The sequence below is a fragment of the Medicago truncatula genome, chromosome 6 (genome assembly GCF_003473485.1).
Source record: "Medicago truncatula cultivar Jemalong A17 chromosome 6, MtrunA17r5.0-ANR, whole genome shotgun sequence".
Taxonomy (NCBI): Eukaryota; Viridiplantae; Streptophyta; class Magnoliopsida; order Fabales; family Fabaceae; genus Medicago; species Medicago truncatula.
In genome coordinates this window covers 14,676,851-14,821,029 of record NC_053047.1, presented here as the reverse complement: position 1 = coordinate 14,821,029, position 144,179 = coordinate 14,676,851, and the positions used below count along the sequence as shown (strand labels likewise).

Here is a 144,179-nt window from a genome sequence, read left to right as displayed (position 1 = left end):
TGAAAACATAACAACAACATATTCATAGCATTCACTTAATAATAATTAATCATATATAGTACAACATATCCATCACTTAATAGTAACAATTATATACAAACAACATCATAACAACTTAACAATATCATAATCAATATGTTAAACAACGTAGCAACGTAACAATATCATAATCAACATGTTAAACAACATAGCAATATCATAATCAATATAGCAACGTAACAATATCATAATCAACATTTTAAACAACATAGCAACATAACAATATCATAATCAACATGTTAAACAACATAGCAATATCATAATCAATATGTTAAACAACATAGCAACATCTTAGTCATCATCATATAATTCACATCATAAACATCGTATAATCTTCGTAGGTACTTCTTTAACAACACATAGGTAGAAGACAACTCGACAACTCATAGATGATAATTCATCGACAACTTAACAACTCATGGATGATAATTCATCAACAACGACCTTGACTCGACAAATGCGACAATGCAACTTAGACGCTTATATGCATGTGATACCAATCGTCATCATAAGTATTAATATACTTTCATCGTGCAGAGGACAAAGCTCCTAAAACGTGCGGAGGACAAAACTCCTAATCGTGCGGAGCACAAAGCTCCTAAATGTGGTGAGGACAAAGCTCAATGAAATGCTATGCATGGACTCTTAACAACAAAACACCGTAATCATCGTAATCAACATATTATCATGCATCCAATAATTTGGAGCTAAACGTCATCAACTTATTCATACTCATGCAACTTAGTTAAATAACAATTGCAGCATAATCAAATCACATCAAGTTAAATAACAAATCATTCTCGAAAGTTTCTTGATCATTCAACAACAATTCAAGTAGGTATAATTCAATCCATAATTCACTTCTTAATCATTTAACAATTCATTTTAACAACATCTTGATCATTCAATAATATTTCGAGTAATGCATTTAATCATTAAATCACATTACAAACAACTTAGCAGTTCATAACAGCAACAGAAACAGCACAAGCAATTCACAACATAACAATATTAATATGAAGTATCAACAACTTAAACATCATACATCTTCCACATAAGTCATATAAATATTTCACATAACAAACAATAGCAACATAGGCGACATGTAAACATCTCAAGATATAACAATATCAAATGATAATCAACAACAACTCATGCAACTTAGTTTAACAACAATTGCAGCATAATCAATTCATATCAAGCTTAATAACAATTCATTTCAACATCTTGATCATTCAATAATATTTCAAGTAATGCATTTAATCATTAATTCACAGTATATAATATTTTCTCATTAATCATATCATCAAAGTAAATCATATTCATCACAACAACAAAATAGCATCAATCAATAATGATAATCATCATATATAACAATTACAAATGCACGTCATCAACATCTCAATCATCAAACATAATTCATGCAATATATATCTAATTATATAACATTATAAATATCATCAAATCATCTTAATCTTATTATATAATATCATCAAATCATCTTAATCATTATCTATGGTCTAAGGACAGTTTCTACATCTTTTTAACAAGTTTCCCCGTTTATTCATTAATTCTACAATTTTAACCTACTTTTCAATTCCTCAAAAACTCATCCTACATCATGTTAAACCTAACCATTGATTCACATACTTAATAGAATTGCAAAGTTAGTCTCACCCTTACCTTGGATTGATCGACGAAGAACTATACCGCTTTCTCTTCTTTAAAATGACATTAAATGTAAGAGGGATTATACTCTTAAGAACACTTTTAAGTCCGAAGGGACAGAAAGGAGTAGAAAAAGAAGAAAGACTCATCAACACAAGTCAAAAGAGGGAGAGAAGAGAAGAAAAGCACAGGAAGCATCAACTGTGAATTTCGGTGTGTAGAATGCACTGTGTGAGTTCTCTATTTATAGAGATAATTTACAACTAATAAGTGAGAAACTTTGGAAACAAGTAATGCACCTATTAGATCTAGTAATTAAATATATCAATTGAGTACCAAAATATATTATATTAAGTACAAAAATATATTATCTAGTACAAAAATATATTAGATTGCCTACCAAAATCTCAATATTCTATTCTAATATATATATATAAAATATTTATGTAACAAATAACAATTATATCTCTATAACATATATATATATTTCTACACCAAATAAGAAATATATTTCTACATCAAATCATGTGTATTTCTACAACAAATAACATTTATTTCTATAACAAATCACATTTATTTCTGCAACAAATCATATGTATTTCTATCACAAATAACATTTATATTTCTAATCCAAATAACACATATATATATATATTTCTAAATCAAATAACATATATATTTCGAAATCAAATAACATATATTTTTAAATCAAATAACATTTATATTTCTAAACCAAATAACATATATATTTCTAAATCAAATGACATTTATATTTCTAAACCAAATAACATATATATATTTCTAAATCAAATAGCATATATATTATACTAATAAATACCAACATATATCATAACAAAATATCACTCATCAAAATAAATCATATAAATCATACAAATAATATAAGTATATCTTAAATTATTGGGTGAAAAAAAAGAGTTTCATTTCTCATAAAAAAGGGTCATGCATTTGTTAAGATGTAAAACAAATATATAAATTTTATGGATAATGAAAAATATTACAAAATCTCATGGCAAGAAAAGCAAGAATGAACCATCTATAAAGCTTAGCCGAAGTGATTTCCATCAAACCGAATTGTGCGACCATCGGCTTAATGGTTTAAACAAATGATCATTTGTTATTCTTGCAATTCTTGCTAATCTACATTTATAAAATTTTGCAACTCCCAAACCTGTCATGAATGTAGAAAATTAATTTATTACCTATTTTATATAAATAGAAACTCAAATCTTAAATCATTTCACTCACGTGACAAAGTCTCGTTCTTTAAGATGACAATCACTTATCATAATTCTCTTTTTCTCCTTTCATATCTCACACTCTCCTCTCTCTTCTCCATCAACATAGTCATTGATCGTCATCATCTCTTTATTCAATATTGCATTACAACATTGCACTCAAGGCTGAAAAATACTTTTATTTTTATTAAAAATATATATCCACTCTGGGATGAAAATGGGGCGGGGAGACCTGAATCTATCGGGGACAAGAATGAGATTCAATTTCTCATCCCCGTTGAATATGGGTAGCGTAACGGGTAAATAAATAATTGTAGAATATGGGGACGGAGAAGGTGAAACTCGTTTCTACCCTGCCTCATTGCCATGCCTAGAGTCTAGTCAGTGGACCATTTGATCTCCATTAAGCTATTTAACAAAAAAGTAAAATAAAAGACAGGTTACCACTGGATCAAGCTAAGAGAGAAGCAAAGGTTACACGTGAATAAATTATTAGTAAGATCAAGTGATTTTTTTTAAGAAGCTAAAACAAAATTATATATATCCAAATGATTAACAAACACTTAAGAGTTTAGTTTGTTAGTTTGGATAAACTTCACTTTAGTTAGTTACAAGAGACTTACTCTATAAGTCATTGTATATATATTTGCTTGTAACTCAATCATTTGTGTGTGAATAAAATTTTCAATTCAATACTCTCTCCCTTCAACTAACTTCAACCACCATAACCAACTTCATCTTCTCCATTGAAACCCTAGTTTTGTTTTGCTTGCACCACAAGAAACCTAACGCTGTGCTAATAGGGAGTTACTCTAAGCCTATGTATATTGAAAATAGAAGAAATCCACTCAAAATTACATGATGCTTTAACTAATGCAAGTCAATTCTTTTATCAAATTAATAGGCAATAGTGGTTATAAGGTATCCACAAAATAAATTTCCAACCATGACTGTATTTTGGTCAAAAATTATTTAATTTATTATTACTGATACTCATAATCTTTTTTTTGAAGACATAAAAATGGGATATATTAACAACGGCAGTGAAACACCTAAGTACAAGATGTACTAAAAGTGCCATCCCTAGAAATAGTCAACCATACAATGAAGAGTCAATGTGCTAGTCGGTTGATACCCAAACATAATAAAGGGTCCGACCACCGTCTTTGTGAACCGTACATAAAGTTGGCCTTCTTAGCCTTTAGCCACCACAAAGAGTGATATTTAACTTTTTCTACTAGTTGTTCCATGGTGGTTTGGATATTATTATAGAGTCTATTATTACGTTCATAATCTAATAAATAGATCCTCGCAAAAAGAAATATATAATAAAATAGGCGGTGCTAAATTAAACTAAAATAATTTTAATTAATTTTTTTGGAGTGAAAAATAAAATAAATATTGTATTAATTAAATAATTAGAAGCACGTATTATCTATAAAATTTGAAAACTTATAAAATAATATCATCGCTCGCAAGAATAAAACACCTTAAGGTTAAATTATAATAAAATAATTTAACATAAAAATGAGATAAATACCTGGATCTTACATAACAGACTGACATACTTAAGAGACATTTGATAATGATTCTATAATTTTATGAAGGGTTTTTAAAAAAGATAAATATAAATATTATGTATTTATCTTTTAATGACTTTGTCCTTCAAATAAACTTTAAAAATATCGTAAACTTTAGAGTTTTATCCATATATTTCTCTCTTTGTATCTAAACAATAGCACATGACTTGATCTCTTTATAGTGTATAAATTCCATGGTCTTATAATATTACTTGTCAAAAAAAATGATCTTATAATATTGAGTAAATAGTTTTATCTTTTTAAAAACCCTTAAAATTATAGAATCATTATCTTTTTTAAACATAAATTTGTCTTGTTCATAACGAAACCTATAAATACGATGAAAATTCATTTATTTTTTGGAAAACGATTGCACAACATATTCTAGGATTGATTTCTAGTTTGATCCTTCTTTTAATAATTAAAACTAGATTTACAGTTTATCAAAAACACTTGTAAACACTTATATCATTTCATTTTCACCATCTTGTAGTACAAAATAATAATTTGAAGAACTATGAAACTAGGAAGAAAAAAACAATTATTCAGTGCAAGAACAAAGACTAAACTACAGCAAGTAAATTATTCCAAGATAAGCACTATTGTTTCCAAGTACAAGAGGTACTTCATCTTAGTGGTATGTTTCAAATCACTGTACAAAAACCTTTACGACACCTAATATTCACCCCATGTACTTTTTGACAATCTTTATCAGATATACAAGCCCAAGGGTTATTGTTTTTAGGATTATTGTTCTGGTTAGAATTAAATATTGTTATGAGAAGAAATATGAAAAGAAAAAGTAAAAATATCATAAACTTTAGAGTTTTATCCATATATTTCTCTCTTTGCATCTAATAACATAAGACTTGATCTCTTTATAGTGTATAAATTTCATGGTCTTATAATAATGACTAAGTAGTTTTATCTTTAAAAAAAAAAAAACCTTCAAAGAATTATAGAATCGTTATCAAATATCTCTTAAATATAACAGTGTGTTATGTTTGTCCTTCCAACCAACATAAGAAGTATGTTATATCATAAAGTTAACATTCATATGAATATTACTTATTTATCTATTAATAACTTTGTTCTTTAAATAAACTATAAAAATATCGTAAACTTTAGAGTTTTACCTATATTTTTATCACTTTGCATCTAAACAATAGCAAATGACTTGATGTCTTTATTGTGTATAAATTCTATTGTCTTGTAATATTGACTAAATAGTTTTTTCGTTTTTAAAAACCCTTCGTAATATTATAGAATGATTATTAAATGTCTCTTGAGTATATCAGTGTGTTATGTTTGTCCCTCCAGCCCACATAAGAAGTATGTCATATGGTAAACTTAACAGTCATATGACTATTATTTATTTATCTTTTAATAACTTTGTCCTTCAAGTAAACTCTAAAAATATCGTAAACTTTAGAGTTTTATCCATACATTTCTCTCTTTGCATCTAAACAATAGCATATGATTTGATCTCTTTATAGTGTATAAATTCATGGTCTTATAATATTGACTAAATTGTTTTATCTTTCCTTAAAAACCTTTCATAAAATTATAGAATCATTATCAAATGTCTCTTAAATGTATCAATGTGTTATATAAACTAAATATAGTGAACAACTAGATATATTTCTTTTTAGAATCATTATCAAATTCCATGGTCTTATAATATTGACTAAATATATTTCTTAATGTGTGTGAAATGCCCAAAACATCATATAGGATGGAGAGAGTATTTATCAATATAAACGGAAAGACAAACACATTCCTGTTCGTTCTGACCCTAGTGTTTATTTTAAATTGGCAACATGGGTATGGAATACTTATGTAGTGAACAACTAGATCGTCGACATGTGCGACACATGGGTCTTATGTTTTATTATATATCATTATAAATTTTAAGATATACACAAGTGAATGAGTGTTTAGAGAAACGAATTGAATCATTAATCAATAAAAATAACAGTCCCAAACAAATGCCGAATTGAATCATTGTAAATTTTTTATTATCTTTTTCAACTCTTTACTTTATAATTTTTTTTTACATAAAAAAAAAAACCAATGAGAGAGGATACGGTGGTCACCCTAGGTTTTCAAGGTGGCAACCGTGCCGGAACTTATCTCCGGCAGAGAGATACACTGGGGGATCGAGGTCCAGCCTAGGTGGCAGAAAATGGGGGGGATCAGGGAGATTGGTTTGTAGTTAGGTCAAGAAAGAGGAAAGCGACGCAATTGGAGGATCGAGGACGGAACAGTTCAAGGTTTTCAGGGCGGCATGGAGATTCAGCATGGGATAAGGGTTACACACTGCATTCAGAGATGGTGGAAAATAAGGTTTCGAGACATGACAACAAGGTTTGGAGTGATCCGCATAGTGCAGACGTGATTCATGGTGCGACAGTCAGGCATGGTAATGGTTTGAACAGAGCAGATGCGAGGAATAGGGATTGGAGCGGGCAACATAGTGTTCACGAGAATTCTGATTTGAAAGGCAAGTATGGTACTGGTTCGAATAGAACATATGTGGATAACAACTTATGTCGTTATTCCGTTTACGTCAATATTTTGAAGTGTGTGGCATTTTGTCTGATGTATACGTGGCTAGACAACTCAATTCACTTGGTCAGGTTTATGGCTTTGTTCGATTTTTGAACGTTAGGAACAGAGAAAAATTGGCCCAGGCTTTGAACAATGTTTGGATTGGTGATAGGAAGGTTTGGGCTCGTGAGGCACGTTTCGATAGGTTTGCGCAATATGATGTCGAGAATAGGGCTGATGTTAATGAGGTAAGGAGGGACAGAACGGAAAGGGAGGTCAGACCTATGGTGATTACACACCGTGAGGGAGTAAAAAATGTGAGGGTTAGAAGGTTGGAGGAGGAGGCACGGGAAGGCAAGGGAGAAAAAAAAATACTGAAGGTAGGGACGGTGGAGGTTAATGTAGAGAAGAAAAAAAACGAGTTGAAAAAAAAGAAGGAAGAAAAAAAGAGAGAAGGAAGGTGTTGAGGGAGTTGCAGGTGTGGTGGAGGATGGAGGTGAAGGGAAGGGGAAGGTGGTGGTGGTAGGGAAGAAGAAGGAGAGGGAGGGGGTGGAAACCGAAGGGGAGAAAGGTGGAGGAGAGAGATGCTGCGCAGACCAACGATGGTTTATTCGAGGGTGTTTTGGTGTATACTTCAACGTCGGAGAATCGTTTGTGGGCTAAGGGTGGGATGGTAGCGAAGGTAGTGTCAGGAGATTCAGCGCTGTCTATTCAACCGAGATTGGAGGATGTGGGATTTAATAATGTTGTGGTGACGCCGATGGGAAGTGATAGGTTTTTCCTCTATTGTACGGGGGATGCCGACATTTGGAATAATGTCTTCAAATTTTCTTATGCCTTAGATGTTCTTATATATGTTTCGAATTTGAAAAAAAATCTATGGTCATGCAAACTTGAACACATATTAGCATATTCAATTGTTTTTTCAATAGTTTGTTATCATCAAAACTTCAAAGACATTGTACAAAAGTCATTTTGTTTCAACACGGTAGATTATGCGGAAAGAAAATTAGATAAAATAGATGTGAGTTAGATGACTAGAGGTAGGGGTAGACCTAGAAAAATATTAAATAAACTATTACGAAGGATCTAAAGATAAATGATTTAGAGAAAGACATGTTTTTTGATTGAATATTATGTCGTCGTTTGATACATGTAGTCACCCTATTTACTAAGATATGGCTTGGTTGTTGTTGTTTCGCTAACATCCGATTCTCAGGGAAATGACCATCATCATCCTGAGTTCGTTTGATAGATAGGTAAATTATTAAATAAATTAATCTCAACATAAAAATTCTTTTATGGTTGTCTGTGGCTACGAGGTCGAGCCATGAATTAGGTCCCTTATATCAAGTACATTTCATTTTAAACCAATCCAATTAAAGTTCAACCAGAATCCATCTATTTAAATTTAGAGAGTTTCTTTTTCCACTATTTATTTTTCTCGTGTGCTCATGAAAATTTCAATTTTATCTTGGTTTGAATATAATCTTGAACACAAAAAGCAGGATTTGGATTACGTAATCCAGAATATGCAAATATATAAGTAAGAATCACAATATGCAGAGTTTGTATTTTTCATCAAGTTTGCGGCTCTTGATATAGTGAAGGATATGAGAGACGTTGGAGAGGAGTCAGTGAAATATCATGTCTCTATCCTTTTCTAACCATCATACGGACCCTTAATGACACGATCTTTCAGATAGATAATGGAGGACAAACAACTTCATAGAATAGTGGTCGATAATTAGAATTTTAATAAAACAAAGAAAATAAAAGGGTTTATTATGTAGGAATTACAGGAATTTTGCATGAAATAAAGATCTTGAATGAGGCTTGATGTACACTTGAGATGAGGTTGTGATAGTAAAGGTATTGGAGTTTGTAGTTTGCGAAATGTTTGAGTGAAGTTAGGAAGTGCTAAGTGAGCGTTGATGACACTCTATTGTATCATATTTTTATAGTCTCTTTAATTAAGTTTTTGGTCTAATTATATTATTTTCTTATTTAATTTAGAGTCTTTTTAAATGAGTAGTGATACATAGACCACCTTAGGTGGCATGTACCACTTGTACACCCACACACAATTTTGACAAGTGTCCTTGTGGTTCCCCCACACACAAAAAAAGTCACATGTATTGTCTCTCACACACTCTCACATAAAGTGGTACAATGTGTGTATGGAAAAAGTGTGTACATGAAACATTATCCTTTTAAATAAATTATGGTTTTTTAATTATTGAGTCAAACAACGTATTATTATTATTAGAGTAAATTACACTCCCATCCCCTCAAAGATGCTTGAATTACACTCCCCTCCCCTCTTATGTTAAAATATACAATCCCCTCCCCTCTTATTCAAAACATATTAGAAAATATTACATTTCCCTCCAAGCTTGAATTACATTCCCATCCCCTCTTAAGTTAAAATCTACACTTTAGTCCCTCACTAATTTTATTTATTTATAATAATCTAGCAAAAAACATAATCTAACACACTTCAAAGAAAAATAGCACTACGGGTTCTTTTTAATATAATCAAATTTTAAATACATATCTTTCTCTATTTTTTATTCACAATTTCATTAACATATAGTTTTAAAGCCTATTATAAAATATGAAAAACCCAAAATAAAATTAAAATATTCATAAAATTACTAAAGTAGATTAAGTATGATTATTTAAAAGTGAATTTTATACTCTAAATTATAAAATTAATAACAAAAGATTTAAATTTAATTGTCGTTGACATTTAGATTATAAATAAACGAATTTATATTTTTTAAATGGTATTTCAAAATTAAAATATATTATAAAAATATTTATTTATGTTAAAATAGATTAAAGTGTAGTCCATATTTAATTATTAAGGGAGTAGGATGTAATTCAAGCATCTTATAGGGGGGGAGAGTGTAAATTTTACTTTTCAAGGAAGGGAAGTGTATATTTTAACATAAGAGGGGAGGAGAATGTAATTCAAGCATCTTTGAAGGGAGGGGAGTGTAATTTACTCTTATTATTATTGGTGAATTAGTAAAACATGTTTTCAAGACTGAAGAGAATACGAAGAATTGAGTGAAATTAAGTTCACAATGACTAGGCTCAGTTGGCCAATTGAACCTAAATGAGGTGAGATCTTATCTTATGAAGAAATAACATGTAAGGATGAATTGGATTCAAAAACAAGATGCTCCCTCCGTCTCATAATATGTGAGTCATTTGCAAAAAAAAATATGAAAATTGTTTTTTTTAACTTTCAGATATTCCTAATAACACATGAAAAGGTCTAAAATACCTCCGGCGGCAGTTAACTACCGCTGAGTTTTTTTGATCATTTCCATATGTTATTAAAAACTTTTGGAAGTCAGAAAAACAAACGTAAAAAAATAATGTCCCAAAAATATTGACCAATTTTACTTTTTTATACATCATTAATTACTTTTTTTCAAATATAACTCTAATTAATAATATGTTCATCACTCTCAATTTAATACATTTCACTTTACATTTATGATAATGGAGAATGCACCAATACTTAACAAAAACACTTAAAACCATTTTTCTATGTCCTTCATTTATGCCTTTTTCTTAATACTTATGAAATAAGCAAATGACACAGTTAATCTGAGATGGACCGAGTATGAGTAACATCATCATGAGACATAGAAATATAAATTTAAGGGTAAATTGCATCAACCTCCTCTGAGTTTTGCAAAAATGTCACTCACACCCCATTTATTTTGCAAAATGACAGAACCTCCCTTATTTTATTTTGAATGTGACGCATACATCCCTTGAAGGTTAACGACGTTAGATCTTTGTGAAAACAAACCAAAAATTGTAAGGTTCTTATCCTAATTTTATTGAGCAATCGTTCTCCTTCCTTTGCAACTATAATGCTTCAAGGTTATACTCATACTTTGTTGTTTGACCAGTTTCTCATATTTCCATTCATAAGTAGATCCATGGCATTAAAAAACAGTAGGAATAACCTGTTATTGTTGTTTCAAGAACACCCAAAATTTGATTAATATCACAACCTCAATAAATTTGATTTTAAAACACACATATATTAATAATAGTCCCAATGGTAATAAATCACCCAGTATTTTTTTAAAAAAATCAAAATGAATTATATTAACAAAAACAAACCATCCTTTCAGCACAACGTGTGTCAGAGTAAATAGATCAAAGTTTACAACAACTAGAGATCAAACAAAAAGATAACAATAATTAAGCAACACCCAATTAAGCATAACAATGGATTTTGGCAATCGCGAAATCACCCAGTTAATCATGATTAGAGTCATTTAAAAAAATTCAATTCACATAATTGCGAAGGTTCAAAAGAGCTGGAATCATACCCTGTGGAACGAGTGGCTAGAGAAGTCCAGAACAAAGAGATGTTGTCAAATGTAACAACACCATCTTCGAGATAGAAGGCTGATGGTAACGCAGGTTTTGGGTGGGAGAAAATATAGAACGTGGCTCAGTGGACGATCCAGTAAACTACGGATCATGTCTATCGAATTCCACATTCTATCTTTTCTCCCAAACGAAACATGCTGCTAATTTTTGCAGTTCAAAGATCGAGTCTGACATCATTGATGGCGGAGCCGCGGAGGCAAGATTCAGTTTTATTAAAAGACTTCAATAGAGGCAGCATGTATCAAAATCAAAATAAACATTTTTAATCTAGGGTTGTTTATCTTTTTCTGGAATTTTGCCATTAATTTATTTCATCTAAAACTCACTCTTACATGGTTCAATCAAATATTCTTCAAAGCTGCTTCAGACATAAGTATGCTTCAAGTTCTCATAATTCAAAAAGATAAGTTACATTTGAAAAACTTCCATAAACTTTTCGTTTTGAATAATGAGAATTTGAAGCAGTCTAAAGCTAGCTTAGAAGAATTTCAAGTTGAATCGTGATTGATTTTAGATGAATTAAACTGCAATGTTGGGGTTTGTATTGTGATGAAGAAGAAGTGTAAGTGGCTTTATTTATGACATGATGGTGGTAGACCCTTGGAGTAAATCAAGAAGGTATCTTTTGTCATGCTATTTTGTCTCCCTATGGCCACGTGATGTGTTTTGGAAAATGTCTCCTTTGAATTGGTCATAATAATGGTTTTCTTTGTTTTGGCAATTAAGTACTCCCTCCGTCCGAAATTGTATGTCATTTTAAAAAAAATATTTGTCCTAAATTGTATGTCACTTTAGAATATCAATGAAACATTAATGTTATTTTTCCTATTATATCCTTAACTATTTATTACTCTTTCTTTTTTCAATTCTTTCATTTATCTTTCTCATATCATTTATTAAGGATAATTTTGTAAAACAACTCATAATATCTCTTTCCCACACAATATTAATTATATTTCTTAATATGTGTGAAATGCTCAAAACGTCATACAATTTGGGACGAAGGGAGTAGCTTGATAGATTATAGAATAATGTTAATTATTTGGAGTTAGTCTTTACTAGTTATTATTGTATATTAATGTATATTGATATAAGCTGACTAGTATATTACACCCTCCGGTCACTAATATAAGCAAAAATCTGTATTTTAGATTCATTCATTTAATGATGTATGTGGTATATAATAAAGACCATGTGCATCATTAAATGAATGAACATAAAATGTAGATTTTTACTTATATTAATGACCGGAGGGTGTAATGTACACATTAATATAGGCTGTTGAGGAGTTATAGATTATAGAATAATCTTAATTATTTGTAATTAGTATTTACTAGTTATTATTGTAATTAGCATAAACTCTTCCCATCCCCTTCCATTATCTTGTGGTATGATACATAAGGAAGAAAAAAAAAAAAGAGCTATTATTAGAGAGATAAAAATAATGGATCAGAATGATATGAGAGACATCCAACCTGCAAATCATCCACATATGAGATAGCAATAGTATATTCAAGATACTGAGATTGAACATGATAATGACACATCGACATCAAAAAATGACTTTATAAAATGAATTAAATAAATGTAATCACACACTCCTTCCATTGTAAAAAAAAAAAAAAAAAAAAACACACTTCTTCCATAAGAAGTATCAGTGCTACAAATTATTGACGATCCTAAAGCATGCCATATATATACTATTTTAAAGGCATCTGAAGTTCGAATGTATCATCTACATAACTTAGAAGAAGACATAGTCTTTAAAGCAAATGTGTACGTTGATTGTTGTATTATGCAGTGGCGGAACTAGGAATATTGTAAAGCCTGGGCAAAAAAAAAATTTGCAACACATTTATAGGGCGTACATAAGAAATTGCAAGCAAATAATAAAAAATGTAAAGAAATTGCCCAATTTATAGGGATTTATATAAGAAATTCATAGGGATTTACACAAGAAATTGCAAAAAATTTGGCCCGAAACCGGGCGAGTGTCTGGGGTCGCCGGGCCTTATAACCGCCGCTGGTATTATGCATGTGAATGCTCTAAGCCTTGTTAGTTGTCTTCTCCCATATGTTTTCCACTGTAATAACCATGTGCTTCTTCAAAATCAAATTTAAAGACTGCAACCTAAACATGGAAAATCAATCGATGGCAAAGGATTATAGAAAAAACATAAAGGGAGAAAATAGAAACTAACCATTTTGCTTATGCATCGCTGCTGCAACAACTCCGTTTTTCAGCGGTGCGATGTTCGCTCTTTCTTTATTTCTTCCTCTTGAATCTCGTGCTGATGTTTTAAATTAAAAAGACAGTTATGTTCTGATTTTGCTGATTTTTAAAATGAAAAAGAAGTTATGTTTTGAGTTTGAAATATGGTAACCGACTTCCATTTCAAACAGTTAATTGTTTTGGAATTTTTGCAATTAGTGAAGGGTATAATGGGTAAAAATATAGGCTACACCAAAAGAAAAGTATTGCCTTTATTAATAAGTATAGATAAATCTATGCTATTTGGTCAAAAATAATAATATCTCAGATTTAGTTCATATGCACTTTTTTCTTTTCTATAAAAAGAGAGACCAGAAATTGTAATTATAGTATGATTATATCTTTTTTTGTTACAATAAATATAATATTATCTTTTGTTAAAAAAGAAATAAAACTTTGTGATAACTGATAACAAAAAAAAATTAAATAAAAGTAATTTTGATATAAACAATTTAGAAATTATTTTAGAAGACTGAAAGAAAAAGCTATAAATCAAGGATGAAAAAAAATTCAAGTTGAAAATAATTCTGCATGTTAAAACAATTTTTTTAATTAATATGGTCAAAAAGACATGGAAGAAAAATCTTAATTATTTTAAACCATTAAATGTAAAAACAATTTTTTTAGAATTTTTTTTTATTATAAAATGAATTTTTTTCAATTCTATTGAATTTTTTTCTATATCAAAATTTTCCATCCAACTCATCTATTCAATTGAATTTTTTCGATTTTAAAAATTAAGGACATTTTTTAAATTTCGGAAATTTTTTCTGAATTTTTCTTATTTAAGAAAAAAATCTGAATAATTTTTTAAATTTGGTTTTTTTTAATGATTTTCTGAATTTTTATTTCAAAAGAAAAATCTTAATTTTTTTTTCAAATTAAAAAATTTTGGAAAAAAATCTGAATATTTTTTTTAATTACGGAATTTTTTTAATGTTTTTTCAAAAAAAATTATTTTAGAAAACAATATTTGGATAAAAATCTGAAATTTGATCTATTTTAAAATTTTTGTAAAAAAATCTGAATATTTTTCTAATTTCGGAAATTTTTTTATGAATTTTTATTGTAGAAGAAAAATCTTAATTTTTTTTCGATTCATAAAATTTTGGAAAAAAATCTGAATATTTTTCTATTTCGGAAATTTTTTAATGTTTTTTCAAAAAAATTTATTTTAGAATACAATATTTGGATAAAAATCTGAATTTATATCTATTTTAAAATCTATTTACCCCTCTCAAAAAAAAATCTATTTTATAATTTTTCGAAAAAAATCTGAATATTTTTCTAATTTCAGAAATTTTTGAATTTTTGAATTTAGAAGAAAAATCTTAATTTATTTTCGGTTTATAATTTTTTTGAAAATTTTTTGAATTTTTTGCTAATTTTTTAAATTTCAGAAGTGATTTTTTGAATTTTTTATTTAAGAAAAAAATCTGAATTTTTTCTATTTTAAAATTTTTGAAAAAAAATCTGAATATTTTTTTAATTTTTTAATTTCGGAAATATTTTAATGTTTTTTCTGATTTAAAAAAAAAAAAAAAACAAACTACGTACAAAAATATTAACTATATATATTAGTTTTTCCGGTGTTAGTCCATCTCACATTAGTTTTCATCTCCATGGCTTTTCAAATTCTCAGTTTTTTCACTATTTTTATGTTCATGATAATTGCACTCAAAATTAGGAATCATTACAAAAAATATGACTTCGGTAAAAATATACCTCCAGGGCCATGGAAGTTACCCATTTTAGGAAATATTCTCCATCTTGTTGCAAGAAACCCACCTAGAAGATTAAGAGATTTAGCCAAAAAATATGGACCCTTGATGCATCTTCAACTTGGTGAGATCTTTTTCATTGTTATTTCTTCACCAGAAGTTGCAAAGGAGGTTTTAAAAACACATGATATTATCTTTGCATCAAGGCCTCATCTTCTTGCCACAGACATAGCATCTTACAATTCAATGGATATAGCTTTTTCACCTTATGGTGATTATTGGAGACAACTTAGAAAGATTTGTGCTATTGAGCTATTAAGCACAAGAAGAGTCAAATCTCTTTGGCCAGTAAGACAAAAAGAGATCAATTATCTCCTAAAGAAGATTGCTTCAAATGAAGGATCAGAGTTCAATCTCACTGAAGAAGTTATGTCAATGATGTATACATTCACTTCAAAGGCTGCATTTGGTAAGAAATATTTGGAACAAGAAGAGTTCATATCAGTTGTAAAACAACTTATAAAACTTGCTGGAGGGTTCTATATTGGTGACTTGTTTCCTTCAGCTCAATGGATTCAAAATATATCTGGATTGAAGCCTAAGCTTGAGAAGTTAAGCCAACAAGTAGACAGGATACTGGGCCATATCATCACTGACCATAAAGAGAAAATTTCAAGAAGAGAAAACGAAGGTTTGCCTGAAGCTGAGGAAGATCTGATTGATTGTCTCCTAAAATTTGTGGAAAGTGGCAGTGACATGGATTTTGAATTAACTATTGATAATGTCAAGGCTATAATTCTGGTATTCACATTAAATATCTCTTTAATTTTTATATGTATTAAGTGATTTTAAATTGTTGTTGCGGTAAATAAACTCCCCAAAGAACAAATTGTTCATCACCTGATTTCGATTCATGGATAGAACAATTCTTGGACGGACTTTATTTACCTGGTCAAACTCCGGATTATCAGGGACACTTATCCCCGAGAACCAGAGGGTTATTAAAATTGTGAACTTGTATATTTCAGGATGTGTTCTCTGCTGGAAGTGAGACTGCAGCAACTACTGTTAATTGGGCAATGGCTGAGATGATAAAGGATCCAAGAATTTTGAAGAAAGCACAAGCTGAAGTAAGAAATGGATTTGATAGGAGAGGAATGGTTGATGAAGCTACGATTGCTGAGTTCAAATATTTAAAATCAATCATCAAAGAGTCATTAAGATTACACCCTTCCGTTCCTCTCCTTCTTCCAAGGGAAAGTCGAGAAGCTTGTGAGATTAATGGCTATCGTATACCTGTAAAAAGTAGAGTCCTAATAAATGCTTGGGCAATGGGAAGGGATCCTAAATATTGGAATGACCCAGATAAGTTTTATCCTGAAAGGTTTATTGATAGCTCTATTGATTTCTCAGGAACTAATTTTGAGTTCATTCCATTTGGTGCTGGTAGGAGAATTTGTCCCGGCATGAACTATGGTTTGGCTAATGTAGAGCAGGTCCTTGCACTTTTATTGTATCATTTTGATTGGAAACTTCCCAATGGAATGAAAAACGAGGAATTAGAGTTGGGAGAAGAGTTTGGAGTTACTATGGCAAGAAAGGGTGACCTTTACTTGATTCCCATTACATCTCATCAGTCGCTTGTAATCTAAAAAGAAGGAGGTTTTATAAAAGTTGTACTACCTGAAGATTGAAATGTTATGTTAGCTGTTGTTTAGAGTGAAATGTTATGCTACATTCTGGATTTACCATAAGTAGCTTATTTATACTTGTTGTTTATTGTTTAAAGTGAAATGTTATCTTATTTTCATTTTAGTGGGTAAAGAAAAGTTTAGAGGCTAGCAGACACCCTGCTACTTCTTATTTTCATCTGAGGGTCTTGGCCCAGTTCCCCCCTCTTTTGTTTGTTTCCTCTTTTTCTTTTAATAAAGTTTAGAGGCTAGCAGACACCCTGCTACCTCTTTTTGCCAAAAAAAAAAAAAAAATCATTTTAGTCGATTACTACAATTTCTTCTTTTTTTGAAAGAGCCCATTACTTCATTTTCCTTTTCACAATACTGCATGCTTTGTTAATTTGAATGTAGTCGCTTTAATCTTGTAGAACTCATATGTGATTTTTCTGTAATATGTGGTTTTGGACGGGAGTGTAACACCCCGAAAATTACATGTAATGATTTAATGAAGTTAATTAGAAGAATTCTTGATTTTTTTATAATAATGGTGTTATGATGCTAGAATATTATGTTAGCTATGAAGAAATAGGCATATGATGATTAATGACGTGCTATGAGGATTATTATGATGAAAGGGAAAAATAAATAAAGTAATATAGAGGCGGGAGGTGTAGAATAGAAGTTTTAATTAAGTGGGGGAGGGAGAAGTAAAAAATAATATAAAATAGAATGACAGGAATAATATTATGAGGTTAGCCCATATATAAATAGAGAATTAACAATCAAGGTTGCCACTTTTGCTGAAACGTAGAAGCGAGAGAAGAAGAGAGAAGAGGAGGAGAAAACCCTAGTTTTGGAGAAGAGAGCCGGAAAGTTGTGACTTCGAAGATTCGAGGTAAGGGGGAGATTCTTTGCACTTTAGGGTATCTTAATCCATGATGGGAGGGTTGTATTAAATTTTAATATATTGTTGTTGTTATGGTGTTAATTTGAATGAGTTAACAAAGAGGAATGAATTAAAAGATGAGGTTGAAAGATGAGAATTGAGGGAGAACTAGTTTAGGTTTTGAATTGAGTTTTTAGTCCTAAAAAGGGTGGATAATCTGGTAGGTTAATGAAGAATTAATGTTCTAATGATAGGGTAATAATATGGTGAAGATTAGGTATGATTTTGGTGAATTTATAGTAGAAAAATGGAGCCAAGGAGGCTCCCATGGTAGAAAATCGTAGAAAAATCTGTGATTTCAGCATGTCTAATGCTGTCGAAATCATGAGGCGATTCCAATGATCATGAGGCGATTTTGACAGAAAATCTGTAATTTTAGTACGCCTGATTCTGTCAAAATCATGAAGCGATTTCACAAATCATGAGGCGATTTTGATAGCAAGTGTCAAAATGTGATGCTTTCAAAACATAAGTTAAAATAAAAAAAGTGATCCTTAGTTGGGAGGACTTTAATTAAGGGCCATGAGAGTAGTTTCATAAGCCATAATGTATTTTAAATAAGACGAGTATCAAGAGTATTAGAGGAGAACTAAAGTAAGGATATGGGTTATTCGATTACTGTAATGATAGAAAATATTTGATGAGCCTTAAACATAGTTTAGGGAGAGGGAGACATGACTATTATACGGGAGAATACGGAAGGATAGTTGTGGTAGTCGTCAATGAAAAATGAATTTCCAATGTAAAGGTAAGAGTCGTAAACTATTAAATCTAAATGAGAGAGTATTCTTAAGTGTCATTAGGATTGATTATCTCAAAAATCAAAAGAGATTAGGTAGTGAAACGATGAAGGACTTAGAAGCAAAGTAGAGAGAGTTGTGAGAGGGTAATTCAAGAACTAATGAAGATGAAAATAGTAGTCAATTAGAGTAAAGGATAGATGCAACGATGAGACTATATGAAGAGTAAGAACTAAGGTAAATTAAAGAGACACGATGGTAAGGGAATAAGGTAATAAATGACGTTAATGAAGTGGCAAAGTATGAAGTAAGGTACAAGATATGAATGGGTTAAAGAAGTGAAATTACGATGATAAGAGGGATTAATAGAGTAGATGGTTATGGGTAGTTGATGAGGTTAAACATAATAGCCTTAAATACTAATGAGCGTAGGAAGGTTGTTAGGTTGTAGGGAATAAGAGTTAATATAAGCGGTAATGTTAAAGAGTTGATGAGGTGCATATAAACGAGGAGAAAGATAGGTGGGTTAAAAGAACGGATAAGATGAAGGACTGATGAAGATATGAATATCTACTTTATTATTCATGTATCCAAATATATGTTATGATGTGAATTCTCACCCCTTTGTTGTTGTTTGTGTATTTTGTTGTCTGTACCCTTGGGGTACAGATATTCAGGACGAGGAACTTTAGATTTGCGAGATGCTTAGAAAGTGACGATGGGGGACATACCGCCGTAGCTATTATTTGGGATATTAAGTAGTCGAATATAATAGATACGTGCTCTGATCTGTAACACTTGGTTCGGTTAAGCGTTGAATGTCCTTAAATTATAAAGTTGATTTAAGCACTATGATGTTTTAAGCTATTTTTCCTAAATAATGTTAAAGACAAGACATTTATAATTATGAAATTTTATGAAGTATCTTCCGTTGTTGTATCTGATTCTCTATTATTTTATTAGTTGAAATATGAATGAATGTGTGACATCCTTTTTCATTAAAAGCATGATTATTATTATTATATAAAATTACCGTCAGAAATTAGGGTGTTACAGGGAGCCCCTAATACTACCCAAAAATAAGGGTCCATTGCAAATGACCTACTATATCTTCTTACCCTAAATTATTCCTTTTCCAAATCCATGTGTCCAAGGGATTTTAATGACTTTTTAAGATTTTACAGACTTTCAAGATTTGTAATTTGAATTTCAAGGGATTTATATTCTAAGATTTTAAAAGACTGTCAAGATTTCAAAGGGTTTATATTAAGAAGTTAATTGTGTTTTTTCTAGATACTTATGGGATGTTTTTATTTTTTTCCAACATTGTACTATACTATTATATTCATTTCTAAAATGTATCGTAATAAATTTCTGCCAATTTTTTTTTTAAGACGACTCTATGTGTAGAATTTAGTTTGAAGTAGAACCAATAAATGATTAAATCATTAACTTCGCCCCTGAATTCGCACGGATTGGCCAAATTCGTCCCCTAATTTTACGAAATATCAAAATAGTCCTTGAATTTGTAAAATGTCAGTCAATTTCGTCCCTCCGTCCAAATGAAGTGTTAACTCTAACAACCTGTTGTTCGCTAGATTTATTTTATTAATAGTTATAGGTGTGCATGTGTGTTGTTTATATGTGATTATTTGCTTCCTTGTGTATTTGATGCAGGATTAATGGATTTTTAGCATAAAAGGGTATTTTGGTATATTTAGACTAAGGCGTATTTTTATTATTCAGCGTTTGTGGGTAAAATAGTCATTTTTTAAGAAGATTATTTTTAGCGTTTTCGTGAGAATTATTATTTTTACTAAGTTACTAGTAAGTTGGGGTAATTAATTAGAGACGGTAATTATATTTGTGAGGAACATACATACCTAGACGGTCGTGCCTATTAGGGCCGTCATAAGGTTATACGTTGAAGGTGAGAAAAGGGGCGCAATTTAGAGGGAGAACATTTCTGATTTTATAAACTTAGAGAGAGAAAGATCATAAGGAAAGGAAATGATGGGGACATGACACACTTATATACCCTCTGCGTGCAAGTACCAAAATACACTTTTGTCTTATATGTGCTTGACTTGATACCGATAACTGAACCTGCTTTACTGACACTGCATGATAATATCCTTCGTTATATTTATCGCTCATGGACACCTGTCCTCTGACACGTCCGACTGATAAAGTTCAAATATTGACGAGTGGGATGCTACAAATCTTCCCTTCAATCGGATTGATTAATCTAGAAGTTTATAAAAATATGCGGGTATGGAGTATAAAATATTGTACCTATTTTTGGAACACCGGATGTCTCTTATATATATAGGCATCAAAACAAACTACCAGATATCTTAGGTTGGTTCCATATGTTTATTGTGCTGAATAGGTGTACAAGAACCAAACCAATTGGCTCGATTATTTTTTACGTTCGGATTCAAACAAAATCAAAATTAAACACAATGTAAAAACAAAAGAACCAAATCAAACCAACATATTATTCATCAATTTAGTTTGAAATTCATGAGAGAAAATATTTTTGAATCAAACAAAACCGATGATTTTTTAGTGGTTTGGATTTTTTTCCATCACAAACTTAAACCAAATCAACTTGTTACCCTTAACGCTGCATAAAAAAAACTAGGTTTAAATATGAACTCTTAAAATATTAGTGCTGAGGTTGTTCACGTGAGACGAAGTGGCACTGGCAATTAACTTGTTCTTGGTTTGGTCCAATTTGTCATTTCAAACCGAAAGAAAATTTGATTTGTTGATTCCTAAAAAAAAAAAATTGGTTTGTTGATTTTAGTTTCGGAGACATCTTACTTTTCTCTTTTAAATTATAGACATTATAAAATGCTTATTTAAAATCAATTAAGTGTAGTCGAAGTATTATATCATCATTTATTATATTTAAAATCAATTAAGTATGGTGGAAGTATTATATGATCACAACCAGACATTTAAAATCAAGTATTATACGATGTAGTACTCTCAAAAGAATGTCAATTCTAAAATAAATTTATTCTCTTCTTACAATGCAAATCTAGAACAATATTAAAGCTGAAATTGGGAGAGGTATCTAATAACATGCATATGAATCGTCTCTTTCATTTCATTCAACTGGTTTAAATCCAAAATAGTCACTGTTTGCCAAGAAAGAATTGTAATCAACAAAATAGATGCACAATAAACTTTTCTAGATTAAAGGGCATGCATGTCCAAAACAATCCATATGTTGTCGACAATAACAGCTACCAAATTACACAACAAGACAAGACAATTTTCAAAATTTCCCTTAAAGTTTGGTAATCAACCTTTTCAATGGTTCTAGATATCTACAATTTGTTCCCTTCCTCACTGTTTCCTTTGTTCGCTACTGTATTCAACTCCAGTGTTCTTTAATGCTTTCAACTTTTTCCAACTCATGGGTTAGGGTTAAATCGTTGAAATTTATTTTCCATTTGAGTTAGAGTCTTGTGAGACTCTTGTTATTTCCATTGTTGATGTCAAAGACATGAATATTTTTTACAATTGAGATAAGTTGAATTATTTCCGCTGCTGAAGTATAAATTACTATTGCATTATCGAATGATATATGATGAGTTTTGTAACATCCTTTAATTAAATCTATTCTTGTTATTAATTAAATCAAAGTCGGGATTTAAGGTGTTATATTGACCCTCTAATCTAAAACAAGTTCTTAGAATGTCTTCTTTCAACCTAATTAATTTTAACGGTGTGTCCATCAATAGATAACGGTGTGTCCTGACAACATTCACTCTAACATCTTTTTTATTCACTCTAACATCTTTTTTATTGAGTGAAATTTATGTAATTCAAACTATTTTAAGTCTCGCATTAACCGGTGAGATATACATAATTTTTTCTCGATAAGAGAAAATGTTGAAAAACAGTGTTAAAGTGATTGTTGCTATCACTTTTCTCACTAGATAAATACTAGGCCATGGATTTCAAGGAATGGGATAAATGACTACTTTTCCAGTAGCTCTTGAGGTTTCTAAGTAGGAATAAGCTTCAATGACCTCAGAAAATGGCACAGGAGTCTTGGAGTCAAGAATTGGCTTCAGTTGACCACTTTCAAAGTAAGGTCTCAACTTCTCTAAGATAGATCCTTTAGAAGTGAGCACAAAGAAAATAGCTGGTGGAAATCCAGGAGGTACTATTGTCACTACTTTGCCACCTTCCTTAATTGCCTTCATAGCCCTATCAACTTCCCCTACATCACATAGTATCAAAATGGATGAACATTTTAAAATGGGAAATGTTAACGAGTCCTCTAGGACACTCTTTAAATATTTAAAGTGGTAATATTTTATGAAAGTTTGTGCATTTATTGCATTGGAAATTGAAGTCTTTACTTTTTTTAAATAATACTCTCTCCGTTGCTTTTTAATTGTCACTTTTGGGTTCTTTACACAAACAAAGACAACAATTACATTTTATTACTTTTGATACAACAATTTATCTTTTTCCTATAATAACCTTCATCATTTATCTTTTTCTCTCTCTGCAATAAATAACCAAGAATAATAAAGACAAAACAACATTTAATGTTGTATTGAACTTTGAAAGTGACAGTTAATTAGAAACAAAAAAATTTTGCAAAAGTGATAATTAAAAAGGAACGGAGGGAATAATTTTTCATTGGGAATACTTAAAGAGTACTCAGGAACACTCATTAACAAAACTATCTTAAAATATTACTCTAGTATTGTGGATTATTAAATCCGTATAGTCCAACAATGTAGAAAATTAAATTAAATATTTAATGAATGCAAAGATAGAGAAAAGGAAACATGGATAATCTTTATAAGTGGACCATAAGTGTTCACTGTGGATCAATACTTAAAAATTATTTAAAACTTTAATGACATTAGATGTTGTCTCTTGATAAATTGATCTTCTCTAGTTTAGAATTGAAATAACAACTTAATCGGTATATATTTGATTAAAAAAAAGTGAAAAATAAATATGTAACTAGTATCAAAACCGACATCGATTAAGTCATTATGTTAATCGTAAATATAAGAAGGATCATAAGTTTTTATTTTCAAATAGTATCATCGACCATCGTTAGAATTTATGTTGATTTCCTGTACTAATCCACACGGGACCACTTATGAAAGAAAAAAAAAACCAAAGAAGATGTCTGTAGAGACATGTATGTACAAATAAATAAATCTTACCTACTCCATCATACACTACATCAAACTTTTCTGGGAGATCTTCAAAGTTCTCCTTTGTATAATCAATTGGCAAGTCAACTCCCAACTTCCTCAAAAACTCGATTTTTCCAGTGCTAGAAGTTGCTGCTATTTTAGATGCACCATAAACATGTTTGGCAAGCTGCAGCCAAATATATTAAATATATTTTTTGTTCCACAATTTATTCTAATTTTCAGTTTTGCTCCTTAAAACATACCTTTTCACTCAATTATTAATACATACTACAATTGATATATCTTAATCTCTATCATAAGTTTTTTGTTTGTGGTCCTCTAATACTTGATGAATATAATACTTTATTTATGTTCAATTAGTCATCTTCATATGATATGGAATAAAACAGAGAATATTGTATAGCTTTTAGTGTGGAAGATTTGGGTACCTTTTAAAGTTTAGCTTTTTTCTTGGCAACTTTTACTAGATAGGATCCCTTCTCGTCTTAATCTTTTTAAGCGCTACGTGATTATTGATTTAACGAGTATTTCTTGCGAGGTGTGTGTGTGGGTGGGGTGGGGGGTGTGAGGGAGTCGGTGGTTCACTTGTAGAGTTGCATCTATGATCTGGTACTTTGTTTGTAGGTGGTTAGGGTGGGAATGGGTCCTCCCGAATAGTTTGTTGGGTTTGTTTCAGGTCTTTGTGTCTTTAGGGGTGGGTAGACAGTCGATGATAAGTTTAACTTTAATCTGACATTCAACTGTGTGGTCAATCTAGAAAGCCCGTAATGATCTAATTTTTGCTGGTAAGCCAATAATTGTTGATCAACTGTTTGAAAGGATACAATTCCAGTCTTGGAAGTGGTTCTTTTGTAAACACATGAGACATCGATGTTCTTTCTATGAGTGATAGGTGGAGCCGATCCTCTGTCTACGCCAGTAGTGTCCATGGTGGTGGACAGAGTTGGATATGATCTGTGCTTTGGTAGTTCGGGGCCTAGTCTTCTGAGCTATTTTGTACGGTGTTTGGATCCTTCATTTTCTGTTTGCTTTTGATTTTTCTCCGATGTTTTTGTGGTGTTGTTTGGTGTTTTATCCTCTCGCTAGGGATTTGTTTCCTCTTTTATATTTTTGTTGTTTGGTGACCCTCTATGGTCGTTGTATCAGGAGCTTTCTGGGTGTTCGGTGTTTTGGCGTTTTGCCATACTCGTTTTTTTATATGTGTATATATACTATTTGCCATTTAAAAAAATATATGTTGTCAAAAGTGTTATTTCTTTTGGAGATCCAAGTCGCAATTTTTGCAAAGTTAGAATGCATTTAGACCAATATATTTTTTCAACTTTAAATATCAAATCTAATATGAACTTAAGTCAAAGAATAATAAGTAATGCAAACTCTCCATAATAAAATATAAGAGAAAGGTACATGTATTTGGCTCAAATTTAGATCAAATACATATAGCTTTTTGTTTATATTTATTTCTAGAGAAAATGTTAAATTCAATTTGATTATACATCAATTAAATACAAACCTGAATAGCAAAGCTTCCAACTCCACCAGCACCTCCCAAGACAAGGATAGATTTGCCAGCAGAAAGCTGAGCTCTCTCAAGTCCTTCATAAGCTGTCTCCATAGCTAAAGGAATGCTAGCAGCTTCAATGAAACTTAGATTTTTTGGCTTATGAGCCAATAATCTCTCTTCAGCTATTGTATACTCAGACAAAGTGCCAAGAATCTTTAGGTTTGAAAGTCCTTCCTCATTGATGTCACCATATATTTCATCACCAACCTTAAATTTCACCACTTCACTTCCCACTTTGATTACTATGCCAGCAACATCAAAGCCTGGTACAATCTTCTCACACAACAAAATAATTCATAAAGAAAAATATGAATGTTTTTTAAGAAAATGGCATGAGGAGAATTATTATTAAATGAAGTGGCATTAGTTATGTTTTTAAAAAGTTATTATGATTCTTATAAACAATTAAATGATGTTATTTCTTATGAAATGCTGTTCTATAAAATATAAATATTGACAAATAGCTATTTACTACATAAAAAATGATCGTTCATTTATAAAATTAAGAAGCAGGAGTACCAATACACCTCATTTTGTGAGTGTACCGTAGAAGTTCCCATAATATAATGGTTCTAAAGGAATTTTTAACATTTGTCCTTGAGATTATAATGCCAAATTCTCATCACTTAATTGACCCTTCATATTCAATTTTTATAAAAAAAAAATATCACTATCTTGAAATATAAAATTAATGACAAAAGTTTTAGACAAAAGAATTACTAATTATCGCGTCACTTTCTTTTTTATGAATTGGACATCAAGGCATTGGAAATGGGCGGGGTGGGGAAGGGTTTTACCTTCCCCGTCTCATATCCTACTCTCATATACTTATCCGTTGCACTATCCATACTCAGTGGAGATGAGAAATCGAATCTCATCCTCGTCTGCAATGTGTTCGGGTATCCTCGCCCCATCTCCATCCCCGCAGCGGATAATTTTTTTTTAATAAGAATAAAAGTATTTTTCAACCCCGGGCACAATGTTCTAATGCATTATCCGCAAAGAGATGATGATGATATCGATGACTACGGTGAAGGAGAAGAGAGAGAGGCCGAGAGTGTGAGATATGAAATTAGAAAAAAAAGAACTGTGATAAGTGAGTGTCATCTGAAAGACTAAGACTATGATTGTGTGAGTGAAATGATTTAGGGTTTGAGTTTCTATTTATATAAAAGGGATAATAAATTGATTTTTTTTTATTCGGGATGGGTTTGGGTATGGGTTCAGGGTGGGTATCTACTCTCCGTTACTCGTCCCGTACTCGTGTTTTAAAATAAGGGAAAACTCAAACCTAGTCAAAGCAGGAAAACCCCATCAAATTGAGTTTGGTTCAGATCGGTACCTGCAGGTATGAATTTTGTTGTCATACCTATTTGTGATAGCTACAAATATTAATTCCTCAAACTCGATAGAACCTATATGGGTGACAAAATTCACCCTCAAGAGAGGTATTAATAATTTTCCTCACAATTGTCTTATTAATTTACTTTTAGTAGTGAATCTCAAAATACTCTTCAAGGTTCCCTGAAAAAAAAAACCTTTAAGGTTGTTTTTTTTTCCTTTCTCGCTTTTTTAGTATGTAGAAAAAAATATAGTTGCCAATAACAAAATCTCATATATTGCTTCAAAAAGAAAAACAAAATCTCATACAAGTGTCATTAAACATGTAATTTTGACTGTCTAACATATAAAGTGTGTTTAGGCATATAATAACTTACCAAAATAAGCTGAATTTTCCTTCAAAAAATAAAAATAAAAATAAGCTGAATTTTCTTAATAGGCATATAATAAGTGATTTTAATAAAGATAACCAAATACTAACATAGAGTTGTTATGACATAAAACAAATAAATTATAAATTAAACTTTTACAAACACTCATGATTTCAATTAAAGAGAAAATTAACATACAGGTAGATGAGGATCAGTCTCCTTGAACAAGGCATGCATCCTCTTGTAATCCACAGGATTAAGGGAAGCAGCAACAACCTTGATGAGGACTTGATCATCTTTGAGTTGAGGTATGGACCAATTTGGATGTAACTTTAGAATATCTAAAGCCTTTCCATGTTCAGAGTAGAACCAAGCATTTGTATGAGTTGGAATAGTAATATTAGTAGGATCATTTCTTGAAACTTCTGTGGCCATATTGATGAGTTATTTGGAAGAGTGAAAAAGGAAGGAGAGTGGCCCTCTAGTGCTCAAGTGATAGATATGGAATCATGAATGTGGACATTATATAGACTCTTGGGTTAATTAATATATAAAGCATTATTGGACTCTAATGGTCTAATGTAACTATAGTTTATAGTTTGGTTGATGAGTTAAAGGATATTGAGACTCGGAATTCGAGCTCTAAAAACTAATCTAACCACTAACTTATCAACATTTATTTATCCAAAGTAAAACTTTTGTCATGTTTCATTTTTATAGCTAACATCATTCTTTTTCTCTCAAAAAAAAAATCATTATTTTCTTTTACTTCCTTTGAAATTTTAAATATTTGTTTAGTGACATATATAAGACATTCAACTTTATCTTTTTATATGTAAAAGTAGGTCTGCATTATTGATAAGTTAATTATTTATTAGATTTTACTTGTTCAATATTTTCCATGATATTCTATCAACCGAAAAAAATATTCCATGATATTTGCACTAATTATATACTAATTTTTTATATGAGGATTATATTTTATTTTTTAATCTCCGTGCGCATAATTCAGTTGGTAGATGTCAGAATTCCAATCTAAAATCTTTCACTTATTCATTTTAAAGGGTGAAATTCTGACCAATATTAGACTACTTGACCAATATATATTATGAAATAAATAGAAGATTCATTGCTACTTAATTTTTAATTTTACTTCAGAAAGGTTTTTACTTAATCATTATTAATAGTAATTTTTTTTAAATATTATAAATATTTAAAATTAATATTTTTTGGTTACGTTTTCTTTGGTACATATATAAAATTAAGATTAAACATACAGCAGCCAAGACAAAGGATAAATATTTTAAAATACTACCCACTACCCAATTTTAATGCTGAATTATTAACCTGCTACTATTCAATTGTATTATTTTTATTTTTTTTGGTCAGGCAATTGTATTATATTTATTCCTTCAAAAAAGTTGTATTATATATTTTATCTATAATAAACATTTAAGTGCGTTCAATTTTTATAGTAGTTCTTTAAAAAAAAATTATAATGGTTGTGGAGTGTTACCCATCCTTTTTTTTTTTTTTTTAAGGAAATGTTACCCATACTTATCCACTCTAGTATTTGTTTTTTTTTTTGTGCAAGATGCATTTAAATCATTTATGGTGTGTTTGGTTGGCGAGAAAGAGAGTTATAAGGAGAGAAATTGAAGAGAAATACCTCATTTCTCTTGCGAGCAGCAAAGAAATAGAATAGAGAGAAAAAATAGGAATGGGACCCACCTGTTTTTCTTGCTCTCTCCTCTCTTCCATAATATAGTTTATTTTATTTTATTTTATTTTATAACATATTATTCAATTTAAGGATATTTTTGTACTTTTAAAACAATCAACACTTCTCTCTTCTCTGTTTCTCTTCTTATTTCTCTTGTACCAAACAATACGTCAAATCTACTTTATTTCTTACTTATTTATCTCTTCTCTTACTCTCTCTCACATATTTCTCTCTTCACAATTTCTCTTCCAAACCAAACAAACCATTAGACAACATAGCTTTTGATCACCTCACTCACGTTCAAATAAGTTAGTATTTGATGAGAAAGAAGGCTTTTGATCTTTTAACACACTAGGGTCACATCCATAACACTCTCTTTTAACACATCCAATGATAATATGTCATGTCATCCACATTACAAACCGGTTTGTGTTTCCTTTATTTTATTTTTATGATTAAATTAGATTTAAATTTTCATCTTCTCCACTCAACTTCCCACAAACCTGGTTTCTTCATAGAAAGTCAAAAATTGTTTGCTTTCATATAACAAAATAAAATATGCATACACAGGAAAAAAAATGGAACGTAACTATACTTTTTCAATCTCAGTCTTTGTATAAGTTTTTCCCCTTTAATACAACGTGCAATGGACAGATCAGATGAAAAGGAAGACATGGAGAAATGAGTAAGAGAAGAAGAAGGAGCCATGAATGTTTTAGAGAACCATGGTGTGTGTTCACATGGGAAAGGTTAATCTTTTCCCACCATGGGAAAGTTGGATTCAATGATTAGATTAAGTGAAGAACATATTCTTAACATGTTCTCTCAACACTAGATTTTTCTTCACACTAACTACCAACAATTTAAAAATTCTGAAAATTAATTTTCAGAAATTAAAAAAATTGAAAAAATATAAAAAAATTCAGATAATTTTTTTTTTAAATTCTGTAATTCATTTATTGAATGTTAAATTTTTTTTATTTCAATAAAAATAAAATTTTGGAAACTAAGATAAGTTCTTATTTTTCTAAAAAGAATATATTTTTTAATTTCATAATAAAATAAGATATTCTGAAAAATAAAATAAAAATCTTAAAAAAAATATTTTGAAATTAAACTTTTTTATTTTTCTAAGAAAATAAAATTCTGGAAAATAAGGTTTTTGAAATAAAATTCTGGAATTTTTTTTTCATTTTTAAAAAAAAAAATTCTAACGTTCAATAGATGAATTACAGAATTTAAAAAAAAAATATCTGAATTTTTTTCGATTTTTTTAATTTCTGAAAATTAATTTTCAAAATTTTTAAATTGTTGGAAGATAGTGTGAAGAAAAATCTAGTGTTGAGAGAGCATGGTAAGAATATGTTCTTCACTTAATCTAATCATTGAATCCAACTTTCCCATGGTGGGAAAGGATTAACCTTTTCCATGTGAAATGCCACCGTTTGAAATAGTTTTTTTTTTTTTTTTTTTTTCAGTTTTTGAAATATACAAGTCCTCTTCTCACAATAGTTATTATTTTACATGTTTTAGTTTTAGTCCCCAAAACTAAAAATTCAAAACAGTTTCCAAATCTGTAATTTTAAAAAAAATTTAGCAAAAAAATTTTTAATTTTCAAGTTTTTAAAAACTAAAAAAGAGTTTTTGGGAAGTGTTTTAAATAATTTTTTTTTTTTTTAATTCAAATTTCCAGAGCCTTAGAGTTCAAGTAAAATTAACAAAAAATGTGATTTAGCAACTTTTAGTATCGGTTGCCACTCAAGGAATTAAAATAAGTGGATGATGTGTCTAATAATCATTGGAGTGTGTTGAAAGAAAGTGTTAAAATGAGTGATTCTAACATTTCTCTATTGTGCTTTATACAATTATTCTTTCAAGGGATGTACTTGTGTTATGATCATGGCGAACACCTAGTGAGGTTTTCTTTTCACTTTAATTACCTAACATCCAGTTATAGACAACATTATGTTTATTATATATGTGTGCTAAAAGAATTATTTGATCTTAGCAACACTTAAATCATTACGCATAAATAATTAAAGTTAGAAAAAATGTTGGAAAAAAAACAAATTTAAAGGTAAAAACAAACATTTTCAGCACAACGGGTGAAACCACCGTAACGGTAACCAGAGTCGGGGTCGACTCTACAACAGATGAACGAACAACTTGTAGTGTTGGAGGGGAGATGATTGTAACTGTAATTGAAGGTTGGGGAGCAACCGCAAACATTACTGTCATTGGAGCTAGAAGCAATGAGGATTTAGACATGCATTACCATAATGTTTGAATCCTTAACGCTTCCAGCTCCAATGATGGTTACATTCATGGTTGCTCCCAGATCTCCAAGTACAATGACGGTAACCGCTCCTCCAACCTTGCGGGTTGTTCGTATTGTCTCTGGCTCTAGTGACGGTTACAGAGACTTCATCCGTTGTGCAGAAAAGATATGGATTTGCATTTAAATTTGTTTTTATATCACCGTTTTTTTCTCATATTAATTAGGCTTAAATGCAATTAATTTTTTTCTCATATTAAAGGTATTATATTTTTTTGACAAATTGTAAAATTTAGTATTTATCGATTATAGTTACAAGATGCAGTAGATTATGAGTATCTAAAGGGAAAAGAATAATATAAAGAAAAAATAAAATAAATTAAAAACAATAATCATGATCTATTATGTAACTGAGATACATAATCTTTATTTTAGCTTAGTAACACTTCTCTGTAAAACAAATTCAGAACGATCATTTTTATTAGCACTTCTCTTGTGGAAAAAAAATTAAAAGTAAGCAAAACGTAAGAAAAATAAAAGGAAACGATAAAAATTAATAAAAAGCTAGTTAGTCTAAGCATAATTGTTCAGTCCATAGCATAGAAAAGAATGGTGCCCTATGAGATGAAAGAGATTGACTTGGGGTCAGGGATGTAAATTGAAAAAAGTATTGATATTTTAACAATAAGTTGAACAAATTATGAGACAACTTATAAAATCACACTAAAAACAAATGTTAATTTGGTTGAGAGAGAGCCTTAAAAAAAAAAAAAAAATTGGTTGAGAGAGAGCTATTATAAATTTTTTGTGTGATTTTTTATAATATGTCCGATTGATTATCCAATTTTTCATGTGCAAATATCAATACTCATATATTAATAAAAAAAAAATAACTTGTGCAAATTTAAAAAATTAATGGTGTGCGGGTACAATCTCGTACCTGAAAAGACCCACCTATGATCACGATGTTGAAGAGGAAGGAAGCTTGCGCTTATCACCAATAGCTTCTTGGAAAAAGGGAGATAAAGTATTTTTATCTTCGGATTTCCATGAAACCATCGGTGACAAGTGCAAGCACAGTCAATTAAGAAGGAAGATGAGTTGTATGATACATTTAATGCAACATGGAAATTGGAAGGAGTAGTGCTATATAGAACAATACAAAATGCAACCAAGCCGAAATCATGGAAATCATATGGTGGAATCTTTATACTAACAATTTAGAGTTCTTAGAAATAGCCTATTTTAAATTCCTTTCCTCTAAGGATGTCCACCTCATCAAAAGCCTACTTGGCATATGTTCCCAAAATTCATCCTAATTTTTAATACAAGCTTAATAATTTTAATTATTATCAAAAATCGTTTTTTATTTAAGATTAAATTGTACATAAAGTAAATAGTTGGTTACAATCAGATAATGATTAATATAATTACTGTTTCGATTAAAATTTATATTTTACAATAAAAATTTGAACGTTACAAATCAAATAATTATTAATCTAATTAATATTCAATTAACATTTATATGTAACATTCAAAATTTGGTTGGTTACAAAATTATAATAAATAAACTGAATAAATTATATTTTAAATTTTGGGACGTTACACTAAGGCATTAACCTACTAATTAAAAAATTAATTGTATTAATTAGTTTTTAAGGTTGTATAATTAATTTTTGTTTGTTACAAAACTATATTACATAATTATTTATAAAATATTATTAAATATTAAATTAAATTTCAAATGTTATGAAGTTAATTTTTGTACATTACATGAAATATAATTTAATCGTTTAATGCACATTTTATAATATTAAAGACGTAGTTAATATTAATTTTAAAACGGTCAAATTGATAATTAATTTATATTAACCGTTATGGTACTATTTTTCTATATAAATAGTAGAGATTTTGGGTATGAGTACACAACAATCACAAAATATAGTTCTTCGTTTTCTGTTCTTTGGTGCTCTGATATCTATATTCTAAACGATTTCTGTAATTTTTCTATTGCAAAGGAAAATGTCTACGAAACACGACTTCATCTCTAATGTTTCGATAAGAAAACAATCGTGGATATTGGTTGTGAGGGTTGTTCGTGCTTGGTTTGGTCAAGACTACAAAAATAAAAAAACTACCATTTTCCATGGAGTTGGTTCTAATGGATCGAAAGGTACCTTTTTCATATCGTTTTTCTTTTTTGTTTTTTTTAGTATTTTTTTTGTTTAAAGTATAGTGGTCTCATCTTTTTTATCTAGGGTGATCGAATTGGTGTGTCTATACGAAGAACATTGATCTACAAGTTCAATGAGCAACTCCAAGAGGGAATGGTGTTCACGATTTCCTCATCTGATGTTGCTAGCAACAGTGGTTTGTATCGACCATCACGCAACGAATACAAACTGAATTTCACAATCAACACAAAAGTCAAACTATCTAAAACTGTTTTGGTCCCAACAAACGTGTATTCGTTTACACCTGCACCTGATGTTTTCAATGAATCTTACGACAACAACTACGTAGTTGGTAAGTGACTATAATTTTCTTCATGTAGATTTTTTTAAATATTATTTTTGCTTAAAAAAATAACACAATAATTTATATATTGAATTAATAAAATGTTTTGTTTAATATGATTCAATTGTACATTATATTCTTTTAATAATAAATAGTAATTTGATCGATATTTTAATGTGTGTTGTATATGCAGATGTAATTGGAGTCATGATTGGAGTTGGAGTTGAAAGAGAGTACGAAAGAGATGGTGTAAAAACTAAAATGAATGTCATTGAATTGGATTCAAATGGGTAGGTTTGATTTTTTTTTTTTTTTGTAATTGTAATTTTTCAAGACCTGTATTATAGTATTTTTATTAATATTTGTATAATCTTTGACAATTTTAAATGTACTCTTTTTGGAGAGTATGTTGAAGACCTGCACTCTTTCCTATCATCCGGTGAATCTCAAAATGCTATTGTAGTCATTATGTTGGCAAAAGTTAAATTGTTTCAAGGTAATAATTTATGACTAGCAATTGTGATTGTTTGTTTATACGAATATATATACTTGATTCATATACTTTTGAATCTTAATGATAGGAAAACCAGCATTGCAAAATGCATTTTCTTCCACTAGAATCACATTCAATCCTGAAATTGGTGAAACAAAGGAACTAAGGAAAAGGTATATAAATATTTTTTAATATAACATTTTTTTTCTTCTTAAGTTATAATATTATTGATTGATACTTTTTATTATAGCTTTCTTAGTGCAAATACAAATTATCCTGCATCGGGATTGATCCAGTTACCAAATTCATCTCGCATACCTGTAAATGAGGAGTTTCTCTTACTTACTCCTAGGACCACTATTGAGGAGTTGAAGAATGTTAATAAAGTTTTTTTTTTTAATACAGGTCTATTTTGGTAAAGTTTGTACACCTTTTGGTATAATGTTATTTGTATGGTGATGCAGGGCACCTCTTTTATTGTCTTGGGAATTTCAATTTTCAATTGAACAAATCGTTTTTGTTGCATGTATTGACACTTCAATAAAAAAAAAACCAGTTTCCATATTTTCAATTTACAATTTACTTATGTCTTAAACTTTACACAAATTCTAAAGTAAATACAAAAATTAAGTTTCTCTAAGTGTGAATAATTATCGATAACCTATTATTTTAAAAATATTGTTTTTCTGTTTTAATCTTATTTTTTGTTCACAAATATAAAACCAAGCATGATTTGTTAATGCTTTTTTTTATATTCAAAATTTAACATAAAAATTCATTTTTTTTAATGAAATACAAAATATACATATATTTATGAGGTAAATTTTATTCAAAAATGTGCTTATTTTGATAAATTAAAAAATATAATTTCAATGAATATTATTTATGAAACCAATAAAAATAATAGATGTAACTAAAATTTTAAATTTAGGTTTTTTTTATTTATAATCGCGATCATATAGATCATTGTGATTAAGTAAAAAATTAATATTTTTATTAAGAGTGAAAAATTAAAACATAGGTAATCATATCCATTTGATATATTGAATGACTGACAAACCAAAGCTAATACAAACTCTTACTAATTAGTTAATTTTTTAGAAATATATTAATTATTTATAGTGTTTTTATCTTTTGGGTTTAATTGTACTTTTGTTGATTATTTTATCACTCTCACAAAAATAGTCATCTATAAAATTTAACTTTTTGATCTCAATAAATGATTATTTATTTTTCAATTTTAAATACGAAGATAAAATACCACATAACGCCAAAATTATAGATGAAAAGAAACAAAAACAATAATATTTAAAAAATCTGTTAAAACTTAAATCATATTAAAAAAAATTAAATAAAATGTATCTCGTGCTTGACACGGGACGTTACACTAGTACAATACATGGGAGAGTGAAAAGAATTTGTCAATGAAAAAAAATAGATATGTTTGATAGGCTTATGTAGGGTTGGGAATAGGCCAGGCCGGCCTACAGGGGCCTACGGCCTGGTCTGTTTTGGCCTGGCCTGGCCTGGCCTGTTTAGTTGATAGGCCAAGGCTTAGGCTTTTTAGAAAGTCTGTTTGGTTAAATAGGCCAGTCTTAGGCTTTCAGAAAAGCTTGTTAAGCCTAATAGGCCGGCCTATTAATACTTATTTATTAAAAAAATATTTTTTTTATATTAAAATAATTGCATACATTAAAAATATAAACATTTCTTTATCTATCAATTAGTCCCTTAATAGACTTTGTTGTTATAGGCTTTAATCTAGTTAAAATTTACTTATGGTGAAATAGGCTTTTAAGTAGGCTTTAAGGCCTGTTTAGCCTATTTAGTAGGCCAAATGAACTATTTGATGGCCTTAATGTTAAGTAGGCTTGTAATTAGGCTTTCAGGCCAGTCCAGGCTTTTAAATAGGCCAGGCCAGGCCTAGAAAAACGGCCTATGATAGGCCATAGGCCAGGCTCAGGCCTGTAATTTTTTTCGTAGGCCAGGCTCAGGCCTATCAAAGTCTGGCCTGGCCTGGCCTATTCCCACCCCTAGGCTTATGGAATGCTTAAGAGATTGAAATGTGTGATGAGGAGAATGTAATGCCTATAAGTGAGGAATAGTAAGTGAGGAATAGTTTGAAAGGTGGAGATTAAGTATTACATTATGATATAATTAATCAACAATAGTTAATTGATAGGTTAACTAAAGTTACTGGCTTCGTTAAGAGTTAGTTAGAATTAGTTACTCCAACTAATCTATTTATAGAAACACTCATGTACTATTTCGTTCATCTTTTATTTAATTGTCAAAATGTATGTCAAACAAAAATATAAAATGTGTTTTTTATGACTTAACAATAAACTGTATTTGAAAAATAGTTTTAAACAAAAACTCATTAAAAAACATGGCAACTCATTAAAAAACATGGCAGTTGATATGTTATCGCATGAAACCAGTGATTAACAAAGATTAATTTATTATATGGATACACGGTACGAGATGTCTATCGCTTTATTACCAACTCGGGTGTTCAAATGGATAGAAATTTTGTTGATGATGTCTGACATAGGTATCTACCGGTGAAGGTGTCTATGTTTGCCTAACGTTTACTTCGCAATAGATTACCGACTCGCAACAACTTCGTAAGACGTAATATCATTCAACATATCGATTCATTGTGTTCTGACGGTTGTAATGTATTGGAATCAGCTAGACACCTCTTTTTGGATTGCGGTACTTCAAACTCTTTATGGACCCGGGTTCGAAATTGGTTGGGCATATCTACGGTGTTTCCTAGTGATCTATGTGAGTATCTGCATCAGTTTTTAAAGGTATCTGATTTGCATGTGTTTGGAATGACCGCATCTTTAATAATGTGGATTCACATCCTTATGCTCTTTTTGAGAAAGTAAAGTTACACTCTTTTTTATGGGTGAAGGCAAAGCATCCATATTTTAGTTATTGCTATTATGATTGGTGGACACATTCGTTGCTATGTATCGGTGTTCACCACTAATTATTATAAATATGTAACCTTGGATTGGTGATTTACTTTTTGCACACCTTGTGCAGGGTATATCACCGTTGTTATTAATATTCATCATTTTTGTTTGTGAAAAAAAAAAAAACAAAGATTAATTTATAATCTTTCAAAAAAAAAACTTAATTTATAATCTTCCATTAAGGTACCGTTTGACTCGGGTTTTTTGCAGCTTCTCCGCATTTTTAAGGAGAAGTTAGACCAAACACAATATCAATAAAGTACCTTCCAAAAAAAGTACTTTTTTTAAAATGCATAAAATTGAATGAAATGAGTTTTGGCCAAAAGTTGTTGAATGCTACTTCAAAAAACTACTTCTCAGCAATTTATTTCACAAGTACCTCTCTTCAACTCACGTTGGGAACCTTTTCTTTTATTTTTTAATATTATATTTCAATATTTTTTTTTTCTTCCATTTTATTTTATTGAACCGGTCAATTTTTTTTTTGAAGGAGGGTCCATTTAATTTTATTATCTTTTTTTTAAGAAATTTTATTTTTTTATCACTTATATATTTAATTTCAATATCATTTAATTATCACAACCTCACAAATATTTTTATTTACGCTGTCATTGAATGACACAAAAAAATTTTATTCCCTTTCTTCAACCTCGCAAATATACAGACACACATTAGCATTTAGAGTAATATTTTATGTTTGTGTGTTTGTTACGCTATTGCCTAATTTTTTTTACTGTTGAATAATGCGTATTATTATTTTGTGTATATGTGTGTCTATATATAAAGAATATATTTATAATATGTATATGTGCGTGTATATATAAAGAGAATAGTTGGTTTTTTTATTTTCCAATTATACTTTATAACAAATTTTGTTATAAGAATACCATATTTTTGGTGTCATTAAAAAATATAAGAATTTATATTATATGATATTTTATTTGTTACATTATTATTGTCATTGAAAAAGATATTTTTAATTTTTTTTAATAAGAAAAAGATATGCATAGTTTGTTACAATATAAAGGTGCAAAATATATATATAAGCATAATTTTTTTAGGCATCTATACTTATACTTTTAATTAAATAAAAAATTTATAAAAACAATTATACGCATTATGCAACACTAAAAAAAAATTAAATTGAATTATAATATTAAAAAATAAAATTGCTAAGAAGTAAGTTTTGTAAAATATTTTGTCAAACATCTTTTAACCTTAAAATAGTTTTTAAATTAAAAAAAAATTAAGGAACCAAACAGCTTTAGCTTCTTTCTTAAAGAGCTTTATTTTAACTTTGTTTTAAAGTAACTTTTAGACCGTAAAAAAGTCTGGCCAAACGGTAGTAGCTTAGTACGGTAGAAAGAAAATAGAATGTGGATATTTTTAAGTAAAGATCGGCATTACTAACACTTAGGGCCCGTTTGGCGCACATGATAGGATAGACACATGATAGGATAAAAAAATGGATAAGGATAGGATATGGTAGTGACATGATAACATTTATCCTATCATGTGTTTGGTGCACACATGATAACAAACATTATCACATTATATCTATATATATATATATATATATATATATATATATATATATATAATTAATTAAATTAACACTACATGTGAAACAAATACATTTTATGTTCTTTCAAAAATTGCATATATTTTTTTAAAGGATTAATAGTGTCATTTATGGGTTCAGTTCAGCCCCTGTAATTTTTTGTTTTTGTCCTTGTTTTTTTTTATATTATCCTCTAATAGACCATTTTTAGAAAAATATTTTAGAAATTTTGGTTTTTGAATGACCTATTAAGGGAGTATTTCGAAAAAAAATAATATTACAAAGACGAAAACAAAAATAAAATGTACATAGATAAATTCGAAAATGACCTATATTACACAGAATAAAACACTATTAACCCTTTTTTAAATTAAATTATATATATATTGCAAAATCAATACTAAGCAAAATTCATTAACAGGCACGTCAGCACCACCAACAGAATCATCCATGGCAAAATCAATATATAAAATATATAAATTGAGAAAGCCTCAAACATTTTCATTAGGAAGCAAATGCAAATTTATTAATAAAAAACACACATAAAGGACACGATATCAATATTACTGCTACTCGCAGCAGAAAATATGGAGAAAAGTGGGATTAAATTACAAAGTGGGAGTCATGGGAATCGAAGAGGGTAAGCGCGTGTTTATGCTATCCTATTTGTAACCCAACTAAAACAAATGATTAGAATAATGAAGGATGAATAGGATAGGATAGGTAATAGGATTATTTTATCAATCTTATTGGTGCACTAAATAAAGGATTTGTCTCCTTATCCTACGTGCCAAACAAACCGTTATGGTCTAATGTAACTTTAATCAACATTTGTTTCGACTAATAGCTCGGTAGATGAGTTAAATGATACAAATGAGATATAAGAAGGTGTAAAATTCGATCCGTAAAAATTAATTTATTAACATTTGTCTATCTATAGTAAAACTTTTGTCTTCGTCCATTTTATAGCTTGCATGCTTGCTTTGAAATTTTAATAATGTGTTTAGTGATATATAAGACATTCAACTTTATATTTTTATATATAAAAGTAGGTCTTTATTTAAAAAATATATAAAAGTAAGTCTGCATTATTGATGAGTTAATCAATTATTAGATTTATTACTTGGTCAATACACCAATACAAGGATAACACTTTGACTTGATCCACCATTTCATCCACTCCCCAAATTTTATTGTTGAAGAACCTATCATTCCTCATCTTCTAAATAATCCAAATAACCGCATGCCAAATGATCCAAGCCCCTTTCCTCAATTTTTTCGAGTTCAAAGAACTAGACCAACCCAAAATATGAATAGTCTTCCTAATTTTGTTTTTCTCATTATAATCTTCCCAACTTTGTTTTTCTAATTGTTACCTAATTATATATTTTTCATGCTAAAATTATAATATATATAGTCTTGAAGTATGTGTTTGTAGGGAATAAAATGTTACCCACCTGTCTTTCAAATAGGAGAAAAACCAAATTTGTGTTCAATTAGGAGAAAAATGTCATCCATTGAAAGGTTTGGTTTTTCATCAAGAACTTTCAATACACTTAATGTTGCTATCACTACCAACGATTACGATCTCTTGTTTCACCAAAACAGTATCCTCATGTAAATTTCAAAAATTATATATTCTTCCCTACAAATGCAACATTCTAAAGTTGAACCACAAGTAAACAGAACTCTAATGGCATCATCAAGGGCAGACATGATTTACTCAAGCATCTCATGTGGAGTGTACAAAAAGGGGGAGGGAGTGATCTAATGAGACAAAAAAGAATTGAAGAATTTGAGCCAACGCATTGGAGAGAAATTCCGGTCAGCATGCGCACCCACCCCTCTGCTCATTCTCCGGAACAACAGGCTCCGGAATAGGTTGAAAATATCTGCAAGGAATAATGAAATATTGAATTCAGAAGTCAGTTAGGCAAGCATTTGTTCGAATCTCTTATCTGATACAAAGAACTGACAGTAACATGGTATTTTATTAGGAAAAATAAAGTGAATAATTCCTCTATTTATGGATTATTGAAACATACGAAATCTTCAACATAATTGTCAATCCCAGACAACCCGGGATAACATGTAGCAGGATGCCCTCTCCTTCACTAAATAATTTATATCTAACTCTAAATACTTTCACTATACATCTACATATATTTATACCATATATATACAGGTAACTATTTTACTATAAGTTTATCTTATTATTTTGCTATTCACCGCACGCCCGCACCCTTAATGCATGACGTCCTTGTCTCACCATGATGAATGCTCCGTGCTGCAAGCCCGTAACGGCTCAATCGCAGCATAAAACACAGCAATCAACTACCTTGATTTCCGAGGGTCTGCACCATGCCAAAAGACACCAGTTTCCTCTTAAATTCTTAGGCACCTCTCCCTTTTCATTCTAAAACCCTTTTAACTATGTCTGACCAACTAACCTAACTGATGGATTTAGAGTTGGTTACTAACAAAAAGCCAATGCGACTACTATTATAGACCTCAAAAGAAGGAAGAAAATCGAGAAAGTGCATGAATAAATTCCACATCATTGAATTAGATGAATTAGATTAAACCAACGATCAAATTTATAAGATTTAATGGGGAAAAGTTTAAAATCTAACTCTGGAAGCTGAGTCATTCACTCTGAAGTGCTTATTCCTACTGTCCCAAGTGGGAGTCCCCTATGTTAACTACCAGCTTCACCAATCAACTTTTTCACAAGTAGTGAGAAATGGGCAGCTGCATAAAGCCCTAACTGGCAGTTCCCTATGTTAAATCCTACTGTCCCAAGTGGGAGTCCCCTATGTTAACTGGCAGCTTCGTTACAAGTTACAATTTGATACACAACACTTCTTGCCAAGAGATAGTTTATGCAAACAATTGGTTAGTAACAACAGAAGTTCAGACTAAATGTTAAGAGGCACAATCACATTTTCCCAAAACTAAAACCTAAAAATAACGCAAAACTACATAAGTATTTTGTGTCTATCACAAAAATAGCAGAAACAATGATTATCTGTATTTATAATCTTTTGCTTTGGGCAAGCAGACTCAGGCAAAGAGCCAAAGAAGCCATGTGATTTATAGCTGTGTATTCAGGGAAAGTAAAAAATAAAAAACATTACAGATAAAAAGATAGCCAGGAAGTCCTATACTCTATCTGCTACACAACACTACTAACTGGTGTGTGATGCATATAATGATTCACCATTTCAGTATTTGTCTACAACAACAACCAAGACTTCTCCCACTAAGTGGAGTTGGCTCCATGGATCAAATGCCACATTAATGTTTTATCATAGACACTAAAGAAAAATGTCTAGGAACTAAACATAATTGGACAAAAATAAGCAAAATTTAAATTTAAAACAATTAAAATCTTACATGTCTTGCTCACGTTCATTGGCTAATGCAGTCTTGGCAATACGTAGGAATGCAGCATCAACATTGAGGTCTTCCTTTGCAGATGTCTCAAAGTAAGGAACATTCCCTTTTGAGGCACACCAGTCCTTTGCTTTCTTATCAGAAACCTGTATAGAAGATAATTAGACCCTTGAGCAGGAGATGAAGAAATATATAACATAAGTGCAATAGCATCTGCCTACCACTCGACTATTCCCGCCATCAATATCAACTTTGTTTCCAAGCAATATAAATGGAAAAGTGCTTGGATTAGAAGGGTTTGCCTGTGACACAACATTAAAACGGTAATTAATGAACCGGAAAAGTATGTATCCACACTGAACAGATCATAAAATTTGTCAGCTCAACGAACTTCAACATCCGGTAGGCTCAAATGCCTTTAAACAGAAAAATTACTACCCATAGCAGTTCAATTACATGACAAATCATGGTGTGGTATGTTTGATTCAATAAGAATTTGAATGCTTCATTCACACCAAAAATATCCATGATCCGGGGTATATAATTTACTACATAGAAATTCAAGGAAGACAAAAAAGGACATCCAAAGGACAGAATCTTAGTAAAAAGCCAAAAACTAGCAACAAACTCTGATTCTTGGAATCTAGGAACATAATAACATATATCTTAGTATAGAGAACCAAGTATGTATGAGAGTATAGAAAATAGTTCATCTAAGGTACTGCTGTCTCGAAGCACTAAAACCCTGTTTGGTGATATTGGCACCAGTCAGTAAAGCCTTGACAGCATGTAATGTGTTATAAGGCACTGGTTAGTTTCTGACAGTTTTAAATTGTTCAGAGTTAGTTAAAGTGAGTGCAGGTTAGTATCAATCTAAGTGAAGGATAAGCCAATGTACAAACAGCTAATCTGAACTATCAAGGTCAATCTTGAGAACCAATAAATATATGAAAATTCCCTATCATTTTCTTATCTTTAATATAGCCATAGAGCTCTAGTTCAAATTTACGAGGATTTTCACAGGCCATTAATTTTCACTTGATGGCTTGTGCAGAGAGCAAGGGCCCTTAGTTTATATAGAATCTGGCCCTTCAGCCACTAGCAAAACTGCCGGGTACAAGCTGTCATGCAGAGAATGGAAAAAAGGAAGCTGACTAAGGCAACAGTGAATGATGGAATAAAGATAACGGTGAAATCTGATGGGTACCAACTGGGCCCTGTTCCAAAGCAAATGGGCTAAAACCACCAACAATGGGAAAACTTGGCCTCTAAGAGTGCAGTGAGTCTGATTACTAGTCCAATCAAATTGTACGTAGAGGAAGCCCAAGCTGTCCATGAAATGAAGTTATAGTATTAATGGACTGGGTACAGTTTAGCATAGAGAGTCAGGATGCTGGAAAGGCAGATGTTTCTCTGCATTATGCTGCTGGACGGGAAGATTTTGGTCCAGCCCATAAGCAAAAGGCATTCTTTGGTGAAATGGGCAGAGTCCGTATCAAACAGTGGGACCATGCTAGCTTATTGGATTTAGTCATCATTAACATTGAGGACAAGGTGAAACTTGTTGGGGGAAGTATTTATAGGCACATTAATAATGTGAGGGGAGGATAAAACTTAATCTGGGGGAAGTAACACTTATTCAGAGGGAGGCAACGGATTGGGGAGTTATGCAATTCCTGAGTGGGTTTCTGGGTTCTGTAGAGTAAGGAGTTGACCCTTCTCTGTGGTTCATCACTGTTTTCCATTTTGTTTGTTAGGTTATTCATCCAATTTGGTTTCCTTCACTGTTTTCTCCGTTGATTCATTCATAACCATTGTAAGAGGAAATGTAGAACCAATCCTCCTCTTTGATGGTAATAGAGGTCCAAGACAAGTAAGAACTAAATACTGGAGAATTAAGCTGTGTTTTTGTTATCGTTTAACGTCACAAGAAACATTCAGATGCAACAATTGTCTCAACAAACTATTGGAGAAGGTGCTATACAGCATAACCATGGTTACGAGTTACTACATATATAATTAACATATGAAAGCTATATGAAATAATCAAAATCAATTTCTGCTGCAATAAATAATTATAATGCCAAGTTTAGTTTAAAATCCGTATTCACACTAATCCTCTACACATGAAGAAATGAGGTTCTCCAGTGTCATCATAATTTCAAAACAGCTTATATTCAGAATTTATCTCACAAACCTCAAATGCACTCAAAGGAATCTATTTGTTTTATATGTATAGCCTATAATTTATTTGGACTCAACATTTAAAAGAGTGTTATCATGCAAATCACCGAGAGTAAAAAAATTAGAAAAATAGAGGAGACATAGTAAACCTGTTTCAGAAACTCCTCGTGCCAGTTATCAAGTGTGTCAAATGACTTCATCACATTAACATCATAAACGAGAACACAGCAATCGGCCCCTCTATAAAATGCAACACCAAGACTTTGAAATCTCTCCTGCCCTGCAGTGTCCCATATCTACAACACATACACATAAATCATTAAAATATATATAATTTATATTATAATTATAATAATCTTAAACACAATAAAAAAATAATACTGAAATAACAATGAACTAGAAAACCCACTTGTAGAGTCACTAGTCGGTCATCGATCTGCAATTCTTTGGTGACAAAGTCAGCACCGATTGTAGCTTTATATTGCTGACTGAACTTCTTGTGCACATATCTATACAAGTAGTTAATGGCCCACATATGCCGATATTCGAAAAATAAAATAGTCCTTGAATAACCTTAAATCGATCTAAATCAAATAATCATAAGTTTTACAGAAGCGTAATATTTAAAGAAACTCAGCAAAATTAAATGTGTATCACCCTAATTATGTGCCCAACCACATTCAATGCTAGAGAGAAACAACAATACATTTTAGAATAGTGCTAAAGAGCCATAATTTACCAATGATTCAGAGAAAATAGTAAGGACCACTTCTACCTACCAATCTCCAATATTCATTAAGCATGCCAATTCATTGAGTATGCCAAATAGTATTTGCCCTCTGTTATTTTTAATTTTAATAGCTCATTAATGTATTTAGCTGCTCTGAAGTGATGCAGTTTTAAATAAAGATCGAGGACTGCAGTCTAAGATGCAACAATAGGTTTTTTTTTTTTTATTTCTCCGCGATATTGATTGAAACCGCCATTAAACTCCATGCATTAACCTACAATTTCAGCAATATCAAAGATCACGATGAACTATTACAACAATTCAGCTGCTTTGAAATGAGACACGGTTTCAAATAGATCTGCAACATTATGGCTTATGATTTCTAAACAACTGCAATTGAGGCTCCGTTTGACTAGAATTCTCAGCAATATCAAAGATCGCGACGAACCATTGCCATGATCCAGATTCTTTAAAGTGACATACATAGTTTTAAATAAAGGTCTGCAACTACAACATTAGGGTTTTTGATTTCTCTGCGATTTAAACACAATTTTCCATAATATAAAAGATTGTGACAACCCATTACCACAATTCGGCTACTCTGAAGTAAGATATAGAGTTTCAAACAACATTGCACAACTACGATCTAAACTACAACATTAGAGTCGATTTCTCCGAGATCATGATCGTGATCGAGACCGTATTTTACCCCAATTCTCATCAATATGAAAAATCGTGATGAACCACTAAATAAAGTTTTGTGACTAAATCCTAAGCTATGACATTAGGGTTTTTGGTTTCCCGGCGATTGCAATCGTGGCCACAAATCTCCACGGTATCGAAAATCGCGATAAAAACCATCCCACAACGCGATATTGAAAATTGCGATAAAATCTACAATACAACCACAACTCTCCACGATATTGAAATTCACGATAAAACCATGATACGATTACCGCGATTCAAAATCTCGGTGAGATGTGCATTCGGATATAGTAAAAATTAAATTCAACTCAAATTCTCAACCACAATTATAAATTCGAATCTCCACAAATGCATCCCTATGCGATATTAAAAATTGCGATAAAATCTACGATACAACCACAACTCCCCACGATATTGAAAATCACGATAAAACCACAATACGATTACCGCGATTCAAAATCTCGGCAAGATGTACATTCGGATATAGTAAAAATTAAATTAAACACAGATTCTCAACCACAATCATAAATTCCACTCTCCAAAAATGCATCTAAATTGAAATAAAAACTACAAATACCCAAAATCATGCAAATGAAGCAATAAACTAAAATCATGCAAATGAAGCAATAAACTAAAATCAAATGAGTAATAATAATAATAAAAATGAAAATAAAATGAATCAAATTATCAAATCAGAAAATCGCAGAGGATACTGATTCATCAACGAAGTTTTTCCAACCCTAACAAAAATGAAAACAAAATCACGTTAGAGAAAAAGGAAAAAAAAAAAACTAAAAATGAAGTTTATGATTTACGAACGTACCCACTGTCTCCAAGAACGATAACTTTGAGTAAAGTTCTTCTGCGTAAGGCCATGTTTGGGTGTGATAATCGATTAATTTATGGATTAGTATTATGAGATTTAGGGATTGTGATATTGTTTTGTGTGAGGTTTTGATTTATATAGTTGCGGAAATGGTTCGTGGATGGATCGAGAGAAAGTAGAGAGAGATGAATGAATGTGAATGTTAGAAAGGGAAAAAGGAGCGCCAATTTCGATCTATTTGTTTTTGTCGCCTGCACTGTTTATCTATACTAGACACTTCCATCGCTTTCAACACCCTTTCATTCTTTTTCTTAAAAAAAAATAATTACATTTTGGTCTTCGTGTTTTGGCCTACTCACGAAAATGGTCATGATCTTTTAAAACAAAACATAATCGTCCTTCAATTATCATTTTTGTTGCATTTTTCGTCCTACACCCATTTTATCCTCAAAAAACGCGCAGGTGGCAAGTAAACGCCTATGGCGCATTGTGAGTTTGAAAAATGTCATTTACATATCATTAAAACAACAATTTTTAATTTTAAAAAACAATTTAAACATTCATAAATTAAAACAAAAAAAATTGTAATTAAAAGAATTTCATCCATTTTCAATTCATTTTTCCATAGATTCATCATCCCTCTTCATCGTACCAACACCATCATCATCAACACCCAACATACCATTTCCATATCCATATTTTCAGAATCATGATACCACTATTTTGGCATTTCTATCCCCTGTGTAGTGTTGTATTTTTCAGGCTTTGTTTATGGACAAGCCACTCAAGAAGCGCATAAGGGGGAAAACAACAACACACAACAGCTCCTAACAGTAGCAGAGTGGGGAAAACACAAATCCATACATCATTGATTGGAACAAAATTAAGTTGTTTCAAACTAGAAGGGATCTGAAAACGCAGAGCAAACCCAGTAACCAACCAAATCTTGATCTCGCCGGAAAAGAACATCTGCATCGTAGTTGAAGATTCTTCTTTCTCTATTTAAATATTATACTATGAATGAACGAAAAAAGAAAAATAAAATAAAAGGAAAAGGGTTGTGAGGGACATGACATGTTCAAATCACTGTTACTACGACTCGTTCAAATCAAATCGGCAAACAACATATAACCAGCCTCTTTCTTTGTTTGTTTATGAATTGAGAAAATAGAAGAAGAATTAGATCTGATAAAGAAAGTATGTCAAGAGGGAGATCTGATTCATCATCATCATGGTTAAGATGGAGTTTGGTTTTGTTTGCAATGATATCAGCTTTAATGGTGTGTGGTCCTTCTCTTTACTGGAGATTCAAGAATGGTATCACTCTTAATTCCAAACTTCACAACTTAATCTCTATTTGGCATTAACACCAGCCTTGTTTGAAGAAAAAAGAAAAAGAAGAAGAAAACGAAAATGACAATGAAGGAATTGGACGAAAATGAAGATGGGGAAGAAGACAACAACAAAATAAGAAGAACTAGATGGAAGGAATTGAAGATGGAAAGGATTTGGGAATTAGAGTTCTTATGGAATTAGAATTAGGGTTCTTATGCTTGGATTTTGATTTAGAACATAGGTTTTTTATTTTATTTTAAGCATTTTATATTTTTTAATTGTTTTCTAAATTTATTACTTAATTGATTTAAATGACATTTTCCAAGTGGGAATTGCCACACAGGTGTTTTTTTGCCACATCAGTTAAAAATCTGATACATGTGCGTTTTTGGAGGATCAAATGGGAGGTGAGACGAAAAATGCAACAAAAATGATAATTGAAGGACAGTTTTGTTTTGTTTTAAAAGGGCAGGATCATTTTCGTGAGTAGGCCAAAACACGAGGATCAAAAGTGTAATTAAGCAAAAAAAAAAGAATATCTAAAGAGTATCTTGGGCATTAATTAAGGATGGATTATACGGTGAGAGTCCAATTAAGTCCATCACCGGTGGACCACTATTAAGAGGTATCAAATTAATCAAATTAAATACATCTTGTTCTACACCGTCTACACCGGATCACAAATATTTTCTTCTCTTGCCGGTAAAAATCATGGCTCTAGGGTCAGGGTAATTCACAACCATTGCCCGGGTTAAAAATTGATGTAAAACATAATCCCTCGTCCATGCATCCACACAAACGGAAATTCAGTCCTTCATTCCATGGCAAAATTTTAGAAATTTCAGATTTTTCCATTATGCTTCAATGGTAAAATTGAAAACTTGTATCTTTAATATCAAGCATGCAATGGAAAATTAAAGTTATAAAAGTTTTTTTACTTCAGAAAATAATAATGTAAGTGTTTTTTCTCAACTATACTTTTTCATTTTCTTTTTGTGAATGGTGATATTTATTGAGGGTTGTTATAGTTATAGATCTTGACATGAGAAAGACTTCAATGTAGGCTTTGATATCAACACAATTCTAGCAGTTTTTTTCTTTTAGCCATCGAGTACTTACATTGGAAAGGTAGGAAGAAAATAAATCAAAAAGTTATGGCGTGTCTTTTATCGTACCTAATCAGAAGGTGGCTGTCAGTGCTTGGTTAAATGCGGTGGTGAAAGTACTCCAGTGAGCGTTAAACCGAAAGGGGTGTGTGTACCTGCAGACACTCCGACGCTCAAATAAGTAGAGTTTCAGAATGGAGGTTTGAGAGTGAAAGAGATTCTACCTTGGAGGTTGCGAGGAGCCTCCTATTTATAGAGGTAGGTGAATGCAGAGCCGTTGCGAGGAGCCTCCTATTAAATGAGGCCTTTTGCGTTTAGAATTTGGTTTGGAATCCTAAGTGTTTTTAGAGCGACCTTTACCCTTGTATAATAAGAATAACGATGTATGTGCTCGTACTTTTCCCTGACTTAGATGTATGCTTTGTAGGATTTTTATGATAAATCCGAGCAATAAATCAAAAGTAGGTTTGATATCGCGATGGTGAGGGTATGCCCCCGGCAGTCGTTGCTTTATTGTTTGGAATAAAGAGATGGCTGGGGTGTTTGCCATGATCATTTCCGCCTGTTTAAGACCTTTAATTTGTTGTTTTGTGACTTAAAGGTGTGCCCTTCCTCCCTTGAGTGTTGATTTGTTTGTTTAAAATTGAACACTTGTGCGTTGTTGTGCGAGGGGATCCGAGCGTGATAGTTCTAACACTTACGCTGGGTATTTTATGTTAGAAGTCTTTTTCACTTCCAAGAGTTGTTTATCTGAACGAGTGTCCGGAGTTGTGTTCTGAACGTGTAACGGAGGATGAACGAAAAATAATTTTAAGTTCAACGCCCCGAGGCGTGAATTGTAACGCCCTACTTCTTTTAAAGTGATAAAACACTCTAATAATGCAATTATTGAAGAAATACACATTACGTTCTCCAAAAATCTCCAAACATCCATATTAAAATTTCTCAAAAACTTTGCAGCGGATAAATAGCATACATCACCAAGTAGCCATAATATAAATATCAAATACAACATCCAATAAACTCTAGACAACCACATATGGATAAAGTCTCAACAACATAATCAATTTAAAATAAATACAGACCGACGACCTACATCAGAGTCTATACTAAGACTCTAAAACAATAAACAGAGGAAGCTCTAGCTATCCTTAAGTAATTCACCAAGCAAGCTAAAAGATTAATCATGCTTGCTATCTACCCATTCATACAAATAGGTAGGCGGTCCACCACAGACCACTGAGGGTTATCTTCACATCAATCATAATCAAATATAAACAACCATAAACATTCAAGGATTTCATGCATGACACATATACATAACCATCTCTCTGAGAATATTAACATCACATAAATATTGTCCCCCATTCCATACACATCATGCTATCACAATTCTAACCTAGCATTGCAAGCACATTCAATCTCTAATCAAGTCATTGACATAAGCTCATCGTTTATCAACATCAATCAATGAAAGGATTACTCACCTTATTTTCATCTAGCCTAATCAACTCAACAAATATAATTCATCATTTCAGAGCATAAGCAAGAAATTCATCATCACCAATCATAAAATCACATTCATATACATTACACTTCATTATTTCCACCGAAATAAACTTCATCAATTAAAATCATCAAATGTACAGGTTTCACCATTAACAACAAACATCAACAAGTACACATCTTCACATATTCACCAAATATCACCAAGTGTACAATTCACCAAACTCACCAATGCACATAAATCACCAAAATTCACCAAACACATGATCAAATATAATGCAGTTAACAATTTCATCAAATGTATGTAATGCGCCTAGACACGACTCCTACATGGACATGGTACCATCACCAACAACAGGTCGTCACCTCATGATACAACAAAAACATCATATAACCATTGAATACAAAGTATTCAAATCACTCCACTTGATGTAAACGTCCTAAGACTCATGATGCATGAACATATGATACATTATGCACATGTTTAACAACAACTCACCAACATCATCACCATTGGATATATATATATATATATATATATATATATAAATATCCTAAACCATTGTGTCATACCCCAAATTTTGACCTAAAAGTTCCACTGACACACGTCTCCGAACTCAGACCAGACTCGCATTTCAGTGAAAATTCGGCAGGGAGGTATTTTGAAATACCTCATAAAATTCCGAATCGGGCCCTCTTCTCTCAGTCTTTAATTATTTATTTCCATCTTTTAATTTAAAAACTCTAAATTTAATTTTAGTCCAAGATTAAATTAAAATTTCTTTTATTCCCATTTTAAATTTTTCTTTTTTTATTATTATTAATCATTTAAAACGTAGATATTATCCTTTTAATTATTTTTTTCTCTTTTTAAGTCCAAAAAGTCCAAAAAGTCCGAAAAATCCAAAAAATGTCCAGGTTCAAGATAACAACATCGCGCTTACGCTTGTTCTAATCCAAACCCGGATTCACGCTTCCTCTGAAACAAATCCAGTAACAAACAGACGCATTTCCTTTTTTCTCCTCCACAAGCCACTGATTTTGTGCTCATCAGTAACAAATTCCAGCTTCAAACTCACTCTATAAATAGAGACCTGCACAACAACAAAAAAGGCAGCAGAACAAGAAAAACAGAGAAGCCACACACAATAGAATACGGGAACAACAGAAGCCAGAGGCGCGCAACCACAACAGCATCGCAACACAACACACACGCACAGAACCGCAACAACAACAACAGCATCGCAACACAACACACACGCACAGAACCGCAACAAACAACAACAGCATCACAACACACGCACACACACACAGGAGCGACACGACCCCAAGCACACAGCAGCGCAAGCCAACACCATCACAAAACCGGATTCACGAAAAAACCAAAGAGGTAGTATTTTCTTTACCTTTAGATCTAGGTCTCTGTGTGTATATTTTTGAACATCTAGGGTTAGAAATAGGCGTAGAAAAGGAAGTAGAAGAAGATAGGCAAAAAAAAAAAGCAAAAAATTAATTTAGGGTTCCGGCGCGGTGGCGCCGCCGCACCGGCCGGCCAACCGCCGCCGGAACCCCCACCCCACTCCGCCGGAGAAGAAGAGAGTTAGAGAGAGAACAGAGAAGAAGAGAGAGAACCGGTGAGGAAGAGAGAGAAAGGAAAAAGAAAAATGAAAGAAAAAGGGCCCAACAGCCCTTATATACCCCCCAAACGGGTCAACCCACGACCCATGACCCATGACCCGCAACCCGGTTCATTTTCCTTGAGCCCAATCCTTTTTTTTTTCTGCTTTCTGCACACCCCTGTTTACCACTGCACCCCACCATGTGTTTGGACCTTTTTTTATTCTTTTTCGTATTTATTTATTTTTCTTAGCATTTTAATTTTATTGCAGACCTTAGAATGTAAATAGGTTTTTATGTAATAGTCATAGATTTTATATTTCTAACTTAGGGTAGCCACGCTTTTATTCTTTATGCTCCGTTAGTTTAAATATTTTCAAAAATCACAAAACATGCAAATAACCAAAAAAAATCACAAAAAATATTTTTTATAATAAACCTTGATCCAAATCAAGTGACCGCATCTTTATTTTCTTTTCTTAATCAAACATCAATCAATTTAATTCTACCTTGAGTTTATTTTCATTTAAATTAAAAAACACAAACAAATTCTTATTTGCCACTTGGCTTTTATCTTTAAAACCTTTTTCAAAAAACTAATAAAAAACACAAAACCAATCAAGCGTCATTTTCTACCCCGAACTACGAGGTTTTGATCCCTCACGGGTACGTAGGCAGAGGACCATGTCCTTTCAAACAATAAAAAATGTAGATAAATTAGGTCTCACTTTATTTTCCTCTTCATCACATTAATTCCTTCTTTTCAAAAGCAAGCAAGTTATAGCACATTAACTTAAATAAAATCAAGAGGTTCCCGTAGAGTACTACGGACATAAAGGATGCTAATACCTTCCCTTTGTGTAACTAACCCCCGAACCCTAAATCTTTTCAAATAGGGGTAGTTTGAACTTTTTTTTTTTCCCCTTTTCTTAAAAATTAAATGTTCAGTCGTGAAATAAATTAGTGAGTCAAAAGCTAATCAAATAGCCTTGATCTCCGAAAAATGACACGACAGAAATGGCGACTTCACTGGGGACCCCCCCTAAGAGGGTTGAGCCTAACTTGGCTTTATTTAATTCTTTGTGCTATAACTTGCTTAAAACAAAAAAACAAAAAATAAAGATGGAAATAATTGTATATATCTTTTATCTTCTCTTTTCTCTCCTTCTTCCTTTCTTCTTAAATATGAGTGGTGAGATAAAGCCCTACACCCGGGCTTGAGAGAAACATAAGATAGGACGGTGGTATAACCAAAGTGCCTTTCCGAGAGTCAAGTCTTGTGTTTAGGTTCATGTGGTACAACCCCACTCAATGGAGGAATCTTGAAAGTAATTTATGTCGGCATGAATAGTCGTGTTGGCATTATATTTTCAAGTGACCGTCGAAGTTGAGGACCTTTAGTTACCCTTAACCCATCTTAGCCTTTTAGGACGTAGTGCGGTGGCTAATCAAGAGTAGTCTTGAATTAGTTGATACGCGATACTACACTCAAATGAAACTTTCTTACGGATATTATTGGATCGAGAGTAGTCTTGTAACCTGATAACGTTCGGAAGTAGTTGATGACTTTGGGAACTTAATAGAACCCGTGATACAGGTACAAATGAAACCATAGTCCTTACCAAATGGGGGTTACTACCTTTAAACTCCAACATGATAAGCTTAACCTATGCATAATCATGCATACATGCATTCATTCATAATTTTATCTTTTTTCATCAAAAAATATCGAAGGGCTTATACTTGTTTTTGTAAATATCATAGGCATGGAAAGAAGAAATACTAGGAAGTTTACATTCAGGAAATTGGATCTAGAGAACTTAAAGAAGCTTGCATTTGAAGTAACTAACTTGGAGAACTTTTGTGATCGTCATGGGAAGTTGCTTGGTGTCCTCTGGACAAATATCGAGAAGGGGTGCTTGGAGACCTTGGTCCAGTTCTATGACCCTGCTTACCACTGTTTCACTTTTCCCGACTACCAGCTTATGCCTACCCTCGAAGAATATTCCCACTTAATTGGCCTACCCGTACTTGATAAGGTACCTTTTACTGGTTTAGAACCTTTTCCCAAAGCCGCCACCATTGCAAATGCCCTCCATCTCAAAACCTCCCTCATAAAAGAAAAACTCACCCTAAAAGGGAATCTCCCAAGCTTACCTACTAAATTTCTTTACCAACAAGCCTTCAATTTTTCCAAAACAAACAATGTTGAGGCCTTTTACTCTATCCTAGCTTTACTCATCTATGGCCTAGTATTGTTCCCGAATATTGATAACTATGTTGACATCCATGCCATTCAAATTTTCCTCACAAAGAACCCAGTCCCCACATTGTTAGCTGATATATATCATTCCATTCACGATCGAACCCAGGTAGGTCGTGGAGCTATCCTTGGTTGCGCACCCTTACTATACAAATGGTTTACCTCTCACTTACCTCAGACCCACTCCTTTCAAGCCAACCCAGAAAATCTCTCCTGGCCCAAAAGAATCATGTCCCTTACCCCATCCGACATAACTTGGTACCGTGCTACTTATAACTTCACGAACATCATTATCAGTTGTGGAGAATACTCAAATGTACCCCTTCTCGGTACGCAAGGAGGAATCAGCTACAATCCTATCCTTGCCAAACGTCAGTTCGGATGTCCAATGGAAGCTAAGCCAGATAACATCTACCTACAGGGTGAATACTACTTTAACCATGAAGATCCCTCAAACAAAAGAGGGAGATTTGTCCAAGCATGGCATGCCATTCGCACACTCAATAGAAGCCAATTGGCGAGGAGATCAGACTCTTTACAGGGGTCTTACACTCAATGGGTCATCAATAGAGCTTCCGATCTGGTCTTACCATATCATTTGCCGAGGTACCTATCTTCAACAACCCCGGCGCCGGCTTTACCATTGGCCCCCGCAACTGTGGAGGAATGTCAAGAGAGGTTGGCCCAATCGGAATGTGTGGGTGCTACTTGGAAGAGGAAGTATGATGAAGCTATGCTCAAGATGGAAACTATGAGTGGTGAGATAGAACAACAAGAGCATGAGGTTCACAAGCTGAGACGGCAAATAGTAAAAAAGAATGTTCAGATCCGAGCTCAGAGCACAAGGCTATCACAATTTATCAGCGCAGGGGAGCGTTGGGAGTTCTTCAAAGATGCACATTCAGATTCTGATGAATAGTCTACTTCAAAGAGCTTGAGAGTTCCCAGTTTTTCTTTTATTTTTGCTTTTAGCTTTAAGTTAGATATTTATCTTATTTATTTGCAAAGTCTATCCCTTGGCTTCGTTGTTTAGAAAGGGAATTATCTTATAGTATGCGAATTATTCAATGGAACTCTCAACTATGATATTTACAAAAATACTTTCATAAGTCCTTCGATAAAAAATATACGTCTATTTTTGCATAAACATCATGCATCATCCTGCATTTCATAGTCTCAAATCAAAGTCTCACACAAACTTCCTTTTCCAGAGAAAAAGAGTCAACTCGTTTCATAAGGTGGCCCCACGTATCATCTACAAGTCAACCCGTACTCACTACACTCGGGCAAACGTAAAAAAGAAGATGGATTATCTTGAGCAGGAAAATCGGGTACTTCGTGAAGAAATGACAGCCATGCAGACTAGGATGGACGAGATGGCTGAATTAATAAAAACAATGGCGGAAGCTCAGACTCAAGCTCAAGCACAGATTCAAGCACAAGCGCAAGCATTGGCACAAGCTCAAACTCAAGCTCAGGCCCCAACAGAGGCGCAGGCCCGATCACAAGCACCTCCACCCCCTCCTCCTATCAGAACTCAGGCCGAGGCATCTTCTTCTTGGACACTATGCGCTGACACTCCGACGCAGTCCGCTCCGCAACGTTCCACGCCTTGGTTTCCACCTTTCACTGCTGGGGAGATATTTCGTCCTATCACTTGTGAAGCTCAGATGCCCACTCACCAGTACACGGCTCAAGTACCCCTACCTGCCATGAGGGCCACTCCCGCCACCATAACCTACTCAGCACCTGTGATGCATACAATTCCGCAAGCTGAAGAGCCTATCTTTCATTCAGGGAATGCAGAGGCTTACGGGGAAGTAAGCGACCTACGAGAGAAGTATGATGAACTACGCCGAGATATGAAAGCTCTCCATGAAAAAGGGAAATTCGGGAAGACTGCGTACGATCTCTGTTTGGTACCAAGTGTGCAGGTACCTCACAAATTCAAGATTCCAGATTTCGAGAAATACAAAGGGAGTTCTTGTCCTGAGGAACATCTAAAAATGTATGTGAGAAGGATGCCTGCATACGCCCAAGATGATCAGATTCTTATTTACTACTTCCAAGAAAGCTTGACCGGCCCTGCTTCAAAGTGGTACACAAACCTAGACAAAACAAGAGTTCAAACTTTCCGTGACCTTTGCGAAGCTTTTGTGGAACAGTACAGTTACAATGTAGACATGACTCCGGACCGAAGTGATCTCCAAGCCATGACTCAGGGGGATAAAGAAACGTTCAAAGAGTACGCCCAACGGTGGAGAGACACCGCTGCCCAAGTCAGCCCACGAATTGAGGAGAAAGAGATGACCAAGCTCTTCCTAAAAACTTTGAATCATTTTTATTACAAAAAGATGGTCGGGAGTACACCAAAGAGCTTCGCGGAGATGGTTGGTATGGGAGTACAGTTAGAAGAAGGAGTCCGAGAAGGACGCTTAGTAAAGAATACAACTCCTGCCAGTGGGACCAAGAAGACCGGGAACCATTTCCCGAGGAAGAAAGAACAAGAAGTCGGTATGGTGACTCATGGAGGGCCTCAACAAACTTATCCAGCCTATCAACACATTGCTGCCATCACACCCACCTCTCACCCTTTTCAACAAACAAATAACCATCCTCAAATACCACAATATCCTCAAATACCACAATATCCTCAAATACCACAATATCCTCAATTACCACAAAATCCTTCACCACAAAATACTCAACAACAAAATGTCCAACAACAAAATTTCCAACAACAACCATACCAACAGCAACCATACCAACAATACCCATATCAACAATACCCTCAACAAAATTTCCAACAACAGCCTTATCAACAACGCCCACAACAACCTCGACCACCAAGAATGCCGATTAACCCAATACCAGTCACTTATGCAGAATTACTTCCCGGCTTACTCAAGAAAAACCTTGTCCAAACTAGAACAGCTCCTCCTATCCCAGAAAAACTACCATCTTGGTATAGACTTGACCAAACTTGTGACTTCCATGAAGGGGGCCGTGGCCATAACATTGAAACTTGTTATGCCTTTAAAAGCACAGTGCAGAGGTTGATCAATGATGGAAAAATAACTTTCACAGACTCGGCGCCAAATGTTCAAACAAACCCATTGCCGAATCATGGTGCCGCAACAGTCAACATGATCGAAGATTGTCAAAAGACTCGTCCCATTCAGAATGTTCAACATATTAGGACACCCTTGGTCCCGTTACATGCCAAGTTATGCAAAATTGACCTTTTTGAACATAATCATGATCTCTGTGAAATATGCCTTGTGAATTCCGGAGGGTGTCAGAAAGTAAGAAATGATATTCAAGGGCTTCTAGACCGAGGAGAGCTTGTGGTCGAAAGGAAGTGTGATGATGTGTGTGTAATAACTCCCGAAGGACCTTTGGAGGTATTTTATGACAGTCAAAAGTCAACTATCACCCCTCTGGTGATCTGCTTACCAGGTCCACTGCCATATGTTTCTAAAAAGGCCGTTCCATACAAATACAATGCCACCATGATTGAAGAGGGTCGTGAGGTTCCAATACCGCTTTTGTCTAGTGTGGATAATATTGTTGAAGACAGTAGAGTTCTGAGAAATGGGCGCGTTGTCCCCATAGTGTTCCCAAAGAGGATTGATGCTACAGTAAACAAGGAGGTTCGGACTAAAGATGCTGATGTCGCCAAAGAAGTGGATCAACCCAAAGAGGCTGGTACAAGTGCAGAGTTCGATGAGATTCTCAAGTTAATAAAGAAGAGCGAGTACAGGGTTGTTGACCAACTAATGCAGACTCCATCCAAAATATCCATAATGTCTTTATTACTAAATTCTGAGGCCCATAAAGATGCATTAATGAAGGTCTTAGAACAAGCTTTTGTGGATTATGACGTAACGGTGGGTCAGTTTGGCGGAATAGTAGGGAACATCACTGCATGCAACAACTTGAGTTTCAGTGATGAAGAGCTCCCAGCAGAAGGAAGAAACCATAATCGGGCGCTGCATATATCTGTGAACTGTAAAACTGATGCTTTGTCAAATGTGCTGGTGGATACTGGATCATCTTTGAATGTGTTGTCCAAAACAACTTATACCCAGCTCACTTACCAAGGTGCACCTTTGAGACGAAGTGGGGTAATGGTGAAAGCTTTTGATGGCTCGAGGAAGGATGTCCTTGGAGAGGTGGTTCTACCCATCACAGTTGGGCCACAAGTTTTCCAAGTTAATTTTCAAGTCATGGACATTCAAGCCTCGTATAGTTGCCTACTGGGTCGACCCTGGATTCACGAGGCAGGGGCTGTCACATCCACGCTGCATCAAAAGTTGAAGTTTGTGAAGAATGGGAAGCTAGTAACTGTAAACGGTGAAGAGGCTTTATTGGTGAGTCATTTGTCATCTTTCTCTTTCATTGGGGCAGACGATGTCGAAGGGACACCTTTTCAAGGGTTTACTATAGAAGATAAAAATACCAAAAAGAATGAGGCCTCTATCTCATCTCTGAAAGATGCTCAGAAGGTCATACAAGCAGGAGGGTCCACAAGCTGGGGAAAGCTGATAGAGCTTCCAGAAAACAAGCACCGAGAAGGTTTGGGTTTCTTCCCATCTACTGGTTTGTCCACAGCGAAGAAGGGCGCTTTCCACAGTTCGGGCTTTATCCATGCAATCATTGAAGATAGTCCTGAAAGTGTGCTACGAGGTTTTATAACGCCAGGAGTATCCAGCCACAATTGGGTTGCCGTAGATGTTCCTTTTGTTGCTCACTTGTCCAAGTAATGCATTTGTCTAGTTTATGCTTTTCTTTTCAAAAAAAAATCCTTTCGCCCCGCCCCAAGCGAAAGTGAACTTATCTAGGGCTTTTATTTCAAGAAATTATCATCAATAAAATAAAAATGTCGTTTTTTTCCCGATGTTTTGTCTCATTTTCTTTTATGCTTTTCTGAAAAGTGGTAAATACAAAAAACCCAACATGAAATTTTCAAAAAAATCTGCATGTATCTTTTTTCTAAAAAATCATCCATCACATGTGCAGATTAGAAATCGACGAACCCGCTGAACAACATAACCCTATGATCTCTCCCAACTTTGAGTTCCCTGTGTATGAGGCGGAGGAAGAAGAGAATGAAGAGATCCCTGACGAAATCTCTCGACTACTCGAACAAGAGAAGAAGACCATTCAGCCTTATGGGGACGAACTAGAAGTGATTAATTTGGGCACCAAAGAAGACAAGAAAGAAATCAAGGTTGGGGCATCGCTCGAAACAAGTGTTAAAAAGCAAGTGATAGAGCTCCTCAAAGAATATGTTGATGTGTTTGCCTGGTCCTACCAAGATATGCCGGGTCTAGACACTGATATTGTGGTGCATCACTTACCGTTGAAACCTGAGTGTCCGCCAGTCAAACAAAAATTGAGAAGAACACGTCCTGACATGGCTCTCAAAATCAAAGAAGAGGTACAGAAGCAGATCGACGCAGGTTTCCTCATCACATCAAATTACCCCCAATGGTTAGCTAACATAGTGCCTGTTCCAAAGAAAGATGGTAAGGTCAGAATGTGTGTTGACTACCGCGATCTAAACAAAGCTAGCCCGAAAGACGACTTTCCTTTACCCCATATTGACGTGTTGGTTGACAGTACTGCAAAGTCTAAAGTTTTCTCATTCATGGATGGATTCTCCGGTTATAACCAAATCAAGATGGCACCCGAAGATAGAGAGAAAACATCCTTTATTACACCTTGGGGCACTTTCTGTTACAAAGTAATGCCGTTCGGTTTAATCAATGCCGGAGCTACTTATCAGAGGGGTATGACTACTCTTTTCCACGATATGATACATAAAGAGATTGAGGTCTATGTGGATGATATGATAGTCAAGTCGGTTACTGAAGAAGACCATGTCAAGTATCTACAGAAGATGTTCCAGCGCCTGAGGAAGTACAAACTTCGTCTAAATCCCAACAAATGCACTTTTGGTGTCAGATCCGGAAAGCTTCTAGGTTTCATTGTCAGCCAGAAAGGCATCGAAGTAGATCCTGACAAAGTCAAAGCCATCAGAGAGATGCCTGCTCCGAGAACAGAAAAAGAAGTAAGGGGTTTTCTTGGACGACTAAATTACATCTCCCGGTTCATTTCCCATATGACTGCAACTTGTGGGCCGATATTCAAACTACTCCGCAAAGAACAAGGTATTGTGTGGACCGAAGATTGCCAGAAGGCTTTTGACAGCATAAAGAAGTGCTTGCTAGAACCACCGATTCTCATCCCTCCAGTTGAAGGAAGACCTTTGATCATGTACCTAACAGTGTTAGAAAATTCCATGGGTTGTGTGCTCGGACAACAAGATGAAACCGGAAGAAAAGAGCACGCCATTTATTATTTAAGCAAGAAGTTTACTGAATGTGAATCTCGCTACTCCATGCTCGAGAAGACGTGTTGTGCTCTAGCCTGGGCTGCCAAACGCCTCCGTCATTATATGATTAATCACACTACTTGGCTGGTATCTAAAATGGATCCAATCAAGTACATATTTGAGAAGCCCGCTTTGACAGGAAGGATTGCACGGTGGCAGATGCTACTATCTGAATATGATATCGAGTACCGTTCCCAGAAGGCAATCAAAGGCAGTATCCTTGCTGATCACTTGGCTCACCAACCACTTGAAGACTATCAACCTATCAAGTTTGACTTTCCTGATGAAGAGATTATGTATCTAAAAATGAAAGACTGTGACGAGCCACTATTCGGAGAAGGTCCTGATCCGGATTCAGTGTGGGGTTTGATATTTGATGGGGCTGTCAATGTATACGGCAACGGCATAGGGGCAGTACTCCTTACTCCTAAAGGTGCTCACATCCCTTTCACAGCAAGACTCCGGTTTGACTGCACGAACAACATCGCTGAATATGAAGCCTGCATCATGGGTATTGAAGAAGCCATTGATCTGAGAATCAAGAACATCGAAATATATGGAGATTCAGCTCTTGTAATCAACCAGATCAAAGGAAAATGGGAAACTCTTCACGCAGGACTAATACCTTATCGAGACTATGCAAGACGTTTATTGACCTTCTTCAACAAAGTGGAATTACATCATATTCCTCGGGATGAGAATCAGATGGCGGATGCCTTGGCTACTTTGTCTTCAATGATCAAGGTGAATCATCACAATGACGTGCCACTAATCAGTGTCAAATTCCTTGATAGACCCGCTTATGTGTTTGCCGCTGAAGCAGTTTTCGACGATAAACCGTGGTTTCATGATATTAAAGTGTTTCTCCAAACTCGAGAGTATCCTCCTGGAGCATCCAACAAAGATAAGAAGACTCTCAGAAGATTATCTAATAATTTCTTCCTGAATGGGGATATCTTGTACAAAAGAAACTTTGACACGGTCTTGCTCAGATGTGTAGACAAATATGAAGCTGATTTATTAATACATGAAATACACGAGGGATCCTTCGGAATTCATCCTAATGGGCACACAATGGCTAAAAAGATATTGCGAGCAGGCTACTACTGGATGACAATGGAATCAGATTGCTACAAGCATACCAGAAAGTGTCACAAGTGTCAGATATACGCCGACAGGATTCATATGCCGCCAACTACACTCAATTTGCTTTCCTCTCCGTGGCCTTTCTCTATGTGGGGCATTGACATGATCGGAAGGATTGAGCCCAAAGCTTCAAATGGACACCGTTTTATCCTAGTGGCTATTGACTACTTCACCAAGTGGGTTGAGGCCGCATCATATGCCAATGTGACCAAACAAGTAGTGGTCAAATTTATCAAGAATCATATCATTTGTCGCTATGGCATCCCCAACCGGATCATCACCGACAACGGAACAAATCTAAACAACAAGATGATGAAAGAATTGTGTGATGATTTCAAGATCGAGCACCATAACTCTTCACCTTACAGACCCCAAATGAATGGTGCTGTCGAAGCTGCAAATAAGAATATAAAGAGGATTGTCCAGAAGATGGTGGTGACTTATAAAGATTGGCATGAAATGCTTCCCTTTGCATTACATGGATATCGTACCTCTGTACGCACATCAACAGGGGCAACTCCCTTCTCCCTGGTATATGGCATGGAGGCAGTACTTCCTGTAGAAGTCGAAATTCCATCATTGAGAGTCCTAATGGAAGCTGACTTATCAGAAGCTGAATGGGTTCAGAATAGATACGACCAGTTGAATCTAATTGAAGAAAAGCGCATGACGGCCCTATGTCACGGACAATTATATCAAAAAAGGATGAAGCAGGCCTTTGACAAGAAAGTTCGTCCCCGTGAGTTTAAAGAAGGTGATCTCGTGCTCAAAAAGATTTTCTCTTTCCAACCAGACTCCCGAGGCAAGTGGGCTCCTAATTATGAAGGTCCGTATGTTGTTAAAAGAGCCTTCTCAGGTGGTGCCATGACTCTACAAACCATGGACGGTGAAGAACTTCCACGACCTGTGAACACAGATGCAGTCAAGAAATACTCTGTCTAAAATTTTTTTTAAAAGAACAGCTCGGTAAGTCGAAAACCCGAAAAGGGCGACTTAGGCAAAAATGAGCGTCTCGGTGGACTGAAAACCCGAAAAGGGCGGTCCAGGCAAAAATTAGAGACAATAAACAGAGATCATTATCCTGATAGAGTGAAAACCCGAAAGGGCAGTCTATGCAAAAATTAAGGATTTAAAAAAAAAAAAAAAAAAAAAAAAAAAAAAAAAAAAAGAGACAAAGTAACTGCATCCGGTCGAACACAGATACACTTGGGGCATACCTGATATCAAAAGCATTCGAGCCACAAGATAACGGATTTCAAAGTTGCTAGAGAACGATAGCGTTATGAAGTTCAACGTACCTTTCCATTTTAAATTACCATTTCTTTTCAAAACTTTGTAAATAACTCCATGAAGTCATGCCATTGGCGTAGCGTCATTCGATTAATAAACTTTGAGCCTTTACCTCTCTTTTGATTCCCATTTGTTTTGTTTCACGAATTTTTCCTCTTTTATTGATGATAATATTTTGAAATGGATTTCTAAAACACTATATAATAAAAAGCATAAACAAATAGATACAGTTTTGGCACTCGGGAGTAAAAGAGGCATATATCAACTCAAGTGAGGTTAGATCCTGCTAAAAGCGTGGCTCGACACTAAGGAAAGTCTCTAAATAAACAAATACAAAAAAATAATACAAAGAAGCTCGCTAAGTTGAAAACCTGAAAAGGCGACTTAGGCAACAGAGAGCGTCCCGGTGGACTGAAAACCCGAAAGGGCGGTCCAGGCAAAAATTAGGGGCAAAACAAAAAAATATATTCCCGGTGGACTGAAAACCCGAAAGGGCGGTCCAGGCAAAAATTAGGGATTTTCGTTTAATAAAACCAAAGGTATGACTGCTGAAGCATACCAATGGAAGGACACTCTGTGCCGGTTTACAAATGGCGACTTCTTCCAGACTTCTTTCATCGACAATGGGCTCACCCCCCAGGAAGCACCGGTGGCTACCTAGTGCCAGGTTCTTACACCATCAACGGCTCGATTTGCTCACAATAATATCATCTCCAAAGAAGGTTGCCGAGTGTTTGTAATGCAAATGTCGATCCGACTCCCATCTTACCTGTCTTGTCTCGGTTCATCGATTCACGTGTCATGTACATTCACATATCCATACATTCATACAATCATGCATTCACCAATATTTTCACATGATCATACGTTTACGCGTACACGACGTATGCATAACATCAATTCACACATAATTGCATCAGTCAAAGCTTACCATTGTGTCAAGCCGCAAGTTTCTACAAATGAGCGTCTCCCGTTTCAAATTTCAAATCCAAAAGTGTCACCCCCGGCGTAAAGCCATGCTAGTTATGTCACTAATCAATGTCAATTTCAATTTCAAATTCAAAGGTGTCATGCCCGGTGAAAGACCGTGCTAAGTCATGTCACTAATCAAAGTCAAATTCAATTTTAGTTTCGAAGTGACATCCCCGGCAGAAGGCCGTACTAGTCATGGCGCTAGTTGATCTCGATGTCGACTTCAAACTCCAGGTATCATCCCCAGCATAGCTGTTCTAGAGATGTCACCAATCCAAACTTTTCAAGCGACCAAGTTCCAACCAACGAACAGCTTGTGTCTTTATTTTAAGTAACCAGTTCCAACCAACGAACAACTCATGTTTCAAGCGACCGATTCCAACAAACGAATAGCCTATGTCAGTTTTTCCCTTTCGAGCAACCAGTTCCAACGAACGAACAACTCATGTCAATATTTTATCTTTATGCCCAGCGACCGATTCCAACAAACGAATAGCCTATGCCAATGTCTTTTACCTTCCGAGCAACTAGTTCCAACAAACGAACAACTCATGTCAAACTTTTATCTTTATGCTCAGCGACCAGTTCCAACCAACGAACAGCCTGTGACAAGTGGCCAATTTCAACCAACAAAAAGCTTGTATCCTTCTATTATTTCATTTTCAAAACCAAGTCCACAAATGGACATTGAAGTCTGAACCTTTGCACTTTGTTTCGAGATGTCGAGACAATGAGGAACAACCATCTTCCCCAGTGAAACCAGATTCCCTAGTAAAGTCGGATCCCTTTCTTCGAAGAATTTGGGTATCCTAGTGTCTTTTTATTCCAGTCGAGCCGTCACTGTCATCATGCATTCATAATTAAATCATGAGCATTCATAAACCTCTTAGGTCAAAATTGGTGCACTTTTGTATTTAAGTATCTTCGGCTCGTCGAGTCGAAGATTTTACCTTCGAATCTCTGAGCGAAGAAACTTAAATAGGGGCATCTGTCATACCCCAAATTTTGACCTAAAAGTTCCACTGACACACGTCTCCGAACTCAGACCAGACTCGCATTTCAGTGAAAATTCGGCAGGGAGGTATTTTGAAATACCTCATAAAATTCCGAATCGGGCCCTCTTCTCTCAGTCTTTAATTATTTATTTCCATCTTTTAATTTAAAAACTCTAAATTTAATTTTAGTCCAAGATTAAATTAAAATTTCTTTTATTCCCATTTTAAATTTTTCTTTTTTTATTATTATTAATCATTTAAAACGTAGATATTATCCTTTTAATTATTTTTTTCTCTTTTTAAGTCCAAAAAGTCCAAAAAGTCCGAAAAATCCAAAAAATGTCCAGGTTCAAGATAACAACATCGCGCTTACGCTTGTTCTAATCCAAACCCGGATTCACGCTTCCTCTGAAACAAATCCAGTAACAAACAGACGCATTTCCTTTTTTCTCCTCCACAAGCCACTGATTTTGTGCTCATCAGTAACAAATTCCAGCTTCAAACTCACTCTATAAATAGAGACCTGCACAACAACAAAAAAGGCAGCAGAACAAGAAAAACAGAGAAGCCACACACAATAGAATACGGGAACAACAGAAGCCAGAGGCGCGCAACCACAACAGCATCGCAACACAACACACACGCACAGAACCGCAACAACAACAACAGCATCGCAACACAACACACACGCACAGAACCGCAACAAACAACAACAGCATCACAACACACGCACACACACACAGGAGCGACACGACCCCAAGCACACAGCAGCGCAAGCCAACACCATCACAAAACCGGATTCACGAAAAAACCAAAGAGGTAGTATTTTCTTTACCTTTAGATCTAGGTCTCTGTGTGTATATTTTTGAACATCTAGGGTTAGAAATAGGCGTAGAAAAGGAAGTAGAAGAAGATAGGCAAAAAAAAAAAGCAAAAAAATTAATTTAGGGTTCCGGCGCGGTGGCGCCGCCGCACCGGCCGGCCAACCGCCGCCGGAACCCCCACCCCACTCCGCCGGAGAAGAAGAGAGTTAGAGAGAGAACAGAGAAGAAGAGAGAGAACCGGTGAGGAAGAGAGAGAAAGGAAAAAGAAAAATGAAAGAAAAAGGGCCCAACAGCCCTTATATACCCCCCAAACGGGTCAACCCACGACCCATGACCCATGACCCGCAACCCGGTTCATTTTCCTTGAGCCCAATCCTTTTTTTTTTCTGCTTTCTGCACACCCCTGTTTACCACTGCACCCCACCATGTGTTTGGACCTTTTTTTATTCTTTTTCGTATTTATTTATTTTTCTTAGCATTTTAATTTTATTGCAGACCTTAGAATGTAAATAGGTTTTTATGTAATAGTCATAGATTTTATATTTCTAACTTAGGGTAGCCACGCTTTTATTCTTTATGCTCCGTTAGTTTAAATATTTTCAAAAATCACAAAACATGCAAATAACCAAAAAAAATCACAAAAAATATTTTTTATAATAAACCTTGATCCAAATCAAGTGACCGCATCTTTATTTTCTTTTCTTAATCAAACATCAATCAATTTAATTCTACCTTGAGTTTATTTTCATTTAAATTAAAAAACACAAACAAATTCTTATTTGCCACTTGGCTTTTATCTTTAAAACCTTTTTCAAAAAACTAATAAAAAACACAAAACCAATCAAGCGTCATTTTCTACCCCGAACTACGAGGTTTTGATCCCTCACGGGTACGTAGGCAGAGGACCATGTCCTTTCAAACAATAAAAAATGTAGATAAATTAGGTCTCACTTTATTTTCCTCTTCATCACATTAATTCCTTCTTTTCAAAAGCAAGCAAGTTATAGCACATTAACTTAAATAAAATCAAGAGGTTCCCGTAGAGTACTACGGACATAAAGGATGCTAATACCTTCCCTTTGTGTAACTAACCCCCGAACCCTAAATCTTTTCAAATAGGGGTAGTTTGAACTTTTTTTTTTTCCCCTTTTCTTAAAAATTAAATGTTCAGTCGTGAAATAAATTAGTGAGTCAAAAGCTAATCAAATAGCCTTGATCTCCGAAAAATGACACGACACATTGAATACAAAGTATTCAAATCACTCTATTGGATATAAACATCCTAAACAACCTTCATTTTTGCAAATATGCATTCACCATCAATAACACCATCGTTCGCATGTAATAATTCAACAACATAATTCATCACCAAAACAAACACCTTTCATACATGCAAGCACCACAACTATCATCATCAAATTTGCATATAAGAAATCACAAAAATCACAAAGTTCGTCTCTCTTTATCGATTTTCACAAAGAATGCCATTTTCAAAGCAAAACAAGTTAAACTCATTGAAACCATTCACAACCATTTTTAGCAATCATGTATTGAATAAACAACCTTAACCTTACTCCTTTCCTTTGAGAAAAATGAGTTTCGGATAAATCGACGTTCTTGGACGTTTTTCATAAGTTTAGTTCAATTTCGTAAAATCAAGCTCAATCCAATTCATAAGATGTTCCAGTAAGTTAAAGAGTGAAAACAACAATTAAACATGTTGAGAGAAGCATTATAAAAAGCTCGGATCGGCCCCAGAATACCCGAAACAACAAAAACGGGGTGTGCTGTTTCTGGACATCTCGCCGGGCACGCCATTGTCGCCCAGGCGGGATGCACCAGAACATCAATCCTGTTCTTGGTGTTTTCGCTTACGGGAATCCACCATGTTCAACCCCAAAACCCCAATTTTGATTCCCTTGATCCAAAATTCATCCCCAAAGTTTGTCTATACATTTATGAACTTAAAACGGCAATCAAAACCATATAAAACTTGAAATCAAATCATCATTCCATCACAAATCATCAATTCACCCATTTTTCATAAAACTTTCAAAAACAACTCAATTCACACCACAACTCCATAGTTATGAATACCCATAGCAAAAATCATCAACAACAACATCTCATAAAAACAACATCAATTAACCATGAATTCATCAACAATCCAACAACAACAATGCCATACTTCACTAATTTTGAGCAAAACACAAAGAATACATACATATAAATATATATATATAGGGTCATGTTAACCTGTGTCTTAAGGGCACAAGTTAAGGAGCTTAAAATAGAATAAACAAATAAATTTAATATTTAAATGATAACTTTTGAAACTTTCAAAGCATTGAATGCACAACTTTTAAGGAAAAGTTTATATATTTGCTTCCTTAACTTATGCCCCAAGGACACATACCCAAACATTGCATCAAAATAAGAGCACGAATTTCATCAATTAAATTCACAATAAGTACTTTTCACAAATAAGCACTTTTGAATATAAGTAGAAAAGAGGTTATAACTTAAAGATTATGATAGAACAATATCCCCCTTACCTCAATTGAACACAAACCTAGCCTTAACTTCACTTTAGCTCCTTGAATCTCTAACCCATTCTTGATCTTCAAGCTCTTCTCTTATAACCCTTTTTCTCTCCCTCTAGCTGTTTCTCTCTCTACCTCTCTCAAATGTTATGTGAAATGAATGTGAAACCCTATTTCCTCTAAATACTAGAGTTTATATAGGTCTACGTGAATGGTCTTAACCCTCAACATGTCTTAATGGGCTCAAAGCTCTCATTAACTAACTCACAAAGTCTCTACTCACTTACAGTTAAAAAAAATATTGAATAGTTATCGGCTCTTAACTAATTACCACAACCCACTAGTAACTTAGTAAAAATAATGGTTCCCACTTGAAACACTAAAAACAATCCTCACAATGAAATTACTAATTTACCCTTGCTCACACAATGACCAAAATACCCCTTAGTCCAAAATCATTAAAATACCATTCTAACACCGAATTCCAATAATCCCAACCAAAATACACACAGAGGCAATTAATCACATACATGCACATATAAAAATTAATTAAAATAAATCTAACGAAAATCGGGCTGTTACATGAATCACACATCGCGAGCTGGGTTCCTTCCGAACAATGTCGAGCAGTGATGTCGCAGTTGTGAGCGAGCATACTGAGGAGTTAATGAATCTGTTCGTTTAGAATTCATCAATACTATACACTAGTTTTGGAGTTAGAGTGGCACAAATTTATGATTCCGTTGTTAGTGCTCGTTCGTGAGAGCGTTTGGTTCGTTGATTTTGAACTAGATATATGCGAGTAGATCTCCGAGTTAACTTTTAGGTTTAGTACCTCTTAAGCTTTTCGGCGTTCCAAGTTCTAGGAATGGGACCTTTAGTGAAGTCTTCGAGGCCGCAGGCTCCTGTCCCCATTTTCATCATGATTATGTAGGGTCCTTCCCAGTTGGCAGCGAGTTTCCCTTCTTCAAAATCTTTTTGATTTCTTCGTAAGACGAGGTCACTCACTTTGAATTCTCGATTGATGACCTTTTTGTTGTGTCGGGTGGCTATTTTTTGTTTTAGCGCGACTTCCCTTAGTGATGCATCACTTCTTATCTCGTCAATGAACTCGAGTTCCCCATTGCAGCATTGGTTCGAACTCTGTGTCGGCGCTTGTTCGCCAACTAAGTTCGTTTGCGTCAATGAGGATGACGGCTTCCATACCGTAAGTAAGCCGGAAAGGTGACTCACCAGTCGTGGAGTGAGGGGTCGTTCGATAAGCCCAAAGGACCTTATGAAGCTCCTCAAGCCAACTGGTTTTAACTTCGTCGAGCCTTCTTCATATTCCGCGTAGGATTACTCTGTTCGCTTATTCGATGGCATCGTTAGCTTGAGGATGTTCGACGAAGGTGAGGCTTTGCTTTATGTTCAAGTTTATTACGTAGTCTTGAAACTTACGATCGGTGAACTAAGTTCCGTTGTCGGAGACTACGAGCGCTGGGATTCCGAATCTTTCTAGGATGTTTCTTTTAAAGAATCGGAGAACGTTTTTGGCTGTAATCTTCGTTAGAGGCTCAGATTCAATCCATTTTGTAGAGTAGTTTACTGCCACCACTAACTATTTTAGTTGTTCGACAACTTTAGGAAAAGGTCCCAGTAGATCAATTCCCCACCACGCAAAAGGCCAAGGAGAAGTTAGTGATGTGAGTTCGGCCGGTGGAGTGATATGCATGTACGAATGTCTTTGGCACTTATCACATATAATAACATAATCCTTCGCGTCTTTAAGCATGGTGGGCCAGAAGTATCATGCTCGCAGGACCTTTTTTGCGGGAGCATTAGCACCAAGAATTTTCCAGCAAATACCGTCATGAGTTTCGGCTAGGGCTTCTTGGGCCTCGTTTGGTCCAAGACACTTGATTAGTGGTATGTTAAAATCTATTTTGTATAAGGTCCCTTCTTCTAACGTGAATGAGTAGGTTCTTCATTTTAAAATCGTCCTTTTGGAAGAATCTAAAGGGAGTTATCTGTTAGTGATATAGTGGATCAACGGTCCTCACCAATCTTGGATCTCCGAGATCGTGTTGATCTCGTGGAGGCGAGCTTTTTGCCTTTGAACGCTTGGTTCTGTAAAGACTTCTTGAATTACGGTTTTGTTCCCGTTTGTTGTTCGCGTTCTAGCTAGTTTGGAGAGGATATTCGCTCTGGTGTTTCGTTCGCGAGGAACATGTACTACATCGATGGAGTCGAACTCCTTCATCTTAGCTTGCAGTAGCATGACATATTCATGTAGATGTTCCTCTCGGACTTGGAATTCACCGGTGACTTGAGAGGCTACAATTTATGAACCCGTACAGATTTTGAGTCTTTTGGCTCCCATGTCTTTGGCCACACGTACTTCTGCCACGAAAGCTTCGTATTATGTAGTTTTGTTCGCCATTGCAAAGGATAGTCCTAGGGACAGTCCAATAACAATTCCCTCGTCATTTTCGATGATGATGCCCGCACCACTTCCTTTGGAATTGGATGACCCATCGACGAAGATGGTCCATATTCCTTTCTCTTTTTCCTCGATCGGGAAAGTCGTATCGGCTACGAAGTCAGCGAACGCCCGTGCCTTTAGTGCCTTCCGTGATTCATAGTGTATGTTGAATTATGATAATTCGAGCGACCATTTCATCATTCTTCCGAAAACGTCGGGACGACCCAAAATTTGTCTTATGGGTTGATTGGTTTTGACGACGATGGTATGTGCCAAGAAGTATTGCCTCAACCTTCGAGTAGCAATTACTAGGGTAAGAACTATCTTTTCAATTTTTTGGTACCTCGTTTCGGGTTCTAATAAGGCTTTGATTGTGAAATATGTAGGTTTATGCCCCTCTTGTGTCTCTCTAATCGGATGGCGCTGAACGCTTCAGAAGAGACAGAGAGATAGAGGTACAATGTTTCACCCTCGTCTGGTTTAGACAAAGAGAGTGAGTTTTTGAGGTGATTGAGTGCTTTTTCGCATTCGTTCGTCCATTGGAACATTGTTTCCATTCTCAAGAGTTTGAAGAAAGGTAACGCGTGTTGAGCGGATTTGGCAACGAAACGAGAGAGCAAGGTTAACATCCCGTTGAGCGTTTGGATGCACTTTTTCGTTTTTGGCGTGGCGAGTTCCGTAAATGCTCGGCATTTTGATCCAATAAAGGCTCCCACGTAGACACATTGCACGAATTTTCTCCCACTGAAAGCCCCAAATATTTCAAGGAACCAATTCTTGCCTACAATTCAAAAACCAACACACCATCTCCAAAAATACCGATGAGACGTCTGAAGGTGCGAAAAACATAAGAAAGGAGGTTGAATTGTGTTAGCTTTTTCTTCTTTTTAAACTAAGTTCAAAGTCCAGAGTCTGATGAAGTTCAGAGTCTGAAACAATGTTCAGAGTCTAACGCAGCAGAAAACACACAGAGAGAGAGAGAGAGAGAGAGGAATTCTATCTGTCCGACTCATTGCACGACCATTAGGATGATACCAAGTAAATCTTCTACCAATAGGACTAACATCCTCCAAATCTAAGGATCTAAGAAACGAAATAAAAAGATATGTTTGTAATTAGTTAAATTGATTTTTTTTTTTTATATATCTTCTAAATAATAATAAGTATAATCTGGAAATGATCTATTATAATTTTATATAAAGAAATCTTGCGTATAATACATATTTATTATTTATAAATGTATATAAAAAGTATAAAATATTTGTAATTATTCTATGAAAAATACATGATTTAAAAACGTCATCTATATCATTAGTGAGATCTTTACTATTTTTTATTTTTTGACTTAGGGAGATATATTGGATTAGGATTCTATGGAATTTTAAAAGACTTTTTAATTATGAAAAAGTCTTGTGGTATTCAATCAAGACTTTTTGCAATTTAAAAAAAATCTTGTGGTATTAAATCAAGACTCTTTGTCATTTTAAAAAAGTTTGAGATATTCAATCAAGACTTTTCATCATTTAAAAAAAGTCTTGTGATATTCAAAATCATTCAAATTTCGAAGGATTGTTTAATAAATTGGATTTTGATGGATTTTGTGGGATTTTGTAGTGTAATTTTAACAAGAAAAAGTCTTTCATGAAAAGATGAGATTTCTTGAGATTGTTTTTGTTTTAAAAGTTACTCTCTCTCTCTCTCTCCATTCTCTCTCTCTCATCTCTCATCCCCCTCTCTATCTTATAAAAAAATAAAAAATTGTATTGAGAATATTATGATAGAGAGTACGTCGTAATCAATGTTCCGCAAATTGAGTGTTAACTCTCCAAGATTACCGAGTTTACATTTTTAGGTACAAAAATCGTGTTAAGTCTGAGGTAAAATCGATTTCTGGTAAAATTGGAAGGTTTAACGAGTTTGACTGAGTTAACACTCGGTAAACTCGTGTAACTCGACCGATTTGTAATGTTTGACAGAATATTTTTTTTTTGAAACATTTGTAAGTGCTGGCATAATTTTAAATATGTACAATTGAATTTTGTGGGAATAACATTTTTAACAAATAAAAAATGTGTATTGAGAATAATGTGTTATAGTGTTTTTTAGTCCCTTAAAATCTTATCAAATCCATAAAATTCTTAAAATTTGAAAATCAATAGTAAAAGAATTTTTTATTGGTTTTATTTTTCTTTATTCAAACGCTTGAATTTATTTGTTCATTATTTTTATCACTCACGCTTGTAAGTTTGTTCTTTTTCTCCTAAAATTCATTGAATCCTTTGAAATTTTAAAATCACATAAAATCCTTTGAAATCCTTAATAGTCTGTGTGATAAATCCTTTAAAATCTTGAGTGTATAAAGTCTTTTACATAAAAAGTTTTTTAAAATCTCACAGAATCAATACAATCTCACACAGTCTCTTAAAATCTTAAAGACTTTTTTTATTAAAATAGTCTTTTAAAATCCTAATCCAATACACCCCCTTAGTTTTACCATATAATGTATTTAACAACTATTTCATTGTTTTTAATGGGAACTATTTTATTGTTTTTATCATTAATGTCAACTTTATCTTTTTTTCTTATTTCTCAATACAATACTATTACTAATGCACTTTGACGCATAACCCTCACTTCGACGTCCAGCCCGCGCCCGTGATTAACATGGGTTTTGTTGCTACTTGCTAGTTAATTTTAAAATGCGTTTATGATTGTTTTTTTTTTTTTTTGAAGGATGATAGATTTTTTTTTTTGTTGGGAATAAAAGATGCACTAAAATTTACCCCATCTCTCCACAAATACTTGTTCAACCGGCAAACAATGCCAGCTCAAGTATTGTCAAACCATATGCCGTAATTGGGGGGTTCAACTTTGACTCCATTAATGATACGTGTGAACTTTCGATAACTACTATGATGATTTTGGTATTATACAAACAGAAAGAAAGGAATGAAAACCCTCCCAACTTTTCTCATAACATGCCTCAGTTCTTTCGTCGCCCAAACTTACCAATCATATCAAACAAGGATGGTCCGTATTATCTAAGTTCTCCTTCCTCAAACGACGTCGTTTGAGGAAACGTTTATTAAGTTAGGTTTGTATCGCTCGACTGAATCTTGGAACATAACCCTAGTAATACATGGTTAGTGTAATTTAATTGAATTGGTTTTGTAGTTTTTTACTTTTATTGGTTTGTGATGATTTCAGGAGACATCTATTAGTTGGTATAATTACAGATCTTGCGGTATTGCCATGGAATGACAAATTTCCAGATCGTCGTCCACAGGTGTGTGATTTTTATTTTCTTTGGTCATATCTGTTGTTTCGCCAATGTTGTCAATTGCGGATAGTATAAAATAGCAGATTGTTAAAAGTCCTCTATGCAATAGTGCTATGGCGCCACCATAGCAGCTATTCGACAACATTTTGTATTAAATAGCATATCGCAGAACAACAATGGTTTGTCCAAATTTCGCTATGATATAGTATATAACTGTGATTTAACATCATTGTGTTTCGTCAATATGAAATCGTGATATTGCAGCCCAAATCCTAGTTTCAAAGTGTTATTCAAAAAAGATGAAATTCTAGAATTCATGATTGATTACTAATTAGCAAAAGGCTTTTATTGGAATAAGAATATAGATAGATCAATATAAGTTATATTTTTGTTAGAGGTGGAGGAGTTAATGAAAGAACATCAATCCTATAATGAACGGATTAATGGAAACACATAAAAAGCAAAGAAAGAAAAATAAGACATTTGTAGCACAATAATTATTTAACTTAAATGAAATTTGATTGCAGAGATTAGTCTACTCTGTGTATGTAGTGCGTCCATCTTAACGGATTCCGGAAAGCTGTCATTGCTTACATTTTGCAATGAAATGAACAGGTCTACGTCTTTAACTGTCTTTTCTCTTTATTGTTGGATTGGTACTGCGTATTATTTTGGGTTTATTTTCAGTTTGATTCATTAGTGTATCACTATAGTAAGATAAAGTATTATTACAAATCATGAACTACATTTTTTTTGGGAAACAATTAAGCTTTGTATCCCTATTATGCTTCCTCATTTTCTGTTATGCATCGTCGTAGGTTTTCTCCTATAACACAAGGGATCTCCTGGGAAGAATGTTGGTTGTTGATTCCAGGTGATATCTTCTTTTTTAGTTGTGTGTCTTGTTGCCACTCTGCAAGCAAGAAATTGATTTATGGTCATCCCTTGAATTTGTTCCTCTTTATCTCCAACATTTTGTCTAGCAATGGTATATTATCTCCAAAACCATGCCCGGGAAACTCTCTGACTTTGCAACATGGAGTCTTACTTCGACTGGTAATGAACAAGTCATAGGGATGATAAGATATTCCGATGTCCACAAACAACGATCCCTTGTAGTTGCGGGATCATGGAGGGCTTAAGTTTACTAATTTATTATAGATATTAGACTCTCCATGATTCATCATCATCTTGTTATTAAAATTATTTTATCAAAGTCTTCAATAAAAATGCTTAGAACTTTACCTCCCTTATGGCATATGATCAGGATAGTCGTGTGTGGGTGTACAATAACAAGCAAGGGTTCCAAGACTGTGAAACATATGCATGTCTTGAACAGTGACTTGGGAAAGAAGTAGATATTGAATAATGGGATTTTTTTTTTATTCAGTGTCTGGTAAAAAAATTCTTTCAACTGTAGCATCATTTATTAAAAATTGTCAAGTTCTTCTATTCCATTTAAAACTTAATGTGGACAGTCTGTTCGATTTATCAATTAGGTTTCTTCAAATAATTGAATTTGATAACAATAGCATAATTGGTACTTTAAATGGTTCTTGTCCTCTTATTTTTCATCTACCTGTGAATTTTCCTGAACATTACTTTTATTTATTTCTAAGGAAAAGGAGGATAAGTGTGTCTACAAACCATATTGTAAATGGGTGCAATGTGACCTATCCGAAAAGTGGAGAATGTTACCTCCCACCTTTGATAGGTAAAATTCTCCTGTTTATGTGTTGGTCACATTGCACCTACTCATAATCTGGTTTGTAGACACAACTATTCTCTTTGTCTTAAGGAAGAAATAATAGCATAGTTTAGTAAAAATCGTTTGTAAATAAGAGTATGAGGACATGAACCATTTACATTACTAATTAAGTTACGGTTATCAAATTCAATTATTTGAAACAACCTAATATGGTAAATCTGAAAGACAACCCACATTGAGACCTCAATGAATTACTATAATTTGGTGATCTTGAATATACAATGATACAATTGAAATAAAAGTCTCACCCAACGAAGTGAATCAAAATTTTTGTGCCAATATCATCTACTTTTTTCCCAGGCCATCTCTCAAGACATGGTTATGATTCAAAGTTAAATTCCGTCTTGTTATTGTGCACCCACACACAACCATCCTATGCAAAAAAGGAAGTAAAGGACTAAACCATATCAAAATTAAGTATTGTTGTTGCCACTTATAACAAAACTGCAACAATTAAAATACAATAACTTGACTATCCATATTAGTATTTTGTCAAAAAAAAAAAAACTATCATGTCTAACCATAGCTTTCCATCCACCATCAGTAGTTCACCTTTAAAAGAAATACATACCATGATATTATATATAATTTACAATATGAATTTATGGATATCTTTTGATAAGGAAATTCCAATATTCGTTCAGCTTATAATCAATTGGAACAACTTCATCCCACTTGCCTGTACAAAATATAGCATATGCATCCGCCGCATACCTAATTAAAAGAGATAACCAATATTAATCGAAAAGATAAACACAGTGTCACATAAATTTTAAAAAAATGGCTTAGTTAGAGTTTTGGTTGCTGTAGCTTGAGCTAAATGCAATTTTGGCCCCTCAGTTTTTATCGTGTAATTTGGTCCCTATATTTTAAAAATTAACGAAATATGGTCCTATCATCGGTTGTAATTCACATAAATCCTTTCTTGCATGACCTTTATACATCCCCTATCCGCCACTTCGCCTTCAACATTCAAGCAACGAAACTATCCAACTTGCATAGCATATTCCACACACGATAGTCCTTTTTAAATTATTTTATAAAAACGTAGATTTCAAAGGATTTATGTGAAACACAACCGATGGTAGGACCATATTTCTTTAATTTTTAAAATATAGAGACCAAGTTACACGGAAAAAACCCGAGGGGCCAAAATTGCATTTAGCTCAAGCTACAACAACCAAAACTCTAACTAAGCCTTCTTTTTAATTTACGCGACACTATAATATTTTCTTTATATTGATTAATATCGATTATCTCTTTTAATTAGGTATGCGTCGGATGCATATGCTATATTTTGTATAGGCAAGTAGGATGAAGTTGTGCCAATTGATTATAAGCTGAACGAATATTGGACTTTCCTTCTCGAAGGATATCCATAAACTTAGTTTGTTTATTATATATATAATATTATGGTATATTTTTTTTTAAAGGTGGACTGCTGATGGTGGATGGAAAACTATGGTTAGACATGGTAGTTTTGCTTTTTTGTTTTTTTTTTACAAAATGCTAATATGGATATTCAAGTTAATGTATTTTAATTGTTGCAGTTTTTGTTGCAAGTGGCAACAATACTTAATTTTGATATGGTTTAGTAAAACCTGTGAACTTTCTTTCAAACTTTGTTTTAACCAATATACTTCGGAGGATACATTCCTACAAATGGTGGTTGATTGTGTTTGAATTATATTAGGTTAGACTGAATGAATTACAAATACCACTAAAGGTCATGGCTAATGTTTTCAAATCCCTTGATTGGTTGCATTAAATTGTACAAGAATAGAAAAAATGTATAAGAAGCTCTGAGATTGTGCACCTGTGACAGATTAAAAATGCTATGTTGCTTTTTATTTTTATTTTTTATAGAACAATACCATTTATGTAATATTATGTTTCTAGAATGCTGATTTTCTAATATTTGCATGCTTTTAATTAATCAAAGGTTTTGATGTTCATTGATCAAGGGTTTGTTACGAAAATTCTGATTCGATTTATGGTTCTATAGCTTTTGTTTAAAGATTGATCATGGGTTAATTTAACAAAATGTTGATCTTCTACGCTGTTTTTGTTTCCTACAATAATTAAAATGCTGAAAGAGACTTGATATTGCAATGTTCATCGCCATCATGGAATTCTGGTAAGTTTTCTCGATCAAATAAGTTATATATGATGTATGATTTGTTACTATAGAGATATTCTGAAGATACTTCTAGGCTTTAAGATACATAAATATTTATGTTTTTTGTATTTGCACGGTTGTTCTTTTGCAATTTGTTAAGTATTGATCACTAGAGAATATTCTGAAGATACTTATAGGTTGTAGCGTTCACAAATATAAGTTAGTGGGAAAGGTGAGATAAGTAACTATGGTTGTTAGAATCTTACAATACGCATGAGTCATATCTCGATTTGATACAAAATAAGACCCAACTGAGGAAATTTTCCTGGAATGACAAGTCAAGAGTCCAAGTTTGGGTAAAATCTTGCTATTGACTTCTCTTCCAACATACATATTTGAAGCTATTTTTGCAGTTGTTGATGCCATCCATAGATTGAAATTGGAAACATCTGTTGCATGAATAATAATTATTTGGGTGTTGGTATCGAAGAACATAAAGAGTTAAAGTTCTTCTCAATTAAAATAAACTTACAGTTGTTTATGGAGAATCGAAGAACAGATTTTAAAATCATAATTGTCCTGTTTAATTGTTGTGCAACAAACATATGTCAAAGGAAAATATTTTTCTTGTTCACCATGACTATCGATTTTGAAGATTGTCATTCCTTTTTAGTTATTAGTGTTGATAAGTATTTACATTTCTAATCATTGCTTTATACATTTCTTTTCAGCCAACTACATAGAATCGTCAAGAGATAGCATGTGCTCCTCTGGGTCTAGCTACCGCTCTGAAGATCATGGAGCAATATCACTAAGGAATATTTTGATAATTTCGTGAACTTCTAATTTTGTAGTTGTTTTGAATGTCCGAGAAACCACATTAGTACTTCAGTTTTTGAATGTTTAAAACTACTTTATTTATGGTTGTAATTAAGTTCTATGTAAGAAATTATATATTGTAGTTGTTACTCTTGAATGAATTATATGAAAGAAATCTAGTCATTTAGAATTATATATTTTTACATTTTAAGTCTTTATTAATTTTTTATTTAAGATTAAATATTTTTTTACATTTTTATTTTTATTTAATAATATGTTATTTCAATTTTCAATGATGATCAAAATGATAGAAGTGCCGAGTTTAAATATATAATAATCTAAACTTAACGGGCATACTTAATGGGCCACAATATTAAAAATAAAAAAGGTTAATGGTGCTTTACCCCCTGTAATATAGGTCATGAAAAAACGACTTTATTTTTTTTTTTTGCAGAATTTTTTCGTTTTTTTATGACTTATTCCAAAAAAAATATATTTTATAGGGGCGTAAATCAAAAAAAATATTTTACAGGAGGGAAAACAAAAAATGACCTATATTACAGGGGGGTAAAGCACCATTAACCCAAATAAAAATAACTAGACATATTGTTATTTGCACAATTATTTTCAACAATACCCATCAAGCTAGAGAAAAGATATCTATCATTTCCAGCTTGAACGTAAGTTGATTATATTTTTCGGTTGGTAAGATTTGTTTTTAACACATCTTCCAAATGATGTCCAGAAGGAATGTAGGATGTATTTATAAATACACTATGAATCTTTGATGTGAATCTTTGATGTAATGTCGGTCAATCCCATTGTGTTTGTCTTATCATGTTTAAGATGATTATGCGCAATACTAATGGTCGATTTATTGTCACAAAACAACTTCATTGCGCCTTTACATTGTATCTTTAAATTTTCTATGACATGTTTCATCGACATTAGTTCACAAATTATTAATGTCATAGCTATGAATTCTACTTCAGCGCTTGATCGAGCAGCCACACTTTACTTCTTACTCTTCATACAACAAGGTTTCCACACAAGAAATTACAATGAAGTAGATCTCCTATCACTTAATAAATCCTCATAATTAACATCTTATGCTATTATAATAACAAGTGCTCTAATAAATAGTTGATATTTTAGTAATTGATTAAGGTTATCTAAGTGGGTGAATTAAAAATTAAATTAATAATTCTAATCATAGCACTTGTAATATTAGACGAAATGAAATGATATTGCACTACCAAAAAAAAAAATGAAATGATATTCAATCCCATTAGTTCAGGATTGAATTATTCAACACACTGTCATTTAAAGGCACAAGATTCTTTCATGGTGTGCTGGAACGTATTCATCTCTGTCAATTCTCGTAGAATCTAAAGGTACACACTAATCACTATATTCTTGATCTGATCCATGTATTAGTATGTAGATGTGCTATAATCTGTTATCTATAAGGAAAATTAACCCAAGAAAAAATAACTTGTCATTTGTTAGGACCAACCTTTTTTATCTTTCGTTACGAAAATGGTGAACCCTAACAGAGCAAGCTTTGAAGATAAGATGCTTCTCACCATGTTTGATGCCTGTGATGCTGCTAAGGATGCTACTCAAGATGACATTGATGATCGTATGCATTTCATTCCTAGTGGGGAATTTGTTTAGGGTTTAGGCTATTTAATTCTTTTATTTATATGTGAATTCATATATGTAGGGCTTGCTTTCTTGGATGCTGTTCGTGCTTCTTCGATTGGGCTTGAAGGTGGAAAACCACCATCTTTGTAAGTTTCTTTCACACACTATGTAGCACTGATACTTTAGATTGAAGGTTATCACAAACATATGTGGTTACTTTTAATCAATCTATTTCTTATTTATTTTTGTCAACTTATTGTTATTATTTAGTGTCATGTTTGGTGTTTGTGTCAGTCTGTCTAGAGGTTCAAAGATTACACACATGCTTATACTTTTTGAGAGAAAATTTTATTTTTTTGAATATATAGGTTAATTCTCCTCTATAAGCAAGTTGTATTTATCAAAAATATTGAATTTTGTTATCACTTTTGTGTTCTACATTGAGTATATGAATATATTTTAAATTGTGTAGAAAAATATGTGGGGTAGTCTTCCATATGCTGAGGACTGTGAAGTCATTACAGTTGATAATGGCATGTCATAAGCTTCTGGTTGATTTGGAAAAGGTATGTGATGTCCAAGGTTTTCCTTTCCCCTTTATAATCACGCGTCTTAAATTTAACTAAAGCGTTATTCAAATGTGTATTTTCTTTTTCTTTTTGGGTTTAGCACTTCCCTCGAGCGTATTTATCAGATGAGGATGATTCCCTATCATCGTCTAACGCTCCACCGAAATTGGTTGTGGCTGAAGAGGTATGAATGACTACAAATAATCTCAATATGTTGTTTTATTGCTCTTCCCTCGAGCGTACTTGTTATGAAATGTAAAATATTTTCTCCTAGGCATGGTCTCCTCTTATTCTTGGTTTAGATAATGCCGCTGTTGTTAGTGGAGCAAGTGAAAAACAGTCTGGTGGATCTCTCGACCCCTCTGTGAGTTAGTTTCTCTATTTGTGGTCACGTTCACTTTTTACCTGTCCTTAACTTAGTTAATTGGTTTTATTGAACAACATATCTTTCATTAGTTTTATGACAAAGAACTTGTTTCCTTGCTTGTAAAATTCCGATTATTTTTTTTTCAAAATATCAGATGTTTTAGTTACATTTAATGGACCTCTCGACCCCTCTAGTGATACCGCAAATTGCATATGCCATTGTTTCACATGTTCTATTCATGCTAGTTCTCAGTAATGCCGTTGTTTAAAATATTTAGTTTCTGCACGGTTCTCTTAACCGTTTTTCTTTCAAATTGCAATTTGATATTGTTTTCTTAACTTATTTCCACTCTTTATGTTTTCCACTTACCTTAGAGCTTTCATCTCCTGATTCAAGAGCTCGCTGAAATTTTAACTGATTCCAACTTTCAAGAGAAAGGCATGAAGGTTAGTCCACCAACCAACCATTTTTGTACATTTTTTCTGAAGTTTTGTGGGGGGCTTGTTTCTGCAGTTTGCAACAAAATATGCTTGATTTCTTTGTAATTTTGTTGCAGCTTTTGCAGAGCTTGTTACTCTTTCAATATCTCGTCATTGTGCTTGAAGGCGATTTCCTACCTCGTAATGGTGTGTATGAAGTTGAATGAAATTTTTGTTGTTGCCATTCCTTAAACTAGTAAGTTCGAAGTAACTGTTATGTTGCAGCCACCATGAACTGGAGCTTGCAGCGGAAGTCTTGGCTCAACATGTTACTGGTAATCAGTTCACCATAAGATTGTGTGACCAACCAATCGACAATAAGCCATGATCTGCTAATACTCTTCTTTCGACATGTTGAGTTGTTGAGATCTTATGCACCTTGATTCCTCTGCCTGAATTTTTGTTCCTTTTGTATTTCAGAAATATATATCTGATATAGTTTCTACAGGGTTCTCGGAAAATAAACTACAAAAGCTTGATGAAAAATTGCATCGAAGTTATCTGTCTACTATGCCAACCTTTTGAAAATGATAATTTTCATAAAAGCAATACTGCATTATTTCTTGCTTTAGCTGAAGTATTAAAGAACACGCGTGTCTCTATAGATAAATTTTTGGTGATGGTAAGTTCGGAAATAATTTTTGTTGTTGTTATATTTAAGCAAACTTCAATCAACTCTTGTCTACTTACATTGTGGGTGATTTTAGATTTTGGCCCTTGATGTGTCTAAGAAGAAAGCAGATATCGAAGGCAATACTTCAAGATCAGATGGTTCAAGGTAGTTTGTTTCTTCAGTTTAATTTTCTTGTTTCCTTAAATGCATGTTTTCTGATTGAAGTATGCAATCATGTTTATTGGTGCATTTTGTGCAGAACACCTTTGGTGGACATAATTTTGGATGAATTGGCTTACAACAAAGATAATATCCCCCATTTTTTTAAGGTGACTCCCGAATCCTGTCTCTCTGCACTTTCCCTCCACCGTTGATACATTTTACTTATGTTTTTATCAGTCAATGTTTCCAATATTGCCATGTTAAGTCATATTTTATAGAAGTTATCTTGTTATTCCATGAGAACTGATGTAGACGATCAGTGAGCCTAAATGGAAGACGGAAATAGTTGTGCAGTATCTTTGGAAATACATACCTAAGGTAATGCTTTTTGAAAATTGTCATACTTTCTTTAACAATATATTTTCTTTGTACCGAAAGGGAGACTCTATTTGGTACTATGACACCGGCTTTTGATAATCTCTTGATCTTTGTTTTGTACAAAATTTTCAGCCTGCTGCTCGCACTCGTCGATCAAGTGGTGTTACTGAAGATACAACATTTGATGGAGCTTTGAAATGCTTTTCAAATAAGACTAGAACTAAGAGCATAATAAAGAAAATTGGTGCAGATGTTGTTCAGTTGCTTTTGGCTCATGGTTTTCAGGTAACTCTCTTTATTCCTTATTTCCGTTTCTATCTTTTGTTGATTTCCTGCTATTGCTCATCAAAATCTGTATGAGGTTCTTCGATAACGGATTTTTCCTGGTTTTCAGGCTCAATTGTCAATATTGTCAAACAGTGCTCTTGTAGATTTGTGCCGGGAGTTTATATCTACTTTTGAGAGTTTGAGAAGCACAGATGGGTAAGAAAACCATTTCTCAGGATTATAACGTAAATCGCTTCCTTGGTTCTACTTAAACAATGTTGTTTGCTTTAATGCTTGAATTATCTACGTCAAAACTTTGAATTTTGAACAGATCCTGAAAATCCAGAATTTTCATATATAACCTGTTGAAAACATTTTGTTTAGTTTACCGGAAAAGTTCAAATTAGTTTTCTGTCTTAATGCAGGAATATGGAGATACTGTCCATTGGAAAAGAGGCACTATTTACTGCAGCATGTGTTATCTCCATGAAGTCATAGGAGTGTAAATAACAACATTGAATTTATTAGTTTTAATCATTATTTCCTTAAAGGAATGTGTTCACATTGATCAACTCATTCTTTATTGGAGTCTGAAGCATGTTGAATCGCAAGATCGTACGATCTTGAGATATAAAGCGCGATCTTGACAACCATGTATATTAGCATTACAATTGAAAATGATTTTAGATAGTATCATTTGAAACATATTTGTAGTTTAGTAAAGTTTTCACCCCCTCGCGATGTATGGTATGTGTTATTTGTCAAATTATTATTTATATATTGATTATAAATACTACGACTCGTGAAGACACAATTTTGCAAATAAATTAACAAATAATTAAAAGATTAATCTTGGTGAATAAATGTGAACAAACCATTGCATTTATAACAGCACTAAACAAAATCATTGTTTAAAGATGAACTCCATAAAAGAAACTTGTAGTTAAGTCGAGGAAGTCTAAATTCATTTACTTCGACCAATGTGCTTCAACAATTCGGTTCAGCATCTGGATTGAAGATCAATATTCAAAGTCTAAATTCATTACTTCTACCAATGTGCCTCAAACTAAGATACAAAAGTTTGAATATCGCTTCTTCGTTTTACTCATGCTACTCGGTTGGGTATGTACCTTGGGGTTCCTATGCTTACCGGAAGAGTCAAGAACTCAGATCTTCACTTTAATTTAGATAAGATTAATGGTAGACTGACTGGTTGGAAAATGAATCTCTTGAGAAGACCTGGTCGTGCCTTTAGCTAAAAGTGTGGTGACTTCCATGCTTATTTACTCTATGTAGAATCGTTGGCTTCCCTCTGGTATTTGTGATAATATTGTTGTTATTGTTCGATCTGACATTTGGGTTAGAAATTCTTGTCATTGGGTTAATTGGAATACTTTATCGAAACCCAAACATCATGGAGGTTTAGGAGTTCATGCCATTAGACACTCTAATTCATCCTTGCTCGACAAGCATATTTGGGACATTTTGCACCAACCTCAAAAACTTTGGGCTAGATATGTTAAAAGGCTCAATATTTGTTCAATACACATATTCTGCACACTTCCTTTATACAAGGAGATTCTTGTATTTGGCGTGCTATCATAAAAGCGGGTTTGTAGAGGCCATGTCTCTATATGGTATGATAAATGGATAAACAATACTTATCTTTGCGAGGTGGTACCATATGTTCATATCAGCAACATTGAGCTTCACCTTACAGATATTGTTGAAAATTGGGAGTGGAACTTCAAAATTCTCTCTATACTCAACTTCCAACAACACCAATTACTTTCTTGTAAGCCTCCAAAAGTAAAGAAAAAAATAGTTTTAAATTCATTACGTTATGTTAAATATTGAAAGTTGAACAATGTCTAAATGATGTTGAGTTTGATGTGTTGATGAGGCTAGGTGACATGCAAGAGTGTAATAATGGAGAGAAGGTAAATAATGAAAAGATGCTAACTGATAAAATAATAGCTAAATGTCCTTGTGAGCTTAGCTGAGTTGGTATGGACAATACATAAAATATGTAAGGTCCGGGGTTCAAACCCCGGCCACCACAAAAAAAAAAAAAAACAATAGATAAATAATTACTCATCAAATGAAATGTAAAAAATTAATTAAATTGGATATAATCTCATATGTCACTACTGTGTTGGTATGAAAATACCTTCAACTGGAAGAGTCAAAGTCGGACATTGGAAACACATTCAATCAGACGTGTTGGAAGAGTATTCAAGGAAAACCATTTCATCTTCAAGGCCACAAAACACACACCTCTTAGTCTTCAAACGCCAAAAGATGTCTTCTCACAAAATTAACCTTGGTTGGAATGCGATCAAGAAGCAAGGTCGACGAGAATGCCAACACCTCTGACGGTGCCTTACTCTTCCAAAGATTTCGGAACACCACCTCCTCCTCCCCACTCCAAACCCGCTCTACTAACCGCAGGTATGAGAATCCCATCAATTAAGTAAAAGTATTATCAAACTAAAACATTTAACGAAATAAGGGATGTTAATTAATAATAATCAACCAACGTGGGTTGTCTCTTATGAAGTGATGCATAACATTCTGCGCTTGATGCACCAGCGCTAAAGTTAGGATGGATATGCATTTAGGAGGAATCAAAGTCTGTCTTTCATCTTGACTCTTAGGGTTGTTAATTCATCTATTCATAAAGAAGAGTCATCATTGGACCTTATAGAGAAAGGTTCCCCTTTTCATGCTCTCACTCTTGAGATATTGGAAACGTCACCAATTCAGTCGTCTTCACTTTCGGAGGGTATACTTGATGAGGAGTTGGATTGATACTTTGGTGATGATGGACCTCACTCCCCAGCTTCTTCAGGGATTAGGGAAGATCTGAATCATATTGAAGCAGTACTACAATGTGACATCCAAACGAATGAATATGAAGTTGGGAACCTCGCAACTATATCATATTGTTTGGAATCTTCTAACTTGTGCTTCTCATATAAAAAGAAGTCTTTTAGCATCTTGCCTATGAGTGACCTTTCAAGAGGATACTTGGGATTCAAGGACCAATATGATTAAGTTAATCATGATTTTGATCATATTAAGACGATTCAGGAGAACAAAGAGGAGCTTAGGAATATGTTAATAAAGACACAAACTTGTACGCTGCCTTCTTGATGTGTTTGTTGACCTTACAATGCATACCACTTCCAAAGGGGTGATGATCGATTCTATAGTTTCCACAAAATTTTCAGTCAATAATTTATGTTTCCGATCGGTGTTTACCTATACTATCAGACCCTCTTTCAGACCAAACAAATTAGAATAGTCGCATCAACAACGATACAAGATAGCAAAATAAACCTTTTTTTCAAGACATTCTCCTTAACAAGAGTCGCTAACACCATATGACAGTTCTTGCTCTTAAATAAAAAACTTGGGGTAATGTAAGTATACCATATTCCAATCTTTGCAAATTTTATATTTTATTGACTACTAAGTACTTAGGATTCAATAGTAGCTTAATGTCATATTGACATGATCGAGATAACTATGATAGCAAGAAATATGTACCTAATGTGTAAATTAAAAAATCCACATCTTTTTCACTACACTGAAAAAAAAGGGGGAATAAGGGGATTCGAAGGCGAGACAAGTGTCTACTCTAGTTAAACAGTGACAAAAGACAAGTTGATAGAAATTGGTGCCCTTTTCCCTTATTTTTATCATCTATCAACTTTCTCTATGATCTATTAAAACTCACAAACCTGGATCCACAATTCAATTCTGCAACTATATACAAAACCCCCCAAAGAGTATTTTCCTTTCTAATCCAAAGTCAATCGATGGCACTATGCAGAAGAACATTGCTCAAAGTTATCGTTCTAGGAGACAGTGGGTACGTGCATAAACTTCACTTTACGGTTGCTTTTCTCTCTTTCCCTTTTGTCTAACTCTATTTTTTAATTTTTCTTAGGGTTGGAAAAACATCTTTGATGAATCAGTATCCTTTAAAATTTCTCATTTGGTAGCCGATTAAATTTTTATTAATTGCTTCATTTGCAAGATTTTTTTATTAGTGTTTTACTTCGATTGGGATTCATCGTATTGAGTAGAATGTGGAATTATAGAGTGTACCACTTGCCTAGGTTTTATACTGCGCTAAATCTGTCGTGGTTTCGTTGCAATCTTTGATATTAAGGAGGATTTTGATCAAATGCAGCCTCAACTACAATCACGCATAAATCAAAAACCCTAATTTCGCAGCTTAGATTTTAGTCATATACCTCAACTGCAATATTTTAAACATTATGTCTTACTTCAAGTCAGCCTAATTGCAGTAATGGATCATCATGATCATTGATATTAATAAGAATTGTAGTTAAATGAGGCTTCGATTTTGATCACAGAAATTTAAAACCTTAATATCATAGCTATGGATGGATTCTTTAGACCTTTATTTAAAAATACTACTCGTTATACTCGATGACTATTGTTGGTAGGCAGCAAGGAGTGATCCTTACAATTAGGTTGATACACATTTTATATTGTTGAGTGTCTTTAAATTTGATGCTTCTTTAAAACTTATGATTATTTGATTTAGATGAAGTTATGTTTATTCAAGAACATTCCTTTCTTGAAATTGGTAGATGTGGGCCATTAACTACTTGTATAGATATGCACTCAAGAAGTTTAGTCTGAAATGCAAGGGTACAATAGGTGCTGATTTTGTTACCAAAGATTTACAGATCGATAACAAACTCGTTACATTACAGGTAGGTTTTCTAGTTCATTGGCATTTCAGTGTTCTTATTTTTATCAAGTGGTATCATGTAAAATGTGTATATACATTGATTTATGTGTTGGGATTGTAGATATGGGACACTGAAGGGAAAGAGACATTTCAAAATGTGTGTGCTGACTTTTATAGAGGAGCTGATTGTTGCGTTCTTGTCTATGATGTCAATTGTTTTGAGTCATTTGATATTCTTGATTCCTGGCACGATGACTTTCTCAAAAAGGTTTACTATGCCGTCTCTATATTTATGATTTTGTTCCTTGTTACTATGCCATCTTATAATTTGTTTTAAGGCTATATGCATCAATAGATCTGAATACTAATTTTAAACTTTATGGCATTATTAATTGTGGAAGTAAATGATTTGATTATGTCATGTAGATTTATTATGTTTGATGTATTGCCAACCGAGAGGGAGATCGATTCTAGCATAATTAGTCTTCCTTCACAAAAGCATATGACATAATGTAATTTATGCATTTCATGCTTGTTTTCTTTTGATTTTGAAACATGTTCTACGATTGGGATGGTTTTTGTGTGGTTATCGTTTGAAAAGGTCTTGCAGAATGCTTACATTTATTTGATCTCTGAGGTTAAAATACGTCCATGCAATAGCACCCCTAAAACTGCTATTTGACAAGGTTTCGAACAAAATAGGATATCGTGGAACAATAGTGGTTTGTTCGTATTCTACATAAGAAACTATGTCATTCTATTTCTCCGTACTCTACATGACAATTATTATATGTCCGTTTTGCTAGTGGCCGAGCGGTTAATTTAGGTATAAATCAGGGATCCTTGCTTTTTGCACAAGCACTCAGATGACCTTAGATGAGACATGTGGAAAGCGTTCAGAGCGTAACAAACTGGTGCCAACGTCACACTAAATTAACCTTAGATGACTACTATACTCACATATACCAAGATACATGATGCTACATTCAAACTCTGTAATAATCAATGTTTTATTGTGTCTCTTTGTTGTTATTTAGCAAGTTTGAATGTGTTTTTCTTGTCGTCTTTTAGTTTTATGGAGCACGGACTTTTAATTCTTTTATTTCTTTATGGACATTCATGTTTTTTTTTTTCACTTTTGGTTTCCTATTTCCATTTAAGATAGGCTTTGGTTATGATTAATGTTTTGTGAGACAGGGAAATACTTCTAATCATGGGATTTCTCCATTTATTTTGCTTGGAAACAAAGTTGATATTGATGGCGGGAAAAGTCGAGTGGTATGCATATGATATTGCTGTTATATAATTATTCATCTCTTTTCCGAGAGTCTAATTATGTTCTACGCAGGTTCCTGAGAAGAAAGCAAAGAAATGGTGCGCCTCAAAAGGGAATATTCCCTACTTTGAGACTTCTGCAAAAGAGGACTTCAATGTTGATGATGCATTCCTGTGTATTGCAAAAACTGCTTTAGCCAATGAGCGTGACCAGAACATGTAAGATTTACTTTTGATTTGCATGTTTATATATAATATCACATGTGTGCCATGTGGTTTTAAATTTAGCCACACCTAACTACACTGTCTGGATCCGCCCCCGACCACATATTATAATATTAAGGGATCGTCAACTAGTAAGCTAAATTTGTTTTTTCATGAAATATAAATTGAAAACATAGTTCAGCTGACTATTTTTTATTTGTTAAATCTTTTATTTTCATGAAATATAAACTGAAAACCTATTACCAGCTAGATATTAAGGAAACCATGTTAGGTAGTAGGTCAATTAGTGGATTGGTTAAATTTAACTCAAAGGTTGAGTTAACGTATCAAATTTAACTTTTCTGAAATTGGCACCCCAATGTCACCCAAGTGCTACCCTTGGATGGTTATGTTTACTGTATACATATGTTGAATTTTACATTTCATTATCCTTTGCAGATGTGTTCAACCTATATGGCCTGCTATGCTAGAGAATGAGCAGAGAGTTGGATGTGCATGTTGGTTTGAATTTCTCTCTACTGCATTGACTCAAGTTCTTCATACACTTTTTGGAAAGAGAATATGAGATGTTTGAGTAACTAATGTTTACCCTTGATGTTGTCATTGTACTCATGTTTGACTTGTGATCCAACTTTAGATGTTACATTTGAATAATTTAGTTTTATTTATGTTTGTTTTAAATTGGTAATAAGGTGATGGAATGGACATGTATTTTGTCAAAACAATAAATTACATCTTAGAAATACTTGCATCCATTTCAATAATGTAGTTCTAACGGTGTAAGTGGCAGCTTCACCCACCTATGCCCTTGTCATATTATGATAGGCCAACCGTAAAAACAGTATATATAATAGAACTATGTATAAGTTTTATCCTTTTCAAAATTTCTAAAAATGATATATATGTTCTAAAAAGTTGAAAATAAAAAGTGATGGAGAAAATATTAGATTTATTCTCTTATGTATACAAGCTAAGGACATATTTGGCTCTTGCAATTGTTGTATATATGTATATTTTAGGGTTAATAGTGTTTTACTCCCTGTAATATAGGCCATTTCTGATTTCCCTCTTGTAAAATATTTTTTTTTTGAATTTCATCCTTGTAATTCGAAGATTTTTTGGTTTTGAACCTTTCATGGAAAATTTCATCCCCTGTAATTTGAGCAAATTTAGGTTTACCCCCTTGTAATTTGCGCAAATTCTGGTTCACCCCCTGTTAATTTGAGCAAATTTTGGTTTACCCCTTGCCATATCTTCGATTTTGTATAGTCAAAATTCATGAAGGTCCAAAACCAAAAATCTTTAATTTAAATCAATACTTCTAAACCCTAGCTACCGCACAATATATTTTGCCTGTAGTATAATTTCAATTTCAATTTTGTTTGGTTATTTTCTTTTAAATTCAGCCGCTACTATTGTTACTACTTGGCTGTTAGTACTTTAATTTAAATTCCAATTCATTCAATGGAGTTTCACGATTATTATCTTGCTATATCGCTACTTTCTTTTTTATCAAACAAACTAATAACATCCATCCTATTAACATAAAACCGCAAATTACCTAAACTTATTCATGGCTCCGAATCTGGAATGTTGAACATGCCAAATGTATCGATTGTATCAGCAGCATGTTAAAGCGAATCTTCCAACCTCAACAACAAAAACCCTGCACTAAGATGGGAATTCAAAAAACACCTCACCATAGTGTGTAATCAAATATTGTTCTAAGACAACAAAATCACATAAACATGCCAAATGTGAAAGTCAGTTATTTAACCAAGAGAAAGACAATATTTTCTAACTATAGCAATCTTGTTATCTTCTTTTACCATTGCATCAGCTATAAAACCAACCAGCGCTTTGAGTAATTATTTGTGAACACTGTTGAGTATTCATATTTTAGTTACAATAATGTTCATATGTCTATGTGTTGTTTGTGTACATATGCGTGCAGAATCTCAAGTCAAGGGAGTGAAAATAGATTTGTTTGTTTACCTGGCCGTCTTTTGATTAAGGTTTTAAAAAATAATCCTGTGCCGGGATTTCGGAAGTTACAAAACTGTCACGGCAGATACCGATACCGTTTTTGTCCGTTTTCACAGGGCGAACAAAAATCACAACTGTAAGGTCGTTACGACCGTGACATAACACTGTTAGGGCCACAAATCGCCGTTACCAACGTGATACACCAGAAAAACGTTGTTACGGGCCTCCCTCCTAGATTTAGTTCAACCATCTTCTAACTAAGATTGCATCCTCCAATCCAAGTTGAGATTTGAGAGAGAAAAAATTGGAACTTTCCATGGTAGACATTAGAGATTATAGATGAAAGTTGAGGGTGACAATTGAAACTGTTGAGAAATTGTTTGGGTCTACGTTTATGTGGTAAATTTTGGGAAATTTAAGGTAAGTTGTAAAATTCTGGCTAGAAGGATCAAAGTGACTAGAGAGAGAAGAAAAGGGAAAGTGAGAGAAATTGGGTGGCCGAGGAGTTGTTGTGAGTGAAAGAAATAGATATTTGAATTTATAATTTTTTATTTAAATTACTTAATTAAAGTTATTATCAGATGTATGACAATATAAATAATTTTAATAACATTTATACAATGTTTTGATTAATTCACACCGCGATAACCGTAATATGCATCACAACATCCGTGATAGTCGAAATCGCGAAAACTTTGACGCGACTGTAACCACGACCGTTATTTAAAACCTTGCTTTTGATAAGTCGTAAACACAAGTGTGAATGTATTGGAGATCTCACAACCAAACCTCACAAATGACATTTCTAGTTCAATAGCTTCATATACAAACTGAGTATAGTAGAATATTGTAAAATAATCATCGTGTTTGGACGAGAATAATGTATTAAATGTTAATCCGAAATGGTTACTACATTATATTTTGAAAATGAGATTAAACTCTTGGATTTTTTTTCCCAAAACTGAGACAAATTAGGGAAGGATAAGCAATTTATATTAGTCGACGAGATCACCACTTGTCCAAGATGTTTTTTATGACACGGTCGCAATGCCAGAAGCTGAAGGTTATTGGAAGTGGATATGGTGTGTTGCTGCACCAAAGAAGATTAAATTCCTCATCAAGACGGTATGTCATGACGCTCTTCCTACCTACGAGGGCTATGCTTAACAATGGGGCATGTTTCACTTAACTTCTTGTCCAAGATGTATGTCGGTCAATGAGAGTATCTTCCATTGTTTCAGGGACTGCCCTTATGCTAAAAAACTATGGTTATCTCTTGCTTTTGATAACATTAATTTCTTCATGGATCAATCAATTGATTTTTGGTTTAAAAGCGGCGCTAACGGTTATAAACTGAGCTTATTTTTGGCTGGTTGTTGGTGGATTTGGAGGGCAAGAAATCTAATATGCATGGAAAGTGTGACGATTGCCCGCTGGAATCACCCCTTTGTTGCGAGTTGATGCTCTTCGGGCACAGTTTTTGAGTGAATAATTTTTCTTTCTGTTTTGTTGTTTTCCTTTCCTGTTTTTTTTCCCTCTCTATTCCCAAAAAAAAATAAAACGAGAGCACTACTGACAGAGAGAGAAGAGAAACTAATATTGACTAGCTACGACATTGAGCATCCCTAATAGACATTCATTCGAGTCTAGCTACGACATTGAGGATAATGGAGCAACATGACTAAAGGGATACTTAGATATTTTTATGCAATTTTAACACTGTTATAGTTGTTTTGAATGTTTAGCCACTAGTGTAATAGTTTTTGAATGTTTTAACTATGCATTTTATCGTCTCTTGTAATCAAGTTGATGCTTGGATCAATATAGTTACTCTTGGATGAATTATATGAATGAGATTTAGTCATTTATAGTTATATATTTTTGCATTTTAAGTATTTGATAATATATTTAGTTAAATTGAAGAACTAAATAGACTAAAATTAAAAAAAAATAAAAATATTCATTTGCGACTGTTATAACCGTCGCAAGATCTTTTCATACCATTTTAAAGCATTTATTTTGCGACTGTTATGAACGGTCGCAAAGGAGCAATTGCGGCTATTGGCAAGGGTTGCAATAGCCTTAGCGACGGTTTGAACGACTGTTCTCTGAACTGTCGCTTAATGTATTTGCGACCCCAACATCTTTGTCTGTTAGGGAACAGTCGCAAATGTACATTTGCGACCCTTCTAACAGTCGCAATCAATCATTTTAAAAGTCGCAAAATGCAATTTATGGTTTAAACTATAAACCAAATTAAAGAAGTCACGTGCTTGCTCTTTACATCTCTTAGTGCCTTTTCATTTCCTTCATGTTGCTGCCTTTCACAAACCATATCTTTTCATTTCTTTGTTCATATGATAATTGTCATACCCTAATTTTTGATCAATTAATATTTTCCGCGTTTCAAATTAGTCAATTTGTTTTCATTCGTATTTTAGTCGGATAAACGTTTCTATTCGTATTTTTAGCTCGTCAAAATATTTTTATTCATATTTTAAGTAGTTAACATTGTTATTCGTATTTTGGTTGGTTAAAATATTTTTCATTCGCTTTTTCAAACAATTAAATATTCTCATTGTTATTAATTTGTAATGTTCAGTTGGTGTCGCATTTTAAGTAGTGAAAATCTTTTATTCGTATTTTGAGTATTTAAAATTTTTGTTCGCATGTTTGTACGACTAAAACCACTTTGTTTGTATTTTTAGGCATTTAAAGTTTTTATTTCGTACACTTATTTAATTAAAATCTTTTGCACGTATTTGTAGATAAATCAAATTTCCTTTTTTCTTCTAGTTAAAATTTATTTTCATCCAGTTTGACTACTTCGTTATCGGGTGGTTTGTCAATGTGAATCAATGGTGTTGCTGCTATGAAGGTGGATTTTGTTGTTGCACCAGTTGTTGTTGTTGTACCAAAGGTGAATTCGTTAAGGGTGCATCGATTGTAGTTGTGGCGAAGATGGTTGTTGTTGTTTCAATCGTTATTGTTACTGGTTGTTGTTGTTGTTGGTTGTTGTGTTGGTTCTTGACGTTGTTTTTGGGGCTTGTGTGTGAGCAGCGGAATGTAGGTGGTGGAAGTTGATTTTGGTGGTAGCTTGTGATGTTGGTTAAGGTTTTTTTTATGTATGTGGTTGAGAGTTTTTGTACAACTTTTGTTATCCTTTATATGTTGCTACTTTACGAATCTTAGTCAAACATTCCTTGTATTTGTCAGGATTCTTTTTTATTTTAGTAAATTCTATTTCGCCTTCTTCCAAAACAAAAAAAAATATAAAAAATCAATGCAACACTAATTATTGATTTATCCATAATACTCTTACCTAGTTATTGTAGAGAGATAAATAATAAAATGAAATAATAAAGGGGTAAGGGTATTATAGAAAAAAGCACAGAATTTCATAAAAAATAACAAAATTTATTTGATTTATTGGCATGTGTAATTTTCTCAAAAACTACAAGTATTGTGAAACGGAGGGAGTATCATTTTGATAATTTATGTCACTGTTTGGAAAATAAAACTAGTTAATCATAATTCAGATTATAAAATCTGAAATTCACAAATACGCTTCGAATCATAAAATTCAAACATGATAAAATGGTCAATTTGGAGGGGCTTGAGAAGTGAGTAGGGTGCGAAAAAAAAAGTTGAGTAATGTATAGTGTTTAGGGCCTTTTGAATTTTGTACTAAAAAAAATAAGTGAAGAGTTGTTGGGTTGATGGGCCTATTTTATACATTTTACTATGTATACCCCATAAATTGAAGCCTTGCTATATACACCCCCACCCCACACAAAAATTATGGGCCCCTACAGGGCTAGGCCCTAGGCCATCGCACCCCCGACCTATGTCTAGGGTCGGCCCTGTTCACACCAGGGTTAATCGTCATATGAAGCCAATTGTGAGAATAAAATCTAGTAACAGAAGATTAATAAGAAACGAAAATAAAAGGCAATGAACAAATTATCTTTGTTAGCGGAATTCAGCAAATGCTGCCTACCTCTGCGACTATAGAGAAGTTATATTTTCATTTGTAATACTGTGCTAAATTAGAGTTTCAATATTGCAAGCAATATATATAGTAGTGCTAAACATTTTTGTATATATAGGTTCTTTGCCCTCTTTAGTGTCTTGTATATATGAGTCATACTTTGTCATAACTAGAATACATTTTCTAGTAACAAATATTACTAAAACAAATAATAGTTTGATTTTCCGAAATATACTTATACTAAAATATTGGTTACAGAAATTTTTCAATATTGGAAAAAAAAATTATATTAGAAATATTTGATACGAATAATAGCTAATACTTTTATTTGCCAATAGAGTTTGGTTCAGTTTGTCAGAAGCCGACTCATATCACAATTGTGTTTGTTCAACTCTCTTTGTCGGTGTGTGATAAACTCTTTGGTGAGTGATTTTTAAGTATCATTGTAGATGTTCTTTGAGCTTTCACAAAAAAGATAATATTTTTATTTAGTTGCAATTATAAATAAAAAGAGGTCGAGAAATCAAATTTACCCATTTATCGTATTTCACATCTACGACGAATCATCCTAGAGACCTTTACCTTCAAAACCCTAGATCTTTTATATCTTTCATAAACTATTTCTTCCTCCATTCCACCCTCGAATACCTTAGCATGGCACATGCATTCTCACGCGTGTAAGCTTAGGTATTGGTCCAACATGTGATTTTTTAAAATGCAAGCTTATCCATTCTTTTCTCTTATACCTTTTACAGTCAAAAAGTTTTTCTTGTATGTACTTGCTTGCCTTGCTTAGGTATTGGTCAAGGGATGGTTTTGGAGATAAACCAAAAACCATGTGCTCTTCCATGTTGTAGTGTACTTGATTTGTCCACAAATTAAATGACAATAAGTGGTTTTGCTGCAAAGGCTAGTCCAAAACCGTGGCATTGTTTTATGCAAGAGATAATGAAGTGTTGCTTTCTTATTGGTCCAAAGCTATTTTTCCAAAAACTTCATATTTCATATGTTGTATTTTTGTCACAATGGAAAGTTAATTAAATATTCTTTGATGCCTTAAATTGCAATATGCCAAATAACACTTTTGTCTTTCTTTTGATTGTTTGATACATGTGGGAGAAGGCTTTGGCTCTCAAAATTGGATGTGATTGTTGCGTGCCTTTGATATTTAACCTGGGACTAAATAGAACACTCAAATACACAAGTTAAACATTAACTGCTTTAGAGATTTGTCATCTGGATTCTAATAGGTTGATCTCTTTTTCTTCGAGATCATGAGTTATATTTAGCTTCAAGCTTTTGGATTTTTTATGGTGTCCTCTTTGGTAAGCTGGGAGTTGAGATGTACCATAGTGATTTGTTTATTAGAATATGGTGGGAAGATAGATTTTGCTTCAAGAATTTATAGTAGAAAGTTATGTGGGCTTGTTATGGTTTTTCTCCAACGGATCGGAGGTAGGTTGGTGGTTGAAAATAAATGTGTTGGAATAAATATTTTTAGGGTGTTTATTTGGACTCAGTTGTGGAAAGAGAATGGTAGGTGCTAGAACAGGGGTTTTGGTCAGTTTTGATGGGTTTTAGAGGCTTTCGGTATGTGTAGTGGACGATAGGTGTTTGGAATTTGATTTTGTGGTCATTCATGATGGAGTTTGATATTTTGGCTTAACAGTTATTTTTGCTGTTGTGTGGGGTTTAACATTGATTTTTGGAGTTGGCTTTGCTATTGGTGGTTATCTTTTAATGGTTTTGGTGGTAGTTACCTGTTGGGTGGCGTATTTACTGATGTGTTGATGTATGCGATGTAAGTGTTTTTGTTGGGTTTTACGCTATATACGGCACCTTTTACCATGTTCTTTTTGTTTTACCGGTCTATGTTCTTCTTGAGGAGAGACTACTTTATCAATAAATTTTTCCATTCATGAATATACACTGGATCAACAAGAACAAATAAATATTGCTATATTATTTTGGTAACATATTATTGGTACAAATATCTACCATCTTTTAAAAATAACTAATATGTATCAGAAAAATAATAATGCTATATATGTCATTCATTGCTAGCTTATGGATATTACTTATAGAACTTTTTGTTGGTTGCTTCTTCCCTTACAAGTTTTCAATCTTATGTAATGTAAAATTTGACTTTCTTAAACTATTAACTGTTGTTGTTTATTATTTGAAAGTATTTATATTGATACAAAACTCTTTGTTGTCTTATGTTTTTCCACAAATCATAATGTCCCCCACTCAGTAGCAAAATTGGAGAATCAAGGGGATTGCAAGGTTTCTCTTTTAGATTTATCTGATGAAGTTGTACATTGCATCATTAAGCATCTTTCATCACAAGATTTGTTTAGGATAGCACAAGTGTGTACTAATTTGAGGAACATGAGTAGAAGCGATTATTTATGGGAGAAACATGTCGAACAAAAGTGGAGCATGTTGGTAGGTAATGATGCTTACCATGAATGGGAGTATCATACAACAAAATATAAAGGACTATTAGTGGATCAGAATTTGAGGAGATCTTCTGGAACTATTAGTGGTGATTCCTTTTTTCGACGCCATCATTCTTATTTAAAAAGCAATAGATCCTTGATTGCTTTTATTAAAAATCATTCAAAATGGCTTTGTATATTTTCCTTGAGACTAGTTGCTTCTGCTTTCCTGCTCAAGTTTATAAGGTATGATTATCCATAACTACCAAGTATTTCTTTTGTACTTCTACTACCTAGTAAGAATAAAGTGATGCTTACTAAATTGTGGATTGCATCCTAAGTAAGTAGAACTACACTATGTATTTAATAAGAATCACTTTATTATTACTTGGTTTGAAAAATACATAATAATAATAATAAGGGTTAAATAAGTAAATAGTCCTCAAGTAAATGTCCTGGGGACTACCGAGGACAACCCAATTGAGTTAAGCGACGATGGAGATACTTAAATGTAATGCCTTGTAATAAAGTATGATGTTTTTATACGTTCCTTTCTAATGTAACGACTTGAATAAATCTGAATAAAGTTGCGTGACTTAACTCATGCAGAAAACACAACTAGCGTGAGTTAACTCACGCAGGGGTAATATGGTCTTTTCAGTTGGGAGCGAGCAATTTCTGTTGAGTAAAGAGCAGAATTATAAGAGTTTTTGAGGAATTAAGAGAATATGGATGTACGAGTAAATAGAAGTTTAAGTGAAGTAAATGTGTAGTGTTTTGTTTGTGGAGAATAAATTCGAAACTAAGCACATTTAGTGTTTTATGAACCAAACCCAAAACAAGGGGATACAAATAAGTAGTAGTCTTTATGAACTTATGATTGAAAAATTATTTGTAACATTAGAGATAAGAAGTGAGAGATGAAGGAAAAGGGGTCTAGAGAGAAAGATAATAGTATTTTTGGCAAATATTTTATTTGCTAATGGTTTCATATCATCAACATAGTGAAAAAAACTAGAAAACATCATCGCCTTCATATCCATTAACACAAACCTAGAAAAACAAAAACAAAATTTTTTGACCAAATGAGAAAAATATTTGTGTTTTTTAACATATAACACTCATTCTCTTCTTTGTTAGTTTTAACAAATACATCGAAGTACCATCCCGTGATCTTAGATAATCTTTTGTATCGTCTCCGTTCTAGCCGCCGTCTCCCCTCCCTCTAAGGTGCGTTCCCGTTCTCATTTGTCCCTTTCCCTTTCTATCGCTATTACTTTCTTTTCCCTTTTTTAATTTCAGACAATTCCATTCTATCCATAAGTTGTTTTTAACTTATTTGCATAAGCTCTTCATCATAGCTGATAAAAACAGCTTATACCTTATATGAAAATAATTTAATTTGAACATGACGTAGTAGTTTGACCTTAATTGAACGAATTGTGATTACTGTGGATAACAATGAGGAGGCTAAAGCATCATAAATAGAGGCTTTTGAGGAAGGTGAATTTTTGGGAATGGAAGAAAGAAAGGGGTCACAGAGAGAACATGGTAATTGATGACAGTAGTTATTTCGTTATTTTTCTTATAAACTCATGATCTTTTGAGTTTACGAGCAAGCTAAAACAGCAAGGAAAACATGAAAAGTTGAAAATTTTGAAGAAAGTAATTTTCTGAAGAATATTGGACTTCACAGTTCTTTTGAGCATAATAAAGTGCGAAAAACAGGAAAAATTGAAGATGCTGAAAAAACGCCAAAAACGTGACACGATTTTACCAGACCAGAAAAACATGCTCTCGACGTTGGGCAAAACGTGTCACGATTGCAAAAACGTGACACGATTTCTGCAGCTGTTTGTGAAAATGTGTCACGATTTACTTAAAACGTGACATGATTTTGGGCGAATTTCTGAGCCTATTTAAGCTGAACTCTATTCTGAAGACAAGGGTTACGAATTGGAGAGAAAAAAGTGTGATTTTCAGACCTAAAGACGGCTAGAAGGGTGATTTCTTTAACCTTCTATCAATTGATCATGTATGTTTTAATTCCATTATTGATTATGCTATTTGGAAACTCAATTATGTGTAGCTAAATCTCTTAAAGATTAGGTCTGAGATGATTCTTTGTAACCATAATTGAACCATGTTGTTGTGAAACTCTATTTATTTTGAATAACAATCTAGTTTTTATTCAATTCAATTGTTCTTATTGCTTTTTATATATTGACACCATATAAACATGATTTCGTTAGAATGAATGACTACTGACCATAACTTTCGACTTAGACCTAATTCAATTGTTCTAATAAACATGGTTAGTCTAGGAATTGATAATCGTTTATTAGTGATATTAGGTTAACGTACTTAAAACCTTCAAAGATTATTAGACCACCTAAGGAATTAGGGGTTGTAGTTTGAGAAGAGGGTCCTAACTCAAGGGATTGATTAGGACTATTTTGTTAACTATCGTGAAACAAGAGAATCATTCATAAGAATAGGTGCAGTATCCCAATTAGGGGAACATAGATGATTCGAAAGACCTGATGTCATCTCTCTCTCCTTTTCTTTTCCAAAACTATCTTTATTTTCTGTTTATTTAATTTTATGCAATCAAAACTACTGCGTTGGGCACTAAAATAATTTACACATCCTAGATATTAACCTTATTGCTAAATTGAGATTAACACAGTCTCTGTGGATACAAACTTATAAATTTTATTACTTCTATAGTTTTAGTACACTTGCTAAAAGTCTACAAGTAATGCAGCGCTACCATGTTGCCGAACAGGATGATTACAAAAAGTATACATTGTTTATATTGTCCTTGCATTTGGTAATTTCTTTTGTTTTAGTTTTTTTTGCGCCATGATAAAGAAGAAATTTGTGATTGTGATGAAGATGAGTGGGAGTGAAAATCGAGAGAAATAGATGAAAATTTTGGAAGAGAAAATGGTTGAAGAAGATGAGGCTGAAGGGCCATGATAAAGAAGGAGTGCAATTAAGAAGGGGATTTATGGTTGATGACTTTAAGGATATGAAGATGGGTTGTGGTTGAAGATGGTTTTCCATTTTTTCCCCTTTTTTTCCTTTTTCTTTTTCATTTTTTTAATTACTATGATATATATTTTGATTTTTCATTTATTTTTAATTAAAAAATTACCTACATGGCATCTAACTCACATAAGTGACGAGCCACGTTGCTTTTACCATGTCAAAATTACAGAGGCTTGAATGTTGCAAAATGAGGAAAAATTAGGGGATCGAAAGTGATTTTTTTTAATAGGGGACCAAAATTGTAACTATGACAAAGTTAGCGGGCCAAAAGTGCGTATAATCCTTTATATTTTAATTTTTGCTTTACCACATTTGATCGCGGTCCATGTTGCAACATAAGTTAATTAATTTTTTAATTAAAGAAATCAAATGATATAGATAAATAGATAATTTCATGAATAATAGTCTAATTTTCCATAATATGGTTATACTAAAATAATTGTTAAAGACGTTTTTCAATGTTGGTCTAACCCGGATGAGCTTCGATGACCCGACTCCCCTAAAATTTCGTTCACAGAAAAGATAATACTTTTATTTAGTTGCAGTTATAAATAAAAAGAGGGCGAGAAAACAAATCTACCCATTTATCGTATTTCTCATCTACGGCGAATCATCCTCGAGCACTTTACCTTCAAAACCCTAGATCTCTAAAATCTTTCATAAGCTCTTTCTTCCTCCATTCCACCCTCGAATTTCTTGCGCAATCCATCAAAAAATTCTAAGATTGCAAAGATATCACAAATCTCAACATTTTTCTAATTGTTTCTCCACTCTTTCTCTTTTCCGGACCTTTCTCTACCCCTTTTCCTCTAACCCATGATCTTTTCATTTATCTAAGACCTTTGGCATACAACTATTTGAATCATCTCTTTATTTTGTTTCATTTTCTCCGATCCAGATCTTAGAGTAACTTGGAATCGTATCTCACCTTCTCAAGTGCAAGAGAGGGATAGGTAAATATGATTTTTTTTCACATGCCTGAATATATCATGTCTTTTACTATTTATTGTGGGGGTGTATTTGTTTTGTTTTCCCTTATGTGTGCCTGTCGTGACCTCCAATTTGGGTCCATGTTTGGTGTCGTTAGCTCTTCCTAATTCTAGTTTGTTTTTTTCGATGGCCTTATTGTTTGATTTTGAATCGCTTTGATTTAGGTGGTTTGATTTTGGGTTCTTTTCGACTTGGTCCCCTTTACTCCATGATTTTGTTTTTTCTACCACTACACATGTTAACTGCCTGAGGGTTTTGTTGTTTGGATTCTAGTTATTGTGTCCTCTCTAGTGGTCCAGGAGTTGAGAGGTGCCTTAGTGATTTTTTTTTTGGAATATGATGGGCGTACCGCTTTTGCTTATAGATTGAGAGACAATTTCTATAAGAAAGTTATTTGGGATTTTTATGTTTTTCTCGGGCAGAAGGGGGTTAGGTTGGTGGTTCAAACCGAATGTATTGGAATAAGTGTTTTTTGGGTGTTTATTTGGTCTCATTTGTGCGAAGAGAACATTAGGTGCTAGTATAGGTGTTTTGGTCGGTTTTAATTGTTTTTTTTAAAGGTTTTTGATACGAATAGCATATGATAGCTGTTTAGAACTTATTTTTGTGGTCATTCATGATGAAGTTTGGGGTTTTGGCTCAACTTTGCTTTCTACAATCGGTGGTCATCTTTTATTGGTTTTGGTGGTAGTCATTGATTTGGTGGTATATTAAGTGGTGTGTTGATGTATGAGATGTAAGGGTTTTCTGTGCGTATTTTACTATGTTATTTTTTATTTATAGGTCTATGTTCTTCTTAAGCAAAGTTTACATTATCAATAAATTTTTCCGTTAAAAAAAGAGTAGTTATACTCTATTACATTTTTATGTTTGTAATTGTGCAATCATTAATATACAATGAATCAACACCAACAAATAAATATTGCTATATAATTTTGGTAACATAAGATAGGTACGAATATCCACTGCCTTTTTAAAAAAAAGAAATTTGTATTAGAAAAATAATAATGCTATTTATGTCTTTGGGTGCTAGCTTATGAATATTTTAACATTTTCCATTACTTATAGACCTTTTTGCTGGTTGTTTCTTCCCTCGTAAGTTTTTCAATCTTATGTAATGTAAATTTTGACTTTCTTTTCAAATATTAACTATTGTTGTTTGTTAATAAAAAATTATTTATATTGATACAACTCTTTGTTGTTTAAGGTTTTCCCACAAATCATAATGTCATCAGCAAACCACTCAGCACCAAAATTGAAGAATCAAGGGGATTGCAAGGTTTCTCTTTTAGATTTACCTGATGAAATTGTACATTGCATACTTAAGCGTCTTTCACCACAAGATTTGTATAGGATATCGCAAGTGTGTAGTCGTTTGAGGAATATTAGTAGAGGCGATTGTTTGTGGGAGAAACATGTCGAACAAAAATGGAGCAGGTTGGTAGGTGATGATGCTTACCATGAATGGGAGTATCATACAACAAAATATAAGGAACTATTAGTGGATCAAAATCTGAGTGAACCATTTGGAACAATTAGTGGTGATTCTCCATCTCAACGCCTTCATTCTTATTTGAAAATCAATAGAACCTTGATTGGTTTGATTAAAAATCACTCAAAAATGGCTTTGTATATCCTCCTTGAGACTGGTCGCTTCTGGTTTCCTGCTCAAGTTTATAAGGTATGATTAGCAATACTACTAAATACTAATGTATTTCTTTTGTATTTCTAATAGCTAGTAAGAATGAAGTGATGCTTATTACATTATGGATTCCATCCTAAGTAAGAATAACTACAAAGTATTTAATAACCCACATGGGTTGGCCTGGTGTATTGGCTTGGGACCTGGGAGTGCGCTCCTCCTCAAGGTCTCAGGTTTGATTCTCTCTGGTGTCAATTTGGGTGGGCTGATCTTAAAATGCTTGCTTAATAAGCATCACTATATTATTACTTACTCTCAAAAACACATAAAAGTAATTAGTCTTTAGTGATTTAAAAGAACTACTTATATACTATTGAAACTTAAAGGCCTAAATTATGGGTTTAATATACTCTCATTCACTTTTATCCTTAAATTTAAAATTAGTTTAATCACATATAACTTTTTATGCAGGCAACATTGCAAATATTATACTGTTATGACGCCATCGTTAGCTATGATTCTAAAACAGATACCTTTCGAGCAAGGTACACTTCACTACCATATGATGATTAACTAGTTCCTATTATTCTGAATTAAATTTTATTGTTGTTGATTTAATATGAATCATAAAATAAATCAATGACATCAAATTGTGTTGAAATTGTATTTCAAATTCTATCAATTTTATAGGTCTCCAAATTTAGGGCGACAATGGATTCAAGGAGATATTCCCTGGGATATGTTGAGAATACCACCTCCAAAGACATTTTTAGTGGATTACTATGAGTATACTGATTTGGATGAATTGAAACCAGGTGATCTTATTGAGATTCAAAAGAGAAGAAGGATAGGATTCCCTATTTGTGGTAAGTGGTAACTAATAATCCTTCACTTTTATCATATATATGTATGAAACTTTGCGGTGCGTATAAGGGATGAGGATTTCCTGCTGTATATTTACACTTAGTTGCACGCTATAGCTGTTCTACACCGTCTGATCTGAAGTGAACGGTTAAGATCTGACATTGTGTTAAATTGTTGAAATTCGTGCTGTGAATTGGAATCGTCAGATCATGAATTGACGGCTGAGATTTGCTACTGCGGCAAACTGTGTGAATTTGCTACAGCAGCAAATCCTGATCCGCGTATAAGTCGGGTGTTTGGGGTTCGAACTTCAGCCTTTACATATAACAATGTATGTCCCTGACAACTAAGCTATGCTCACGGGGACGAGTGGTAATTAAATTTAATAGCTAATTTATTTATTTTCTAATGATCAACATATATAGACTGGGCGCATGGGATAATTTTCCATTCGGAGTCATGTTACGAGGATGTGAATAATTGCTCATGCCAAAAAAGTGGTAATGTTCAATATATATGTCTAAATAATTTTTATCTCCTTTTTGTTTCTTTTATTTATTTTTGTAAGACAAGGCTATTAAAATTTTACATTGGTTTTTTTTAGACACTTTGACTATGGGGATTTTCAAATGCAACTCTCGCAAGGATTATGTAATGAGTAAATCAATGAAACACAAAAATGCTTATAGAGAATTCAACTTTCTCAAAGGAATCAGAAAATCACTTGATGAGGAGGAGATTGAAAAGTGGAACGACCTCATTACAACAAATAATAGGTTTGCGACCGATGAATGAATATACATGCTATTTATTTTAATTTAATATTGTAGTATTTTCTAAAGTTGTGCATGATGTGAGACATTGCATGGATTCAGAACAAAAGCAACTTGTTTATTGTTGTAATTTTATTTCTTGATTTAAAATACTATGGTTTGTTAAGACTCTCACTTATGAGGAGGAGATTTGAATAAAACTAATACAAAGGACTAAATGTAGTAACGGTGAGAAATTTAGAGGACCGAAGTAAATCAATTTTTAGTTAGAGGATCAATCCGATACCAATTAAATAGGTAGAGGACCAAAAAGGTAATTAAACCTATTTTTTATTTTGTTGCAAAAACCACGAATAAGAAAATGATGACGACAAACATAATTAGAGTTGTTATTATTGCACGAAGAAATTCCAAAGCGTGTATCACACTAAACTTTAGGCCAATCTTACCCTTTTTGTTTTTCGACTGTTTACTTCTTCATCGTATTCGGGGGCACAAAAAACCCAAGTTGTTGTTCGAATGTGGCAACAAGCCACATAGGCCTAGAGAGTCCAAGAGCTTTTCCTTCCTCCAAAGCTTGCATCATTTGGCCTCCATATCCGAAGTTAGAGGAACTAGATATGGTTGAAGGAGATATAACAACATGGATTGAATTTAAAAAAATTCATGTAAAACCTCCATAACTCCCCAAAACTCTACCCCATTACAATTTTTTCGTTCGCTCAAATGAGGAGATTTTTTATTATGAGTAAAAAATTAACCTTCATAGCCCTCTCCTCCCAATGTCTTCTATTTCTTCCACTTGCTCATTCCTTTTTTTTCAAAACCTTCACCAAAAGCTGGGAAAAACAATCATAACGAGGGTAGCAAAAGAATAAATGTAGTATCAAATTTCTAAAATGCATACATATAGAGTAATTCAGACCAAAACTTATCGTAGATTTTTTTATAAAATAAGTCTACTTCTCAATCGTTATTAAAAAGTTGAATACTTCAACCACAATTTTAAACGCTAATAAGTACCATAAAAAACACGTGGCACTATCTCATTGGGTGAATGACACATCTCATTCCCTCTCCTATGGCACTGAAGCGTTACCCCAACATAACATATAGCATCGCACATGGAATGGGGAGTTATAGCTTCCTATAGGCAAAAAACTTGTTTGCAAGGAAATAGAATAAAATATTTCTCACAAAAATAAAACAAAGGTTTAGGTAAATATTTAAAAAGACTTAGAATTTCTCAAACGTAAAAGCGTTGTTCAAACAAATAAATTAGTTATGACAGAGCTTTGCTATAATCTACAAAGTTATAACTTTCTTAGGCTTCCTGGAAATGGTGGCTCCTAGGAGATGTTTCACTCGGCCTTCATGTTAAGCACGTGAAAACATCCTGTCAAAGTACAATAACATAGTCTTAACACGCAACATTGCTAGGTTAGATCATCCCTAGTTCGAACTGAAGTATTACTATGTTGAGCCTTTTGTCTATGACAAGAGTGCAAGTTAGATCTTAGCGCTTCTAGGTTCCTCCAAGATCTAGTACTCGTGCAAAATAGTCGCTCTTGTTCCCGTCACTTTTTAATACATAGGGACGTAACTCTTATCAAACAAACATTTTTCATTCCCACAACCTTTCGGTTTCAGGGATCTATAGCATTTAAAGTAAAAGTGATCAAGTTTGACTTTTAAAGATTTTTCGTTTAAACAGTTTGTTTGAAAAAACGCGAAGCTATAACTTTATAAATCTTAAGCAAAGAATATCATAACCTCATCATGTCTAAACCAGAGAAGGGGTTTATGTCATGACGAGCTTAACCACGAAAATGGAGATGAAATGCAACATAAATGAAAACATGGAAAACTAAATTGATAGATAAAATAGAGTTACTAGAATATTATAATCCTAGCAAAAATGAGGTGAGCTTGAAGCATCACTTAAATAATCTTAACTATAAATCATTAAGAACTAGCTCTCATCTTCATCTATGGAGAAAATGAGATGGAGTGAGAACTCTAGTGCTTCTTAACCCTAGCTTGACTTGGCCGCTTAATTCACAAATGTCAAATTTCGGACCCCTAGTGCTACCACGTGGTTGTCCTTTTATAATACAAGGTCAACCACTACAATTTGTACCCTTTAGTCATTTGTCCTATGACTTGTCCTATTCCTACCAGCGTAAGACATAGTACTTGATTCCTTGTACTGCCAATCATTGATGCCAACCCATAAAACTTACTCATTAAGCAATGACAAGAAGGGCTCAATGAGTTCATCCAATAGTACAACCCAGCTGGAAATATGGTATGCTACATCTTCTTATCTCTTTAGCAATGCATCTTCAATTTGAAGTTTTAGCTCCCGAGATCTCTAGTGTTATTGTTCACCCTGTTTCATCAAACATTCAAACACAAGCATTATTAGTTCAAAATGATTAAACTACACTAAAAACTAATTAAAATCATAAAATCTTAAATAGTCATTAATTAGCTGCTTTATGCCATGCATTCAATCATTTCTCATTCAATATGTGGGACAAGTGATAACCTACAAATTTGCCAGTTATCAACACTCTATTGGAGTTTACCAGTTGAAATGATGTTTCGATGCTCGTGATTACGCAATAGAAACAGTTTAACAAAAAAGAAAGAACCAATTTATTTCATGCAATTTGTTATGCTAGCAAGGTCTTGAATTAAAATCAGGTAAATTATGCACACAAAAAAGAAAAGAAATACTAGCGGTAATATTTGGATTACAAAAGTTTCGTTCATACTTAGTAAGTTTAAAGGTAATTTTTTTCACATAACATGCAACTTTGAAATATTTGCTAACCAAAGGGGATTCAAAACTCGACTGCTTAGGTGGATTCTATGACAATCACCTTGAAAAGACCTTTCTTTTGTTAATTGAGGACAAACAACAATTTAAGTTTGGATTGTGATGACAAGTCAACTTACGTTATTTTCCATATATTTTTCAGTCAATTTAGTTATGATTTAGCCCAATGAAGAGGAGATTTAGAACAATAGCCTATGATTTATGGGATATTTTGTAATGTTTTCTTATCGAGTCTTGTAATTCTAGTTTTCCCATAACCAAGCAGTTATTAGGAGTTTTTGATGTAATCCACTGCAAAATCAGCAGTTATCATGAAGAATTGAAAAGACAATGAATGAAGATTCAAGAGGCCTTTGAAGATATTACAGATTGGATAAATTCTATTTCAAGTTCCAAGACAAGTTTCAAGGAAGAAAAAACTAAAAAAAATGAAGAAAATGGCAAAAACGCGTTGGGAAAAGGTGTTGTGCACCCCAGACATAATCATGTGCACCCAAGGTGTGCACAACAATGCACAATTTTGAGCACCGCAAGCGAGGCGCATGCCTCCATGCGTGGCCCGCGTGCGTATGCACCTAAAGGAAAACAATTTTTTTCTGTTTTAAGTTGAGGGTTTGGGGGAAAAAGTTTTTCAGTCCAAATCCGTTGGTAGTTCAGCCTATAGGTATAACTCCTCTCATTCAGAATTATTCATTTAGAACAAAGAGGTTTAAGAGGAAGGCAAGCTCTAGGAGCATCAAGAAAAGACTATCTTCTAAACCTTAGTCTCTATGGTATGTTTTATTTATTTTGTAATTTGTCAGCAATAACCATGGATAACTAAACCTAATTGGGTAGGATTCTAAAAAGAACCTCTTTTTTTTAGTTGGTTCTTTTTAATTCAAGTCTTTTATTAAATTCTTTTATGAAATATATTTAATTTATATATGCAAATATCTTGATTCTTGTAGAATCCCTGAGGAGTGTGACATGCCTAGGGAATATACTCGAACATAGAATAAATGAGGCTTCAGAAGATGCTTTGGATCATAATTTTCTAACATTGCATGTTAAATTTTATTCTTTTCCATTGGCAAGGTAAACGGGATAGGGCTATCTGTATGTAGAACTACTAACGTAAGAGAGGGTATCTAATAAACATATAAGATTCATAAACGAAGTTAGAGCCTTTAGTTGACAATTTAGAAATCTCAAATCTTCTATGTTTAATTACCTCTAAGAGAGTAAAACTCTGCTTTAATAAATTTACGTAAGCATGTCTGATCTTGTAGGATTGACTACTAAACACCCATAGAGAGCGTATAATCTTATTGTGATCACCAGGTGAAACTCAACAGTTGAAGGGATATAATTATCCCACAGACTCATCACTTAAATAGAACCATTGACTCATAATTGAACTATTATTTACCTTTAATCCAATAAGGAGATAGAGTGTTTCCAATGAATCTTAATCGCCGCTAAAATTCTACATTCAAACTAGGTTACAATATCACTTGTGCAATCAAATTAAACTTGCAAACTCTGTTGGAACAAGAAGGGTCATGTACAATTCCTCTAAGATTTTGATGATAACAAAGTATTGCAGAATAGTTAGATATACAGATATTTGTTCAAGTGTGCAGCATCATAGAATGTATCCTTCAAGTATTGAACAAGTATGAAAGCATAAGCACAAGAGAAACTCAAAGACTTTGGTAGAAGATTTAAAGAAAGGTAAACTAGAAGTAAACACATTGGAACATAAGAAAAGGACGCCTCTCCAAAATCTGAAGAAGATCATCATACTCTGTGGAAATCATCAGACTCAGAAGTACTACCAGGACACAGAAGACCCCATTAGACTTGGAAGACCTTCAGACTCCAGAAGCACTTGAGGGACCTAGACTCCATGTCAGCTTTGTCGTCTTCTGTAGTTGTCTACATCAAAGGATCAAAGCATAGTTTTGTCTCCTTCTAAGCACGTGTGAAAACAGACAAAGGACTTCATAAGCAAGACGAATGAATGGATATTTCATGTTTCACAAAGGATTTTCGAATGACTATCCAACACAATTATCCATATCTAGCAATGGTTCATCATCCTTGATTTGAAGCTTCTCAACGACTCTTTATACAATGCCACTCTTCTCCAACATCTCTCAAATCCCTGCCTATATAAGGAGATGAAAACCATGAAGAATATAAACAATACTCTGCTTTTTTAACTGTATCATTACTCTATCAAATCAAATAGCGCATAAACTCTTAGGATTTTTGTTTTGCTTGTTGTATGTTAGAAATCCTAGGAGTTTAAAAGAGTTTGTTCATATTGTTCTGTCTACACCATAAATTATTAAATCTGGTGTAGGAACAAGTTTGTTGATATTTCGTGTAAACAAACATAAGTCTCTTGCTTGTTAAGCTTGAGTGTGATGTAGTATTTTTCTATCAATCAAAAGTAAGTATTTTTGTGTATATCGTCTCCACAGGGACTAGCGCGATATTCAAGTCATTCAACAATCAATATTGTTCTAAGTGTATGGATTTAAAATGTGTGTTTGTGTAAACTATATAAACTATTTGACATAAAATAAATAGAGAAGAGATATGACCATTTCGCTTCGGGTTAGAGATATCAACCAAGCGTAACAGCTGCAATCTCTCTATCAATTAACAGATTCTAGCTTTTTAAACGATATTATCACAATCACTCGACAATATCATTCGTGTCCAAATGATATCGTTATTTCTAAGGGATCGTTTAAACATCGATTTCCCAAACATTTAAACGATCACAAAGTCGATTGGATAGTTTAATCGACGATTTCCCAACCGATTAAATTACCCAAAAGCATTAAGTCCTAGATTAAAAGTGATTATCAAATATTAACATCCATGTCTAGAGTGATAACTTAAGATAGATTGCTATTCTATTTCTAGATTCAAAAGTATGTGTCCATATCATTTTGAATCTCAATAAAACATTAAACACAAGAATAACAACAATATTGAATAAATAAGCTAGAACCATATATTAAAAAATCAAGAAATTACATAATAGCTTGTTTGAATACCTCAAAACCCACAAGGGTATATATAGCTACATATGTCTATGATAGTTTTGCAAAAGATGAAGAAAAGATGAAGATTCACTGCCTAGATCTATGATGTCTCAACAAATCTTGGGTTGAATCTACTCCTAACACCTTGCTTTGTGTTTCTCTCTAGAAATGTCATCTCTCCAAAAATGTGATATTGCTCCCTCCCCAAACAGTGATGTGCCGCTCCATGGCTGTTGTGTAATGCCCCTTTTTATGTGTTGCCGTCATATATATATCATAGGGAGTGCTAGACTTCACTTCTTTTGTAATTCTCGGGTCACATAAAGCCATTGACCCATCACTCACATCACACCAAAGCCAAAATCCACTTTCTTTCCTAATTTTCTTTCACGTGCTATTTACACCCTTTGTTAACAATCATTCTTTTATTTGCATTTGTTCCATTTGTCCACTTCATTTTCTCTCTTTGATTTGAGACACTTATTGACCAATAAAAGTATAATAATACATTACTTGACTCAATAAACTAAAAATGATAATTTATTTAAAATGACTCTAAATTAAATATTAAACTAATAAAATAAGACCAAAAGCTTAATTAAAATGACTCTAAAAATATGATATGACGGACTGTCATCAGAGTGTATAAGTCTCTTGGTGAAACCTTGAGCACCAAAATCTTAATTTGTTGTGATTGAACACCAGCAGTCTTAGTTAGTTGAGATTAAGCATATTTCCGTTGTTTGATAACACTCAGATTTAAAGAAAGCCAAACAAATTCAACCCACCTCCCCACCTTACCCCATTTGTGTTTTTCTTACCTTCAAACTCCACCAATTTAGTCGTTTTTACTTATTTTATTGATTTTTTCTGTTTTAATAAATAACTCTAATTGTCGAGTTGAAATGACAATCCCTGTAAAGACGATATTACTTACTAGTTTGGTGCACTTGCCAAAGCTTACACACTCTAATAATTCCCTTCAATCGTGGATTTCAACTTCACTGCAGCTTTTCCGTGTGCGACCGCATCGATCTCCGTTCTCCGTTATACAAGTTTGAAGGTTTATGGAAAAGATAGTTTTTGGACAATGGGGTTAAGGTGATGGAGTTGCTTCGGAGGGAGGAGTAATTCATGATAACAAGCTCGTATTCTTCTCTATCACATCATTCACCATTAACCCCCATTCGTCACCGTTGTTTTTGTTTAAGTCTTCCTCTTCGTCTTCTCACCCGTCCCACACGTCATTGCGTCGGCCTTCCCATCACCGGAATTGTGATTCATGATAACAGCTTCTTTATAAAAGCCGGAACGCTATTGGTGACTACTTCAAAAGTATCTTGAAAATAAATAGAAAAAGCTGTTTGTGGCATCTTTCCCAATTCTCCCCAAAAAGAATTGGAAGGGAACTAGGGAGACAATTACTGCCATTCATCTGTGTTTGCGTAAGCTTGATAAGAGAAATCTATGAATTGTAAAATAAAAATTGTTACTCAAGTTATCTCATAAAAAACTAACTAACTGATTAGTTGTTAACTAACTAACACTTATTCTAAACTATAGCTTGATTAACTAATAACACCAAATTTCCATAATCTAGAAAGTGGTCCATAAGTTTATTATTTCTTTGTCAAAAAAAAAGTTTGTTTTTTCTATCAAAACGTGTTAAATGCACAAACTGGGGATGGGGAGAACCATGGCCCAAGCAGGTCCATATCGGTCAGGCAACCTATGCATAATCAACAAAAACATAAGTGTACAAAAAGTCTTATCTCAATTTCTTTACAACCTTTAATTATAGATGAATCCAAACCAGGCGTAATCTACAAAAGGATAAGCGTACAAAGAGTCTTATCTCAATTTCTTTACAACCTTTAATTATACTATATGAATCCAATTGGGACCGTAATGTAATTGGTAAATGTCAAATTAACATTAAGTATTCAATACACTCAAATAATCCCTTAAAATCGGTTTGCTATTACCCTTTATAAACGTGTGGGTAAGTTACCCATGCTAATGTGGACAAATTAAAATCAGCAACGTGGACAATACTAACTAAGTCATACATATATACTATGGATCGGTCAGAAGACCAATCCCAGTATGAAACGTGGCCTAAAATTGCACCGCCTTAAGACTCCACATCTAGAGGAACACGCCAACTTTAGGGCACTGCATCACATCCAAACATGCCTTGCACGTGGGGATCACCTTACACGTGTCCTCTAACCGCTCCCTAATCACACGCCATAAACCCGGAAACGGTTATCTTTGTGCGTGCCTATATAAGGGTGACTTAGCTTCACCCCTCACGATATGATTCACTTTTCAAAACACTTTCTACACACTATGTCTTAGTTCCATTACTGACTTCAGCGTTGGAGTGCTAACCTACAAGCACATTTCGTTCGACCGCAAAGACTCATTGCCACCGTACCGGAGTACATACCGCCGCTGTTGCTTCTCATCCATCCTCCACGGTCTAACGATCGTCCATCGTAACCGTTTTCTGTACACAAGGTGTAGATAATGACCATTTATAAAGATTTTATAATACTTTTATTTTTATTTTATTTTAAAAAAGTTAATTTCATATAAATATCTATGTAGTAAGACAACTTATTTCCCGTCCCAAAACCTTAGAGTTGAAGAAGTAGAGCTATTAAGAAGTTAAACTATCCATTCATTTCATTAGGGATGTCTACTCTAACTAACTCCAATCCTGAAATCAAGCAAAGAAATCTGGCAGATTATCACCCTAATATTTGGGGGGAATATTTTATTCAATATGCTTCGGAGTCTATGGTACATATGTAATGACATTAATTGCCTTTTTAGTTTTTATTCATTTATACAGTTCATCCATTCGAACAACTATTAACCTCATAGTTTATAATCAGCTAAATTCTCTTATTAATTGAAAAATTTATTTTCAAAAACATGCAGGATCTTGATCAAAACATTGTAGCAGAAATTGATACACTTAAAAGTGAAGTGAGAAATATGCTTGTCGCAAAAACAGATGAGCCTTTCGCGAAAGTTAAACTGGTTGATTCAATATGTCGTTTGGGTGTGAGTTATCACTTTGAAAAAGAAATTGATGATGTTTTGCAACAAGTTCACAAGAGCTGTGTTGAAAATGGAGAAGTAATTCTTGAAGACAACCTTTGCGCTCTTGCTGTGCTGTTTAGGGTGTTGAGGCAACAAGGATTTTACGTTTCACCGAGTATAAATGCATATAACTCATACTTATTTACATTTGTTGATTTCACTTTAGTCAATTGTTAGGAACTCCCTTAACTCTATTTAATGAGGAGAAATGTATAAAACACTTGGTCCAGAAAAAGTATGCATGACTAGTAAAAATAATAGCGTTTGTTTAAAATCGCCATCTTTGTGAACGTAAATAATACCGCTTTTATAAAAGTGCTATATTATCTAATTTATAACTAGTTTATAATAGCTCCTGTGTTAAATCGCTATAACAGGTCAGTGGGATGTCTTTACAATAGCTTTTATGGAGAAAAGCTATTAAAATTGTGCTATTAAAAGCCAAAATTATGGTAACAGCTCAATTTTTATTTTTGTCTCAAACACTTAGCGTCAGAAAATAAATTGTGGTTAGATAAATGAATTACTCAATAAATCTTTGCTTATATTTGACACTAGAGAGAATAGTAATTTTTTGTGTGAGGGAAATGCAATGATTTTCTTGTAGTTGGAGAGTAGTCGATTTTAGTGTGAGTCTAATATGGTTGTTTTTTTATGTAAACTCCTAGATGTGTTCACCAAGTTCAAGGATAAGCAAGGAAACTTTAACGAAACACTTATCACGGACGTTGAAGGGATGCTAAGCTTGTATGAAGCTTCACATATGATCGTTCATGAAGAAGACATTTTGGAAGAGGCATTGGGGTTTACTTCCACTCACCTGGAGTCCATTGCTACTCAATTAAACCATTCTCTTGCAGAACAGGTCAAATATGCTTCAAAGCATCCTATACACAAGAATTTGCCTAGGCTAGAGGCACGACATTACATTTCTATCTACGAGCAAGATCCATCCCATAATGAAATTCTACTCACTTTCTCGAAATTAGATTTTAATTTGCTCCAAAGCCTACATCAAAAAGAATTTGGTAACATTTGCAAGTAAGTATTTTAATCAAACACTCCGATCTTTTGAAACAAAACCATATTAAAATGATATCTCAAAGAGTAACCCTTGAAATAACAAAATTATTTTTTATCTTTAAAGATGGTGGAAGGAATTGGACTTCTCTAGCAAATTACCTTATGCACGAGACAGGATTGTGGAATGTTCGTTTTGGAGTTTAATCGTATATTTTGAGCCCCAATATCCTCAAGCAAGGAAAATGTTGTCGAAAGTAAACGCCATATTATCATTCATTGATGATACATATGATTCATATGGAACCATTGATGAACTGGAGCTTTTTACCGAAGCAATTGAAAGGTTTTTTGACATATTTATAGATGCCTATAATTCCATCACATTTATTTTTTCTGTCTATTTGTTTTTTAAGAAAAAATGGAAGTGGTTGTAACGAAATTGATTTTCAGGTGGGATATTGACGCCTTGAATAATCTTCCAGACTACATGAAATTACTTTATAAATCATTCTGGAATATTTACAAGGAAATAGAGCAAGAAATGATTAAACAAGGAAGGTTGTATATCCTCAACTACTACGAAAAAGAAGTATGAGTTTGTACTTTTTCTATACTTGATTTGACGTTTTTATTTTATTTTTTATAGGCAAATATAATTGATAATAGAGAAAACTAATAATCAACACAAAAGTAGTGCCAATTTAACCTTTTTTTTTTTAAGTTTGTTTAAACTCAATTTATAGTAATCAATGATCATGCAATTTAATTTAATTTGTATTACTACTAGGGATAAGAATAGGTCAGGCTGCCCATCAAGGGTCTATGGCCCAACCTACTTACAACACGGCTCGATCTAACTCGTTTGTTAAATAGGTTAGACTCAAGCTTTTTAAAAAGCTCATTAACTTAAATAGGGCAGACTTATAGAAAACCCTACTAGGCCTATCAAATCAGCCCATATATATTTTTAATTTTATATACTACATTACAAAATACATGCGTATTAGCCTCTACACAGTAGATGCACAAGCTCTACAAAATTTTATTGGATATACATGCTTTACAAAATTAAATTTTATTGACCACTAGCCTTTTAAAAAATAAATATTTACTAGCCTTTTTATAAATAGGTCAAATGTTATATTTAAAATTTTAAGTAGAAATTAGGCTTTTTGACTGACTAATAGGTCAAGCGGGGCCTTTAAAAAGGTCATGTCAGACTTAAAGTAAAGCCTTTGAAAGTGTAATAGGCTAATCGACTTTAGTTTTTTTAACTAGGTCTGACCTATTTAAACAATGTCCGGTTCGGCATGACCTATTCCCACTCCTAAGTTTAAATTCCTCTTTGTTCATAAATGAAATTTATTTATTATTATTCAACTGTATGATGATGATGATAGTTTAAAAAGGCAGTCCAAGCTTATATGACTGAGGCCAGATGGTTGAACAAAAACTATATACCAACAACAGAAGAGTACATGAGCGTATCAACAATATCATGTTGCTCCACTTTGCTAATATTAACTTCTTACATTGGCATGGGAGACACAGTCATAGAGAACATCTTCAATTGGTTAACGAATGAGCCAATTATTGCTAATGCTGCTGCAACTATCTGTAGGGTGATGGATGAAATTGTGTCCAGTGAGGTATTTATTTTAATTATATCCAAATTATTTCTTCCATAATATACTATTTTTTACAAGGATTATTTCTCATTGTCCAGTTTGAACATAAAAGAGGACATGTTTGCTCATTGTTGGATTGCTATATAAAACAATATGGTATGACTAGGGAAGCTGCTATTCAAGAATGCCAAAAGAGAGTTGCAATCGCTTGGAAAGATATAAACAAAGAATGTCTAAGGCCAACCGAAGTTCCAATCGAGTTTCTAACCCGCGCTCTCAATTTTTCGCGTTTTATGGATGTGTTTTACACAGATAAAGATAACTATACTCATGTTGAAGGTCTCATGAAAACATACATTAAAGACGTCCTGGTGGATCCAATTCCAATTTGAGCATCAATGTTTATGTCTTTGTGTGCTTTGTATATATTTCGAGTTTCTAGTTTGTATAAAGAAAACTTGGTGCTTCTAATGTGGAGAACCTCAAAAAATGCTTGAATAAAGAAAATGTTTAAGTCCTTTTTTCGGAGCTCAATAATTATAAGCACTCAAGAAAACAAGAAGGCATGCATGTCAGGTGTGAGACTTCTTTTGTTGCAATTGAATTGAAAGTTTGTGTTTTGTTATTTTTCTGGGTACAAGGTTGGATTTTTTTCAATAATAATGAAAGTTTGAAGTTTGAGTGTGTAATGAAAGTTTGTGTCTTATGAATATAATGTAATCTGCGATGCATCCACGGTTTGATGAGCTTAAATTAAAGTTGAATTTTATATTTACATGAAATATTACTCGTGTTAGTTGAATTTTACATCATTGAAAGAGTCTTAAGATTTTTGTTGTTATAAAAAATGTTAGTTTTACTGAATATAATTCTATGTAGTTTATCAATAAACTTTGATTTGTAATTGAGAAGGGTAGGAATAAATTTCAACCATTAGATCAAACTGTTTGATTAGGATTAAAAAAAAAAGGTTTAATTAAACGTTTGGTCCCATAACTTAATTGCTGTTTTCAATTTGGTCCCATAAGTATAAAAATTTTCCACTTACTCCCTCGTGTACATCTCCGTCGCGACTACTGGTCCATTCTGTCAAATATTATAATCTGTCGTTATCGAGTGCACATGTGGACAATCCCACGTGGCACGTATATAAGTGTTATGTGTAGTGTAGAGAGAGAAGCATTCAGTTTTAGAAAGAGGAAAAGAAACTTAGAGAGAAGAACAAAAGAAGAAGAAACGTCAAAACCCTAGTGCGAATCTAAGCAATCTGACGAAGAAGACGACCAATTCCAGCTCGAAGGACACTCCAATGACAGAGGATGACGATTTCGATATTGATGCTTGGGTTGAGGTAAGATTTCTTCAACATTTTGAAATTAGGGTTTCTGGTTCTTCGAAATCTGGTTTTGGGTGTCTGGTTTTAGGGTTTTCGTTTTTTGGTATTCTGGGTTTAGGATTAGTTTGATTTCTGAAAAACAAAGTAAAAATCAATTTTTTAAAGATGTAAAACCCTTTTCGCTATCTTCTTCGTTGTACCAATTTCTATAAATCATAAAATAGACAAAACTGGTTTTCAATGTTGTTTTATGCATATTCTTCATTGTTTATGTTATTTAAACACAACACACCATTGTTTATTGTATGCTGAGGATGGGAGGTTTGTTCTTGTACTACACCACGGGGGTGGTTTTGTTGAGTTTAACCATGCTGACTATAATGGCATTGAGACTGTTTTGGAGTGTGAAGAAGACTACTGGGCATACTTCTCAGTGTTGTCAACTGTAAAGCGTTTAGGTTACACCATGATTAATGCTATTTGGTACTATGAACCTTACCTGGTGGATGAGCTGGTTCGTTTGAGGGATGACCTGGGTTGTAGAAGGATGAAAGCAATAGTTGAAATGCATGGAAGGGTTCATTTATATGTAGAACATAGTGTATGTGCTTCTGAACATGCCCCCAACTTAAACCCTTTGATTCAGTACCCTTTAGGACATGTGGATCCTCATGGTGCAGCTGATGTGGAAGAGGGGGGTGCACATGTGGAAGAGGTGGAAGAAGTTGAGGTGGACAAGGTGGGACCAGATATGGAAAGTTCTTTTGTGGGACCAGATATGGGAAGTGGATTTGCTGATGTGGACACTGACGTTAATGAAGTGGGACCACTTTGAGGGAGGAAACAAATGTTGAGGGGGCCACTGAGGATAATGAAGTAATTGATGTGGGTCCCACTCATGTTAGCTTTGAACAAGATCTTAATAGGCCAAGTGGTGGAGTGAATGGGCTTGTTGGATATGCTGGACTAGAGGGTGAATTAAGGACAGAGCTTGATGACTAAGGGGGATGTATTGGATTAGGATTCTACGGGATTTTAAAAGACTTTTTAATTATGAAAAAATCTTGTGGTATTCAATCAAGATTTTTTGCAACTTAAAAAAAGTCTTGTGGTATTCAATCAAGACTCTTTGTCATTTTTAAAAAGTCTTGAGGTATTCAATCAAGACTTTTCATCACTTAAAAAAAGTCTTGTGGTATTCAAAATCATTTAAATTTCGAAGGATTGTTTAATAAATTGGATTTTGATGGATTTTGTGGGATTTTGTAGTGTAATTTTAACAAGAAAAAGTCTTTCATGAAAAGATGGGATTTCTTGAGATTGTTTTTCTTTTAAAAGTTACTCTCTCTCTCTCCCCCTCCCTATTCTCTCCTTTCTCTCTTCATTTCTCTATCTCTTCATTCTCTCTCTCTCTATCTGTCTCTCTCTCTCTCTCTCATCTCTCATCCCCCCTCTCTCCCTCTCTCTATCTTATAAAAAAATAAAAAATTGTATTGAGAATATTATGATAGAGAGTATGTCGTAATCAATGTTCCGCAAATCGAGTGTTAACTCTCCGAGATTACCGAGTTTACGTTTTTAGGTACAAAAATCGTGTTAACTCTGAGGTAAAATCGATTTCTGGTAAAATTGGAAGGTTTAACGAGTTTGACTGAGTTAACACTCGGTGTAACTCGACCGATTTGTAATGGCTGACACAATATTTGTTTTTGAAAGATTTGTAAGTGCTGGCATAATTTTAAATATGTACAATTGAATTTTGTGGGAATAACATTTTTAACAAATAAAAAATGCATATTGAGAATAATGTGTTACAGTGTTTTTTAATCCCTTAAAATCTTATAAAATCTATAAAATTCTTAAAATTTGAAAATCAATACTAAAAGTATTTTTTGTTGGTTTTATTTTTCTTTATTCAAACGCTAGAATTTATTTGTTCATTATTTTTATCATCCACACTTGTAAGTTTGTTCTTTTCCCCCTAAAATTCATTGAATCCTTTGAAATTTTAAAATCACATAAAATCCTTTGAAATCATTAAAAGTCAGTGTGATAAATCCTTTAAAATCTTGAGTGTATAAAGTTTTTTACATAAAAAGTCTTTTAAAATCTCACAGAATCAATACAATCTCACACAGTCTTTTAAAATCTTAAAGACTTTTTTTATTAAAATTGTCTTTTAAAATCATAATCCAATACACCCTTTTTAATAGATGTTTATGGGTCATACTATGAAGCTGCTGAGAAGGAGGATAGTGCACTTGATGTACTCTTTGGAGATTCAGAGGAAGAGATAGGTCAGGAAGACAACTTTGGTTCTGAAGTAAGTGCATCTTCTCATCATTAGTTTGAAGATGGGGTTAATCTTGGTGAAGATGTGTTTGTAGGTGGGGTTGGGGCTGCTGCAACAGAAACTGAACCACCAACTGAAGCAGGGCAGATTAAAGAAAAAGACAAGGCTGGGTCAAGTGGAAAGGGAAAGGGTGCAGCTGGTAGTAAGCCAAAGAGGAAGAGCGAAAGACCAACAAAGAAGAAACAAGTTGATACTGAAGGGGTGTTTGATGATGAAGTTTTACAATAGTTGCTTAACAATGGTGACAATGGTCAGTCTAGTAGAACAGGCAAGCATAGAGGATTGAGTGACACTGAGGAATATGAAAGTAATGTTCTAGATAGTGGCTGTGACAGTGAAGATGAGGATGAGTTGCCTAAGAAAAAATTCTCAACCTTCAAGCTACCTGAAAACATGTATGATTACAGATGGGAAATAGGAACCTTTTTTCTGTCTAGAGAACAGTTCAAGGAAGCCTACAGAACATATGTTGTTCATTCTGGAAGACCATTAAAGTTCTTGAAGAATGATAAAAGGAGGGTTAGAATGATTTGTAAGGGAAACAAGGGAAGCTGTGAGTGGGAGGCTTATTGTGCAAAGATCCCAGATGAAGAAACTTGGCAATTGAGGAAGGTAACTAAACATAACTGTAGTAAGGAGTATAAGATTAGGCTTATGAATTCTAAGTGGTTGGGGCCTAAGCTACATAACAGGGTTAAAGAGAATCCAAATCTGAAGTTGAAATCTATAATTGACAGAGCACAAACTAAGTGGGGAATCAATGTTGGTCCAAGCAAGGCATACAGAGCAAGAGGGATTGCAATTGATATGGTGGATGGGTCATTCAGGGAGAAGTATACCAGAATTTATGACTATTGTCATGAGTTGTTAAGGTTTAATCCCCTCTCAACTGTCAAAGTTAGCACTCAACCATTTGTCGGAAGTGAAGAAGCATTGGAAAGACCTGGAGCTGTTATGTGTCCACACTTTCAGAGGATGTACATTTGTTTTAAAGCTTGCAAAGATAACTTCTTAAAGTGTAGGTCAATTATTGGATTGGATGGATGTTTCCTAAAGGGTTATTATGGAGGTCAACCGTTATCTGCAATTGGAAGAGACCCAAATGATCAAATGATGTCAATAGCCTTTGTTGTGGTTGAAGGAGAAACAAAAAAGTCTTGGGCATGGTTTTTGGACCTTCTTGTCAAGGATCTTGGTGGGGTCAGATTGTGTAAGACATAAACTTTTATAAGTGATCAACAAAAGGTAACTACTTAACTTCAATCAATTTATTAAGTTTATCATGTAATGTTTTTATTTTTTTAGTATTCAATTGAAGAATTATTGCCTGATGTGGATCAGAGATTTTGTGTTAGACATTTGTATAGCAACTTTTGGAAGAGGTATCCATGCAACAAATTGAAGGAGTTAATGTGGAGAGCTGCTAAGGCAACTTACTCAAATGCCTTTGATGATGTTATGCAAGAGATTAAAAAAATCAGTGAGCCTGCATTCGAATATTTGAAATTGATCCCTGCTAAGCATTGAAGTAAGTCCCAATTCACTAATGGGCCACAATGTGATACCTTAGTAAATAACATGTCTGAGGCTTTTAATTCAATAATTGTGATTCCAAGAGGAAAACCAATGGTAAAAATGTGTGAAGACATAAGGGTGTATATGATGGAAAGGTGGGAAACAAATAGTCAGAAAATTGCTAGATATGAGGATGGAGTTCTTCCCAACATCAAGAAAAGGCTTATTAGGGAATCTGCATACACCAACAATTGGTTGGTTAGGTAAGTTTTATATGGTTTATATAGTTCATTATAAATTGTCATGTAAAATTTGTATGTCTTTTATGTATTTCAGTGATGTCATTGTAATTATGAGTTGTATATTATTCAATGTTGAGGTGTTCAACTGAGTTTGATTATGAAGTGAGACACATTGCTGCTGGAACAATTGAAAAGTATTTGTGCTTCGTGCTTAAGCCCAACTAAGTATTTAGCCCAAGCTGCTTCAGTATATAAGGAAGACTTCAAGACCTAATTGATCATTCAAGTCGTCATATTAAAAAGTTTAGATTTTTAGGGTTTTGAGTCTTTATGTATTCTACTCTTGTATCATGTTGATGCAAGTTTAAAATCTTTACTGTGTGTTCTTTCTTTTTATCATTAGTGATACTTGTTTAGGACTGTGTGTAAGTATTGATACTCTTGTGTATTACACCGAAGTTGTCAAACAATGTGTTAGTTGTTTGTTTTTGAAGGTAACTTCAACCTTTGTGTTTGTGTTCAGGTCTGATAGGTCACATGGGTTGTGACTGACCATTAGGATAGTGAGATGGGATCTCAGATCTAGGAGTTCATAAGTGGAAGTCTATACGGGTAGGTCCTAGGTCATATATTGTAAACGATAAGTTTGTTGAGAGCTATTGAATAAGGACTACACTAGTGGATTTCCTTCCTCGCTTGGTAGCCCCCAAAGTAGGTGTGTTTCTCACCGAACTGGGTCAACAAACTCATTGTGTTCTTTACTTTCCTATTGTTTATTTTCTTGTTTTTATTTCTGCTTATCGCGTGATGTTGAAACATTAATCGTAACATTGCAAACGTTAAAACATCATAAAAAACATATTAAAACAAGTGCGTTAAAATTTCAGATTGTTTGTGAGAGAAACATGTCGAACAAAAATGGAGCAGGTTGGTAGGTAATAATGCTTACCATGAATGGGAGTAGCATACAACAAAATATAAAGGACTATTAGTGGAGCATAATTTGAGTAGATCATGTGGAACTATTAGTGACGATTCTTTCTTTCGACGCCATCATTCTTATTTGAAAAGCAATAGATCCTTGATTTCTTTGATTAAAAATCATTCAAAAATGCCTTTGTATATTTTCCTTGAGACTGGTCGCTTCTGGTTTCCTGCTCAAGTTTATAAGCTATGATTATCAATAACTTACTAGTTAGTAAGAATAAAGTGATGCTTATTAAATTGTGGATTGCATCCTAAGTAAGAATAACTACTATGTATTTAATAAGAATCACTTTATTAGTTCCCGTGAGCATAGCTCCGTTGGTAGGAACATGCATTGCTATATGCAGGGATCAGGGTTCGAACCCTGGACACTCCACTTATTAAATTCTAGTTAGGCTACATAATAATAATAATAATAATAATAATTAGTAGTCTTTAGTGTTTTATACTTAACAAGATATCAGTGATATCTTATATATTTTCCTTCTGTAAAAACTCCTTATAGATTTTTCTCGTCATATACTATAGAAATATAGTATCTAGGTAGGAGAGAAATGATACATAAGGGCCTAAATTGAGGATTTAATCTACTCTCATTCATATATAACTTTTTATGCAGGCAACTTTGAAAACACTATACTGTTATGATGCCATTGTTAGTAATGATTATAAAACAGACACCTTTCGAGCAGGGTACAATTCACTACCTTACGCTAGTTAACTAGCTCCTATTATTTTCAATTAACTTTTATTGTTGTGGATTTAATACGAAGCATAAAGTTAATCAATAGCATCAAGTTTGATATATATAACTAGCTCCTATTCTTTAGAGGTGAGTAAAATTGTTGAAGTGAAAATTCAAACTCGAGTAAAGTCTAGCCAATTTGTTATAATGTCTTCTAGAAACTAACTAATATGTTCCCCACCAAAGTGAGAAGACTAATTACTCTATCGAAAAATATAGATAGTACTATTGAGTATAAATTCAAGGGTTAAATATGTTTTTGGTCCCTATATTTTATGCAATTTTGAGAATAGTCCCTACATTTCAATAAATGTTTTTAAAATCCCTACATTTTTCCTTCGTTAGTGCAATTGGTCCCTGCCATCAGTGCCATGTTGATGAAACACAAGCCATCCTGACAAGTTCAACCCCACCCCACCAAATCTCCACCACAACACCTTCCATACCCGCAACGGCAAAAACTTTCAACGATAACATCATCGCTTTCGGCCTCCAAATCTTCCCCTCTAAACCAACATATTTCACTGGAAATGTGACAAACAGTGGCGATCCGCATCTACGACGCTGCGGAGAAAGATCGTGGTGAAGTTCCCCGCCGTTTTTCGGCGAGATTGAACCGCCAACATTGACATCACGTTAGAAATTTGACAACAGGGACTATTTACGCTAACGGAGAAAAAATGTAGGGATTTTAAAAACATTTATTGAAATGTAGGGACTATTCTCAAAATCGCGTAAAATGTAGGGACCAAAAACATATTTAACCCTAAATTCAATAACATGCTACTTTTGAAAGTGCTGTTTACATGTGGTTGTTATGGCCATGGACAAGTAATTCTTCTCATCTATTCTTTTAACCACTGGTGGCCATACCTCTTGCACGATCGGAATTGAATAAATAATTCTAATTGACTTAGAGAATAAGATATTTCAAAGGATTTAACTTTGATGCAAAACCATCTTATTTGTTGGTGGCAAGTGTTAGTCACAAGTTGGTTGAATAATTGAATATATGTTGAGTTACATATAAGTGAGATTGTTAGAACAATCGGTGTGAGGTTGCTGCCAAAACTTTGAATAAGAAAAGATGATGATAAAGATAGTTAGGGTTGTTGGTATTGCATGAGGAAATTTTATAAAGCATGTATCACACTAAAACTTTAGGTTGTATTTGCCCCCACCGGCGGTCTATATTAATTGAAAACACAACAAATCTATCTTTTGATAATTGGGGAATTTCCTTCAGGATACTTTGGAAACCTTGATGTGATATGCAAAAACATGACAAATTTATCTTTTGATAATAGTTTACAAAAATATGTTTCCAACATTTAACTCATACGCATTAGAAAAAGGGTTAATTATGTTTTTGGTCCCTATAAAATTGAAAGCTTTTAAGTTTAGTCCTTACTTAATTTTAATAGTTCTTTTAGTCTCTAATAAAATTTTCTGCTCTCAGTATTAGTTCCTACTCAATTCAAATTTATTTAATTTATGCTTAAACTCTTGAGTTTTTTTAACAATTTTTGGTAGACATGTTAAAAACATTACTAAAAGTTCCTCTGCAAAAAATTGTCGCAAAATTTGATTTCAACGTCCAAATTTTGTTACTTTTAACTTTTGTCGTTTTGAAAAATTCATATTTAATTCTTTTCATGTTAATAAATTCTAAATTTTAGTAAATGAACCTTTCATAGTGTTTCGAGTTTGTCACAAAAAATTGTTCAAAAATTTAAGAATTTAAGGATAATTAAACAAACTTTTTTGTTTTATGGACTAAAATTAGAAGTAATTTTTTTTTGCACAGAGACCAATTTGCATGCACCATTATCTTTCGTTCTATGTTTATCTAAGACTTTTCAAAACAACGTAAAAATAAAATAGTAAATTTAATTTGGAGAAATGCTAGCGATTTTAACACACATTTTTTAATATTTTGATTAAAATTCACATGATCCTACAAAATTACGGATCTCACTTGTGTAAGATAGAGAGATTTATGTTATATACACCATTGACCAATAAATGTGTGCCACGTGGCACACTTTTTTTTTTTTTAGAAAAAAAAAGACAAAATATAAGAAAAAACACAAGAGAGGAAGAAAAGTCAAGCTCCACACCCTTTTCCTCTTCTTCTTCTTCCTCCCTTCCTCTTCAAAACAAAACCCAATTACAGTACTGTGTTTCTGCTTCAATTTGTATTTTGATAATGGTTCGATTAAATGGACAAGAGCAATAGTAATGAAACAAAGAATCTCAATTCATTATGTTCTAAAAAGAGTTACAAACTTATATAAAACAACATACTTTCCAATGGAACTACAACTATGTCTTCTATCAGCTTCAAATCTATCTTTGTGTTAAGCTTTTATGCTGTCAAATTTATGTCCAGTGATAGATCTTCAGCCAAATTGAGTTCTCACATTATCTCCATTAAATCCAATTCCAAATCACCCAATAACCAACCTGAACAAAATAACACTTAAACATTAAATTTAAAACACAAGTAGATGACCACACAAAAACAATAGCCATGCTAAAAATCAATGAATTCTAAACAAAATTCAGAACAAATCTGAAGTTACCGACAGTTGGTGGAAAATTGACAGCGGATGGGTTTTGTTTTGAAGAGAAAGAAAGAAGAAGAAAAGGGTGTGGCAGGTCGGCAGCGGTGGAGGCGCCGATGGACAAGAAGCTAATGATGATGGTGGGTGGGTTTTGTTTTAAAGAGGAAGGGAGGAAGAAGAAGAAGAATAGGAGGAAAAGGGTTTCGAGTTTAGGCATGCTAACAAAATCCATACTCGTGGTTACCCACTCGAATCAAACCCATTTTGACAGATTTTCCTCGTTTTGACTGGGTTTGGGTATGGGTTTGAGTTTTCTCTGATTTCAAACACGGGTATGGGACGTGTAACGGAAATATAGGTACCCACCATGAACCCATACCCAAATTCGTCCCAAATGCAAATAATAACTTTATGTTGATATGTCATGTTATTTTGTTTGAAATTTGATGTGTTATAAAAACTATCATTGATATTTAAAGGAGCGATTAAATCATTCGGTCTAATAAATGTTAAAGTCAACATATTGCTAGATAATGTATTACAATATTTCCCTAGCGGCTGCAAAAAACTTATATTTTTTATTAAAAAAATTATTCAATGCAGAGACGGGGATGAGGCAGGGATACCCGAACCCGTCGGGGACGGGGATGAGATTCAATTTCTCATCCATGTTCGATATGAGTAGGGTAACATGTAAGTATATGAGAATCGGGTATGGGAATGAGGATGTAAAACCCGTCCCTACCCCACCCCAATGCCATGTATTGGAGCTTGACTTTTCTTCCTCTCTCATGAGTTTTTTTTCTTTTATTTTGGCTTTTAAAAAAAGGTGTGCCACGTGGCACACTCTTATTGATCAATGGTATATATGATAATTCCCTCTATGTTTAGACAAGTGGGATCCACCAAATTACAAGAGCAAAGGTTGAAGCTTGCGCAAGAAAGGAATCGAACATTTTGGTAAATCCACAACACAAACATATAAAAGAATCTAGGCTTAATTGCAATTTTACCCCCCCCCCCCCTCCCTCCCCCCCACCCCCCCTATTTTAAAACTCCGAATTTTACCCCCTCTATTTTGATTGAATGGGGAATTTTACCCCCTCTATTTTACGTTTTTCAGAATTTTACCCCCTATTTTAAAATAAAGAACCAAAAAATATTAGAAAAATAAAGAAACGATTAGAAAATATTAATTTGGTAAAAAAATATAATGAAAACAAGAAAACACAAAAAAAAAAACTAAAAAATAGAAAAACAATGAAATTACAAGAAAAAATTCAATTAAGAATACATGAAAAAACTAGTTTGCACCTCTAGATATTTGTTGTCGTGAGTGGACTATCTCTCACGTGTGTCTTTAGGTGCTCTGATACTTAACAGGATGGGAACTTTGTTGCATGTTTTTCTATTCCTTACGTATTGTTTATGAATTTACAAGATTATGTTGTTAATTGGATTTTAATGAGATCTTTTGATGAGGCCTTCGTGCCAAGACTATTTTAGATGTTGAAATAAATTCCGATGCGAAGCTTTTGAATATTATGTTGATTGAACTTTGAAGGAAAATTAGTTAATTATTCCATTTATGATTTTTATGAAGTGTGACATTCCGTTTGTGATGATTACTCTGATTATTTTAATAAAATTTTTAAGTTGGGAAAACAGAGTGTTGCAAACGCCCAGCATGAAGCTGAAACACGTTTTCAACCATCATTAAACAGAGTATAATTATAAATATTATTTAATGACGAAACAAAGCAATGAATTTGAATATAACGCATCGGCCTTGATTTCGAACGAGAGGCAAGATTTTGCTTTCGTCATTTCCCGAATCAAAACTCTCAGGGAGTTTCTCTCCTACTTTCCAGCTATTGTACAAACGTTTTGTGGTGGTCTTCAAAGGTTTCAGAACATGGGTCAACGCTTTTCCAATGTTCCTAAAGAAAAATAGAATAAAAGATAATAAAGAATGAGAAAAACAGTCCAATGAGAAATATGGTGAATGTGTTCTTAAAGAAAAATAGAATAAAAGAAAAATAAAGTTAATAAAGATTTCTCATTAAAACATTTTCATGGTGAATCAAGGAAAGATAATAAACAATGAGAAAAATAAATAAAAGTTAATAACTTTAACAAGAAAAATAAAGAATGAAAGAGTTCTCATTAAACATGAATCAATGAAAGATAATAAACAATGAGAAAAATAGTTAAAAGTTAATAACTTTAACAAGAAAAATAAAGAATGAAAAAGTTCTCATTAAATAGTTCAGTGAGAAAATTCATTGTGAAACAAAGCGTAAAAACAAAGAAGGAGACTATTTACATTTTGCCAATGTTGTTTTGACAGTAGAGAATAAAAAGAAGATGAACCGTAAAAAATGTTACAATGGGAATTGTGATTTGTAACTGATGACAGTCAGTCATTCACTATTTTTAGTGTTATTTTCATGATATTTTGAGTTCACATGCAAGCTTAAACAACAAAGAAAACAAGAAAAATAGAAGATTTTTGAAGAAAGCAAAATCGTGTCACGATTGTTGAAAACGTGTCACGATTTGGAACGCATGATGAGGTTCATTCGCCATTGGTTAAAACGTGTCACGATGGCTATTTCGTGACACGATTTTAGGAACATGTGGCACAAGGAAAGAAAATGCAGCAAGAAATATGTGGCCACGGTAGCAACATGGGGGTGCTGGAATTGATATATAAATTGGGCTTATTAGCCAAGTTATGTTTTGTTTGGTCCAAGAAGAAAAGAAAGAAAGATTAGGAAACGTGAAAGAAGGGTTTGGCATAAAATATACATATATATAGCGCTGCATAGACTTGGAAAGGACATCTTTGGATCACTGTTTCGGCAAGCACACGACAACGTGCATCAAATCACGTTTTGGAAGACAAGTGAGGAACGGATCCCGAGACGAGGAAAAGAGGTAGAAGACTAACGCATGTACAAAGGGACTAGGCATATCAAATTCAAGAAACTCTCAGGATCCAAATCTGTAATTTAATTTCTTTTATTAATATTCCTTAATCTTTATTGTCATGAGTTGCTAAGTTTTCTTTGGTTAGGTCTGAGATGATTCTTTGTAACCTCAATTGAAACATGTTGCTGTGAAACTCTATTTATTGTGAATGATAATCTAGTTTTTATTCAAATCAATTGTTCTTAATGCTTTTTATATCCTGATCAAATATAAACATGATTTAGTGAGAATGAATGACTACTGACTATAGCTTTCTACTTAGACAGAATTGAATTCTTATAATAAACAGGGTTAGTCTAGGAATGGATAATCGTTTGTTAGTGATATTAGGTTAACGAGCTTAAACCTTTAAAGATTATTAGACCACCTAAGGAATTAGGGGCTGTAGTTTGAGAAGAGGGTCCTAACTCAAGGGATTGATTAGGACTATTTTGTTAACTATCGTGGAACTAGAAAATCATTCATAAGAATAGGTGCAGTATACCAATTAGGGGAACTTAGATGATTCGAAAGACTTAATCTCATCTCTCTCTTTCCAACTCTATCTTTATATTCTGTTTATTTAATTTTATGCAAACCAAAACTACTGCCTAGGGCAACTAAAAGAAATTTACACATCCTAAATATTTACCTTATTGCTAAATTGAGATTAACACAGTCCTCGTGGGAACGATATTTTTACTACTTCGATAGTATTTAGTACACTTGCTAAAAATATCTATCAGTAACGTCGCATATAAAGATACCAATACACACAAATGAAGAAAAGATGGACATTGTAAAATTGTTGTATCTTTCTGTGTACTCCAAATAAGGAATGAAATAAAAAATTTGTCCTTTTGTGTGTACTACTCACCAAAGAGGGCGTTACAGCTTGATGCCCTAGAATAGTACCACATGCATATAAGAGGTCCAAGTTGCATAGTCGAGTTGAAGTCGCATTGTCGTCGTCGATAAGTTGTCATTTGTCAATGAGTTATTAATATAGAATTATGTGGAGTATTAATATTTATTAATCGTTGTTGTCCATGTTGTGATAAGATGATGTGATGTGTTGTTTATATTGTTAAGAGGTGAAGATTATGTTGTGTTGTTTATGATATTATTATGAGATGAAGATTATGTTGTGTAGCTTAAGTTATTATGAGATGATGATTATATTATGTTGTTTATGATATTATGAGATGATGATTATGTTTGTGTGTTAAAGATAATATTTATGATGTGATGATCTATGATGGTATGATTTGATTATTATGTGCTAAGTGATGATGTATACAATGCGATGAATATGTGTTATCATGGTTTTTGGGTGCCAAGCCATTAATTGGACTTGAACCTTTTGACCGTTGATATCCCTCTTTTTTCTTGGGAAGGGTAAAAGGAGAAAAACCCTTGAGTTTCCGGATTCGGGGGTCGTTTTCGCTACGGGAAGGTGTTAGGCACCCGGAGCGATTATGGTATTCCATAAGAACCGCTCTCCTAAGTTTATTTCTACGCTTTAGTTTTATTGCTTATTTGTAAAAAAGAAAGTGTGATTAGTTAAGAATGGGGGTGAGAAGAAGTAGAATTTGATTTTTATTTCGGCTTGGATGAGTTTTGACTCATTGCCTACGTACCGTTTTACGGGATCAAAACCGGCGTAGTTCTTGCTAAAAAACTTGTTGTTTTTTTTGTTTTAATTGTTTGATTTTAAGTTTTGAAAATGGTTTTGAAGAGGGGGATTGAGAGGCTTCATGAGCATTAGAGTATGAAAAAGTGAGGGTTTGTTTAGTGATTTTGCAAAAAAGCCTTAATGATTAGGTTTATTTGAGAATTTGATTAAGAAAATAAAAGGGGAAAAATTATTGGAGTTTTGACTCCATTTTTTATGAAAAATATTTGAAGTGAATTTGTTTGCATATTTTTTGGAAAAAATTGGATTTTCTCTAAGTGTTTAAACCTAAGCATTCATCTAATCATGCAATCCTAGCCATACATCTACACATGCAACCCTAGGCATACATCTAGGGTGAGTGTGTGCGTGCCGGTGCGTCATAGTGTCCATAGTCCATATTACAAAAATTCCCTAAATACATTCTATGGCCCCTTTGCCAAGCTACAAACCAATGATAACAAATTACATCACCAAATGAATTAAAATTTGCAAAAATAAATGCTAAGCTAAAGAAAGTGGAGGAGATAGTGAAATGCTATGGGTGAAGTCACATAAGGAACAAAATGTTAGTGAAACAAGGAAAAATATAATGGGAATGATAAAAAATGCACCAAATGAATATGCAATAAAAAGGGGTAAAAACATGAGAATTTATCAATCAAAATATGTAAAAATGCATCAAGAACATATATGAAATTTTAATGAGCAAAAATTAAAGAACAAAGTAAAGGAAATAAATGCAAAAATAAGCACATAAATTCTAATACTTAGAGGAAAAATTAAAATGATGGGGAAATATTTTTTAGAAATTTTTTAGAAGCATAAAACACCAAGAAAGTGTAAAAAAGCATTTAAAACACAATTAAAAAGCAATTTAAAAAAAAAACTCAGCAGGATTTAATCTGGACCGTTGGATGAATCCAGAGGTCCAGATCTAGCCTTCAAGATCACATCACAGCCACTTGATCAAAGATCAAAGGGTCCAGAAAAAAGCATAAAAGATAGTGTAAATTGCAGGAAGCACAGTGACCGTTAGATCAAAGATCTAACGGTTCAAACAGAAGATATACCATATTTCACACAAAAAGTCATGCACAGGATCCAAAATCAAACACACAGCAGCCATCAGATCTTGGAACAATCCAGATCTGATGGTTCACAGAGCGAGGGAACATGGCAAGAGCACGCACGCGCGCGCGTGGGATCGGAGGGAGTATAAAAAGGATTTTCTTCACAAAAAAAACACAAAACCTTTCCTCTTCTCTCTCTAAGTTAAACTTAGAGAGAGAAGCTCTCCCTTCTCTCTAAAAAAGGTGGCGGCCGGAGCTGATATGGAGGTGGCGGCCGGAGCTTTTCCGGCGCGGTGGCCGGCCGGTTTCCGGCGGCGGCGCCACCGCGTCGGAATATTTTATTATTTTTTTTTTCAAAATTTTTATACCAAAAGCTTCGTTTCCTCCTCCTCTACACAAATCCGGCACTAGTTTTAGCGAGAAAGGTTCGGTTCGGACTAGATCTACATTTTTCTTTGAAAAATTTTTTCACACTTTTTTTGAAAAAAAACCACGGATCTATATATCCTTTTTGCTCTAGTGTCCGAATACGGCCTTAGAATTTTCAAAATCCGAACGTACAAGCCTAGATCTACCGATACATATCCGTAACAAACTTTTTCACATGTTTATTCAAGCACAAGAACGCGGAAATGGCCTAGAAAGCGAAGAAAACGCGTTACCTTCGTCGTGGAAATGAAAAAAAATCCGAGCCTCTTCTCTTCCTCCCCGCGCGCGCGCGTGTGGCTCCGGTGGTGCCGCTTTTGCTCGAAAATCCGGTACGTTTTTTGTGTTGATGTGATGTTTCGCGGTGGTTTCGAGTGAATCCGGTTCGGATTTGTTGATTTTGTGATGATTTGAGTTGGTTTTGAGTGAATCCGGTTCGGATTTGTTGATTTTGTGAAGATTTGTTCTTGGTGTTCTTGGAGAATTTTTGGTGATTTTTCTGTTTTGGATCTAACTGATTTTGGAGAGAGAAAGAAATTTCTGTTTTTGTGATGTGACTGATTCTTTTTTTTTTTATTTGGATCTGACACATCTATTTATAGCCTGCCATGTGTATTTGTGGGCCAATGAGAAAATGCCATCTGGACTGGGACTGAAGTGTGCGAAAATTCTGGACAAAAATGCCCCTGGGACCTTTTCTGCAAAAAAAAATAATAAAAAATGACTGGACAGCAATTAAAAATGGACAAAAAATAAAAATTAAAAAGTTTTGGACTAAATTGTGATTTAAAAAAAGTAATTTTGACAAACGTAAAGTGAAACAAAAAATAAAATTGACAAAACGGACTAAAACGAATCAATGGCTTAAATGAGGTACTTCAAAGTAACCTCTCTATGCCGAAATTTTGTGTGAAATGACCAAAATGCCCCTAGGGCTAAAAATGACCTAAACAGATTCAAATTGACTTGACACTGACTCAGATGCAAGTTTGAAATGAATTTAACAAGGTTTACTGATGAAATGTTAAAAATCAATCTGAAAAGACTCAGAGACAGTCACAAGGATGAAAATGGGTCCCACTGCAGGAAATGACCAAAATACCCTTCTGTACGACTTTTTGCAAATTTTGAAATAAACTGTAGAAAAAGCAATGTAATGATTCAGAGACACTTTTGAATGACTTACAAGACAAGTAAAGACATTTCGAAAGGTTTTATGCAAGAAAAACATAGGTAAAATTGTGATTGAAAATACTGCGAGGCAGAGACAATTTGAACTGTGCAGTTGAAATTTGATAATTGACAAAGTTTGAAATGAAATTGGGCCCAGTATTTTTAGGTCCAAAAACAGGGTATAACAGCTGCCCCTATTTAAGTTTCTTTGTCTGGAGAGTCAAGAGACGGAGTCTTTGGCTTGACAGGACGAAGATACTTAAATATTAGCATTTGCACTGTGTTTGGACGTAAAAATACGCCTACCCATTTTCAAATAATATGCATGCCATGCATCATTTGGATTATGAATGCAAGACCTCATGGGGATTGGAATTAACAAAATATGTCGTATCCATTGCGGGATTGGTAGACATTGACAAAGATAGTGAATAGCAGAGTAACGGGAAACTAGAAACAAGTTGGACAGGTACAAGCTGTTCTTGGATTCAAACTAGCCACTTGACCGGGAATGAAACAAACAGACAACTGCGAGTTGTTCTTATGCATTCGAACTGGTCACTCGACCGAAAGCAAAGGCAAATAAACAGGTGTGAGCTTGTTCTTGGATGCGAACTAGTTACTCCACTGGACAGAAACATATAGACAGGTACAAGCTGCTCTTGGATTGAGCTAGCCACTTGACCAAACGGAAACATATTGACAGGTACAAGCTGCTCTTGGATTGAGCTGGGCACTCGACCGATAACATAAGCAAATTGATAGGTACAAGCTGTTCTTGGACTTGAACTAGCCACTTGACCAAACAGAAACATATTGACAGGTACAAGCTGCTCTTGGATTGAGCTGGGCACTCGACCGGGAATAAAGGCAGACAGACAGGTGCGAGTAGTTCTTGGATCTGAACTGGTTACTCGACCGATAACATTGGAAAGTAAACGGGTGCAAGTCGTTCTTGGATGTGAACTGGTAACTTGACCAAACAGAAACATATTGACAGGTACAAGCTGCTCTTGGATTGAGCTGGGCACTCGACCGATAACATAAGCAAATAGGTAGGTTCAAGCTGCTCTTGGATTGAGCTAGCCACTTGACCAAGCAGAAACAGATTCACTGGGATTTAGTTTTTTTTGACAAAATATAGATTGAGATTGACTTGACATCGATTTGAATTGAAAGGTAGAAATTGACCGATATTATTGGCTCACAAGGTTTTGACAGGGAACCTGACATGAGTATTGAATGGAGACTGATGTTGACATTGGAAATGCAATATGCATGGATGATATAACAGTTTCATTAAATGCATGGGCACGTAATATGCATGATTATGCATGTATGAATGCTTGTAATGCATGACTGTTGGCATTTTGTAGGCACGACTTCACGGGGAAGACAAGACATCAGAGTATTGGGCACGTAGTGGCTCGTGCTATATTACACATTCTTGGAAATCCTCTTTGGAGATGACGTCGTTGGGAGACGTTTCGGAACCATGGCTGAGGGCAGGTAGCTATGCATCTTGCTGGGGATAGAATCTTGGAAGACCCGACTGGGGAAAACGCCGTTGTGCTGGGCATTTCAGCGCTGGGTATGTTGTAGACATTGCATCTGTGGTCAATGCTTTTGCATGTTATATTCTCATTTTCATTCATCATTTTTTGCATCCCATTTTTGCCTGGATCGCCCTTTCGGGTTTTCGGTCCACCGGGGAAATAAATTCTTTTCAATGCCCCATTTTTGCCTGAATTGCCCTTTCGGGTTGTCAATCCAGCGGGGTGCTCATTTTTGCCTAAGTCGCCCTTTCGGGTTTTCAACTTAGCGAGCTCATTCATTTTCATGCATTTTCATTCTGTTTTTTCATTCTTGCCATTGACCACAGACTATCCCGGAGGAGAACCTGCTTGTAACATATATTGAAATAGACATCAACATACTCTCGCTCATGCATGTTTCATTTGAATGTACCCTGTTGCTCAGGTTTGCTTTTCAAAATAGACAAAAAGTTTTCAATTTTCAAAAATGTTCGTTTCAGGCATTGTCATTATCAAAATAGAAGGAAAATGATTTGTATATAGCTTTGAAAGTAGAAGAAAGTAGAGTTTTAAACAAAAGCACAGGCTCAATTTGATGTATAAGAGTGGTGGTCAGCCGAAGGCGTGACTCCACGGATTTACAAAGCTTGGAAAATGGTAATTTTATTGGTTGGTGATACATTGAACACAGTAATCATGACATTTCCTAGAAACTTTGAATTCGCAAGCATAGGAGCTTTTGATGAAGATGGTCATTAACAGCTGCAGATGCCCCAAGGGGACGGTGGTTAGCCAGATATAGTTACTTGCCTTTTGCTTCAATCTCATTTTTGCATGAACCGCCCTTCCGGGTTTTCGATTCATCGAGACGCTCATTTTTGCCTGAGTTGCGAACAATCTCAGCGAGCTTTTTCATATTTGTTTTTTGTCCCTTATTTTTGCCTGGACCGCCCTTTCGGGTTTTCGATCCACCGGGAAGCGCATTTTTGCCTAGGCCGCCCTTTCGGGTTTTCGACCTACCACGCTGTTCTTTTCACATTTCTAGGCAAAGTATTTCTTGACTATATCGGCATTCACTGGATTTGGAAGTTCTACACCATCCATGTGTGTAAGGATTAGAGCACCACCAGAGAAGGCCTTCTTGACAACATAAGGACCTTCATAGTTAGGCGTCCACTTGCCCCTTGGGTCAGGTTGCTGGCTTACCCTCCTTTTCAATACAAGTTCCCCTACCTTGAATTCTCGAGGATGGACTTTCTTGTCAAAAGCAGTCTTCATTCTTGCTTGATATGACTGTCCACGAGCCATGGCATCCATACGTTTTTCCTCAATCAAATTCAACTGATCATACCGGCTTTGGCACCATTCAGCCTCGGATAACTTTGCTTCCATGATCACACGGAGAGATGGGATCTCCACTTCCAAAGGAAGAACTGCTTCCATACCATATACAAGAGAGAAAGGGGTTGCCCCGGTCGAACTGCGCACAGTAGTACGGTAGCCATGCAGAGCATAGGGTAACATCTCATGCCAATCCTTGTAAGTGGTTACCATCTTCTGGACAATTCTCTTGATATTCTTGTTGGCGGCCTCAACTGCACCATTCATCTGAGGTCTATAGGGAGAAGAGTTATGATGCTCAATTTTGAATTCTTCACAAAGAGCTTGCACCACATTGTTGTTCAGGTTGGTACCATTGTCGGTAATAATCTTGCTGGGAACACCATATCGACAGATGATGTTGTTCTTGATGAACTTAGCTACCACTTGCTTGGTCACATTGGTATAAGATGCTGCTTCAACCCACTTGGTGAAGTAGTCAATTGCCACTAAGATGAAACGATGACCATTTGAAGCCTTCGGTTCAATTCTTCCAATCATGTCAATGCCCCACATTGAGAACGGCCATGGGGACGAAATAACATTGAGAGCGTGCGGAGGCACGTGAATCTTATCAGCATAGATTTGACATTTGTGGCACTTTCTGGCGTGCTGGTAGCAATCATGCTCCATGGCCATCCAGTAGTAACCTACTCGTAACAACTTCCTTGACATAGTATGCCCTGTAGCATGGGTCCCGAAGGTACCGTCATGTACATCATGCATTAACTGCTCTGCTTCATGTTCATCAACACATCTTAATAATACCATGTCATAGTTTCTCTTGTACAGAATATCTCCAACTAACAGGAATCTACTGGCCAATCTTCTCAAGGTCTTCTTGTCTTGTTTGGAAGCACCCGGCGGATACTCACGGCTTAGCAAGAACTGTTTGATGTCGTAGTACCAGGGTTTATAGCCAACCACATTTTCACCAACCTGATCGATCACATCCCCAATAGCAAACACATGCGAAGGTCTTTCAAGGCGTTGCACTTTGATTATTGGCACATCATTCCAATGGTTTACTCGAAACATGGAGGATAGAGTAGCAAGAGCATCAGCCATTTGGTTCTCATCACGAGGAATATGGTGCAGCTCAACCTTTGTAAAATATGTCAGCAAACGTCTCGCATAATCACGATAAGGAATCAACTTAGCATGGTGGGTCTCCCATTCACCCTTTATCTGATTGATGACGAGCGCAGAATCTCCATAGATGTCGAGGTGTTTGATTCTCATGTCAATGGCTTCCTCGATCCCGAAGATACATGCTTCATATTCAGCCATATTGTTGGTACATTCGAACAGAATTCGGGCGGTAAAAGGAATGTGATGCCCCTGTGGGGATACAATGACTGCCCCAATTCCTTTACCATAAGCATTGACAGCACCATCAAAGACTAAACCCCACTTGCTATTGGGATCTGGACCTTCATTAATCAACGGTTCTTCGCAGTCTTTTGATTTCAGATACATGATCTCTTCATCAGGGAAATCGAATTCAATTGGTTGATAATCATCAAGAGGTTGGTAAGCCAGATGATCGGCAAGAATGCTACCTTTGATTGCCTTTTGAGTTTTGAACACAATATCATATTCAGACAAAAGCATATGCCAGCGTGCAATCTTCCCAGTAACAACAGCTTTCTCAAAGATATACTTTATCGGATCCATTCTGGATATCAACCAAGTTGTATGATTCACCAAATAATGACGCAGGCGTTTGGCAGCCCAAGCTAGACCACAACAAGTCTTCTCAAGCATTGTATACCGAGTTTCACAGTCGGTGAACTTCTTGCTCAGATAGTAGATAGCATGTTCTTTCTTTCCAGTCTCATCTTGTTGACCAAGCACGCATCCCACATATTCATCAAACACTGACAAATACAAAATCAAAGGCCTTCCTTCCACGGGAGGGACAAGGATAGGTGGTTCCAGCAGGTAATTCTTGATGCTATCAAAAGCTTCCTGGCCTTCATCGTTCCATACAATAGGCTGATTCTTGCTCAAGCAGTCGAGTGATCTCATATGGTATATCATCATCCTCTTCATCTTCGGCTTCATACACAGGGAATTCAAAATTTGGAGGAACCGTAGGATTACTGTGTTCAACGGGTTTATTATGGTTCAAACTGCATAGAATGATTGAATGATTTTAGAAAATGGTTTTTTTTTTCTTTTATGCAGTTCTTTGAAATTGATAAGAAAAATAAAGATGTTTTGGTTTTTTCTGGTATTACCATTATTTCCAAGGAAAAAAGCACTAAAAAAAAATAAAAGTCGTGAAAGAAACGACAATTTTTATTAATAACGGCGATGCCGAAACAAACATGCCCTTACAGAAAATATCACTGTCGCTTCGGGCAGAGCGAGAGGATTGTTATTTTTTGAAAAACAAAACACTTAAGCAACAAGACACATTACTCGGAAACATGCATGATTGAAGGAATGATGATGGCATCCCAATTTCTCGCAATGCCTCCTGGTATAACAAACATAGGCCTAGGATCAAATCCAGTCGCCTTTTCAGTAATTGCATTGACAAACTCAGCACTGTAGAAGGTTCCTGTGGAGACTCCTGAAGTTGGGGAATATCCGAGACCCTCTTTATGCTTATTCTCAAGGAGTTGTATTAACTTGCCCCAGCCGGCAGCTTGTCCTTCTTGGATGTCATTGACAGTCAGATAATTGTCGTTCATCAGTCTCTGGATGTTATTCTGAACGACGTAGCAACCCCAAGGATTATGGAAGCATTCTGGGCAACTGGCATAATCATGGTCAAACAGAGAGGCTTGGCATAACTCGATGTGTAGTGGCACCAGAGGAGTTGCAACGTTACAAACGTCCGATCTGGGAGCTTCCTCATATACCTCAATCATGTTTACAGCAGCATGATTCGGAAGAGGATTGTCGACGACATGAGGGACGTTATTCTCAAAGGTCAATTTTCCTTGGTCTATGAGTTTTTTTACAATGTACCTCAACGCGTAGCATCCTTCGACATCATGACCCAGAGCACCTTGATGAAAATCACACTTGAGGTCCGAACGGAACTTGGGAGGCGACGGATCAGGTGGAGGCTTGCCCTGTCTGGTTGTGCAGTGCCCTTTGAGAAGTAGAGTCGGGAGTAATTCAGCATATAACATTGGTATCAGAGGAAAGGTAGGTCTAGCTGGTTGCTGCTGTCGTTGTTGAGCTGGAGGCTGTTGTTGCATTCGCTGAACGACGGCATTAACGGGTACCTGAGGTTGTCCCGATGGCAAAGGATACTGATGATAGAATGGTGGAAAGAAAGGATGCTGAGAGTATTGCGCATACGGGTACGACGGAGGTAGCTGAGCAGCATTGATGTCCAAGACCTGGAACGTGATCAGGAAGGTTTCGGGACAGACAGTTATTGGCAGATCTATCTCCCCAAGAATGTTCTTACGGGATCCGTCGAAGGCTTTAACCAGAAAGGTGCTCCTTCCCAAGGGAGTTCCCCGATAGCTCAATTGATCCGGAGTGGCCGTTGTCTGAGGCAAGCTGGTATTGACAGAGACAGGGTTCGTCCCAGGAATCTGGCCATTATTGACAGTACCAGAAACGCCAGCTGCAGTACTAGGAGTGAAAAACGGTGGAAGCCCATACGGAAACCCAGCTGGCATAGCAAAGCGAGCGTCTGCAGATGCGGTTGGGAGCACGCTTGTAGTCACCGGTGCAGCTGTGGCTATAGGGATAGCCGTAGCTGATTGTTCTTGAGCGGCTAGCAGAGCAGTCATGACATCATTAGCTTTAGCCAATTCCTCCCTTAGAGTGGCTAACTCGGTACGGAGCTGAGCGTTCTCTTCTTCCATAGCCTTTTTCCTTCTTCTGTACTCTCTGGTTCGATCGATTCTATCAGGTTCGTAGACCTTCTGAGCACGAGCCACTTTTCAAACTGTGGCAGAGGAACCAGGAAGTAGTGAGCAATTGGAAGCCTTTGTGACCGATGTATGATGCATATGATGCATGATATGCAGATGCAAATGCAAAAACGACTCTTTTTAATGTCATCGAAGGACTTTTTAAACAAATTCGAAACATTGTAAACACTGTTAAACAAGCAAAATAAGGTTTTACAATGGTAAACTTATGAATACAAGTTCACACCTGCGGTGTCTTACAATGTTTCGATCTGTCTAAAAAAATCTTCGATGTATGCGTGAAAAAAAACTTATGCATGAATGCATGTATGCATGGTTGTTTTGTTTAGTTACAAAGAACAAGGTGGGTTGAGATTCAAAGTAACAGGGCCACGGATGGACACGGCGTCCGGTGAACTAAGGCTTTGGATAGTAGTAACCAAGGTTCTAACACAGTTCCCAAACTGCAACCTCTCTCACATATATCATGGTAGTACAGGACGACACCCGTTCCATGATTATTTGTGAGAAGGTCTAGTTTGAGTGTAGTATCGCGTGACGACTAAAGTTTGAGACAACACTCAATTTAGCCACCGCACTACGTCCTAAAAAGGCTAGGATGGGTTTGGTAACTACGGTTCATAGCTTCGTCGAACAATTGAAAGTGAAGTGCCTAAGCATGACAACACACGCCGACAATATCACCTTCAAAATGCCTCAGCTATGTGAGATTGATCGCATAATCCAATACACGAGGCAACCCCCGGATCGAATTGTCGATTATATCTCTACCTAAACATAAGTTCACTCAGCCCGGGTATAGGACTTTTGATATTCTCACCCCACACGTCAAATGAAAATAAACAAGTATTCACATATGTAAGTAATAAAACAAAGCGTAAATATAAACTAAGGAAAACTAGGCATGACCCGCTAAAAAAAAAGTCCCCAGTGAAGTCGCCATTTCTGTTATCATGGTTTTTGGGTGCCAAGCCATTAATTGGACTTGAACCTTTTGACCGTTGATATCCCTCTTTTTTCTTGGGAAGGGTAAAAGGAGAAAAACCCTTGAGTTTCCGGATTCGGGGGTCGTTTTCGCTACGGGAAGGTGTTAGGCACCCGGAGCGATTATGGTATTCCATAAGAACCGCTCTCCTAAGTTTATTTCTACGCTTTAGTTTTATTGCTTATTTGTAAAAAAGAAAGTGTGATTAGTTAAGAATGGGGGTGAGAAGAAGTAGAATTTGATTTTTATTTCGGCTTGGATGAGTTTTGACTCATTGCCTACGTACCGTTTTACGGGATCAAAACCGGCGTAGTTCTTGCTAAAAAACTTGTTGTTTTTTTTGTTTTAATTGTTTGATTTTAAGTTTTGAAAATGGTTTTGAAGAGGGGGATTGAGAGGCTTCATGAGCATTAGAGTATGAAAAAGTGAGGGTTTGTTTAGTGATTTTGCAAAAAAGCCTTAATGATTAGGTTTATTTGAGAATTTGATTAAGAAAATAAAAGGGGAAAAATTATTGGAGTTTTGACTCCATTTTTTATGAAAAATATTTGAAGTGAATTTGTTTGCATATTTTTTGGAAAAAATTGGATTTTCTCTAAGTGTTTAAACCTAAGCATTCATCTAATCATGCAATCCTAGCCATACATCTACACATGCAACCCTAGGCATACATCTAGGGTGAGTGTGTGCGTGCCGGTGCGTCATAGTGTCCATAGTCCATATTACAAAAATTCCCTAAATACATTCTATGGCCCTTTGCCAAGCTACAAACCAATGATAACAAATTACATCACCAAATGAATTAAAATTTGCAAAAATAAATGCTAAGCTAAAGAAAGTGGAGGAGATAGTGAAATGCTATGGGTGAAGTCACATAAGGAACAAAATGTTAGTGAAACAAGGAAAAATATAATGGGAATGATAAAAAATGCACCAAATGAATATGCAATAAAAAGGGGTAAAAACATGAGAATTTATCAATCAAAATATGTAAAAATGCATCAAGAACATATATGAAATTTTAATGAGCAAAAATTAAAGAACAAAGTAAAGGAAATAAATGCAAAAATAAGCACATAAATTCTAATACTTAGAGGAAAAATTAAAATGATGGGGAAATATTTTTTAGAAATTTTTTAGAAGCATAAAACACCAAGAAAGTGTAAAAAAGCATTTAAAACACAATTAAAAAGCAATTTAAAAAAAAAACTCAGCAGGATTTAATCTGGACCGTTGGATGAATCCAGAGGTCCAGATCTAGCCTTCAAGATCACATCACAGCCACTTGATCAAAGATCAAAGGGTCCAGAAAAAGCATAAAAGATAGTGTAAATTGCAGGAAGCACAGTGACCGTTAGATCAAAGATCTAACGGTTCAAACAGAAGATATACCATATTTCACACAAAAAGTCATGCACAGGATCCAAAATCAAACACACAGCAGCCATCAGATCTTGGAACAATCCAGATCTGATGGTTCACAGAGCGAGGGAACATGGCAAGAGCACGCACGCGCGCGCGTGGGATCGGAGGGAGTATAAAAAGGATTTTCTTCACAAAAAAACACAAAACCTTTCCTCTTCTCTCTCTAAGTTAAACTTAGAGAGAGAAGCTCTCCCTTCTCTCTAAAAAAGGTGGCGGCCGGAGCTGATATGGAGGTGGCGGCCGGAGCTTTTCCGGCGCGGTGGCCGGCCGGTTTCCGGCGGCGGCGCCACCGCGTCGGAATATTTTATTATTTTTTTTTTCAAAATTTTTATACCAAAAGCTTCGTTTCCTCCTCCTCTACACAAATCCGGCACTAGTTTTAGCGAGAAAGGTTCGGTTCGGACTAGATCTACATTTTTCTTTGAAAAATTTTTTCACACTTTTTTTGAAAAAAAACCACGGATCTATATATCCTTTTTGCTCTAGTGTCCGAATACGGCCTTAGAATTTTCAAAATCCGAACGTACAAGCCTAGATCTACCGATACATATCCGTAACAAACTTTTTCACAT

The 144,179-nt window shown here is 34.1% G+C and overlaps 8 protein-coding genes and 2 long non-coding RNA genes across 14 annotated transcripts; 6 read left to right on the top strand and 4 right to left on the bottom strand.

The window, feature by feature from the left end:
* Window positions 1-10,764: 10,764 nt before the first annotated feature.
* On the bottom strand, window positions 10,765-12,195 carry LOC112422507 (uncharacterized). Its single transcript, XR_003012834.2, has 2 exons — window positions 11,458-12,195; window positions 10,765-11,085 (listed from the first exon to the last, which is right to left on the bottom strand). It is a non-coding gene; the product is annotated as an uncharacterized lncRNA (long non-coding RNA).
* Window positions 12,196-15,415: 3,220 nt separating this feature from the next.
* LOC25496258 (cytochrome P450 71D11) lies at window positions 15,416-17,341 on the top strand. The gene is made up of 2 exons (XM_039826884.1): window positions 15,416-16,315; window positions 16,543-17,341. The coding sequence occupies exons 1-2, from the start codon at window positions 15,416-15,418 to the stop codon at window positions 17,164-17,166; spliced, it is 1,524 nt and encodes a 507-aa protein (XP_039682818.1). The 3' UTR covers window positions 17,167-17,341.
* Window positions 17,342-22,603: 5,262 nt separating this feature from the next.
* On the bottom strand, window positions 22,604-27,859 carry LOC25481654 (2-methylene-furan-3-one reductase). The gene is made up of 4 exons (XM_039834962.1): window positions 27,555-27,859; window positions 25,594-25,917; window positions 24,087-24,246; window positions 22,604-23,116 (listed from the first exon to the last, which is right to left on the bottom strand). The coding sequence occupies exons 1-4, from the start codon at window positions 27,789-27,791 to the stop codon at window positions 22,851-22,853; spliced, it is 987 nt and encodes a 328-aa protein (XP_039690896.1). The 5' UTR covers window positions 27,792-27,859; the 3' UTR covers window positions 22,604-22,850.
* Window positions 27,860-40,408: 12,549 nt separating this feature from the next.
* LOC112417794 (ras-related protein Rab7) lies at window positions 40,409-47,035 on the bottom strand. 2 transcript variants are annotated; one of them, XM_039826766.1, is made up of 7 exons: window positions 46,751-47,035; window positions 46,641-46,667; window positions 44,902-45,001; window positions 44,642-44,788; window positions 42,530-42,610; window positions 42,322-42,454; window positions 40,409-40,804 (listed from the first exon to the last, which is right to left on the bottom strand). In XM_039826766.1, exons 1-7 carry the CDS (start codon window positions 46,801-46,803, stop codon window positions 40,680-40,682), a joined length of 666 nt encoding a protein of 221 aa, XP_039682700.1. In that variant the 5' UTR covers window positions 46,804-47,035; the 3' UTR covers window positions 40,409-40,679. The 2 variants fall into 2 exon arrangements, with proteins under 2 accessions (XP_039682700.1, XP_039682701.1); XM_039826767.1 differs by having other exon boundaries at window positions 40,423-40,804; window positions 42,309-42,454; window positions 46,751-47,024.
* Window positions 47,036-55,884: 8,849 nt separating this feature from the next.
* On the top strand, window positions 55,885-70,251 carry LOC120575985 (uncharacterized). The gene is made up of 3 exons (XM_039826930.1): window positions 55,885-59,336; window positions 59,603-63,062; window positions 70,087-70,251. Exons 1-3 carry the CDS (start codon window positions 55,885-55,887, stop codon window positions 70,249-70,251), a joined length of 7,077 nt encoding a protein of 2,358 aa, XP_039682864.1.
* Window positions 70,252-80,739: 10,488 nt separating this feature from the next.
* LOC25496257 (negative regulator of systemic acquired resistance SNI1) lies at window positions 80,740-84,180 on the top strand. The gene is made up of 15 exons (XM_013596531.2): window positions 80,740-80,842; window positions 80,927-80,993; window positions 81,320-81,413; window positions 81,517-81,600; window positions 81,691-81,780; window positions 82,158-82,229; window positions 82,340-82,409; window positions 82,488-82,537; window positions 82,711-82,884; window positions 82,970-83,040; window positions 83,135-83,204; window positions 83,350-83,415; window positions 83,548-83,700; window positions 83,810-83,898; window positions 84,108-84,180. The coding sequence occupies exons 1-15, from the start codon at window positions 80,740-80,742 to the stop codon at window positions 84,178-84,180; spliced, it is 1,326 nt and encodes a 441-aa protein (XP_013451985.1).
* A 3,195-nt stretch (window positions 84,181-87,375) lies between these two features.
* LOC25496256 (ras-related protein Rab7) lies at window positions 87,376-90,557 on the top strand. The gene is made up of 7 exons (XM_039826724.1): window positions 87,376-87,559; window positions 87,638-87,664; window positions 88,337-88,436; window positions 88,536-88,682; window positions 89,612-89,692; window positions 89,763-89,908; window positions 90,353-90,557. Exons 1-7 carry the CDS (start codon window positions 87,507-87,509, stop codon window positions 90,477-90,479), a joined length of 681 nt encoding a protein of 226 aa, XP_039682658.1. The 5' UTR covers window positions 87,376-87,506; the 3' UTR covers window positions 90,480-90,557.
* Window positions 90,558-103,982: 13,425 nt separating this feature from the next.
* LOC25496254 (F-box protein At2g26850) lies at window positions 103,983-105,860 on the top strand. The gene is made up of 5 exons (XM_039826715.1): window positions 103,983-104,057; window positions 104,490-104,563; window positions 104,709-104,884; window positions 105,308-105,382; window positions 105,487-105,860. Exons 1-5 carry the CDS (start codon window positions 103,998-104,000, stop codon window positions 105,675-105,677), a joined length of 576 nt encoding a protein of 191 aa, XP_039682649.1. The 5' UTR covers window positions 103,983-103,997; the 3' UTR covers window positions 105,678-105,860.
* Window positions 105,861-114,171: 8,311 nt separating this feature from the next.
* Window positions 114,172-117,934, top strand: LOC25496253 (probable terpene synthase 2). 3 transcript variants are annotated; one of them, XM_039834942.1, is made up of 7 exons: window positions 114,172-114,352; window positions 114,494-114,773; window positions 115,327-115,699; window positions 115,806-116,024; window positions 116,132-116,270; window positions 117,091-117,330; window positions 117,408-117,934. In XM_039834942.1, exons 1-7 carry the CDS (start codon window positions 114,245-114,247, stop codon window positions 117,699-117,701), a joined length of 1,653 nt encoding a protein of 550 aa, XP_039690876.1. In that variant the 5' UTR covers window positions 114,172-114,244; the 3' UTR covers window positions 117,702-117,934. The 3 variants fall into 3 exon arrangements, with proteins under 3 accessions (XP_039690876.1, XP_013451981.2, XP_039690877.1); XM_013596527.3 differs by having other exon boundaries at window positions 117,082-117,330; XM_039834943.1 differs by having other exon boundaries at window positions 114,225-114,360; window positions 117,082-117,330.
* An 8,792-nt stretch (window positions 117,935-126,726) lies between these two features.
* Window positions 126,727-127,293, bottom strand: LOC112422887 (uncharacterized). Of its 2 annotated transcripts, none has more exons than XR_003013313.2 (2): window positions 127,073-127,293; window positions 126,727-126,953 (listed from the first exon to the last, which is right to left on the bottom strand). It is a non-coding gene; the product is annotated as an uncharacterized lncRNA (long non-coding RNA). The 2 variants fall into 2 exon arrangements; XR_005642161.1 differs by having other exon boundaries at window positions 127,077-127,293.
* Between the last annotated feature and the right edge of the window lie 16,886 nt (window positions 127,294-144,179).

Excerpts from the sequence above, each read along its gene's own strand:
- LOC25496258 (XM_039826884.1), top strand. The coding sequence starts at position 15,416 with ATGGCTTTTCAAATTCTCAGTTTTTTCACTATTTTTATGTTCATGATA. Across the intron at positions 16,316-16,542 it reads ATGTCAAGGCTATAATTCTG|GATGTGTTCTCTGCTGGAAG; the intron begins GTATTCACATTA and ends TGTATATTTCAG.
- LOC25481654 (XM_039834962.1), bottom strand. The coding sequence starts at position 27,791 with ATGGCCACAGAAGTTTCAAGAAATGATCCTACTAATATTACTATTCCA. Across the intron at positions 24,247-25,593 it reads TTGGAAGCTTTGCTATTCAG|CTTGCCAAACATGTTTATGG; the intron begins GTTTGTATTTAA and ends ATTTGGCTGCAG. Across the intron at positions 23,117-24,086 it reads TGTAGTGTATGATGGAGTAG|GGGAAGTTGATAGGGCTATG; the intron begins GTAAGATTTATT and ends TATGTGATGTAG.
- LOC112417794 (XM_039826766.1), bottom strand. The coding sequence starts at position 46,803 with ATGGCCTTACGCAGAAGAACTTTACTCAAAGTTATCGTTCTTGGAGAC. Across the intron at positions 46,668-46,750 it reads ATCGTTCTTGGAGACAGTGG|GGTTGGAAAAACTTCGTTGA; the intron begins GTACGTTCGTAA and ends CATTTTTGTTAG. Across the intron at positions 42,611-44,641 it reads ACGAGGAGTTTCTGAAACAG|GCAAACCCTTCTAATCCAAG; the intron begins GTTTACTATGTC and ends GTTGTGTCACAG.
- LOC120575985 (XM_039826930.1), top strand. The coding sequence starts at position 55,885 with ATGGATTATCTTGAGCAGGAAAATCGGGTACTTCGTGAAGAAATGACA. Across the intron at positions 59,337-59,602 it reads GTTCCTTTTGTTGCTCACTT|ATTAGAAATCGACGAACCCG; the intron begins GTCCAAGTAATG and ends TCACATGTGCAG. Across the intron at positions 63,063-70,086 it reads ATGCAGTCAAGAAATACTCT|GATTACTCTGTTCGCTTATT; the intron begins GTCTAAAATTTT and ends TATTCCGCGTAG.
- LOC25496257 (XM_013596531.2), top strand. The coding sequence starts at position 80,740 with ATGGTGAACCCTAACAGAGCAAGCTTTGAAGATAAGATGCTTCTCACC. Across the intron at positions 80,994-81,319 it reads GGTGGAAAACCACCATCTTT|AAAAATATGTGGGGTAGTCT; the intron begins GTAAGTTTCTTT and ends TAAATTGTGTAG. Across the intron at positions 83,205-83,349 it reads ATATCCCCCATTTTTTTAAG|ACGATCAGTGAGCCTAAATG; the intron begins GTGACTCCCGAA and ends GAACTGATGTAG.
- LOC25496256 (XM_039826724.1), top strand. The coding sequence starts at position 87,507 with ATGGCACTATGCAGAAGAACATTGCTCAAAGTTATCGTTCTAGGAGAC. Across the intron at positions 88,437-88,535 it reads ACAAACTCGTTACATTACAG|ATATGGGACACTGAAGGGAA; the intron begins GTAGGTTTTCTA and ends TTGGGATTGTAG. Across the intron at positions 89,693-89,762 it reads ATGGCGGGAAAAGTCGAGTG|GTTCCTGAGAAGAAAGCAAA; the intron begins GTATGCATATGA and ends TGTTCTACGCAG.
- LOC25496254 (XM_039826715.1), top strand. The coding sequence starts at position 103,998 with ATGGCTTTGTATATCCTCCTTGAGACTGGTCGCTTCTGGTTTCCTGCT. Across the intron at positions 104,058-104,489 it reads TTCCTGCTCAAGTTTATAAG|GCAACATTGCAAATATTATA; the intron begins GTATGATTAGCA and ends CTTTTTATGCAG. Across the intron at positions 105,383-105,486 it reads TTGCTCATGCCAAAAAAGTG|ACACTTTGACTATGGGGATT; the intron begins GTAATGTTCAAT and ends GGTTTTTTTTAG.
- LOC25496253 (XM_013596527.3), top strand. The coding sequence starts at position 114,245 with ATGTCTACTCTAACTAACTCCAATCCTGAAATCAAGCAAAGAAATCTG. Across the intron at positions 114,353-114,493 it reads AATATGCTTCGGAGTCTATG|GATCTTGATCAAAACATTGT; the intron begins GTACATATGTAA and ends AAAAACATGCAG. Across the intron at positions 116,025-116,131 it reads TTTACCGAAGCAATTGAAAG|GTGGGATATTGACGCCTTGA; the intron begins GTTTTTTGACAT and ends ATTGATTTTCAG.